The following is a 144,179-nucleotide window of genomic DNA, read 5'->3' on the forward strand; positions in this document are numbered from 1 at the left end:
GGACTTGAGGGGGGCCGGGTGGTGACTTCTTCAAGGCTTGGCCTGGCACATGGTGGGGGTCCACACAGGCTTGCTGAGTGAATGAAAGACCCCAGGGCAACTCAAAGTTGGCAGGCTCTGGCACAGGCCCTGGTCATAGCAGCATCCTGTGGATGGCTGTCTGAAACCGAGTGGTGGCTGGGTGGCTTCCCACTGGCTCTGCAGCCACCCAATGCCTGACACGTGTGGTCATTTCTAGGGCCGGGGCTGCTCTGTGGGGCCGCTGCTTTCACAGTGTGCTCCACTGACTGTGCCACAGGCATGCTTGCTTGGGGGCCATCCTTCTAAGATGCCAGGCATGGGGTCGGGTGGGGCCCATGCCAGCCAATCCTTCCTGGGCACCTTTTCCACACACAGTGGGCCTTTCCCTCACGTCCCCGAGGGCTGCAGGGCTCAATCCTTCCATCTCAGTGTGGGTTAACTTTGCCCTCTCCAGGGGTCATCAGTCATAGATAACAGGAGGCAGGGTGTCAAGGACTTTTATGTTTTAAGTTCCTGAGTAGAAAACTGCCTGTCGTTGCCCAGTGGTGGCCTGTAATAAGACCAAATCCCCAATGGATGATCTGTGATGGAAAAGGTCAGACTAGAGTGGGCAACGGGTGATGGGGGAAAAGCAGGCAGGTCCGGCTGGAAGGGATGGAGACCCCAGGCAGGCCAGCCATGTGGTGACAGCCCCGTCTGGCAGGCCGCCCCCTTGGAAGGGACTGACTATAGGGTTAGTGTCCTGGAAGGGGCAGGCAGAGGTGACCAGAAAAGATTTAAGTGCAGGCAATTGGCAAAGGGCAGGCTCAGGACAGACCTCCAGGCCTGGGGTTGGGGACCCAAGAGGAGAGACTGGAAAAGAGGCTGGGGAGACGGTAGGTGGAGGAAGAACCGCAAGCCAGTTACTTAGCTTCTCGGGCTCCATTTTTCTCATCTGTAAAATGGGGATAATAAGAGTAGCTTCCAGCTGGGCATGGTGGCTCATGCCTGTAATCCTAGCACTTTGGGAGGCCGAGGGAGGTGGATCACTTGAGGCCAGGAGTTCATGACCAGCCTGGCCAACATAGCAAAACGTCGCCTCTATAAAAAATAAAGAGTAGCTTCCTCATAGGGTTGTTCTGAGAATGGAATGAGTTAACATAAATACAGCTCTTCAAACAATGCCTGGCCGGGCACGGTGGCTCACACCTGTAATCCCAGCACTTTGGGAGGCTGAGGCAGGCAGATCACTTGAGGTCAGGAGTTCGAGACCAGCCTGGCCAACATGGTGAAACCCCGTCTCTACCAAAAAATACAAAAATTAGCCAGTCGTGGTGGTGCGCGCCTGTAGTCCCAAATACTTGGGATGCTGAGGCAGCAGAATCACTTGAAGCCAGGAGGCGGAGGTTGCAGTGAGCCGAGATCACACCACTGTACTCCAGCCTGGGCGACAGTGCAAAACTCTGTCGCAAATCTCTGTCACAAAACAAACAAACAAAACCAAACAAACAAAAACAATGCCTGACACGTATTTGCTGTGCCTGTTATTAATGACTGCATGTGTTGTTGCAACTGTTACTATTATACGAACAATGGTCATTTATTGAGCAGCAAGGATGTGCTGGGTGCTTTTCCTGCAATACCTTACTACACCCTAGGGATAAATACTCATATCCCGGTTTGCAGAGGAGGCCTAGAAGGATGAGGTCAGTTGCCCTGGGTCACACGGCTAGGCAGCAGCAGAGAGATGGGGACCTGGAAGCTGGTGTTTGACCCCAGAGCCCACAGTCAGACCTCTGCCCCAGGGCTCCTTTCTCTGTGCGGTGGTGGGATCTTGGTCTGGCAAGGGTGGGGGCCGACCCAGAGAGCCTGCTGTGAGGGAGCCCCCAGATAGTAACCATCAGTGCTGGGCATGTCTGGGAGGGTGGTTGGGAGGAGGGGCCCCCACTCCCAGGCCCCAGGATAGATGCCCTGCCTGAACCCTCCTTCTACCATCTCATTTCCAACAGGGACTCTTTTAAGAGCAATGACCAGCTTGCTAGTGGACTTCAAAGATAGTATTTGATGAGTTTTAGCAGCTTCAGCAAAACTCTAATTTGAATTTCAGGCGCTGGTGTGTGATTTCCTCGGTGACAGCTCCGAGGGATGCTTGGGCTCGGCTGTCATCCAGTGGGGCTTCTTGCTGGCTGCCGCAGCGCCTGCCTTCCCAAGGAGGAAAGGCGGGAGGCCGAGAGGAGCGGGGCGCCACTGAAGCTGGGGAGGAGAGGTGCAAATAAGTGACAGGGAGAGAGGGGTGTGGAAGGGAGAGGGACATGGGAGCAGATGCAGAGGGACAAGAAGGAGAGAGAGAGAGAGATGGAGAGAGAGGGAGAGAGAGCAGGGGAAGAGAGGGAGAGAGAGAGAGGGGTGGAGAGAGAGAGAGGGATAGAGAGAGATGGAGAGAGAGCAGGGGAGAGAGAGAAAAAGAGAGATGGAGAAAGAGAGATGGAGAGACAAGGAGAGAGGGGGAGAGAGAGGGAGAGGGAGAGAGAGATGGGGGAGAGAGAAGAGATGGAGTGGGGAGAGGGAGAGAGAGAAAGAGAGGGATGGAGAGAGGGAGAGACAGGGAGGAGAAGAGAGAGGGATGGAGAGAGAGAGAGGGAAAGACAGGGAGGGAGAAAGGGGGAGAGGGGGGAAGAGAGAGATGGAGAGAGAGAGAAGGAGAGAGAAATGGAGTGAGAGAGGGAGGGGGAGAGAGAGGGACAGAGAGATGGAGATAGATGGAGAGAGAAAGGGACATGGAAGAAGATGCAGAGGGACAGAGAGAGATGGAGAGAGAGACGGAGAGAGGGAGAGGGGGAAGAGACAGATGGAGGCAGGGGTGCGAGATGGAGAGGGAGGGGGGAGAGAGAGATGGAGATAGAGGGAGACGGAGAGAGATGGAGAGAGAGGGGGAGAGATGGAGGCGGGGGAGAGAGATGGAGAGGGGGGAGAGAGAGATGGAGATAGAAGGAGACAGAGGGAGAGACATGGAGAGAGGGGGAGAGAGATGGAGAGAGAGGAGGAGAGAGATGGAGAGGAAGAGAGAGACAGATGGGGAGAGAGAGAGAGAAATGGAGAGAGGGAGAGATGGAAAGAGAGAAAGAGATGGAGAGAGAGATGGAGAAAGAGAGAGCAAGAGAGAGAGATGAAGAGAGAGGAGAAGGCCAGGAGAGAATCAGAGTATGAGGGTGAGGTTGGGGGCCTTGGGGAGAGACAGCAACAGAGAAAGGTGATGGGAAGAGAAGAGCCAGAGGAGAAGAGGCAAGAGACGTGTGGAGAGAAAGATAGAGAGAGACAGGCAGCCAGAGAGAGGCCAGAAGAGACTGACCAGTCAAGCTAGACTGAGGGAGAGGGCAAGAGAGACCCAGATAGACAGAGGGACCCGCAAGGAGCTGGAGGGCAGAGGCAGAGACAGGGATTCGAGGAAGGCTGTGGGGAGCAGTAGAAGGACCAGGAGGGGAGGGAGGCAGAGAGGCAGGCTGAGGACAGCAGGAGCACCTGCTCAGTGCCAGCCCCATGGGTGTGGGGCCTGGGGTCCCAGCAGGAACCAGACAGGCAAGATCCAGAGGGCCGTGAGGGGGCCTGGGCTCAGGGCATCCAGTGAGAGAAGAAAGTTCCACCTCCCAGCCCCCGTTCCCTCCCACAGCCCCACTCCCACTTCAGCTGTTGCAGATTCCTGCTCAGCACAGGTCTCCCCGCCACCCTGACCCCCCAGCATCAGGCAGTTTGCAGGCAGGAGCTCTAATGCCCGAAACCAAGGCTGTATGTGGGAAGGGAGTTTATTTCCCAGGTAGCCCTCCCGCTCCGCCCTACACACACACACACACACACACACACACACACACACACACACCTGGGAAGAAGGGAGGAAAGGGAGCGACTGAATGAAAGAGGGATCTAGGAACAAGGAAAAGAGCCACTTCTTTTTCTGAGCCTCAGTTTCCTCCTCTGTAAAAATCAGGATCTGAATAGTGCACATTTATTTATTTATTATTTTCTCTCCTCCTCCCAAATTGGATTTTTTTTTTTTTTTTTGAGACAGGGTGTTGCTCTGTTGCCCAGGCCTGAGCACAGCGGTGAATTCACAGCTCACTGCAGCCTTGAACTCCTGGGCCCAAGTGATCCTCCCGACTCAGCCTCCTGAGTAGCTGGGACTACAAGTGTGAAGCACCATACTCAGCCTCGAATACTACAAATTTCACAGGACTCTTGGGAGGGTAAAATGAGATGATTCATGCCAAGGGCTTAGCCCAGCACCTGGTTCAGTGGATTCTGAGCTGAAGGGACACCTCCTCCCCCAAAATGGAACCCAGGTTCTAAGATCGATTTTCCCCACGATGTTGCCTTTCCTGGGGGAAGAGGGAGGCAGTGCCCTTCTCCCTTTCCATCTCCTCCTCCCACGCGGGGCACGGTGAGAAGCCTTCTGGAGGCTGTGCGTACCTTCACGGCCACGACTCCTCACCCTCAGAGGCCAGCTCTTGGTGTTACAGGCTTTGTAACTGCCATCCAGGCTGGCACTCAGTCAGGTGGGTAGGGACTGGGAGAAGGAGGGCAGCCCACAGCCCCAGGAAGGGTGAGAGGAAAGGCTGGGGGCAGAACAAGACAAGAATTCTAGAACAGCATTCTCCACTACGGTAGCCACCAGCCACACGTGGCCCCTGAGTGCTTGAAATATAGGTAGTCTAGATAACATACATTATTGAAATTAATTTATCTTGCTTCCTTTTACTCTTTTAATACGGCTATTAGGCAATATAAAATGACACACGTGGCTCACCTTCTATTTCTAGCGGATGGCACTGTCCCTGTTCTGGAATGTCTGAGCTGGAAGAGCCCTTCCATGCCAGAGACTCCGAGCCTCCACTACACAGGCGGGGAGACTGAGGCCCAGAAGAGAAAGGGAAAGGAGTGTTCGGAAGGCTTGAGCTTCTGTCTCGGACACAGCCGGAAAGAACAAGCACTGTCTCCTCTGGCGTTAACCAGGCTTACAAGTTCATTAGGACGAGATGAGAAGGCATAATTTCTGAGAGTTCAAACAACTGCCAAGTGGATTAGGAGCTTGAAAAGCCTCCTGCCAGGGCCATCAGAGGAGCCCGACCTCGGGCCCGAGGCCTCACCAAGGATGGGGCCAGAGAATTAATGACGCCACAGCTGCTGAAGGAGTGTGTTCATTTTAAAAGCTGCAAAGGGGGGAAAAAAAGGCGAAGCTGAACTGTGGACAATTATGAAGTCTGCAGAGCCCTTACATGGCTTAATAAAAGGCAGAATGAAAGTATTGAACATATGACCTGCTCCACGCCTAAGCCCTTGGGGGACCCAGCGGAAAGCGGTGTGAAGAATGAAGCCACCGACCTGAGCAGAAGCTGGCTGGGTGACTTTGGGCCAGTCTGTGAGCCTTGCTGGGTGCAGCACCCTCATTTGTGGCCCAGAGTCTAACGGTGCGGGCTTTGGAATCAGACAAACTTGACCACCAGGCTCTGCCACTTCTCAGTGACCCTGAGCCAGGCCCTTAACTTCTCTGGGGCTCTACTTCCTCATCCAAAAAATGTGCAGAACGCCCAGCTCATGAGTGGCTGGGGTGACCAAGAGGATGACAGACCGTGCTTCGCCACCGCCAGGCACCTGCTCAATGCTCTTTCGTGCAGCAAACATGTATTGGGCACCGCACTGGTCTAGGCACTGGGAACCCAACCATGAACAGTGAACAAGACCGGCCAGGTCCCTGCCCCTGTGGGGCTCTCAGAGACAGGCCAATGAGTAAAGAAATTTATAAAACTTTTTTTTTTTTTTTCTGAGATAGAGTCTGTCTCTGTCACCCAGGCTGGAGTCCAGTGGCGTGATCTCAGCTCACTGCAACTTCCGCCTCTTGGGTTCAAGTGATTCTCATGCCTCAGCCTCCCAAGTAGCTGGGATTACAGACACATGCCATCATATCCGGCTGATTTTTGTATTTTTAGTAGAGATGGGGGTCTGGCCATGTTGGCCATGTTGGTCTCGAACTCGTGACTTGAAGTGATCCACCTGCCTCGGCCTCCCAAAGTGCTGGGATTACAGGCGTGAGCCACCGCACCTGGCCTATAAAACTTTCAATACTGCTAGGTGCTCTGTAAAAAACTAAGGTGGTGAGAGGATGGGGAGTGGCATGGGACTGTTCGGGGGAGTGTGGACAGTGAGGGCTCTGTCCACACTGTCGGAGAAGGTGATGTCTGAGAACCCCAGTGTCAGTGAAGGTCTCTAAAGACTGCAGACCTCAGACTCACCTCACCCCATGAGTGCTCTGATGCCAGACTCAGGGCTTCGATCCCTGCTCCACCTCCTAATACCTGCATGACCTTGGGCCAGTTACTCTCCAAGACTCCATCTCTTCACTTGTTGAATGGGGAAGACAGCACTTGCCTTGGCTGCTCTGGCCTTCCTGTGAGGACAGCCACGTGGGCAGTCCACACCCAGATGCCGACTCTGACCTGGCCTGTGCTGCTGAGGTAGACACAGATGACCGCAGTAGAGCCTAAGTTCAAGGATCAGGAGAAGGACAGGGTGCAGGAGCAGCACACAGGAGGACTTCCTGGAGGAGGTGACATCTGAGTCACGGCTCAAAGTGTCAGCAGGTGTTGGCCAGGAAGAGGCCAGGGAAGGGCCCTCTGGCACGGGGGCAGCACATGCAGAGGCTCAGTGAGGGAAGGGCCACGCTTCCTTCTTGCCTCAGAAATGGGGCTGGGCAGAGCTGGTGGGAGGATGCAGGCTGCTGGTAGTCTGCTGACCTGAGAGCGAAGTCCGAGGCAGGGGAGATTGAGTGACAAGCCTGGAGAGGTCGGGGTCTCAGAGGGCACTGTCTGGCTAAGCTACCAGGGTTTCATCTTAGGTGCTGTGGGGGGTGAGGGTGGGCCACGGCGTGGCCAGATCTGTGTCCTAAATACATCCCTCTGACAGTTGAAGGCCTGTGAAGACAGCTCCAGGGCCCCGTGGGCCTTCCCTTTCCCGGCTCAGGGTCTCTAGGGCCCCCAGCTGCCACTGAGCCATCTCCTTAGCGTGTGCTCTGCTTGTAAACAGCTCCCTGGAAGAGTGATGGATCGTGGCTCTCGGGCGGACAGCCCAGGGCCACCTGTGAGACAGCTAAGCAGAGGGCCTGTAGGGCCAGCGCATCCACCTCCCCTGAACCACCCCTGCCTCTCCCCGCTCACCCCATCAGTGCCATTGGGATCCGATCCTGGCTCCCTCTTACAACAGGTGTGATCTTGGGCAAGTGACTCACTTCTCCATGCCTCAGTCTCCTCGCCTGTAAAATGGGGCAGAAACCTCTCATCATAGGTGTGAGTGAGCTCACAGATCTACAGGCTGTGGCTGATGACATCTGTGGGCCTCTCCTGCCCTCTCCTGCCTGATCCCCATGTGACGTGGTGGAGGGGGCGGGGAAGGGATTTTAGAGGTAGGGAGTCGAGACTGAGAGGGAGCTGGTCTCTCCCAGGATACTCCGCACATTAAGGGCATAGTTGGGACCGAGACTCCGTTCTTTTAGCACCTGGCCTAGAATTCTTTCCATTCTATCAGGTTGCCATTAAGATACATCTCTCAGGTTGAGGGACAAGGCTTTAATGGGGGGATTCCAGCATCTTCCAGGCACTGGCGAGAAGGTATACTGAGCTGAACTTGAAGGCCTCCCTTCAACCCCCTCTGCGCCCCACCGTGCCCAAGGGGATCAGTCTATGGAGGCATCTGTGGACTGCGTCTAGAGAGGGAGCTGGGGTCAATGGGCTGGCTTTCCCCGAGCTATCTAAATTCACTTGCTGCAGCCTTGCTTGGCCCAGTATCGGGAGCCTCCCTGATGTGAAGCCCCTCCCCTGCCCCACTGCCCTCCCTACCACGGCCCTGGCATGGCTCTGTCATTGGGTATAATGATTGCCTGTTTTATTGACTGTCACTCACTAGATGGTGAACTTCTTAAGGGCAATGTCTCTGAGCTTGGTCACCCCTCTGTCCCTAGTACCAGGACTGTGGCCAAATGAGTGTGGCCCCCAGCCCTGACCCTCCTCTCCTTCCCTTAACGTGGTGTTGCTCACAATTTTTTCCCAGTATTATTCCCCAGGGATCCTTTTAGGACATCTTCTCCCCTAAACATTTTTATTTTTATTTATTGTTATTATTTTTTGAGACAGAGTCTCACTCTGTTGCCCAGGCTGGAGTACAGTGGTGCAATCTCAGCTCACTGCAGTCTCCACCTCCCGGGTTCAAGTGATTCTCCTGCCTCAGCCTCCTGAGCAGCTGGGATTACAGGCATGCACCACCATGCCTGGCTAATTTTTGTATTTTTAGTACAGATGGGGTTTCACCATGTTGCCCAGGCTGGTCTCAAACTCCTGACCTCAAGTGATCCACCTGCCTCGGCCTCCCAAAGTGCTGGGATTACAGGCTTGAGCCATCACGCCCGGCCTCCCCTAAACATTTTAATACTACAGACATACAATATATCTATGTATGTACTACGTATCTACTTTATAAATAAAAAGAGCAAGATTTTTCTTCCCCCAATAGCCAGCCCCCTTGAGAGTCCATGCCTTGACCCCATTCACTTACTCATGAGTCCTGCGCACTGCAAACCTCACTTGCTAGGTTGACTTAACTGCTTCACCCAGTTCATCACCTCTCGGTGGAACATGACGACAGCAAAACCATTGTCAGGGCACATTTGTTGGTCAGATGGGTGTTCTGGGAGCAGGAAGCCAACACAGATCCATCCCCCAGCTCTGCCCAGGCTGTGGGGGCCTGGCCCAGAGGAGGGCGAGGATGGGCAAGTTGAGGTTATGGGAGGGCCAAGTTGGTGGGGCACTTAAAGACTGTCTGATCCAAAGACGCTTTACCGATGGAGAAGGACTGAGGCCAAGGGAGGAATGAGGGGCAGAAGCTGGAGGAGGAGGGTAGAGAATTTGTAACCAGACTGTGGGCCTGTGGCGGGGAGAGGCCACGTCTTACTCCTTCCTGTATTTGGTGCTGTGCCTGACATAGGTGGGATGAGCAGGGCGTATTGGATGAATGGATGAAGAAGAGGCACATTGTGACACCTGGTCTCTGCCCCATGCCGAGGAAAGAGTGAGTCTGAGCTGCAGCTCTGGTGATGCCAGGTGCCAGCCTGGACCCAGAAAACCAAAGAGGAACAGTGGACGGGGTGACCTTACCACATGAGTCCAGACTCGCATCTCTCTACCTGGACGTGCAGTAGGCTCTCGAGCTCAGCCCGCATCCCCCGTGTGCTCTGCCTGTCTTCCCTGCCTTCTTGAGGTTGTCCCCAGCATAGCACCTGGCAACTTCACGCTTCCACTTTCAGACCAAAAATCTTGGGAATCATCCTTGAACCTCTTTTTCCTTAAATCCCACATCTAGTCCATCCAGGGACCCGGTGGGCGCCACTTGATCACTCCTCACCGTCGCCCGTGTCCACATCATCATTTTCCTTGCTTGGCTAACAAACGAGCCACTCAGAAATATTTTCTGGCTGTGGCTTCATTTTCATTTTTATGAAATTCTGCTGCAATGAGATATTGCAATAGCCCCTTAAGTAACCTCCCAGCACCACCCCCCAACTCCCCACCTTATATTTATTCTCTGCACAGCAGCTGCAGCACCTCTGCTCAAAACCCTTCACTGGCCACAGCCTTAAAATGACCTAGAAGGCCCTGCATACTCTGGGCCCTGACCACTTTCTCGCTTTATCTCTTACTACCCTCTCCCATGCCCACTCTGCTCCAGCCACCCTGGCCTCCCAGGCATCCTCAAGCAGGCCGCGCATGTTCCTGCCTCCAGGCCTTTGCACTGGCTGTCCCTCTGCCAGGAACATCCTTCCCTAGACATTCACACGGCCACTCCCTCAAAGCCAGCAGGTCTTTGCTCAAGTCATTGAATCAGCGAGGCCTTTCCTGACCACCCTGGAATTGCAACATCGCCTGGTACTTCCTGTCTGCCCCCTGCCCCCCAGTTAAATTTTTCTCCCTGGGGCTCACCATTATCTAGCAGACTATATATGCATTCACTGTCTCGACTCAACTGTGAGCTCCATAAAGGCAGGGACTGCAGTCTGTTCTGTTCACTGTGGGGTCTCCACATCTACGATGCTGTCTGCCGTGGTGGGGTGGGGGTCGGGGTGGTTCAGGGAGAGGAGAACAGGAAGTGACTGACAACAGATACGAGGCTTCTTTCTGGGGCAAAGAGAATGTTTGATGGATACAGAGCTTCAGTATGAAATGATGAAAAAGTTTTGGAGACAGGTGGTAATGGCGGTTGCACCAGTAAGAATGTACTTAATGCTACTAAACATGACACTTAAAAATGGTTAAAAAGGTAGACTTTGTTACATATATTTTATCAAAAAAAAAGTAATAAAAAGACATGAACACACATGACCACATGCTCAATACTATGGGTTGTACAAAGTATGGGAGGAATCCAGGGAAGGAGTTCCCTGGCTGAGGTCATAGAGGCCACTTTCTGCAATGGGAGACATTTGGGCTGCGCTTGCAGGACTTGGGGGAAGCTGGGTGGGAAAGGCTGGCAGAGGGTGTGGGTTGGTGGATGGGGAGGAGGATGGCCCTGAGTGTGTGTGCTTGGCTGGGGGTACTCACAGTTCCATGTTGGGAACCTCAAGGCTCTGTGCCCCCTGCCCTCCTGGCAGTCTAGGTCCAGGCCCCCAGGAAGGCCTGTGAGAAAGGTTCTGACCAGAAGATGGGGGTGACCCATGGTGTCCAGGGGATCCTATCCTCAGGGCTCCTGAGTGGTCAGATGAGGAAGCCCTCCCCAAACCTGGGGTTCTGGTCTTGTTCACTCGGCCAGCCAGGCCTAACCCGAGAGACTTGGACCCCAGCATCCCCAGACCTCAGGCCCTGGTTCTCCCAGTTGGCGCCGAGGTCACAGCCTTCCCGAGGTCAGCAGTGGGGCTCCCAGCAGACTCACTCCTCTCTGTTGCCTCATGGACACCAGAGGCCAGAGCACCCAGCACAGCCTTCTCCTGCAACAGCTGGGTCAGGCCCCAGGAAACTAATAACCACTACTGAGCCCACTCTGGCTGGTATCACACAGGGGCCTTCATGGGTATTACATTCTACCCCCTACCCTCCCCATTTCACAGAAGACGCAAATAAGGCTCAGAGAGCTTAAATGGCGTGCTCAAAGTCACAGTGCCGGGCAGCAACAGTGTTGACATTTGACCATCTGACTCCATATCCCTGACTGTCAGCCTGGGGGCTATCCTGGACTCTAGGCTTGCTTCAGACCAGGGCTGGCAGGGATGGCTGAGCCACTGTCCTCGTGCCCTGCTCCTCTCTTGAGCCATGCCCTCCCCTCAGCTCTGGGAAACCCCCCTCTTCCAGGACTAAATGCTTCTGTTACCTGTCCCTACCAGATCCTCCCAGCTGTGCCACTGGTGGGCACAGCCCCCAAGGCCCACACCCACTAAGGTGAGGGGGCAAGGCTGCCCTGCAGTGAAAGCTGCCACAGGAGGCTCTTTGGTGCTGTTCTCAGCACTGGTGCCACCATCTTGGCCCGAAGACGGCATGTTTCTCCTCCCAGTTGAGGACAGAGACTTCTTCCAACATCTCTTCCTTGTTCCTTGAGATGGGGCCATGGGGTATCGCTGGGTCTTGTGCATGCAGCACAAAAGCGTTATCAGGACCTTCACTGAGCACGCGCCCCATGGCAGCCCCATGCCAGGCTCTTCTTGTGCCAGATCTTGCTGGACGTTCCCACTCCACAGGAATGGCATCCTTACAGATGAGAAGCCCGAGGCTCAGAGGTAAGTCACACACTGTGAAAGTGGCAGTCCGAGCCAGAACCCTGGTTTCTCTACTTCCCATGCTACCCAAGGAATCAGAAACGTTGGAGGAGGGCTCGTGGAGGTTATCTAATCCACTTGCGGGGGTGGGGCTGAAAAGACTCGACCAAGTTTACACAGCTCATGAGTGACAATGAATTGAGTCTTCTCATGACTTGCATTGTAAGTGTGCTGGAACTAACACATCTTGTTCCATGATGAAACAAAAATCGTATTTAAGATTACATATGCTTTTAAAAAAAACATTTACTTGAGGCAAGTGCTTTCTAGAATAGTTGTGAGAAAGCTGCAAATACACAGGCGAGGCTGCCCCCCAGGAGTGGCGTGCCTGGCCCTCTGCCCACTCTCTGGGAGCAGTGGCTGTGCCCAGACAGCACGCTCAGTACAATGCTGTCTTCTCAAAGATAGGGGCCAGCAAGTGTGTGATGGGAAGTGGGAGGGCTTCCTGGCTGCCTCTGTGGCACTTTCTAATTTCGCTTTAGCTCTGGTCTGGAGCTGGTGAGAAACAGGAACAAAAATAGGGTATTTTGTATTTATGCCAATGTGAACCTTCCAGTAAAAGCTGGTGACCTTGGGCAAGTTTCTCAATCTTTTTGAGCCTCTATTGACTCCGGGAAATGGGGTCACAGTAGTGTTATTGTAGATTCAGTATCAGGCTCAGTCCTGATGGAGGTAGAGCCCCGGCGCCCAGCCTGGGGGTGACGGGTGGTCAATATAACAGCATCAACGCTGACGAGGATGAAGATGCAGGAGGGTACAGCGGTGATGTGGCTGTCCGAGCGCACAGCCAGGGAGTGAGGGGCAGCCTTCACAAATGAAATGAAGCCTTCTGAACCTCGCAGCCAATGTCCACCACTCGCGTGCATCTCCCTCCCGACACTGGGCGCCAGCGGAAATGCCACAGGCTTTGCAATCTCACAGATCTGGACTTGAATCTGGACTCAGCCACTTCCTGTGTGACCCTCAACCCCCTGAGCCTTCATCCAGTTCTACGCTGTCCAATAACAGCAGCCACGAAGCTACATGGGACTATTTAATTTAAAACTACGGTTCCTCAGGTGCACTAGACACATTTCAAGTGCCCAACAGTCACACATGACTAGTGGCTCCCACACTGGACAGTGCAGAATGGACCACTGTCGCCATCTCAGAGAGTCCTACCGGCCAGTGACTGTGGGTGTGGCACCTGCGTTGGGGATGAGGTACACACGCTCTGGCCCAGGGCAGAAGTCAACAAATGGCGGCTCTCACCCATCCCTGCTGCTAGGACTTGGACTTGAGTCTCCTCACTTGCCTGGCCTAAGAGGCACTTCTCCTTGCCAAGTGGATGTACTGCTGGGTCCAGCTGTTCTCACTGCAGTTCTGCTACTGACTCACCATGTGACGGAACAACCAACTGTCCTGAAATCTCGATTTCTTCATCTGCAAAATAATCGTCCACGCCCCTCCAGCCTCAGAGCACTGCTGCCAGAACCAAGCATGTAAATGACTGAAAGTGCTGTGAAACACAGGGAGGTGTAACAGGCAACACAGCGAGGTGGAGAAAATCCTGCATTCGGTGTCAAAAACCTGGACTCCAATTCCACCTCTCACTAGCGGAGGAGCCTTGCGTCTAAGGCTGAGGTCTTGTACTGTCTGAATCCCTTTACTGTAAAAAGAGGTAACAATAAAGATACCTAAACTTTCATGTGACTGTAAGGATCAAAAGAAATAATGTATATGAAAGTATCTAAAAATAGCAGAGTGTGATTCCAGAATAAGGCATTATGGGACTACCATTATCCATGCAAAAGGGAGGGCAGGCCAGGGGGGTCACGCATCTGCCGCCTCCTCTCTTTCCATGCTCCACCTGCCCCACAGCCCTACTCCTACCAGGTGAGGCCTCTGCTGCTCCAAGTCAACTGACCGCTGGTTGGGACAGAAATGGGGACACCATATGGGTAAGACGACCCACTCCTCAGCCATAAAAAAGAATGAGATCATGTCGTTTGCAGGGACATGGACGGAGCTGGAGACCATCATCCTTAGCAAACTAACACAGGAACAGAAAACCAAATAAATACCACATGTTCTCACTTGTTAGTGGGAGCTAAATGATGAGAGCACATGGACACATAGGGGGTACAACACACACTGGGGCCTTTTGGAGGGTGCAGGGTGGGAGGAGGGAGAGGATCAGGAAAAATAACTCATAGGTACTAGGGCTTAATGCCTGGGTGATGAAATAATCTGTACAACCAATTTCTGTGACATGAGTTTACCTATGTAACAAACCTACACTTGGATCCCTGAACTTAAAGTTAAAAATCAAAAGACAACCCATTCTGCTGATGCCAGAACAAGAAACCAACTCCACTGGGTCCACATGGCCCAAGCTGTTGGGAAGCATGAGGTCCAGGAAGCCCCCTGCATTGACTATGCGCCCCCTGCATTGACTGTGCGCCCCCTGGGCTGGAGGGGCTTGTTCCAGGCAGGCTCCACAGTGCCACTGCAGCAGTGGGAGGAGCGCAGGTCTCAGGTCTCCGAAGAGCCCAGACCTACTCCCGATTCTGCTGCTTACCTGCTTATACGAGACGTGTCTCCTCAGTGCCAGGATCTCTGGCTGTCCTACATCTCAAGGAAGAGCCCCAAGTGAGCTGTCAAGTGTCAACTGAGGACCGGTGAGACTGAAGAGCATAGGGGTCCAAAAAAGTGACAGGACCCAGGCCACTGATCCCACGCAAGGCAAAGGACATGACCCTTTGCTCCTGGACACATTTCTGGCTGATAAAAGCAGTTTTAGGCCTGCCTGGCTGTCTCAGGCAACATGGACAGAGGGGACGGGAAAGGAGAGAGAGCAGGTGGAGAGTCCTTGGCTCTGTGACAACAGTCCAGGTGTGACAGCAAGGCTGCTTAAGGCATAGGAAGTGGGGATAAGCCACATTTTCTGGCTGATTAGGTATTAAACAAGAAATGCTTAAAAATAGCAAGGGATTTAAGAGCAGACTCTGGAGTCAGACAGCTGGGTTTGGACCCCAGCTATGCTGCTCTCTAGCTACGTAGCGACTTCACCTCTCTGGTGTTGGTTTCCTCATCTGTAATGCAGGGATAATAACAGCACCTACATTGTGGAGTTGGTGCTAGAATTCTAAGAAATAAGAATTACTGGGCCGGGCACTGTGGCTCATGCCTGTAATCCCAGCACTTCGGGAGGCCGAGGCAAGTGGATCACCTGAAGTCAGGAATTCAAGACCAGCCTGGCCACCAAGGTGAAACACTGTTTCTACTAAAAATACAAAAACTAGCCAGGTGTGGTGGTGCACACCTGTAATCCCAGCGACCTGGGAGGCTTAGGCAGGAGAATGGTTTGAATCCGGGAGGTGGAGGTTGCAGTGAGCCGAGATCGTGCCACTGCACTCCAGCCTGGGCAACAGAGTGAGACTCTGTCTCAAAAAAACAAAAAATTACAAAAAGCTCTTCATCCAGTGTCTAATGTGTGGTAAGCACATAATAACACCAATTATTAATTAGGATATTTCTTTTTTTTTTTTTTTTTTTTGAGATGGAGTCTCGCTCTGTCTTCTCCAGGCTGGAGTGCAGTGGTGTGATCTCAGCCCACTGCAGACTCCACCTCCTGGGTTCAAGTGATTCTCCTGACTCAGCCTCCCAAGTAGCTAAGACTACAGGCATGCACACCACGTCTGGTTAATTTTATATTTTTAGTAGAGATGGGGTTTCACCATGTTGTCCAGGCTGGTCTCGAACTCCTGACCTCAGATGATCCACCTGCCTCGGCTTCCCAGAGTGCTGGGATTACAGGCATGAGCCATCGCGCCTGGCCTATTTCTAAAAAATATTAATCCTCCCCTTCCTTCCTCTACCCATGAAAAAGACCAACCAATCAACCAACTAACCAAAACCCCCACAGAATTTGTAGGCGCTGGGATCTTTAGATCTTGAGTCTGGACAGGCATGGGTGTTTTGGTACCTGTTTCTCATATATAATCCTTACCTGGCTGATGAGTCCTGTAGGAGCGGGAGCCAGGCACCATTTTAGCCTGGTAACAGGACCTCACCGAGTCCCAGAACTTCAGGTCTAACACACCTGTGCAATCAGGCACCTGATGTGCCAGGCTAATTGCTGGGTACACACGTGTGCATGTAAGAGAGAGAACGAGGATAATGCACAGTCCTTGCCCTTGAAGGGGTCGCAGTTTAGCGAGGGAGGATCTTAAGTCATCCTGTGACAATCTAATAATCCCATGCTCCCAAACCCACATGTGCTCTTGACATCTCTCTCACCCCCACATACTCATACGTGCACACACAGCTCCCGTCTCCTCAGCTCCAGCTCTGCCTTTCTGGAAATGCTGGCTTGGTGTGGACCCTGTGTGGAGCACAGGGGTTTCAACCTTAAACAAAACGAAAAGCTGTTTGGTCCTCTGCCAGCCCCACAGGCCCCCTTCCCCGCCCCCTGCCCATTTTTATCAGACCCTCCTGATGGCAGGGCTGTGAAATCGCCCCTGGAGGGGACCGTGGGTCCCTGGACTGACCTTGTCCTGATGTGTTTGATCAGCTGTTTCTGGCCTGTGCTGGGGGAGCCACAGCTAGAAGAAGCGGCAGGAATGGTGTTTGATCAGAGCAGCTGGGAGTGGTGGGGCCTGGCTGGCTGCTCTTAGCCTTCTGCTAATCTCTTCTCAGAGGACAAAGAGAGGAGGATGTTCTGACAGACCAGCCCACGGGTAACTTGGGGTACAGCCTCAATGACCAGAGTAAAATGTGGAAGTTGGGTTCTCCCTGAGCCGAGAAATGAAGGTAAGCAAGAGGGGTACCACTTGGTTCTGGCAGAGCCTCTGCGTGCCCAACACAGCACTCCTAACTCTCAGAGAAACGAGGGCAGTAAATAGGATGTGGTCCCTGTCCTCATACTGGTTAGAATCTCAAATGAGATGAAGCTGTGTGCGGATTAAGGCACCAAATACACAACTGCATACCTAGGGTTTCAATCGTGTAGTGGATGGATTTGGGACATCACAGAATACAGATTTAGGGAGTGACGGAAAGCTGGGGGAAGTTCTTTCTCCACGATGGAGCTCAGGATTCTAGCAGCACACGCAACCCCGCCAAGTGCTGGCTCTGCCTCACAAGGTTGCAGACATGAGGTGGATGGAGAGTAGATGGAATAATAGCGTATTCCACGACTGGCTAGAAACAGCTCATACTGAATATGTGGTGCAGAGCTGCAGAATAGGAAGCAGCTCCTCTACCCCTCGGAAGAGCGAGCCCAAGGTCAGAGTCCCTGTCTCCAGCAGTCGGCAGCATCTGCTAAGCATCCACTGAGTACTGCTCAGTCTGAGTATGCGGAGGAGATACAGAGGTCTTGGTGGGCATGGGACCTACACCTGCCCTGGTGAAAGGCCAAAAGGCAGGACAGATGCACGAAGAAAAGCCTGCAGAACATTCTCGAGAACATGAACTTGGTTTCTATGTCCACGTCCTTATAACCTCTTCATCTCTTAGTGAAGAGTAAAGACCCTGGTCTAGGACACTCTGCATGGCACCAGAGCCCCTTTAACCTTTCACTCCAAACATATCCTGAGCATAAGCCCATGGAGAAAAGGACAGACAGTGAACACTAAAGAGGCAGAGAAGCCAAAAATCACTGCAGACTTAGTTTTTCCATTTCCTTTGCTCTCACTGGATGTGTCCCCACCCAACATTCCCAGGTTTCTGCCTTTACTCAGATGCGACCCCTCTGCTGCAGTGCCAAAGAGCTGAGAGCCCCTGTTCCAACCCGGGAGATCCTGTTCCCCTCGTACCACTGTTCACTCTGGCCTGGGCCGGGGTCTCTGGGTTTATGCCTCCTCTTACCCTGGTTTTGGAGACCCCTGCACTGGGTTTCAGACCCTGTATCTAGGATACATTAGGTACCTCCTTTCCAGCTGTCCTCTCTGCCCCAGCTCTTCCTTTCCAGCTGTCCTCTGCCCCAGCTCTTCCTCCAGGCCCTTCTAAAATATTATAAACACGAACAGCCATCATCTACGAAGAGTCTATACTCTGTCAGATATTTTACAAATGTTAACTTTCTTCTCATAGTCACTGTCAGGAAAAACTCGCCCAAGGTCATCTGTCTAGTAAGATGTGGAGCTAGGAAGCTCCCAAGCCCATGTCTTTTCCACCGTGCTGCTCAGCTCCTTCTTGGCCCAGAAGATCGCTGAGGGAACCCCTCGGTCCACTTCCTACCTCTGCTCAATCCCACCCGACCTGCAGCAGCACTTCACCTCTGCATACCTTCAACTGTGGCTGGGGCCCAACTGTATGTTACAATTACCCACTGCAGCTGGCTGGGACACTCTCAGGACTACTGCCCAAAATATGACATAGGCAGCTCCAACCCTGCTCTCCAAAGACAGCACTTAGGCAGGGGAGCATTCCTTCCTAAACACACTTGCCGACTCTGAACAAGGGTCCATCTGTGCTCCTCCAGAACTGTCCCAGGAGGAGTGAGCACAGAACCTCCCCAACTCCCCTGCTCTCTACAGCGTCAGGGCTGCGGGATCTGATGCCCCTCCCCTCGTCTTAAACACTGGGTGCTTCCTGCAGAAATCATGTACATCCCATCCGGGTCTCCTGCTCTTGTTTCCTTGTTGGCTGCCAGCAATGTGACATTTTCAGCTGTTCACCAAGAAAGGTTTAGTTTATTTTACAGCTATCTGCTCAGCACTTTGTACTTTGGGGGCAGTTGAGATTCAAGAGATAAATGAAAAGTGGGTGTTATAAGGATTCCCTAAGGCTTCAGAGAGGAAAAAAGACTACATAAAGATACAGGAATGAACATTCTCTTTAGTGCCAGAGAATGCAGGGAATAGTTGACTTGTATGCCAAAAACTTTTATTAATAAAAGCTAAAATTTTCTACATTAAATACATTAAATCCAGACTTTTAATTCATACTACAATTCTGTAGGGCAAGCACAATCATTTTCCCCATTTTATAATAAAGTTGGGAGCCGGGAGGAGGGAGCTCAGAGAGAGTAAGCATCTCACACAATGTCAGTTAGACAGCGGGACAGCTGGATGTACCCAGGCTGGACACCAAAGCCTGTGCTCTGAAACCCTGCCCCACACTTGCTCCCTGGGAAGGAGGGTTTAGGAATGAGACTCCAAGTGACAGGAGAGCTTTCTTTTCCCCAGGCCATGTTAACACGGCCTCAAGGTACACAAATGGCCCCTAGGACACCAGGCCTATCACCCCTGTCCCCGTCTGACACTGGCCCAGAACCAGAGAAAGCAGGTCTATAACATCACAGTCCATTTGAAACTCATGTAGCCTAATTTTTTTCAAAGTACATATTTTATTTATATAGATTAGTGCAAGCTGAACATGAACATGGTTTGTAATCCAATTTATACAGCATCACGTAGTGGCTGGCTGTCCTGACCATGGGTGGAAGCAGGGCTGACTGGCCTTGGTAAAAGAAATGACACACATTCCCCCAATTTGGAAGCAATCTTAATTAGCCAGAGAGTGATTTTTGTCCTTCAGCAATGTAGTCCCCAAAGTACAGACAGCTTCTCTCTTCCTTATAGGCTGAGTCGTAGGAGTAGCAAGCTTCTAAATTTTGGCTGTGCTTCTGAGCTTTTGGCCTAAGTCCCACCAGCCCCAAAGTTTCCGTGACAACAAAACAAGGATCAACTTGCCTCTGACACTCCCTTCGGCCCCAAATTGTTCTCTTACTCCCATTTTCTTCCTACCTCCCAAGTATCACTGGGATACAAGCAGAACAGGGCTGGGGTGCTGAACTCGCCCTTGGGGAGGACTCATAGCATCCCTGAATTTTCTCCATTATCGTCCAACTGCCTAGGCCCAATTTAATAACATGCTGCTTGTCTCCCTGGAACCGCCTGCCCACTCTACACATGGTTAGCAATTCCCTCCCTCCTTTGGTCAATGTGCAGCTTCCAGGCACGTGAGGTTTAAACGCACACCCGCCACCCCATTAGCCTGTCTTCAGCTTGTGGTGACCACGTCACCAGCCCCCAGGTGAGAGAGGAACTCTTAGGGCCCTTCTCACCATTCTCCTTCCTTTCTGGGAGTCCCTGATTGATCCCGCAAATAAAGGGCAGGGACCCGTCTCCCCACTGTCTGTCTGACTGGATTTCTTTTCACCCCTCAGCCCCGATTATCAGAACTCTAGCCCGAGGGATGAAGCTGACATGCCTTCCGTGGTCAGTGGGAAGTCAGAATGCTTCCTCAGAGACCTGGATTGCCAGGGAAACCTGGTACTCACACTGCAGACCCTGCTACTCACTGGGCTCAAAGTTTCCCAAACACAGAGCTTCTGAGACAGAAGAGAGAGGCTGTCTCTTCATGTCTCTTTACCCATAAAATAAATGAGTAAAGACCCCTGGTCCCTGCCCCTCTGGTTCCAGGTTCTGCTCATGCGCGTGGACAGTAGGAGTCTCACCTTCCCACAGTAATCCTTGCTCTTGAATCATCTATTTGCTGTCTCACTTACCTATGATGGGCAAGTCCTGTTCCATAACTGACCCCAGTATTCCCACAGAATCACACTCCAGCCTGGAATCTGACTGCCTTTCCCTCCTCACCAGCTGGGCCATGAGCTCTGGGAGCAGAGGTCTGGGGACCCACCGAACAGATCCATGTGTTCCAAGAAGCCCACAGACTCCTTCACACCACCCCAAAGGCCCCAGAGTTCAGTCCAGAGGCCATAAGGGCAGCAGCCTATGGGGAACGAGGCAAAACAACACCGGGACCCCATGGAAGCGAGCGATGTGGACTCAGGAGACCACACAAACACTGTCCTCTATGGCAGCAATTCAGGTCTCTTGGGCAGAAGTAGGAGAAAAGGATAAAATGGCCAAGCAGAGTCAGAAAGTTTTCCTATAAGATCCATGCCTGGGCTTCTCTAGAGAGCAAGACTATAAAATCAGTCAGCCAGTGCGGAGCCCGCTCAGAGCAGACAGTAAACTCGGGAAGGGCCTGCCCCTCTTTCTTGATGAGAACCAGCACTGGGTTTGTGCCTTCTGCTGAGTGTGCCATGGGCCAGAGGGCATCCGATGGGCCCCGGCAGCCAGTCCACTCTCGGCACAGTAAGCTGCAAATCTGGTGATTCCAAAGAAAACAAATGTCTTGTCACAATCTGGGTCTCCAACAGAAACCTGGCCAGGTGTAGTGGCTCATGTCTGTAATCCTAGCGCTTTGGGAGGCCCAGGTGGGAGAACTGCTTGAGCTCAGGAGTTTTAAACCAGCCTGGGCAACATGGCGAGACCCCGTCTCTACCAAAAAAAAAAAAAAAAAAATACAAAAACTGGCCAGCAGTGGTGGCTCACGCCTGTGGTCCCAGCTACTTGGGAAGCTGTGGCAGGAGGATTGCTTGAGCCCACAGAGGTTGCAGTGAGCCAAGATCGTGCCACTGTATTCCGTCTGGGTGACAGAGCAAGACCCTGTCTCCCCCCAAAAAAGAAACCTGAGAAAGAATTTCTCAGTGCTTGAAAGGATCTGACACTGGAATTCAAAATTTACAGCCCTCTTTATTCTGAAGAGTTTTTGTTGTTGTTGTTTGTTTTTTCTTTTTAAATCACTTCCCTATAAGCCCTCAGCAATTATTTCTAGTTTTGTTTTGGAAGAAATTTTAATGACATTCACTGCAGCTCCCAAGCCCCGTCCCACAGCTTGTGAGGGGCTGGATTCTCATCCACTGGACTTGGCACCAATGCCCTGTAAGCATGTGCCACTCTACCATCTTTCAGTGGGTTTTCTCTGGTGCCAAGGGGATATTCAGTGCCATTTTGCCACCTGCAGATCAAGAGTTCTCCCAGAGTGACAGTTCCCAGGACGGAAAAGCCTTAATACAGGCACAGCCTTGGTAGAAACAGTGAGCCCTTCACATGGAGATGAAGTCTTAAAGGTTTGAGCACCATCTTCTGGTCAGTTTTTGGCTTCTGAGGCCGACTCTATTTTAGAAACTTCATTTATTTCAGAATGGCAGAACCCTAATTGACAAGCTCAAGTGATCTGCGTATCAAAATGTGGACAGGACCAGAAGCAGGTGTAGTTGGCTGGGATGAGCTGTCCCAGGCTGGCCGGAGCTGGCGCTCGCTGTGGAAACCGTCGGGGCTGCCTGCACAAAGCCGGCAGATGCCAGTCAGTGGGCGTGCTGGTCAGTAAGGCTGTGCCTTCTGCGCTTCAAGCAGGGTGAGACCTGACCATGTGGGAGCAATAAAAGCTTCCATGGTGACCAAACGTGACTCCTGCCTCTGTACATGGCAATGTGAGATGTGCCTGGAAGGAAGGGGTGGCCCCATCTCTGCCAGTGTGGGATCCAACCAGGCACTCCCCTCCACAGGGGGTCAAGCCACACAAGGTGGCAGAGAGCCCTGCCTGGTGTGTAAACACCGCACCAGCAGACTCCAACCTTTGGCATGGAAGGAAAAGAAGATAAATGCTAGTCATTCTCTCCAAACGGCAGGAACCTACATCTATCTAATTGCACTTCATAATGGATTCCACAAACCATTAATTATCAGATTATATTTTAGGAACTGAAGATAAAAAAAGCTTTGTGAAATTCAGACTCCAAAGGATCACTGACCTGCAATAAGTGTGGCAGCCTGCGGGAGGTGAGGCAGCAGGCCACTCCCAAGGCAGGGAGTGGGCGGCAGCAGAGCCACGGGCAGTCACGGCTGCTCCTCCACACGCAGACAGGACTGCCTGCCTGGTGCTGGTCACGGTCTGCACCATATGACCCAGAGGGAGCGAGGCTGCCAGGTCAGGCAGAGATTTCAGCCTTTGATTAAAGGAAGGGGATGAAGATGACACGGAAGAGCTGTGGGAACCAGGCTTCAGGTAAGGAATACCAAGAAGAATGTCCTGGAAAGGCACACACTGTCTAGCAGCTGATGCCTCACATTAAACACTTCCAGCAGAAACTCCAGAGCTTTGTTTTGGGAAGAGCTGACAACTGACAAGGGGTTATCAGGCATGGAAATGAGGGCTACCTGTCCTATAGCCATCAGCAGGGTACTGGGCGTGGCCACTGGTTGGAGGGGGAACCCCAGCAGAGGGGAGGATGATAGGACCGAGGAAGGGGCCAAGTGTGCCTCAGGAAGGGGCCTGAGGTCCCCGAATTGTCTGTTAGTGCCCCTCTCACTTTAAATGGCCAGAGGCAGTGGCAGCATTTGCAGCCCCCACTGTGGGCCAAGTCCCATATCTAACTGCCATTCTGCCCACTGAGCGCTGTCGGCACATCACGCCTCCTGGGGTACCCTGGTCACCAGCTCCCATCCCACTGCTCTTTCAGACTCTACTTCTGAAGCCACATGTCACTTGGGGATGGACAGTGTCATAGAGGCCACAGCAGCGGGCCTGTGGGGAGGGAGGCCTGTCTGCTACAGAGGATGGTGCTGTTGGTGTTGAGGGCTCAGATGCTGTTGGTTCTATGAGAACAACGAAGCTTCCGTCTGTTTTCTAGGTGAGACTGTGTTGGTTGGTGCTAAGCTAAGATGCTCACCACTCAGGACAGCCAGGGATGGAGGGCAAAGGGCAAGCTGTGGGGCCTCCTCTCTGCTGCAAACGCAGGAAGGCTCTGCCAGATGAAAGGCTGCTCATTTGGCCTCACCACAGATCAGCGTCACTGTGCCATCCAGCAAGTCCTCCACAGTCACCGCCACGAGCTCAGAGCTGGCCTGAGATGCCTGAGAATCTGGCAACGTCACAAACACCTGCGACCCGGCAAGCTGGGTCTCCTCCAAAGTGATCACCTGCTCTGTCGGGGCCACGGGCTCTGGGGTTTGGATCACCTGAAAGAGAAAGACCGTGAGGCTGCTCTGGGCAGTGTTCACAGTTGGCTCCCTGATTTACATGGTTTTCATCTCATGCTGTAATGATGATATTTATGTTTTCACCTGAGGAGAGCACTTACATGTGCCTAATGGGAAGAGGCAAGTCTAACCCACTGGCAATGCAAAAGAGAAGGCCAGCAAACAATTTAAATAACTGTGCACTAAATTGCTATAATTTTGCTCAGTACGCCATCTCGGGGCGCCCGGACTCTATGATTACACACCAGCGAACACTGGCTCCGTTTTTCACACTGGGTTTTCCTGTCTTGGGATGACACTGCGGAGGTGAGTGCCATGTGAGAGGAATGCCACTGAAGCCAGCTGGTCTCATGCCTGGAACATGGGAATGGGATTGATCCACCACAGGCCCAGGTGGGCCCGGGGCAGCCTCTCTGGACCTCTCGCAGGCTCACAGCCTTCCCAGGAGGCCACACAGTGACCGAGCTTAGGAGGAAGACTGGATGAACCGTGACTCCACGCATTCATTCAGCTCACCAGCCTGGCGGGGCCAGTACCCCCTTCTCTCCTCCACAGCCCACCTATGTCCCTTCCAAATCTGCATAATCTGTTAGAGACCACCTTTCCAACTGAGAGAGAATGAGTCTGTGGTTAGGCATATCCAATTCCCGCCTAAGTCTCCAAGTTGATGTTTCTGACCCATAGATCCCAGAAGAGCTAGATGCCCTTGATATTTTTAAACTAGAGGCCACAGCCACCTTGCTCTTGAGAATCAGTGAAGAGCAGAGAGCAGGAACAAGTGAGGAAGCCAAGCCCGGCTACTTCTCCGTGCTACAGGAGAGAAGAGATCAACTGTGATGTTCAATCAACAATGATCCAGGAAAGTAGTTTTCAAACTGCTTTTCTTTCTTTTTCTTTTAGAAATAGACCCCCCAGCCCCACCTTTTCCCCAAAGGACATATTATCAAGAACCATAATATACAAAAAAGATAAAAGCAGAGCACCTTTGGCTGATATGACAGCAGAGTGTTGGTGGGAGTCCTGCCTACCTGACTTCCCCTCTGTTCCCCAGAGGCCTGTAAGAACCTGGTTTATAAATGACTGATCTGGAACTGGACAGCAGGACAGTCTAACAGACCAAAACCTCAATCAGTTTATGGTTCCTCTCCAACCCACCCACAAATTACTGACGATGGATGGACCTGAGTTTATTTTCCTTTTCTGCCCACCCTCTCTGGAGAAGATGGGAAGAAGAGTAAACGGAAGCAAAGAGAAGCTGGATCAAGCTTAGCCCTGAAGCATCAAGAAGAGGTGGTTTTTTTGCTCAGGTAAAGGTGAGAGGCCCAGGTGTGTGCAAGTGTGTACTGTGTCCCGCCCAGAGGCGCTCTCCAAGCACTTCAACTGCAGGCAGTCCCTGCCCAACAAAGTGTTCCTCTGTCTCCGAGGTTTCCCGCAGTTCTCACCACACCCCACGGTGTTTCTCAGGAGGCAGGGACGTATGCACTGGGAGGAGGAACCAAGCTGTTCCTCTTTTGGAAATTCTTGTTCCAGGCTCCCTCTACCTAAGGGCCACTTCCCATGTGGCCACCAGGAGACTAGAATTTTCTGTTCTGTTTTGTAAGAAGTCCAGAGAGACTCTCTACAAGATCCCCAAAGAGTATCGCTGGGTACTATGACAGAGCCACCTCTAGAGAAGCCTTAGGAACCATGCATTAGCATTCTATGTAGCTGATGGACCCAGAATCACCTGCGCCATCTGTGAGGCTGCGGCCTGGGTTTCCGTGCTCATCACCTTTGGGTGCTCAGATTCCAGGTGACTGTCAAGCTGGGCCTGGGAGGTGAAGAGTTCCCCACAGAGCTCACAGGGGAAGGTGGTCTCTGACTGCTTGAAGTGCTCTGTGGTGACATGGTGCTGCAATGCTCCAGGAAAACGGAAAGTAGCAGCACAGTACAAGCACCGGAACGGCTGGGACCCTGGAGGAGAGGGAGACAGAAGGGAAGGGCTGTGGGTAAAATTCTCTGGGTAAAATGAGAGAAATGAGGGCAGGAAGACATGAGAGGAGGGAGCAATGAGGATCGAGGCTTGGAGGCGGATCCACGTTTTGTGGGACATAAACGTTATTCAATCTGGGGGGCCTTAAGAAAAATAATACAAAATGACAAGGACAGAGCCTTGGAAAGGTCCATGCAAGTGAGGGGCCCTGAGATGACAGTTTCATTAGTATCAGATTCAGGCCAAATCTGCCTCTGCAGAAGCCCATTATTATTCAACTGCAGATAAAGATGGTGACGATACTATATTTCATCAATTCTAAGAAATACATTTTAACATCTCTGAAGTAGGATCGATGGCACCTTATGACTTCTGTGGGCTAAGGCAGTCAGGTGCCATCGTCAATGCACACACCAACATCAAAAGTGGCAGCATCAAGACTTGCAGAATGGGCGTCCACGGCTTGGAAGAAACTCCCTAAGACAGGAATGGTGCACGTTTTTAACTCATGGAAACCAAATGGTTTAGAAGGGAGGAGGTAAGTGATGAAAGGTTAGCTATATTCCCAAAGCAGGAATCAAAAGTAGACTAGTTTTACATAACGCTCAAGAGACCAAAACGAATGGCCTTCAATTCTTGATGGAATCTTATATTATGCGTTCCATCATCAATGTTCTTGATGGCAGAGTAAACACTGTGTGGAAAAACATGCTTGTTGACAATCTGAATTGAACGTTACTCTGAGAAGCTGGATTCTTCCCTTAATCAGTTTTTTTATGTTTTCCTTTTTATGTATGCACACTAGAGTGAGTGACATGATAAAAATCTATGTCAAATTAGTCCAAAACAGCACTTAGAATAACGTAGAAATTCTAAGTGATAAGAAAGCACAGTTCAACTGGCAGTAGTTTTTCTTTTTTAATAGTTCCTTAAAAATGGTACATCTTGGCTGGGCGCAGTGGCTCACGCCTGTAATCCCAGCACTTTGGGAGGCCGAGACGGGCGGATCATGAGGTCAGGAGATCGAGACCATCCTGGCTAACATGATGAAACCCCGTCTCTACTAAAAATACAAAAAAAAAATTAGTCGGGTGTGGTGGTGGGCGCCTGCAGTCCCAGCTACTCGGGAGGCTGAGGCAGGAGAATGGCGTGAACCTGGGAGACGGAGCTTGCAGTGAGCCGAGATCGCGCCACTGCACTCCAGCCTGGGCGACAGAGCGAGACTCCATCTCAAAAAAAAAAAATGGTACATCTTATTTAGTCGAGCATGGTGGCAGGCACCTGTAATTCCAGCTACTTGGGAGGCTAAGTCAGGGAGAATTGCTTGAACCCAGGAGATGGAGGTTGCAGTGATCTGAGATCGCACCACTGCACTCCAGGCTGGGTGACAGAGTGAGACTCTGTCTCAAAAAAAATAAAAATAAAAATGGTATATCTTATAACTGGAATTGTATTTATTTATTTTTAACTGGCACTTTAGATTCGATGAATATAGCAATAACAATGACAATCACAGTTACGGCTTAAGGGATGCTTATTGATGCCAAGGCCTTCAGTTTTTCACACTACTCTATGAGGCAGGTGCTACAACTGTTCCCATTTTATAGATGAAACCGAGGCACAAGTTTGTTAAGCAATTTAGCCTAGGTTGCAAAGCTGCAAGTGGTGGAGGGGAGATTCAGGCCCCGAGTCTAGCCTAGAAGTATGCTGACAGGGATACTGACCTGAATGCTGGCACTTGACATGAACCTGCAGCAAGGCTGGTGTGGGGAAGAGCTCCTTACACTGGTCACATTCATGGAACTTCATATCTGTGAAGTGCATAAAGAAAGACGTGCTGGGAAAGAACAAATGGTTGGCTCTCCAAGGCTGAAGAGTAACAGGGCTGGGGTTGGGGCGATGGCCAATACTTAGCAAGCATCTACCAAGTGCCAGGAATCTTATAACCTATGGTATATTTGTACAATCTAGTGGTAAAGAGCACGAGATCTGGATCCAGACTGCCTGGATGCTCAGAGGGATGTTGTGAGAATGAAATGTGAAAATATACACGAGGTGCTTAGCATAGTGTCTTGCACATAGGAAACACTCTGTAACTGACAGCTGTTGTGATTATCACCAAATTTACCTGCAAAGTAGGTTTTAATAACTGCCATCCTGGAGAGAAGGAAACAGGCTCAGAAAAGAGAAGTCACTTGCCAAGGTCATGTAGCTGATAAGTGCTGGAATCAGGATTTCCACTCAGGCCTGCCTACCACCGAGGCTGACACCCTTCCCAGGTGCCCCAACAAGCTCTCACTCAGGGCTGGTGGGAGCTTACACTGCGCTACGCTTCCAGGTTTGAGAACCACTGCCACTCAAGCTGCTGCTACTGACTACTGCTGCTACGGACAGGTGCACTGGGGCAGAACAAAGGCAATGATCACTGCACATCACACTAGACTATTAGAAGTGGGGATTTCTGGTGGGGCCCAGGAGGCTACACTATCAAGCCCCTCCCGCTCTCTGCCGGCGGTACCCAAACTCCACCTGCATGTTCTGCTTTGATGTGCTTCTTGTGCTCAATGGTGTTGGGGAAGGTTTTGTCACAGGAGCTGCACTGGAGTGATGAGAACTTGGAAGATCGGTGGTTCTGAGCAGCAAATACGTCAGGGTGATGGGTTCGATTGTGGTACCACAAACCAGACAATTGCTGCAAGGAATTTGGCAAGTGTTAGGTCTTAGAAAGTTCCAGCAAGCTGGAGAGCTCACGAGGCTCTCATGAGAGAAAGAAATACATTTTTGGATAAGCTGACATTTCTAGTATCACACACTCTTACCTATCACACCGGGTGCTGATGTGAGGAAAGCCTGGTGTTTGTGAGAATAAGGCAACTACATATTCATTGAGAAGCCACTACAGGGCAGGGCTCCCAGGAGTCCTTCACATGCCCATTCCTTACAACAAGCCTATGAGGGAGGTGTTAGAGTCTTCCTAGTGAGCTGGAAGTGGAGACACCGAGGGGTTAAATGACTAATCACAACATCAGGAGATAGCAGGACCAGGATTCAGGCCCAGGCCTTCCAACTGTAACACCTGCGTGCTTTACCAGTGAGCTGCATCTCACGGCTTCCCAGGGAGCTGGGGCGCAGCCGAGCAAGCTGCTGGAGGAGTGCACACTGCCCTTGCCCCATAAGCAAGAGTCCCTCTCCTTCCCGGGTTCCAGAGCAGCACTGGGAATACTTTCCCTACCATTCCACACCATCCTAGGGCTCAAGCCCAGGTCTCCGTTCTGGAACGCTAATGTCACAACACGAGCGTTGGCACAAAGTTAGCTCTCAGTTTTTGCTGAGCTAAAGTTAGCAGTTATGCTTCTTTGTCTATACCCAAATCTTATAGATGCCACAAGGACCGTTCTTTTCTCTGTAGTTTTAAAGCTTCTGATAGATGTAGTTTCTTTTTAGTTCTGTATGGGGCTTCACTTTAATTACCTATCAAATCCTAAGGTAAAAAGGCTGAGCCCTTCCCTGGGAGTTAAACAAACACACACTAATTGTGCCAAACAAGGTAATTCCAGGTAGTGTTCCACTCCCCATTGCCGCTGTCATGCCCATTGACACATGGGAGCAATGGGTTCTATGGAAGGTGAGCATCCAAGGGGAAAAGCAACATTCAGTTCATGACAAGTCTGCTGTCTAAGAGAAGAAGCGTATGAACTCTCTGCTCCAATAGTGAGCTCCCCCACTGCAGCACTCTGACCAGATCTCCTTAGAGAATCTGGATCACAAGCTGCATCCTTCATGAGAATCAGCCAATTGTCACATCCTGGATACAAGATATGATCTGCAAGCCACCAACCCAGGCATCAGGGAAGATCAAATGGAGAGTAGGTCAGGGGTGAGGGGAAGAGCTCCCAGTGGCACCTGAGGTCACCTGGTAGGCCTTGTTGCAGATCCCGCAGCTGAAGGGCTTCCCTCCAACGTGGGTCACCATGTGCCGCTCCAGCATGGACGGGGCACTGAAGATCTTCCCACACGTGGGGCAAGGGTGGTACTCTTTGGAGTGCACCTCATGGATGTGCTTCCGGTGATCCTGAAGAGTGGGGAAACTCATCCTGCACTTCTTGCAGTCATAAGGATCTTCTATGTCTAGTTTCACGGGACATCCATGAGAGGAAGAGGTGGAGAGGAAAAGAAAACACCATAGGCAGCCATCAGTGAAACACTGGTTGTTGTGTACAGCAACAAATGTGAAGACTCTGCTTACATAACAGGCAGTGTCATAGACTCCAAGGATCAGAAATCAGTGTAGCAGTCACCTGACTACCCCCACCTTCATCCTAGGAGGTGGGATTCCTCCAGGGTTTCGAGATTAACTATCTCTGCAGCATCATGTAGTTCATCTCTATTCCTCATTTTACATCTTACAAGTTAAATTACACTTTATCACTTTCCAGGGAGTTTCACCCTGGCTCGTCCTGTTTGCAGTGGGCATTCTGGAGTTTTCTAATTCTCTGTAGAGGATTTCCAGCACACTCCCCAGAGCATCACTAATTCCTTTGTCATCAACAGCACAAGTGGAAGGATGCTTCCTTTCTCCCCACTTTAGATTCAACAATAAAAACATCAGCATAATGAGTGCTCTATGACAGGCATATTCTAAGTGCTTTATGTAAATTAACTCACTTAATCCTTCCAATAACTCTATGAGTAGGTTCTATTATCATCCCTATTTTACAGATTAGGAAAATCAAGGTTTAGAGTGGTAAGGCAGTATCTTGCCCATGGGCACAATTAAGAAATGGCTGAACTGAGTAACAATCCCATCTCTCACTCCCAAATCCATGCTGTCTGAGAGCTACATGCTTAATTGGATATGCCAACCCTTCAGTGAGACCCCTACAATAAAACTCGTAGTGATGAAGAATACATTTGCCATCCTATGGCAGGCAACTTTGGTCTTTTTCTTAAAGCAACAGAAATCAAAACGTTTTAATAAAATCCTTTGCTCACAAGCCAATCTTTTATGTGCACTGATTCAGATTAATTCAGGAATTCTGACATGCAGCAGCATTCGGTATCACTAACTAGTTTCCCTGTGGACATGAGCTCTTGAAATCTCAGTTTTACACCATCTTCTAAGACACTTTGATGCAGCTTTCCATAAGCAATGATGTGGTTCTATGAAACAGGCAAGAAATGGGAGAGAGAGGGGGGCCTGGATGCTAGGCCTGCCACGGATGATATAGTTTAGGGTATGGCAAAGTATTCTGGGTCTTCTCCCTTCTGAAAGTTAATAACGTCTTCCCCTTTCCTGACGCCCAGGTAATGCTACTGGAAAAGGAAGACTAAAGCAGAATGTCATTAAAGAGGTCAAGAGGACATCAAAATTGTGGCACTGGATCCAAGCCAAATCTCTCATCTGGAAGCCTACTGTAACTGGATTTTTTTGGACAGCCTTGTAAACTGCTTGGAGGGAAAGGGCCACACTTTATTTTCCCCCTGCATCACCCAATGTCTAGCCACATGCTGGGCACACAGGAGCTTTGGCAAAGTCCTTGCTGGCTGGCTGACGACAGACTTGGATGTGTTTACATAAAGCGCACTTGTGAGACACTGTATCTGCCAACAGCTAGAAACTGGTGTGTGGGAAGAGGGGTGGGGAGGAAAGAAGAGCATGTGAGATGCATGGCATGCAAAAAAGACAAGCTTTGATGGTGACAAATGGCATCTGAGAGGGTTGCTCTTGTCACCAATAATAATAGTATCTGGCATTACTGAGCATTTTCTATGTGTCAGGCGTGGAGTGTCATGCTTTACATGTGATCTCATTTAATTCTAATTACAATCCAAGGTGGTGGCATTATTATTTGCTCTAGTTTACAGAAGGGGCATAAGAGGCTTAGAATGGTAAATAAATTTGTTTAAGGCCTCAAGAAAAGTAAGCGTCAGGGTCAAGATTCAAGTCCGAGCCTGTGTGATTCCAGACTCCAAGCTCTTAACTCCCCTGCTGTGCTGTGCTGATTACACTCCTGCTGCAACAAGAGAGGCTGAAGAAAATGTGATGTGGCCAGCCAAATGCCACGCTGGTGATTTCCCGATGGTGTAATGAGGAATCACGGAATTTCTTTGTCCTTCCTTCCTGTGTGTGTATATATATGTGTGTGTGCCCACGCATGCATGCATGCCGAATAAAAGTGTGTTTCTGTCTGTGTCAGTTCTCACAGAAGGGGAGAAAGACAGGGGCAGACCCCACTAACTGTGTGAAATACAATGGCATTCGGAAGAGAATGCTGGGCAGGAGGTTTTTAAGGGAACATAACCAAGGCTCACTTATGATGGTAGACATTAACTCAGAAAGTGTCTGGACTGCTCCTACGGGAAAAGGCAAATGGAAGATGGACTAATGGAAATATTCCAGTGCTCTGTGAGCCAATCAGTTATAGAGGCTTTTTCCTTCAAACAAAATTTGCCTCTGTTGGACAAATGGTGCCAGGTGGGCTAAAAAGGAAGACAGGGAAACAGCCTGGCCAGAGAGAAATAAGCGTTATATGAGATACCTTAAAATGAGATTCTTCCTGAACTAGGAATGAGGGACTCTGGGTTTTGCAGGGGAACAGGTAAGGGGAATGCACTGAATGGAGCTCGGGTCTGATGGATTGACACCTCTGCTGCAATTGACACGCTTTCCCAGTGCCAGGCTGGCACTGAGGGCTTGAGATCCACAGTCTCTACATACTGTGAAAGGTGTGCAGATGGATGGAGAGGCCATTGGCTTGCCGGAAGCCCTTGCCACAGTCCCTGCAGACATAGGGCTTGTCCCCGGTGTGGGTCCTCACGTGGCGGGACAGCTCAATAGACTGGGCAAACACAGCATCACAGTACTGGCATGCATACATTTTCCCTGCAAATACACAGGAGCTTATTAGAGTCAGCACTAAAAATTTATGGCATTGCTACAAACAAAATCTAATTCTACAGCACGTATCAGGGAAATATCATCTGGTAGATGACATTAAAACATCAGGCAGTCTGCAATACGCTGGGTGAGATCTGAGCCGTCTCATCACATGGCACCTCACAAACACAGCCGATCACACGGAAGGTGCGAGTGTGGTTGGACAAAGGAATAAGGACGGAGTTCTCACTGCACAAGACAACCCATCTGTTCATCAGCCACCACAAGTATGGAAGAGCGCACTCTACTCCCGCAACCAGATACATCCCTGTGCCCAGAAACACGTGGGTTTGGATCCCCTGGCGACATATACAGTGTGGATCTGCAACTGTGCACAAAGGTGAGAGTCGTGGATTCAGAGAGGAATGAAAGCCTTCTTCCAGTTGCTTGCTATTAAGTTATTATGTATCCCTTGGTTTCTCTATTTTCACATGCATATAATGAGGATATAATGACCAGACTGCCAAAGATTATTAGAAAATGTGGATAAAGAACAAGTCTGGAGAACTGGCATTTGTGAGAAATGCTAGACCAACTGAACCTCCAAGCTCCCTTATGGGCCGAGAGAGCAAGCAGGGCGATCGGTGAGGCAAGGCTCCAGAACCCCGGATCCCAGGGTCTACCACAACTAGGGCAAGCAGCCTCATTTTCAGTGTTTATGTATTGGGCTGAAAAATAAGACTCTGTTAGGAAAAAAAGGGTTCCTTGAATGGAGAGGTGAAATTATTGAGGAGCCTGGGGCTTAGTCCTTGATGTTCTCAATCCTCAGTTTCTAGATGATCTCTCAGTGCCTCATACACCATCTGTAATGGATGCCTCCTGTAGTATAGCTCCAGCTCCCACCTTTCCCCAGAACTCCAGACCCATATGTCCAACTCCCCACTGCTCTGCTCTCCACCTGGATGTCTAGTAGGTATCTCCAATGCATCAAATAGGCCACTATTTGTGGTAATTTGTTACAGCAGCAGGATAAACTAACATACTTCACATAAAAACCCAAAGTCCTCATCTGTTTCGGGAGCTCAAAACAGAGCTTCCAATGCTCTGTCCCCATCACCCCCACAGCCACCATCCACACACTCCCCCATCTCAGTAAATGGCAGCATCATTCACTCAGTTGCTCATGGCAAAGCCCCAAAGCCTTCAGTTCCTTTCTTTCCTTCACATCCCACATCTAATCCACCATGAGTCCTGTTACCTCCATTTTCAAAAACATATCCTAAAACTTGAACGTTCTTTACAACCCCCACTAACACAACTCTAGTTGAAAACTATATCACCTCTACACTGAACGGCTCTAGCAGCCTTCTGTTTCCCTCTTGCCCTACTATAGCTCATTGTCTGGAGTGGCCAGAATTAACTTCTGAAAATGTAAATTAGATCCTACCACTCATTCTCTGCTCAAAACCCTTCTATGGCTTCACGTGGTAGGCGGGATAATGGCCCCCAAAGATGTCCATGTCCTAATTCCTCAAACCTGTGTGTATGTTACCATACATGGCAAAAGGACTTTGTGAATGTGACTGGATTAAGGATCTTGTGATGGGGGGGTTGTCTTGGATTATCCAGGTGGGCTCAATGTAATCGCAAGGGTCCTCATAAGAGGGAGGAAGAAGAGTCAGAAAAGGAGGTATGGTGATGGAGGCAGAGGTTGGGGTGATGTGGCCAAGAGCCAGGGAATGCGGGCAACGTCTAGGGGCTGGAAAGGCAAGGAATGAGATCTCCCCTAGAGCCTCCAGAAGGAACTCTGCCGAAAGCTTGAATTTAGCCTCACAAGACCCATCTTGGATTGCTATCCTCCAGAATGGTAAAAGAGTATATTTGGGTTGTTTTAGGCCAGCATTTGTGGTAATTTGTTACAGCAGCAGGATAAACTAACACACTTCACATCAAAACCAAAAGTCCTCACCTTGGCTTATAAGACCCTCCAAGGTCCAGCCTTTGCTAGCATCTCTGGCCTTATCTCTTAATGCTCTTGCTCCTTGACTCTGCTTTAGCCCCTTCTAGTTTTCTGTGGTCTCTCATGCAGGTAAAGCTCGTTTCCACCGGGGAGGCAGCTCTGCACTTGGGATGCTCTCCTTCTAGGTCTTCCACCGGCTCCATCTCTCACTTTGTTTAGGTTTCTCCACAAATGCCATCTCGCAGAGGCCTTCTCTGATGATACAAATAGTGTCCCCCAAGCCCTGTCCTCTCACTGTGTACCCTGCTTTATGCTTCTTCATAGTAATAACCGCTATCTAAATTTATACTATATATTTATTTGTTTATTGTCAGTTTTACCCAGTGGGATGTAAGTCCCATGACAGGGGTGCGTATATTTACAATACCTCCTGCTGAAACAGTGCTTGTGAAATTCATTCACTCAGCAAATATCGATTGAGGGCCTACTATTGCTAAGTACTAGTCTAAGTCCCATGGATACAGCAGTGGGAAAAGAAAGACTAACAGCTTGCCACTCATGACACTTGCATTCTAACAAGGAAGACTAAGCAGAAATAAATTACTAAAGTAGATACTACATCATATGAGAAGCACTATGGGAGAAAAATACTGCATGGAAACCAGGGGTGGGGTGCTGAGACCTTACAGAGGGTGGCCCAGGAAGGGACTCACAGAGAAGGTAAGTGTAAGAAAAGTCTCAAAGGAGGTGAGGAAGTGAAACATGAGGTGTCTGACGGGAAGCGTCCCCAGCAAAGGGAAGGGTAAGAATAAAGGTCCTGGAGCAGGTGCCTGCGGGCCTGAGGCCTGGCCAGAAAGCTAAAATGTGCAGGCCTAAGAGATGAAGTCAGAGAGGAATCAGGAACCTTAATCACAGAGGGCCGGGGAGGCTATCTTAAGGACTCTGGATTTCACAACTGAGTGGGACAAAAAGCCATTGAAGAATTTGGAGCAGAGAAGTGACCTGATAGGGTTTATTTATTTTTTAAGTATCAAGAGAAATGGCGAAAGCAAGACCAGCTTTGAGGCTACTGTGACAGTCCACGTCAAACAATGGTTACCTTATAATTTATAAAGAAATGCTCTAAACAATAGGTAGACTGCTCCAAAAAGCCTTCCCTGACAATGTACCTCCTCCTCCCCTCCAACTGGACTAGAGACCCCTTCTCCATCCTTCCTCATCACGCTGGTGTTATTCCACATTATACCGCTGACAATCTGCATTGTAACGGGCACTACACTCCCCTCCCCCTGCCCCCTTCAGGCCACAAGCTATGGGCACACAGGAATCCCAGCTCAGCCACTCGGCATCTGCCACTGTCTGATCCACAGTAGGTGCTTAGTCAGGGTCCTTCTCATGCTTGAACTCAACCTCAAAGCTCAAATAATTTTATGTAAATTCTCTATAACTTTTAATGGCAAAAACCGCAATGACTTTTCCACAAGACCTAATATAAAGTCATAGGAGGTTAGCCAGTCTCTTTCAGAAGCTCTCCCAGTAAGCAGTTTACGTCTGTGCACAGAGCTATTCCCAGTCGTCTGTTTGCCTGGAGGTTGTGCATTGTTTTTTTAATTTTATTTATTATTATTATTATTTTTGAGACGGAGCCTCGCTCTGTTGCCCAGGCTGGAGTGCAGTGGCACAATCTCAGCTCACTGCAAGTTCCACCTCCCAGGTTCACACCATTCTCCTGCCTCAGCCTCCTGAGTAGCTGAGACTACAGGTGCCCGCCACCACGCCCGGCTAATTTTTTGTATTTTTTAGTAGAGATGGGGTTTCACCATGTTAGCCAGGATGGTCTCAATCTCCTGACCTTGTGATCCGCCTGCCTCGGCCTTATTTTTTTTTTGATACTTAACTTTTGTGGGTACACAGTAGGTGTATATATTCACAAGGTACATGTGATGTTGTGCTACAGGCATGCAATATGAAATAACTGCATCATGGAGAATGAGAGATCCATCCCCTCCAGCATTTATCCTCTGTGTAATAAATAATCCAAATTACACTCTATTTAAAATGTACAATTAAGTTACTATTGACTTCAGTCACCCTGTTGTGCTATCAAATTGTTTTGTTTTTGAGATATATATCACACCTAATCCAAATGGGGTTTAGGCAGTTCACAGTGAAAGTCTGCAGGAGAAATGAACTGTGCCGCGCCTTACCTTCCGAGTGCTTCTTCTTGGTGTGATAGGCCAGGGCGGAGGCCTGGGTGAAGGTCATGAGGCAGTGCTTGCACATGAACGGGCGGTCCCCGGTGTGAAGGCGAAGGTGGTTCTTCAGGGTGGAATTGGCTGCAAACTTCGCCCCACACTCTTCACAGGAGAAAGGCTTCTCATCGAAGTGCTCTGTCAGCTTATGGTACTGCATGCCTAGGGAAGCCAAGCACACCAGAGGCCAGAAGAGATGCTACTAATCAGTGTTAGGAATCTAGCACAGGATACCAAGAGCACTGTCTCAGCCCAGGCCTCCAGAGGAAGCACAGCATGAAGCCCAGGGTGCCAGGCCATGCTGGTACCCACTGCACACAGCCACGCTGCTCTCTACCCACCAACTGGCATCCCCAAAGTCACCTGGCCTTACTCCTGGATGGAGCTAGTGGAAAGTAATGTTGGGCTTATCTTCCCCATTCCCTTCTCTCTCTTAAATAGGACCCTGCCACCCAGAACTAGGGAAACTCAACTTGCTTTTATATTTCGTTAGGTTTATCCAAATTCTAGGACAAGGGAAAACCATTCTGACTGTACATCCCATGATTTCCATGACTCTTGTTTGTTACCAAGAAACAAGTGGCACATGGAAACATGAGCCAGGTGTTAAGTAGCTGGTTATCACTGTAAACAGTAAGAGCTGTAAGTTATTGTGTGCTCACTCTGTTACAGGCAGTGCACTGGTGTTTAGCTCTGTTACCTTAAGTCTTCATAACAATCCAACAGAGTAAGTGGTATCAGGGTGCTGCTTTAATAGATTTGGGGAAATCAAAGCTCGGGGGCTGATTCCGAAGCCCATGTTCTTAAAATATTACCCTGCCTCTGTAGGAACCTGCTCTATTTTCTAAGCCCACCCACAGCCCTCACTGCACACAACTAAGGGAAAGGCCTGAAATCCAAGCTATAAAACCCACAATTATCATCCTCTGTTCCTTTGCCTTCTTGAATGTACCTGAGGCATGGGCAAATTCTCTGCCACAGAGGTCACATGTCACTGGAAGCCTCTTCTTCTTCTTCTTGGGGGCATCAGGCTCTCCACCTGCACCATGGGCCTCCAGCTGATGTTTTTCCAGCTCTTTCTTTGAATCCTTGGTCTCACTGCACTCCTTACACTGCACCTGTTTGCTCTTAGCCACCCGGCAGCGCTTCATGTGCACCTTTAGGCGGCAGTAGAAATGGAAGCTTTTGTCGCAGGCCTTACAGATGAAGCTCTTCTTGGCAGGGTCTGGGGAGGCTGAAGCCTCTTTCTCTTGCTGTCCTGGCAAGGAACCAGTCTCTCCTTGATCATTCTGTTCCCCAGGCTGGCTGTCTTCTTTGGCTGCCTTTTCATCTTCTTTGTTGTTGGCTTCAAGGTGAAATTTGTTACTCACCTTCCACGTTTCCTTCTCTCCATCTTCCTTAGTAAGGACACCTGCATAAAAGAGACATCTCATGGCTCTGCGAACTCTCTGTTTCTATTTTGCTTTATAACGTTTCTAACACACTTCTTACAGGAGACTAGAGACTACTTGAGATCCTCAAAAACACTCTGAAGTAATATCATTGTCCTCTTTACTTTCCAATAAACACAAAGAACATTTTCCCCCTATGTCTCATGACTTTTTTAGGTATTGAGAGCATATAAAATGAATACGTAACTTAAGGTTGTGATAAACTATGATATGAAATGCTGTCTCTTTCTTCAAGAAACAACCTGGTGTACTGACAGGAACCCCCTTCCCACCTGGCCCGTTCCTTACCAATGTATGCTAACTCCTGCATGACAGGCTGCAGGCCTGGAAAAGATTTGTGGACACTGCACAGGAGGTGGCATATTTCAATGGCCGGGACTGATTTTTCCATGGCTCTGCTCAGCACTGCTCTCAGGGAAGCTTCAGGGCTGGCTGTCTCAAAGGAAATGCTCAGAATCTAAATGAATACCAGGAGACAAAGGTGTGGGGTTAATCTCAGCAGATTTTCCCCATGGTTTTCAACCTAAAAAAAAAAAAAAAAAAAAAAAAAAAAACCTAATCCCAGGAAGGCACTGCTCCATTTATAAGCAGTTTATACATCGCCTTGTGATAAATGTAGTGGACAGCTCTGTTTGCCAAAGAACAGGAAAACTAACAAAACAGAAAAAAAGAAGCATGTATCCAGATAAATGTGCAAATACAAAGAAGATACATGCAGGGAAGCATAAAGCATTTTCTATAAGAAATAGCTTCAGAAACTAGGAGTCTCCCAAAGACCTTTTCTGGATCTTAATACTAAAAGCTTGAAAAGCTATAGGATTTGGTCGTCGGTGTGTCTGTCTTGAAAATCAGAATAAGTTTTCATAATATATAATTGTCTCAATGTCTGGAAGTAATTCTGCATGATCAGTGGCTTCATATTTTTAGATACTTAGATGTACCCATTTAAACGTCATTTTCTTTCACAAAGAAACTCAGCGTTTTAAAGAAGGTTCAAATAGAAGCTTTAAAGAGTCCAAGAATATTATTTCAAAGCCATCGTCCTCTTTCAGAATGTTAGAGCTATCAGCAGAAAGAGTCGGTACACTGAGAAAATAAAGCTAAACCATCCACAGATGGCCAAACGGAATTTTCATTTTGGAAGATGTTTTATTTCTGCTCTTTTCAAGTCTATCTAAATAAACCTGATGTCCCTGGAGGCAGGCATGAGACTAATTAGTGAGGCTAAAACTGATCAACTGCAGAAGCCCCATCTCTGAAGTTTACGGCGTGCTGGAGAGAGTCTAACAGATGAGTCTTTCCTCTGAAGCCCCACAGAAATGTGTGCCATCTTCTTCCCATCTGAGTCAGACCAACATGTGGCTGTCACCTGCATAGAGAGACTTAGAAACCCGCCCTTCTGCACACCTTCCACACCTACCTGAATCAAAAGGGCACCACGTTTGAATCTGTAGTTTAATTTCATGTTCCTTTCTTGTTCTTCCCCACTCAGGATGCAAATGATCCTGGGCTGGACACCCATGAGTTCCCCCAGTCCCCACCTGGTATTCCTGGGATGCTGGCCACATTGCGTGAAGCCTTACAGAAAATGAGCTGGCACTATTTGCTACCCCATATGGGCAAAAGCTTTGTTTTATCTATGTTTATCTTGGCTCTTTCTAGAAGCCAGAATAGAACATGTAATAAGACCAGTTTTACTTTCCTTCATCTGAGAGAAGCTGCTTCTTAGAACAGGTAAGAGAACAGTATCATGGCTCCAGGGGATGCCAGGTTTAGACAAATGGAATAAATTGGTTTGAGTCACAGGAACCTGGGTTCAAATCCTGACATCATCTCCTCCCTGCCGGAGCATTTTAGACAGGTAACTTAACCCTTTGGGGCCTGAGAACCCTTGTCTATAAAATGTGATAACATCACCTGCCATGTAGAGCTGGAAGGATTAAAAGAGCAAACGTGTTAGGAAGCATTAGCCTAGCATGGGGTACAGATATTGGTTCCGGCCAGGCACAGTGGCTCACGCCTGTAATCCCAGCACTCTGGCGAAGCTGAGATGGGTGAATCACTTGAGGCCAGGAGTTCGAGACCAGCCTGGCCAACATGGCGAAACCCCGTCTCCACTAAAAATACAAAAAATTAGCAGGGGACGGTGGTGCGCACCTGTAATCCCAGTTACTTGGGAGGCTGAGGCAGGAGAATCGCTTGAACCTGGAAGGCAGAGGTTGCCATGAGCCAAGATCGTGCCACTGCACTGCAGCCTGGGCGACAGAGCAAGACTCTGTCTCAAAAGAGAAAAAGGAAAAAAAAGAAGGAAAAACAACCCAACCAAATATTGGTTCCTCTCTTAGGAATGAAGACAGTCCCAGGCAACAACCGTAAAACTCTCTGGCATTTCGCTTTTTATTCCCACCACACCTCTTTCACAGTCTCTGCCAGGTGCTCCTCCTCCGAGGTAAAGAGCTTGCACTCAATCTTCTGTTGGATGGCCTCCAAGATCAATTGGTTATGCCTCAGGATTGTTTCTAAAGTGGCACGTTCTGGGGTGGTCACTGAAAAGAAGGGGGATCAAAAACTCATTAGGCAAACAATGAGCACCATTTTCTCCTTCACCCTTCCTCCACTCAACTCTTCATGATGAAAATGCATTTCCCCTATCTCCTATCTGAGGCTGGCAGTGGGGAAAACGGCAAATAGCACTGTAATCAGAGTATAATAATGAATATAAGCTTAAGATAATTACTGGATCTATTTTTTAAAAGGTTTACAAACTCTTGTGTCCTTGAACAAAACTGCCAGTCCTTACTTCTAATAGTAGGGATGTAGGTGACTACCGTTAAGAGAGCTCTTCCTATTTTCTAGGAAGACTGACAGTCATCTCTAGTGGGGGCAAAACCCCCTCAGAGGTCAGGTAACTTACCTGCCCGGAAGAAAGTATCGGCACCAGGCTCCCTTCGTATTTCCTCCATGAGCAGGTCCAATGGGCAGGTCTTTGTCTCCTGAACCACCAGCAGCAGTTGCCAAACAGCTGTGGCAGAGAGAGTCTGCTTTTCTAGAACTGCTGATATCAGAGAATTGAAACCACCTGAACCAGAGTCACGTTTCACAAGCTTCTCCATGACCTTCAAGATGTAACACAAACACTCACGTAAGAGACTCTCCAGCCACTAGCCCAGCTACAGAGCTGCAAGTCTAGATATTGGGTTACAGTGAATATGTTTGGGGAAGGAGTTTTTCAACATCCTCACCTCTCAGTCTGAGAGATTTCTTATACATGACAAAGTTCTTCATTTCTCCTTTTGAATGCCTTTCCTTATTACCACAGAAATTAGAACTATTCTATTTGTTATTCCACCTTAGAAACTGAGATACCTTCTATTTCTCCTCTACTTAGCAATTCTCAACATGGCTACATATGTATATTTACAGAAAATATAAATGTGTGTGTGTATTCATATTTTTTCCTTCTTTCTCATTTTACCCTCCCCTCCCTCTGTTTCTCTCCCTCTCTTACCTCTCTTTCTCCAGGGGCTAAACTTGTCATGTGTGAGATCATCTTTAATAAAATCTGGTTGTCTGTGAAAATCTCAGAGAGGTTTTCATGATAGCGTCTCAATAGCTCAGTCCCATAATCATCAGGGCTTGGTTGGACTGTAAGGATATTAGCAAAACAATAATGTTTGATGCAACAAAACCTCCTACAGAAGACTCCAGGATATTACCAATGAGAGAGGAAGAGAGCAATCAGCACAAGGGCTCAGTGTCCTCTGCAGAGCCCTGGCTTGGGGCCTCATACACATATGTTCAGAGCTCCTCTGCCTACACTTAATCGCTTGGCGCTTCAGGGTCATAAAGCCGTTAACACTTTGAAAGTCAGTGCCTGGTGGTAGGAGCTAGCAATTGCTCACCAGGGGTGTAATTAGAAGGCTGTATTTGTAAGAGACTCAGATGTGCAGGTTCAAGGGGGGGTGTTTGTCAAGCCTGAGGTAGAGGATCCGTGTGGCGATCCTAAAGACGAGCACGAATCAAGGCTGTGCGTGTGAAGCTGACCTGTGGTTTTTCTATTTAGGTGCCCTTTGGGCCAATTTGTTAGGTTTTCTCTTTTAAGAGGTCATATTTACTTGGAAGTTAAGAAAAATTGAAACTATCAGGCATTTCTCTTAGCTTTGCAGATATTTAAAAATGTACTCTTTTCTTTAGCTCAGTAACTCCACTTCTGGAAATCCAACCTTAAGAAATTATCTGAAGGTTTTTGTCTATGTACAAAGACAACTGTCAAAGCATAATCTTTGCTGATGATGACAGTGAAGATAACAACTAATATTTACTGAGTGCCCATGTGCCGGGCACAGTGCTAAATGTTTTACATGTATTATACTAGCCACACAAAAACGATAATGTGATAGGTACCACTCTTACCCCATTTCACACAGCAAATGAGGTTTAGAAAGATTAAGTCACTTGCTCAGGGTATTACAGCTACAGAATGGTGCGGTGAGGGTGCGGCCCCAGGTAGTCTTGACACCAACGCCTACAGTCCTAACCATTATGCTACATCCGCTCTGAAATAAGGGCATGAATAATACACCATATACATCCTTATGATGGAAAACTACACAGCCTTCAAAAACTAGGATTGTGGGGAGTTTTTCTGAACTGTGGAGAAGAAGACTGCTGTAATGTTACACAGGGAAACCATAAAATTATACAATATGATAGTATCTCAATATTATAAAAGTGAGAGATAAAACATGTCAAGGTGTTAATATTGGCATGCTTGAGTGGTAGGATTTTAAATGGTTTTCTTCCTTATATTTGGAATTGTCCAAGCTTATATAAGTACATACTACTTTTATAGGCTAGGAGCAAATATCCTTTTTCTGAAAACCATCTGAGTCCTAAATGCTCTGGGCCAGGGAAGAGTTGGCTTGAGCTGGATTGTCTTTCTAAGGAATAGGATATGGACTCATTTCCCCAAGCTGAACAGACACCAGAATAATGAGTTCTGGGGACTGCTGGAAGCAAACAGCACTCTAGTGGAAATGGGGCGATGGAGATTTGAGGCTTTGCTGCTCCTATTTGCGAATATGGCTGACAGAGTGCTGACCCTTATGAGCACATTTGCTCCTCTGGCTTTCACAGGTGATCCTGGACAGCCCTGGGAAAGCCACACGTTAATAAATCCTGAGCCACAGGAACACCATGAGGGAGCTTAACCGAGAAGAGTCACTCTCAGATTTCAGACCTTAACTCCAGAGAGATTGAGAATTATCGATTTATGACGGCTAGTTTCTATTCTGCAATGACATTTCTTAACATTATCTTATCTCCCCAGCATGGAGCCAAAAGGGTGTTTCAAGCTACAATTTTCTGGAAGAGTGGTTCCAGTCCAGAGAGTCAACAATTAACTAATACCTGTGGCGCTTGGCAAAGTGGCTGATTTCTGCAACTTCTCTAGCAGAAGGCCCAGGTTTGGGAAAGTCATCTTCACAGCCTGGAGGAGTTTTACCAAACCCTCAGCAGTCAGTGTCTTCTCTTCAGTCATTCTGTGCAACAAATTTTCTATTGTCTCCTTGGGTGTTCTGCCCTCACAGCAATTCAGAATCACCTGCGGTGGCAAGCAATCAACCAGACACCAGTTACTGGCAATTCGACATTGATCTGACGCACTACTGGAAAACCTAGCAAGATAGCATCACAAGATGCCTGATCTCCAAGTCCTCTTCTGTTGGTCTCTAGCATTACTTTTTTTCATAGTTTCTTCCTTATTCTGTTTCAATAAAAATCTTAAATATTTTCCAAACAAATAACTGTGAAAATCTTTCTCAATTGCAGGTCTGTGTATCTGCTCTGCCTCCAACAGCTTGCATTTTGTGAAAACATTCCTAAACTAGGCCTATATGATACAGCAAGTAGCCTACCTCTAACCTGGTTCTTTAGATGTGGCTTGTCTGGACGCTAAGATTGAGAAACACAGATTGATAATTAATATAGTTTAATTTTTTTGGTCTCTTTTCAGTAAAGTTCATAACATTAGCATAGGTTATAATTTCATAGGTTATAATTCCATTGTTTTACTTTACTTGCATAGTAATCTGAATACTCAGATAATTTGTATAATTAGTCTGTGGACTCCAAAATATTAGATTTAAAGTGCCTTTCTGGATTATTTTTCTTGTGGATTCCTTATTATCCATTCCTCTCATTCTCAACAGCCACATACATCAGCTCCAGTCATAATTCAGCAATTCCACTCCTTTGTCCTTCCTTGGTGTGCTAGAGGATTTTGAGTCAAAAGGGCACAGAACTCTAGCAAAAGGATGAAAATAAAACATGTGACAGATATTTTACAGATATTTTTATATTACAATAGAACTATTTCTTAATGGACTACAGCATAATATGCATAGCTTAGCTCTTATGGAACTGATAAAGCAGGGGATTATTTCAATACATGTAATCTACAGATTCACAGGAACTGAATTTTGAGCTTTTCTTTGGGAAAATGCCAGCTCCTAGTCATGGTAGTATGCCAGAGGCTGCCATTATCAAATTAACTTCCATTTTAAAATAATGATTTTAGCTTTAAAACCAAATTGGTTTTATATATATGAAACGAATATATACATAATAAATCAAGCTGTCATATTCTTTGTCAGTACAGAACATAGTCATTCTCTTTAAGGTCTAATATATAGATTTCTACTAAATAAATCATAATTTAAAAATTAAGAGCTTGTATCTAAACATCATACTGATTTCAGAGCTAAATCTTGGTTCCTAAGCAATAATCTGATACACAAAGAGGCAGCCAGATACTGGTAAGAGTAAGCATAGGCTTTAAAGCCAGACAGACCTAGTTCAAATTGCAGTTCTAATATTTATTGCCTGTGTGACCTTGGGCAAGTTATTTAATTCTTCAAGCCTTATTTTCCTCACTTGCAAAAGAAGATAATACCAACTCTTGCACAGTTGTTACTGTAAAATGAAGGTGCTGTTCATAGGGCCTTGCCTAACTCCTAGGACATATGTGATCTTTAAGAAATGACTATGTTATTGATATGATTAGGGAGAAGTACTCATAGGGGTTAAGAGAATGTGCTTGGATTAGAAGTCTAATTCTTATTACCAGCCCCAAACAGCTGTGTCTTTGGGTGAGCTACTTCACCTCCCTATGCTCTGTTTCTTCATCTTTAAAATAAGGGTAATATCCATGATGTCATAAAGTTGCTATGAGGGCAAAACTTAATAATGTTTAAAAAGTCCTCAGCACACTGCCTGGCACACAGTAAGCAATAAATAAATGACAGCTATAGTAATTACCTTTTTTTTCTGTTTCCGGTCCTCATGTAAATATGTTCCTGGTTACTGCTTCTTACAAAACCCAACATATTTATAAAGGCCATGGCATCCATTATTAGCATAGTTTCTAACCAGAAAAAAAGTTCGAAAAGGCCTGGGTACACATTCCACACGATGTCAAAATACTGGGCTATTCAATCAACACTCACCTCTCCACTCCCACTTTCTTAGTCTGCTTCAACTTTCATGAGAAGGAATCACTTAAAGAAGCTCTGGTGGAACCCCAATCTTAAGAAGTGTTTTTGTGATTTATAACTAATTTAAGCTCTTCTGCTTCAGCTTTCTCTGTCAAGTAAACTGAAAGTGACAGAAGAAAATGACAGTGTGGTCTATCTTGCTGCAGAGAATGAAGCTGAGTTTGGACTCTATCTATAAATGCTGTTTTACCAAGATAATGAAACAGTTCAAAGGACACATTCAATCTAGTTAATAAGAAAAAGGTCTGAATGAGTAATCGAATGAAATCACTAAAGAGGGAATCAGGAACTTTTAGAGCTATAAGCAACTTATTTAAATTGAGTGCCTGAAATTACACTTAATTTGAAGACTAAGGAGAAAAAAACAGAAGTTTAATCTTTGTATATTTTCTTTCTCTAAGAAGTTCAAAGGACTTAAAAATTTAAAAACAATTAAATCACAAAATGTAATTCTGAGATTAAAGGTTGTTTCCATTGTGTGTGTGTGTGTGTGTGCGTGCACACATGTGCAACATAAGATCACTGAGAAAAATAAAATTGAGGATCTAGTCCTCACTGTAAATTCAGGGCTTAGCCATTATACCAGTGGCTTCTAAATGTTTTCTCTCCTAAACACTTAAGTCACTTCCCACAGTTTTAGGAATTGATGCCACAAAAGTACTCTATCCCTATTCCTTCCTTCCAGATATAAAAGTATTTTTAGCACAAAGTTGAAATCAATAACACCAACAAACATAGTTATCTAGTTGCCTTGAGAAGTCATGCCAGCAGTTTTATGAGGATTTTAGTAGCTAGCTGGTGGGAGAGTAAATTGGTACAACCTTCCTGAAGGGCAATTTGGCAATATATATCAAACACTTGAAAATTTTTATACTCTTGGTTCCAAAATTCCACTTCTTAGAAATTACAGTAAGGGAATAATTTCAGAGGTATGGAAAGATTTATATGCAAGAATGTTCTTCACAACATCACTTTTAATAGCAAAAAAAAAAAGGATACTAATGCTCAATGATAAAGAAACGAAATCCATATTATAGGTATAGACATGTATTAAGATATTAGGTAAAAAGTCAAGTTAGAAAACCATATGTTCTATATAACCTCATCCTGGGATGACTCAAATGAGAAAGAGGGGAACACATGCTTCAGCATGTTAGCAGTGTCATCTCTGAGTGGTGAAATCTGAATTTTTTCTTTTTGATTGCTTTCCCCATTTTCTACATATTCCAAATGTACAGTACATTTCTATAAAGAGGAAAGGTGGCATAATAATTACAAAATTTCCTTAACATTTTAATTCTTGATACAGTTGTTTACAGTAAAAATTGAGTCAGAGCAGGAATAGCATATATCCATCTGTCCGTTGGTCCATCCGTCCGTCCGTCCATCCATCCATCTGTCCAACTGTCCACCCATCCATCCATCCACGCACCCACACATCCATCCATCCATCCATCCATCCATCCATCCATTTTCCTTATGGCTCCATGTGCAAGGCCCTCAGCAAGCTACCGCAAGGAATGCAACAGGATATGAAACAAGCACCTTGACTTCGAGATGCTTACTATGCAGTATGTATTAAAATACTGCAAAGTATAAAGTGCTATGCGCCACAAAAGAATTTTTTTTAAGTGCTATATGAATTCAGGAGGAGGGAGGAGATACTTGACACAGTTACCCTTTTTTCAGTGCCAGTCAGGAATTCCTCCTTGGCTGTTTCCAGGAACTCCATAATAGGTCTCAGCTGTGTTACACACTGTATCAGGTCCTCTTTGTGTTCTAGTAACAGAACAGACAAGGTCTTTCCCTCCTCTGTGCTCCCTGGGGGAGAAAGAGTTAGAGACACACAAGAGAAGCTAGTCAATTTGAAGAAAATGACAGCATGGTTTGTCAAGAGAGATCTAACAGAATAGTAAAGTGATTTTCAGCTTATTCTGAGCACCTGAATGCAGAATCGCTTTTACAGAGGAAAATACTTTATTATTCTGTTTAAACTCTATGAAAGGAAAAATGTTTCATTTATCTGTCGAAACACAAAGCTGCAGAGCCAGCCAGAGGTTAACTTCTGGTTGGCAAGGCCACTGCTTTGTACCTAACCCAAATGAGAGAAACTTCAGCCTTAAAGTGCTGTCAGCGAACCAGTCCAACCTGGGTACTCAAGTCATTGATTTGGATGTGTGGCTTTTTGAAGGGCAGGAGAACATTGATGATATTCTCCAACTTCAAGGTGTCAGACTAGTTAACTGTGGGATAGAAATGGAGACTCAAATTTAGTTGGCGTATATTTAACATGCAGCTTCTGGAATTTACATGTGAAACTTATGTGAAAACCACTTAATAACTAAGCCACCAAAGAAACATATCATTGGAACAAACTTTATAGCATCATCCCAAAATAAAACCCTGCCATTCCAATGCATAGGATCTTCTCCTACCTTTTGGCTGCACTGTGTCTACATCTTCTGGCTTCCGGTCTAATAGTGCTGTTTTTACTGCAGGATTAGAATATTGGTACAGCCTCAACAGGGACACAACAGTTTGAACATCCAGGCTTTCCTCTCTTACTTTACCCAGGATTCTCTGGAATGCTGAATGTTCTCCTTCACCCTCGAAACATTTCACTATCATCTATGGAACAAAAGTACCCAGAAAGATAGATTAGCAAACCACAAGAACCATCCGCTCCTTGCATTTGGCAAACAAGGCCCTCAACAGTTTGATTCCCGCCAGCTTCTCCTGAAGCTCCTCACCCACTGCACTTTCTTTCCCAGCAGCAGTTCCAACAAGCCCTGCGGTCCCATGCTCCTGCCTCTGTCTTCTGGAGGACTCCAATTCCACGACTCCATGCTCTAACCTTGCTCAGGGGTTACCTCTGCTGGGAGGCCTTTCCTGGCCACAGGCCCTACCTCCTCTTCACTGCTTTCAATTTGACATTTGTCACACTATATTATAATTATTTTTTTTTCTCCTACTAGACTTCTTGAAGACAGGAATTATGCTTTCTAGGGCTCTGTATCCGCAGCAAATAGCATAGCCTGGCACACAGTAGGGGCTCAGTGAATTTTTAATAAACTTAATGCACTTCTTACCTAATTATACCTTTCTGAATCTGGCATTTTAAGTATTTCATGGGCAAGGATGTCTGAATTTAAATTTAATGAACTGTCATTTTATTATTTGAGAATGCAATTAAAATCTCACAATTTAGGAAAAAAGAATACCTTAAATCATTTACATTATAAACGACAGACTACTTAAAAAGACATGGGCCTTATTTAGATATAGTCTGTAACAATTAAGGCTAACAGTGTGTTGGCTTGTAGTTGCCAGCTGTAAGAACATATGACTCACATGGTAATTACCCCGTGTGAATGACTGCTTTCAGCCTGAAGGGGCTTCACAGCTTCTTCCCCTAACCAACGTTTATATAACAAGCCTTGCCTCTGGCTTTGTGCCACTTGACCTTTCGGTGGCACTTGGCAGTGCCTCTGTATCACAATTCTCTTCTGATTTCAGCAGCACTGAAGTATGTGGGATAAGAACTTGCCTTCCTGACCACTCCTTTTTAGCCTTTCCCACTGGTTCTTCTTCCAAATGCATAACCATTAACAGCATCTATGACTGGTCTCAATCTTTTATTTTTTTCTCCTTTTATATGCTCCCTTTTGAAAAGCTCTCACATGTATAGCTGTAACTATCACCTTTATGCAAACTTCTCTGAAAAGCAGCTCTAACCCTGCATTATTTCAATCCAGAGCTGCCACACAGATTCTGCTGGAAACACCTTGTCCTCCAGAGGTCTCAGGGGCGCATATAAAACCAAACTCATCATCTTGACTCTTCTAGACCCTTCTAAGACATCAACAACCTCAGTGGTAAAATAAACAAAATTAGCATTCCTTTCTTTGGTCTGACAGAACATTTCTCACGCAAATGCGAGGAAGGTCAGTTGGAAGGTAAGGTTCACATTTCCACTTTAGCAATAATGAATTTACTTGAAAAAATCTGGTAACCAAAACTGAATTTCACATGTACAGTCATATGTATAGGCTTTATGTTTCTACTTGACAAAACTACAGTCTACCTTTGATGTTTTTTAGTGTCAAGATTATAAAATAGAAAAATTTTCTCACCAGAGTCTTTAGAGAGCAAAAGGTTAGTTTTCTACACACACGTCTCCCCACCACACTAAAGGAGCTCATGAATACTGTATCAACACAGCAAAATTTAGCTAGACAGCTGTTATTACAAATTCTGGTAGTAAGTATATATTTAAGATTTTTATTTAGAGAGATTTTATCTTTCTCCTCTCCTCCCAAATAGAAATTATAAACGAGTTAGACCTTGTGTTTCTTGGCTTTGCTTTAGCTTGCTTCCTAAGCACAGGATGTCTGTATAAAGCTAAATTAAACTTTAAAAGTTTCCTGTGTTTTTCAGTCATCTCCAAAAGTACACATAGACAAAACACAGTTTAATAATCCACATCAACATATCACTAGCGTAAGAAACTTCTGAGAACCTAATGTAACTCATCTTGTATTTAAAAAATAATAAACAAGAAATGAAGACGTCAGTTGAAAGCTAAATTAAATCAACTTTTCATGCTTTTGTTAGTTGACTTGAAATCTCTTTAAAATGCCTTTTCACTGACAGCAGTAGGGAACCCAAGGCAGGCAGCATCTAAAATGGACCCTAATACCTGACTGGGTATTCATGCTGTTGGATTGAACCTCGTGACTTGCTTCTAAGAAGCAGAATATGGTAAAAGTTACAGGATGCTACTTTTGAGGTCAGGCTAGTTTGACTTCCATCTTGCCTGTGTTTTCTCTCTCTGCCCTTGCTCTGTGAGATGCAAGCTGCCATGTTGTGAGCTGCCCTACGGAGACACCCATGTGGCAAAGAACTGATGTCTCCAGCCAACAGTCAGGGAGTAACCTTGGAAGTGGATCTTCTGAAGCTGCCAACAGCCATGAGAGTGGGCTTAGAAAAAGATACTCTCCCAGTTGAGCCTTGAGATGCAGCCCTGGCTGACACCTTGACTGCAGCCTGTAAGCGGCTGAGCCAGAGGATTCAGCTGAGCTCTACCTGGATTCCTGACCCACAGGAACTGTGGGAATAAATGTTTGTTGCTTGAAGTTGCTAGATTTTAGAGCAATTTGTGATACAGCACTGGATAACTAATACAGAGCCACTTGCTGCTAATACCCTCAGAAACATGTTTCTTCCTTTTTATTTTCCCTTTCCTTCCTGCCTGCCTTTTGTGCATCTCAATTGATACAGCATATAGCTATCTCATTCTAGCCTAGGCCAGGCTTTTTTTTTTTCCACCTGAAACTCTCTGAATATCCCAAATCCACATCTCTCAGTATCCAATTTGTCTGGCATTATCATTTGAGCCAGTGGGGAAGGGAAGCTTTCATCAATGGTGGCATCTGATATGCTTCTCATTATCCTCTCTGCTGTCTCCTTCTCTGCAGAACTACTCAGCAGTGAAATTAAAACATTTGTTCACTTCATTGCTCAACAGTGATGCTAGGGTGGCCATCTGGGAAGAGAAGCAGGGGTGGGCTGATGAAAGGGCCAGGAGAGGGCAGTTAGCTGCATGGACAGCCCTGCTCTCTCTGCTCTTTCTTTCAGAACCTACTGGGGACCTACACCAGTGCCAACACTACAGCAGTTACTCCATCAGCCCCCTAAAGCTGCCTAGGGCTCCACAGTGGAATAAGCAAGCAGGCCCTTTTCTGCAACAGTTTCTCTGCCTAAACAGAAGAGTATTAGGATATTAGGATAGGCAGGGGTTCATCAATTACTATCATGTAACAGAACTCCAAAAGCTGAACCAAAACAGAGTTCTGTTGAAAGGGCTAAGTTCTTTAACCATACATTTGGAACTAACTCTTAATTCTCAGGGGTAAAGGTACTTCAATAAATTCATGTTAATAAGGTCACAGAAGTAATCTAAATACTTTACCTATGAGTGAAATATAGGTAAATATATTTCAAGATGAGACCATTTCTTTTCCCTCTATAAGTGAAAAACCATTTAATCTTTCCCTTAACTCAAGCCTTTTAACTGAGTTGACTTATTTACCCCAATTGTTCGCCTACTGCCTTCAGATCTGTTTGAGTTACACTATATTCTTGTTCACTCAGGCTCCCTTGACCGCTGAGGGCTAGGTGATGGCAATAATGATAGAGACTACAATCGCTCCACATTATCCTGGACACCGTGCCATCTACCTTCTTCCTCACACCAGGCCTGGGAGGCGTTACTACTACTACTTTAGATGAACTTCAAAGAGGTTAAGTAACTTGCTTAAGGTCACGGGTCTAGTAAGTGGAGTAGCTGGCACCCCTTTCACCTAGTTCTACCTCCCAGATTTAAGCATAATCAAATCTATTTACGCTGGGTTCTATTAGACTTACCAGAATCAATACCGGTTTGAATGCTGGGTAGTATGTAGACAATCTGTATCACTTTTCTTGGTCTCAATGAATATAAAGACTGGTACATAGTAGGTGCTCAATAAATGTTTAATTGAATAAAATTCCCTTGCCATAAAACCATTAGCCCTTCTATCTATGGCTGCATATCTTAGGCTTAATCATTAACAGAAAAGAGATTTGGAAAAACAACAACTTATTTTCACCTTTCATAGACCTGTAAAATGAATCTCATTAACTCACTCTCAAGAGGGCTACCCAACCCTGTCAGTGAACAGAGCCCTCCAAACACATATCTGCACTTGACAAACCTCCAAAGCAGCGACACGGCTGAAAACATCAGATTCACATAGGAGAAGAGATGTGTTTGCCTTTGAAATAAAGTTGAAGGAGAAAAAAATGCTACTAGGTCTTCAGCTTTGGGAGTCTTCTAGATTTTTAGGTGAAGAGTGGACCAAAAAGCACAGAAATCAATAGTAGAAAAATTATCTCCTTATTCTAGTTAAAGATCCACTTTGCTGTATACACAATTAATTAAAAGCAGAGACATGGCTAGGAATAAAGAAGGAAGACAATTTCAGCCTTCATCTTTCTCCCATGCTGGATGCTTCCTGCCCTCGAACATCAGGCTCCAAGTTCTTCAGCATTTGCATTCTTGGACTTACACCGGTGCTTTGCCAAGGGCTCTCCGGCCTTTGGCAAAAGACTGAAGGCTGCACTGCCGGTTTCCCTACTTTTGAGGTTTTGGGACTTGGACTGATCCACCACTGGCTTCCTTGCTCCTCAAAGTACAGACGGCCTATCGTGGGACTTTACCTTGTGACTGTGTGCCCCCTACCACGGCTTTGGCCACTTTCTGTTGGATTGCACCTGAAGTTAGAGCTGCTGCTGCCATTTCTGTCACCATGATGGCAAGCCTTTCTGAAAGTGGAGGCCACAGAAAGGAAGCATTGCTGAGAGACAGGGAGAAAGAACCCAGGTCCTGATGATGGTGTTGCCATACCTGTAGCCAGTCATGGCCAGAGCTATCTCTCCTTCTACACTATGAAGTCACAGGAGCCAACACGTTAACTTTTTGCATAAGCCAGTTTGGACCAGTAGATTGCACACAGAAGGCGCTCAAAGGAATTCCAGAAGCCCAGCGCTGGAAAGGGCCCCACAATTCAGCTGGTCTGGTGTTCCTTGTGGTATGTGAATGGGTTTACAGCGTCCCCCTACAACTGTCTCTGATATTCCCATGTCTACCCTAACTTAGTTGTTTTATATCAATGTGGTGCCTCCCAGGCAACGTAGTGCCCTGGACGAGAACGGGATCTCTGATGCCTCCATGCTTCTGAGCACTGCCTGGTCTGCAGGGACCATGGGTGATGTCTGAATCCCCAGTGAAATTCCCTGAGCCTCACAGTCCCAGTGGGGCTTGTCTGTCACTGAGTTGCAAGCCACGCTCAATCCCTGGGGATGCTGAGTGCTGTTAATGGACACGTGATGCCAGCTAAATAAAAACAATTTTCAACCTCCAGAAAGTATCCCAGCCACTCACAAAATCATCCACTGTGTCTCACTGTATGCAGGTCTTGTTAGCTCCATGCTGTTCTCGATCTATAGCATCTCTGCTGCCTGCACGTCAGGAGGCAGACACATGTCAGAAAATACAGATGAGAGAACTGGAAAATGCCAGTGCCAGCGTCCTGTCCAACCCCTACCTTGCCTTTATTTGTTTGTTTTTACCCACATGAAAACTGGCACAAAGAGGCAAAACAACTTGCCTAAAGCCACAAAGCAAGTAAGTGGCAGTGTTGAAACTTGTTAGTGCTAATGTCCAGAAGAGTTAAACGATTCCTAAAACATAAAAAAGGCTGGGTGCGGTGGCTCATGCCTGTAATCCCAGCACTTTGGGAGGCCAAGGCGGGTGGATGGATCACCTGAGGTCAGGAGTTCGAGACCAGCCTGAACAATATGGTGAAACCCCGTCTCTACCAAAAATACAAAAATTAGCCAGGCATGGGTGTGCATGCCTGTAGTCCCAGCTACTCAGGAGGCTGAGGCAGGAGAATTGCTTGAACCCAGGAGGTGGAGGTTGCAGTGAACTGAGATTGCACCACTGCACTCCAGCCTGGGCAACAGAGCAAGATTCCGTCTCAAAAAAACAAAACAAAACAAAACAAAAAAAACCTAGCACAAAAACTGAAAAAAAGTATGAGTCTGGCTCTAAATAACAGTTTTACTCAGCTTAGCCAGAGGTCAGAAGTGACCTCTTAGGTCACTACTTGCTTTTCTAATGCGTAAGGGATATTACACTGATATAAAGACAGGCAGAAGACATGTTCCCATCCCAGCACCCAAGAGATTTCTCTTTAATAAGTTTTGGCTTTGATTTCTCACAATTCAAGTAGCCCAGCTTCTTCTCATGTTGCTGCAATCGCTGTTCAGGGAATGGCTTTGCCACCTTTCATCACTGATCTCAGGAAATAAAATAATCAGGACACTAGTTCATGGTGTCCTCTCTAAACTCAATCCTGCCCAGGTGCACACCTCACAGCTGTGTTTCAGAAACGGAATGACATATCCAGGAGCAGACTATTTTTAATGTTAAGCTGTTCTCAAGTTAAGATTAACTAAACAACAACCAATCACAGGACACCACTCAAAGCTCTTGGGGAGCTAAAAATGTATAAACAGAAAAACAAAATACCCCAAACTGTAAAATTGTACAGAAATGTGAAACAATGTTGTTCTAAGTGAACAGCTCTTAAATGCGCTCATTGCTGAAGCCTTATGGTGAAATCTGTAATTTGGCGACTCCTCTGCATACTTCCCCCAAAATAATCACACATGTGGCAGGATTTCTCTGCTGTCAAGATACTCTTTAAGGACAGGGATCAAGTCTTATTGAAGTTTCTCTGCCTAGCAAGCGGCTCAGTCTGGCACATATCAGTTGCTCAGTAAACATCTGCTAAATCAAAGGGTAAGCAAATGAGGAAAATGGGTATTCGATGGCCTCTCATGCCACTGAAAGGTGCCAGCACAGACATTATGACATCTGCCATCACACACTAAGAGTTTTGTAAGCCATTCACTTCTCCAACTATGCTTCTCAAAATGTAGTCTACAGGTTCCAAAACAGCAACCCATGGGGGAGCCTGTTAAATATGTAGATTCTCAAGTTCTAACACAGCCTAAGAATCAGACACCATGGAAATGAGTTCTGGAGGTATACATTTTAACAAGCACCTCAGATGATTTTTCTATACATTGCTAGAGACTGATTGCTACGTACTAGACACTACCCCTTCAGTACAGGAAGCTACTTCCTCTAGACACTGTTCTAGAAAGTGATTGCTTCAGACTAGACACTGCCCTTGCAGTTTAGGAAGCTACTTCCAAGTGGATGGTGGTACCTATCTGAAAGCATGCCTTACAAATTAAGCTTAAAGTAACAGCAAACCATCTCATGTGTCAGAGTAAATGGCCATGGCACCAGGATATTATAAGACATTCAGTGAAAAGGGGGTTTCAAGGTCTATTAGGTCTAAAAATACTGAGTTAATGTAAAAACAAACAACAGCAGTTGTTACCTACTGATCTCCTACTGAGTGCCTGGCATTTTACTATGAGTTTTATATAAATAATCGTAATTCACAATGACCCCATGATGTAGGTGATAGTATCCCCTTTTTACAAACGAGGACACTGAGGCTTATAAAGATGAAGCTGCCTAAAGTCACAATGCTAGTAAATAGTAGAGGTGGATAAATGAATTGTATATCCACACAATGCACACAACTCAGCAATAAGAAGGAATGAACACACAACACTAGGGGCGTACCTCTGTAGAATTCACAGAAAAAGAAAAAAGGAAAAAAAAAAAAACCATGGATGAATCTCAAGATACTTACGCTGAATGAAAGCCAGACAAAAAATACATACCATATGACTCCATTTATACAATACTCTAGAAAATACAAACTTATGTACAGTGACCGAAAGCAGACCAGCGGTTACCCAGGGCATGGGTAAGTGGAAGGGGCAGGAGAGAGGGGTAGTACACAGGGACAAGAAGAAACTTTTGGGGGTGATGGAGATGTTTACCATCTTAACTGTGGTGATGGTTTCAGGGCATATACCAAAACTAATCACACTGTACACCATACCTAGCTACAGGTTACTGCATGTCAGTCATCGCTCAACAAGGCTGTCTGAAACAAAGTATGAGAGAGAGACAGAGAGAGAGAGAAGTAGAGGCCCAAGTACAAAGCAGCATCTCCCTAACTCTCTATTTAATTTTATGTTCTTAAAGTATCTGTTCCCTTTTCTTTCTGAAGTTCAAAGATTATGGACTGTAACAGAATTGGCTTTAAAAACAGCCACCAAGTGATTTGCAGAGCTCCTACTCTGACCTCTAAAACTGAGGAAGAAATAACATAAGCCTATAATGATCACCAACAGCAAATCAGTGTTCTTTTGAAGTACTATTAATGATATTGCCATCAAAAGATTAGAACAAGAAATGGAAAAAAAGAAATGTTGAACGAATGCATGTATAACAGACATTTCTTCATCACCTGTTACATGCCACATACTTTTAGGTACCAATGTTAAAAAAATGCATAAGACACAGTTCAAGTAAGTATAAAGGTGACACTAATAACTTGAGTATTGCTGATCTAGGGAATAACGTTACTCCTCTGTAGCCAAAGTTAAGTGGAGAGGAAGCCTTAAGAGAAAATGAAGAGGTGTGTTTAGAAGCTATCAAGGTAACAAACTAATGACAAAAATGATGGATTGAACAGTTAAGAGAACACACAAGTGCAAAAATATAAAACCATAATGTCCTTCAGCATAATCAGTACAAAGAGTACCAAGGATTTATGACTTGAAACCTCCCAAAGAGAGTCATCAGGGTTAGCCTAGCCTTGTAAATAGCTTGTCTCCCAAGAAAACAATGTATAGCCGACTGTCAGTTAACACAACTAAAATAAATACTAGACCTTGAATTTGTTTTTTTAAAAAGTTGCTATGAATCAGGAAAACATTTAATTATTAGAAGGCATGTATTACTTGGATTAATACAAAATTGCCTATAGCAACATGGGAGGACCGACCCACACTACCCCCTACCAATCAGAGGAGCAAGCCTGCGGGGGCAGTGCCCTCTCGCTCTGCCAGCAGCCTCTCAGAAAGGGGAAGCAGGGCTGGGAGAAAAGGGAAATAAATGGAATCCTAAATTGGTTGTGGAGTCGAATCCTGCAGGGTCAGGTGTGAAGAATCAAGTATTGAGAGATCACACAGGTGGAAATGCGTCTCAGCTGAGTTACTTAAAAAAAGAGGTCAGCTAAGAAAGCATGATAGCCATTTGGCAGTTTCCTGTCAGGCGATTCCTAAACACTTATACATATATGCATCACTTTTACCCTGTTGGGAGGCAGTATAAACTCAGTGTGTAAGGGAGCAGCTCTAAAGTTAGAATGCTGAGGTTTCAATTCTGGCTCAGGGTCATATGAGCTCTGTGACCTTCACCAAATTACACCACCTCTTTGAGACAGTTTTCTCATGCATAAAACAGGACTTAACAATAATACTCACACTGATGATTTTTGTGAAAATTAAATGTGGTAACACATATGCCAAGCTTAATACAGGAAGTGTTCACTGAATGTTTACTATTACTGTTTTTATGTCTGAAAATGGCCACTGTTATTCCTAAATATTAGATGCAATTTACCAATAATTTATAAGTTTATATAAAGTCCTTTTTGTTCATGTTTTGAGTATCTGTTGTTTTGTTTTAATTTTAATGGTTTAAGTCTCAGGTTTGAGGTTATACATGGCTACCTTCTTAATCTTATCTGTGATTAATCAGGAGGAAATGGTATGATCAGTTAAGTATTCTGGATCAAAACTGGTTAGAAGCTAGGATTCTCCTGGTGATCAAGATGTAATATCATTTTGAAAGTATCCTGCCTAAGTACTTTTGCAAGACTGCCCTTTAGGGAATAAATGTCAAAAAAAAAAAAAATTAAAGTTTCAAAACATTGAAACCCTGGGCTATTTCTGCCCCATATAAAAAGTTAGTAAGGTATCCTGAGAACACTAAACTAGCAAACAAGTACAAAAGTCAGAGGTGCCTACCTCCTTCTGTGGACCTTTAATTTCTGAACACATTTCTAGTTTTTTTAAAACATCCTGGGTAACCATGAGTGCATCTGAGAAGATACCTTCATTTTCTAGAAGAAAATTCAGCTGGTAGTGTTTCCTTTCACATGCTAAATGTAGAACAAAATAAAATAAATCAGAAATTCATTACTTGAAATAAATTTTTACAAGTTTAAGCTGTCTGAGCACCTTCAGGTCATATACTGCACTTAACTGATCTCTGTCTAGCACATTAGTTATGAATAACAGACAACAGTATCTCTCACAGCTTCCTCCTTTGTGCTGTCCTCAGCCTGGTTAAAATAGCAGATAATCAGCAGGGCGTGGTGGCTCACGCCTGTAATCCCAGCACTTCGGGAGGCTGAGGCGGGTGGATCATGAGGTCAGGAATTCGAGACCAGCCTGGCCAACATGGTGAAATCCCATCTCCACTAAAAATACAAAAAATTAGCTGGGCGTGGTGGCGCATGCCTGTAATCCCAGCTACTCAGGAGGCTGAGGCAGGAGAATTGCTTGAACCCAGGAGGCGGAGGTTGCAGTGAGCTGAGATCATGCCATTGCACTTCAGCCTGGGCAACAGAACAAGACTCCGTCTCGAGAGAAAACAAAACAAAACAAAACAGATAATTATCGAAATGGTACATCATTATTCCAATACTGCTTTTCTGCTCTGTAGTTCATGTTTGGACTTTCAATGTTCAAAAACACAGACACTTTTAGAAGAATGGCCCAGTACGGTACTGCACTGAATTTTGGTTTTCTACCTAACAGTGGTCTTTGATAAATTTATTAATCAAACATTAAAACTGATAAAGATCATTGAAAACAGAAGGATGGAATATAAAACAATGACTGTTACCTGGTTCTGTGCTTGTCTTCTTTGCCTCACTAAAGGTTTGCACAGCAGGGGAGAGGGAACAAGCTTCAGCTGTAGTAGGAGTCTCCGCTGGGGTTTCTGCATTCCTCTGGCTCTCCTGGGCTGTGGGAGAATTCACACTCATCTCTTGTGAAACTGAATGGGCTGCTTCCTCAGTCTCAGCTTTCACAGGGCCCCCTGGAGTGGCAGCAAGCTCTGGGGAAGAATGAGGCTCTCCAGCACCTTCAGATGAAAGGATTTCTACTTGAGGCTTCTCTGGTTCCTTTCTGAATGTCTCTGAGGATGGCGCAGAGACATCCCTTACCACCTGACCCTGAACCGAGCAGTTTACAAGGCTGGTCAGAAGATTTTTGCAGCTAACAGCTACATCAAACATCTGTAGACTGTCTGCTAAGGAGATGATTTTGGAGAAGTTGTGCTTGCCCACAGGTAGTTTGCCCGTGTACATCATTTCCAACAAGAGCGCAAACTCCTCGGGGCTCACCACAGATGCATCGATGGAGATGGTATCTGTGTTATCCAGCAGGGTTTTGAACAGGAGGCTGGCAGCAGCCAGGACAAGCTTGTGAGCCCTGAAGTAAATGGTACCAATGGAGATGGTGCAATCACAGAACTGCTGCTCCTTGCACAGAGTGTACAGCTGCTGCAGCAGCTGCTGGCTGTAGTTGGGGAGCTCCATTGCATCAACTCTGCCCCAAGAACTGCTCTTCCTCTCCTCTCCTAGAGTTGGCTTTGGGAGGACAGGCCCTAGAGAAACCCACAAAATACCAGGTTAAAACTTCAAAAAACCATAGGGAAAGGCCTTGAATGAAACGCTAAATGAACAGAAAGGCATTTCACTCATTCATCCAACAAATGTTGCTTAATAGGAAGGGACAGTATGCCAGGTATACTATATCAGTAATGATCATTATCATTATGTGTTTAAATATATGAAAGAGACTGTGCATAATGCTTTGTATGGACGGTCTCATTTGATTCTCACAACAATTCAGTGGAAAAGATATTATTTCCTCCCCATTTTACAGATGAGATTGGAGCTTTGAAGGACCAAGAGAATCACCCTAAGGAAAAACAGCCATCTCACTGACTTCAAAGCTCTAACTACACTACCATTCCTGCTCCCAAAGAGCTCTCAGCCACCTAGAGGAGATAAATATGTAGACGGAGACTTACAATACAATGTCCTTGGCTTATTCAGTCTAGCCCTAACAATGGACGGAGGTCATCATTCTCTTCCTCTGAAAACACATTTTTCACTTGGTTCTCCTTTTCACTCACTAGCCATGCCTTCCCAGTCTCCTTGGTTGAGTCCTCTGCATCAGCGCAGCCTTTAAAGCTTGGAGTGCTCGAGGACCCAGTCATCCCGCCTCTTACCTTCCCTCTCTTCTGATTCCATAGCTTTGAAATATCATCTAAATGCTGACAGCTTTCAGATTTATGTCTCTGGCTCAGCCTGTTCCTCTGAACTCCTGATGTAGACCTCCAACTACCTATTCAACATCTCCAACTGGAACCTGGTTTCTGAAACGTAACATATCCAAAACTCTCCTGCCACTTTCCCACCTCACAGCAATTCTGCCCTTCTAGTTCTTCAGACTAAAACCAAGTCATCCTTGACTTTTGCTTTTTCTCATACGCTATATCCAATCCTTTATAAATCCTGTTGGCTCTACCTTCAAAACATATCCAAAATCCAACCGCTAATTTCCTTCACTGGCTCCTCTCTAGTCAGTCCAAACTGCCATCATCTCTTACCTAGATTACTGCAGCAACCTCCTAATTAGCCTCCATGCCTCCATCCTCCCCTACTGCTACCCCTACCTCATCCTATCTTCGACCCAGTAGGCGGAGCAATCTACTTAACACACAGCCAGATCTTGCTGCTTCTTTGCACAAAAAGCCCTAAATGGCTTCCAGTCTTAGAGTAAAAGTCAAAGTTCTTACAATGGCCTAGCAAGCCTTTAATCATGATCTGGCTGTCATCGGCTCCTAACCTCATCTTTTACCACTCACTCTCCCCCTCACCCATTCTGCTCTGAGAACTCTGCCTTCCTTGCTGACCTGGGAATATACTAAGCATGCTCTGTGTTCTCTGACTCAGAGCTGAGCATGCTTAGTATATCTGTGCCTGGCTGGCTGGCTCATTTCTACCAGCCCTTTGCTCAGAGGCCATGTTAGCAGTAAGGCCTTTCCTGACCATGTTTTTTCAACAAGCAACCTCCCCTCCAACCTCAGAACATCCCGCTCCTTCGTCTGCTTTGTTTTTCAGCATAGCACTTATCGCCTACTGACATACTATATTTTTATTTGTTATTATCTATCTTCCTTCACTAGAATGTAAGCTCCATTAGGGTAAGAACTTAATTTTATCACCTGCTGTATCCCAGTGCTTAAAATTCTGCTTAACACAAATACTGTTGATTACTTGGTAGAATGAATAAATAACTAAAAGGCAACATAATGATGGATTTGTACACACAAACACAGTTTGGGGGATAGGAGAGTCCAGGAGTTAAGAGTAAAGCTTTGAGGGAATAATAGCTGACCTGTGTCTTAAAAGATACGGATGCACAGATGAGGTAAAAAGAATGGGAGGAAAAGGCAATCCTGGCAGGGACGCCTGCATGAGGCATGCAGATAAGAAAACATCCCGTGGTAGCAGGCAGGAGGATTAGGAACTGAGATTATTACTGGAACATAAAGCAGGGAATAGGAGTGTTAAGAGATGAATCTGGAGAGGTAGGCAGGGGTGTTGGCCACAGAGGGATATATAGGCCACGCTTACCAGCTTGGAGGTTATCCTAAAAGCAATGAGCAGCCATTGAGGCGTTTGAAAGGCTTTAAGCAGCAAAGTCATGTGGTCAGATATGCATTTTAAATATACCACCTAAGTAACATGTGTACAGAATTTGAGGGGGATAATGCTGGAGACGGGCTCTATTATTGCAGGAGAACAGGAGAAAATCAATGAGGGCTTCAAGCAGGAGAACTGGTAATAGGAGAGAGCCAAAAAACATTGCGAAAGTATAGCTGTCATGACTTAGGGACTGAATGGATATGAAGGATGGAGAGAAACAATTCCCAGGTTCCTGGCTTGGTGAGCGGGTGGATGATAAGATGATCCAGATAATAGAAGAACAGACAGTTTAGGGGAAGAGACATCTAGTTCAGTTTTGGGTTTGAGGATCTTATCTTTGAGGATGTTTGAGGAAATTATATAATCTCACTTGTAAAAGAAAAAAGTACGCTAAGAAAAGGGCGGAAAGACATATGTCAAAAAACCAGTAATTGCTTTTGTTAGAGGATTATGGATGATTCTCTTTCCACTCCACCATTTCCACATTTACTGACACTGAAATTGACAGATAAAAATATAAATAAAAATATTTCAGAGTTCCAGTTTCCATTCTGGTATGTCAGGAGCTTAGAAGTCACCACGTCCTAAAAGCAAACAGACTGAACAAACTGAAAAATCAACAACTCTTCTTTAATTCGTCAGAAAAGAAAGGTCACAGGGCAAATCACTGTTCCTAAAATTAGAGACAGACAGGCAGACACAGAGAATCACAACATAATGAACAAAAAACACAAGCCAGGCGCAGCAGCTCACGCTTGTAATCCCAGCACTTTGGGAGGCTGAGGCGGGCGGATCACTTGAGGTCAGGAGTTCGAGACCAGCCTGGTCAACATGGCAAAACCTCGTCTCTACTAAAAATACACAAATTAGTCAGGCATGGTGGCGGGCACCTGGAACCCCAGCTATTCAGAGGCTGAGGCAGGAGAATAACTTGAACCTAGGAGGCAGAGGCTGCAGTGAGCCCAGATCATGCCACTGTACTCCAGCCTGGGCAACAGAGGGAGACTCCGTCTCAAAAAACAAAACAAAACAAAAACAACGTATGAACAAACGCCTCTGTAGGAACAAGTGCCAGGTTAAGAAAACCTCAACTGCAATCGAATCACTGGAGGCTCAGTGTGCACAACTCTGAGAGTTAAAAACTCTGGGGGGGACTCAGTCATAGGGGCCCCCCAACACTTCTGTGAGCTTTACCTCCTAGAGCTCTAACAAGTCCTCACAATGAATAGTGAAGAAAAATCCCCTCTTGCTTCCAGCAGCGGGAGAGGGAAAAGGAACCATTTTGAAATCTGCCAGAGCACTCTGTTTTTAACAAGGCCTGCCTTCAAGAAAACTATTTTACTAGAGCCTAACTGGCTACAGTTTTCTCAGAGCCTAACCTACCTAGAGAAAAACAAATACCCCACTCCAGCTCCCTCTAGCCATCCTGTACCATCTAAGGAGCAAAAAAGCCTGAGAGCACTTGGGAAGTTCACAGCCCAGGGGCACAAGCTCACCAAAAGATTGAGACTGAATCCCAGGACTACAGAAAGCTTCTCCTCCCCTGCACCCTACTACCACATCACTAAAGGCCTAGCTATAGCAGTTCCTTTTATGCAGTACATCATGTCCACCTTTCAACAAAAAATTACAAGGCATACTAAAAGACAAACAAACAGACAAAACCCAAAAACAGTTTGGAGAGACAGAGCAAACTTCAAAACCAGACTCAGATAAAGCAAGAATGTCCGAATTAGCACACCAGGATTTTTTTTTAAGACTATGATTAAATAGCCAGGGGCTTTAATGGAAAAAGTACAAAACATGTAAGAATAGATGGATAATGTAAGCAGAGAAATGGAAATTCTAAGAAAGAATCAAAAAGAAATGCTAGAGATAAAAAACACCATAACAGAAATGAAGACTGCCTTTGATGAGCTCATTAGTAGACTGGACACGACTGAGGAAAGAATCTCTTAGCTTGAAGACGTAACAATCCAAAACGAAAAAGCAAAGTAAAAAAAGAAGAAGAAAACAGAACAGAATATCTAACAGTGGGAAGACTAGAAAAGAAATAACTAATGCAAAATGGGGACACCAGAAGGGGAAGAGAGAAAAGCAGCAATATTTGATGCAGTAATGACTGAGAATTTCCCCAAATTAATGACAGACACCACATCACAGATCCAGGAAACTCAAGACATTAAGCCTAGGCATATAGTTTTCAAATGTCAGAAAATCAAAGATGGCCATGGTAACAAAGAAAAAAAAAAATAGACAATACAATTTATTAATATCAGTATCACTGTATACCCCATATACATTAAAAATATAAGGTAATTTATGAATGTCCAGAAATATAACCTAAATAAAATGATCCAATTCCTTGAACGATGCAATCTGTCAAAACTCACACACGCAGCAATAGACTATCTGAACAGGCCTATATCTATTAAAGAAGGTGAATCAATAATAACCTCCTCAAAGTGGAAGCAACAGGCCCAGATGTATTCACCAATGAGTTCCACCCAATATTTAAGAAAGAAATTATACCAATTCTCTACAAACTCTTCCAGAAGATAGAAGCAGAGGGAATATTTCCCAACTCATTCTTTGAGGCCAACATTAACCCTCTACCAAAACCACACAGAGACATTACAAGAAAAGAAAACCACAGACCAGTATCTCTCGTTAAGATAGATGCAAAAATCCTCAACAAAATATTAGCAACTTGACTCTAACAATGCCTAAAGAGAATTATACATCATAGCCAAATGGGACTTCTCACAGGTATGCAAGGCTGGTTCAACATTCAAAATCAATTAATGTAATCCATCGCATCAACAGGCTAAAGAAGAAAAATCACGTGAACATGTCAACAGAAAGCTGCAGAAAAAGCATCTGGCAGAAATCCAATGCCCATTCATGATAAAAAACTCCAACAAACTAGAAATAGAGGCAAACTGCCTCAACTTCATAAAGAACATCTACAAAAAACCTACAGCTGACATCACTCATAACGGTGAGAAACTCGAAGTCTTCCTGCTGGGATTATAAACAAGGCTGGGATATCCCAGTTCACCACTGATCTTAAACACTGTACTGGAAGTCCCAGCTAATGCAACAAGACAAGAAAAGGAAATAGAAGGTATACTGATTGGGAAGGAAGTTAAAACTGTCTTTGTTTGCAGACTACATGATTATCTTTACAGAAAATTAAAGAGAAATGACAAAAAACCTCCTGGAACTAATAAGAGATTATAGCAAAGTTGTAAGACATAAGGTTAATATACAAAAGCCAATTGTTTTCCTATATACCAGCAATAAGGTAGAATTTGAAATTAAAAACTTTACCATTTACACTAGCACCCCAAAAAGAGAAATACTTAGGTATAAATCTAACAAAATATGTACAAGATCTATATGAAGAAAACAACAAAATTCTGATGAAAGGTATCAAAGAACTTTAAAAATGGAGAGATATCCCATGTTGTTAGATAGAAATATTCAATATTTTCAGAGACTCAGATCTTCCCCATGACCAAAATAGCTAACTCAATATTGAAGGAGAAGACTGAAGTTGGAGGACTGATACTGACTTCAACATTTACTATTTTAAAGCTACAATAATGAAGACAATGTGGTATTGGTGAAAGAATAGACAAGTAGACCAGTGTAACAGAACAGAAAGCCCAGAAACAGACCCACACAAATATAGTCAATTCATCTTTGACAAAGGAGCAAAGCCACTAAAATGAAGCAAAGAGTATCTTTTCAACAAGTGATGCTGGAACCAACTGGACATTCACATACAAAAAAATGAATCTAGACATAGACCTTACACCCTTCACAAAAATTAACTTAAAATACATCAGAGACCCATATGTAAAATACAAAATTATAATTCCTAGAAGTTAACATAGGAGAAAACTTAGTTGACTTTGGCTATGGCAGTCTTTTTAGGTACAACACCAAAGGCACAATCCATGACAGAAATAAATTTTGCTCCATGAAAGACAATGTCAAAAGAATGAAAAGACAAGCCACAGACTGGGAGAAAATATTTGCAAAAGACACACCTGATAAAAGACTATTATCCAAAATACACAAAGAACTCTCAAAACTCAACAATAAGAAAACAAACAACCCAATTAAAAAATAGCAGAAGACCTGAACAGACACCTCATCAAGGAAGATATGCAGATGACAAATAAGCACATGAAAAGATGTTGTACATGGTATGTCTTTAGAGAATTGCAAATTAAAACAACAAGATACCATCACACACCTATCAGAATGACCAAAATCCAAAACACTGGCAATACTAAATGCTGACGAGGATGTAGAGAAACAGGAACTTTCATTCAATGCTGGTGGGAATGCAAAACAGTACAGACATTCTACAGATTAACAGTTTCTTACAAAACCAAACATACTCCTGCCACATGATCTAGTAATCACATTCCTTGGTAATTAACAAAAGGGGGTGAAGACTTATGGCCACACAAAAGCCTACACATGATGCTTATAAAGCAGCTTTAGTCATAATTGCCAAAATTTGGAAGCAATCAAGAAGTAGATATAATGAATAAACTGTGGTACATCCAGACAATGGACTAAAAAGTGCTAAAAAGATATGAGACATAAAGCCATGAAAAGACAGGGAGGAAACTTAAATGCATATTTCCTTTTTTTTTTTTTTGAAACGGAGTCCCGCTCTGTCGCCCGGGCTGGAGTGCAGTGGCGTGATCTCGGCTCACTGTAAGCTCCGCCTCCTGGGTTCACACCATTCTCCTGCCTCAGCCTCCCGAGTAGCTAGGACTACAGGCGCCCGCCACCACGCCCGGCTAATTTTTTTGTATTTTTAGTAGAGACGGGGTTTCACCGTGTTAGCCAGGATGGTCTCAATCTCCTGACCTCGTGATCCACCTGCCTTGGCCTCCCAAAGTGCTGGGATTACAGATTACAGGCGTGAGCTACCGCGCCCGGCCTTAAATGCATATTTCTAAGTGAAAGAAGTCAATCTGAAAATGCTACATACTTTATAATTCCAAATATATGACGTTCTGGAAAAGGTAAATATATAGATAGTAAAAAAAGACCAGTGATCGCCAGGCGTTAGAGGAGAGGGAGGGATGAATAAGCAAAGCACAGAGGATTTTTAGGGCAGTGAAATTATTCTTCATGAATCTACAATGGCAAATATAGGTCATTATACATTTGTCAAAACCCACAGAATGCACAACACCAACAGTGAACCCTGATGTAAACTATGGACTCCGGGTAAGAATTATGTGTCAATGTAGGTTCATCAATTATAAGAAATGTACCAATATGGTGTGAGACATGGATGGTGGGACAGGTTGTGCATGTGTGGAGAATGGGAGTGGGGAGGGATCTGCAAACCCTCTGTAATTTCCGCTTAATTTTGCATGTACCTCAAACTGCTCTAAAAAATAGTTTATTAATTAAAATAAAGATTTGCTGAAATAAATATAAATGTTTCAGTTCTAACTACCCCAAGCCCCTTCTATACCATGTACCTAATATTGGGCATTCATGAATTCATATGATTGTTTTCAGCTTGCTCAAAGAAAATCTTTAAGAATGTCTACCCCTACTTTTTGAATAGTCTGTTTTAATCTATATTATAAAAATGCACATATATTTTTAAACAAATGAAGAACAGTCCTAGGAGGTAAGTGGCTTTTATCTAATAGAAGTAGCTCTAGTAGGCGACTGGAATTTTTATCTCTTGGTGTTTTATGGAAAGAGGAGGGAAAATTCCATAAGATTTAAAACTAGAAAAACATTTTTTTCTAGTTTTAATATTTAAATAAATATTTAAATTACTATTTGAGAAAAATCTGAACAAGAATTCAATTTGCAAATAACAAAAGACCATAAACAGGCACTGATGAGGTTTTTCTAAGAAACAAATTACACCAATGTAATGTGATTTTTTTTTTTTTTTTTGGTAAAACAAGACATAAGTCTTATGGATTACAGTAAACCAAAAGACTTACCTGGACATACATTAGATCTTTTTAAACATTCTTATTAGTAAGAAACAAGTGACTGGAATTATATTTTCGGGATAGACTCAAACTTAAAAGGTTGCTTTTAAGTTTCTGGGGAGGGTACCCACATCAGATTAAACAAGAGAAGATTCACCCAAGATGCAGAGGGAGATATTTCGAGCATTATGTGGTCAGAGCTATTTAATGTTTTTGTGAACAACTAAATAAGAAGAGAAAAAGAAAAACTTCAGCAGAATGAGCAACTGGGCAAGGTTAAAAAGAAAACTGAACCTAATTATCTGGCTTACCAATATATAGATACTAAAAAGATGATTATAAGCTTGAGCAATGAAAGGAAAATGGGAACCGTTAAGGCCTAAAACATTCAAGGGTGGTCAATGGCTACATAATGAATCTAAGTTGGCAATGTCTAAAATTGAAAATTTACTGAGATTAATGCAATAATAATTAAAAAACAGACTTTTGGCAAAATGGCACACTGAGCTGAAGTAAATGGCTCTTTTTCTCCCACTACAAATACACAGAAATGCTGGATAAAACATAAAAATGCTTTTAAAATACATAGGCTTGAAAAAAAATTAAAGAAAAGAAATCCCTAGGTACCTGAAATCAAAGAAACATCAAAATCAAAGCTAGAACAGTAAGTGGGAATTGAGACCATGGTGGCCTACAGGGGTTTCAAACTCCTGTACAGGCCCTAAACTGCAAGGAGGAAGCATTAATACTCACATGGAGACTGCAAATGTAGCTTCAGGCAGGTAGAAGGTGGGGAGTTAGCACTGAGACCCTTGCATAAAGCCCAGAGCCTCAAATGCTGATCCTTCCTTGATATCCAGTCTCAAAAATCTGCTCACTGGCTCAGGGAAACAGCAATAAAAGTTGCTTATTATCTAGGCCATCAGCAGGAAAAAAGGTAAAATGCATGTCTATGCCATACAGAGGTATAGCATCCAAATTTATACTCTGTATCATACAGGAATCTCAAGTCAAGAAATTAACATAAAAACTGGTCTCTAGCATGCAGCAGAAAAAACACAGGGACTCACATAGAGAAAAAGAAAAACACAGAAAAGGGCAGGGCGCGGTGGCTCACGCCTGTAATCCCAGCACTTTGGGAGGCCGAGGCGGGCAGATCACGAGGTCAGGAGATCGAGACCATCCTGGCTAACACGATGAAACCCCGTCTCTACTAAAAATACAAAAAACAACAACAACAACAACAACAATGACACAGAAAAGAAGCTCATAATTACAAACCACATGAGGAAGACCTGGATGTGAAAAGTAAATCTATAAAAGCTAATAGCAGAAAATGTCAGAGGGGACCTTTGAAACAGGTAAGGCAAAGACTTCTGAAACAATGCCCCGAAAGCTGAAAAAAGAAAATAAATTTGACTGTATAGGTATTAAAGGTTTCTGTCAAAGGATACTAGAGACAGATGGACAAATGACAGAAATGGCAGATATTTGCAAAGTTTCAAGGCAACAAGGAATTGATATCTAGAATATATAAGAAATTCCTGGCTGTGCGCGGTGGCTCACGCCTGTAATCCCAGCACTTTGGGAGGCCGAGGCAGGTGGATCACTCGAGGTCAGGAGTTCAAGACCAGCCAGCCAACATGGTGAAACCCTGTCTCTACTAAAAATATAAAAACTAGCTGGCGTTGGGGGGGGGGGGGGGTGCCTGTAATCCCAGCTACTCAGAAGGCTGAGGCAGGAGAATTGCTTGAACCCAGGAGACGGAGGTTGCAGTGAGCTGACACGGTGTTACTGCACTCCAGCCTCAGCGACAGAGTGAGACTCTGTCCCAAAAAAAAAAAAAAAAACAAAGAACTTACAGGACTACAAAATTAAGTCACTGAAATCCATCAATGGATGAATAGATTAGATGAAGCTAAAGAAAAAATGTGTGATTAGGAAGAAAAGTCTGAGAAAACTTCTTAGAAGGTAGTAGTTAAAAAGAAAATATGAAAAAGAGGTTAAGGGACATAGAAGATAAATGAGAGAGCCAAACATGCATCTAACAGGTGTTCCAGCTGGAGACACTGGAGAACATGTGGGAGAAGCAATTTGAAGACATATCTAGGAATTTTCTAGAATTAAAGAATGAGTTTTAAGAATAAAAGCTTCAAAACATCAACACAGAAAAAGATATTTAAGCAAACCAAGAGAAAACACATTACTTACAAAAGAATGACAACTAGGCTGATACAGACTTCTCATTAATAATAATAGATGTAAAAAGAAAATGGAGCAACAGTTTTCAAATATTAAGGAAAACACCAATCAACCAAGTATTTATATGATAAACTATCAGGTCAGGCTGACTTTATAAACAAACATAAAAGACTCAGAGACTGTCACTGAAAGAATTACTATAAGAAGGAAACTGAACCAGAAAGAAGGGATAAATATGCTAAGAAAAAAATAGCAAGCAGCAAACAAAAGAATTATCAAACATCATCTCCACTAAAATAATTAAAATCAGAAAGACTGATAACACCAAATGTTGGTGAGAACATTGAGTGACCAGAACTCTCATACACTGTTGGTGGAAGTGTAAAATGGTACACCTACTTGAAGAACAGATTGGCAATTTCTTATAATGAAGACTGAACTATTATACATGCAAGAACACAGATAAAATTTTAAAAACATGTTATGTCAAAGAAGCCAGAAACAAAAGAGTACATACTATATGATCCAACTTATAGAAAGTAGAAATACAGGCAAAACTAATCTACCATGATAAAAATCAGACAGTGGTTCTAGAGGTGGTGTGAGTAGTAAAAACATTAAATGTAAAGAGACACCAAGAAACTTTCCATGAGAATGGAAAAATGTTCTACATCTTATTTTGGGTCATGGTTACAAGAGTAGATATTTGTCAAAACTCTTCAAATAGAACAGTTAAGATTATTGTAATGTATGTTAATTATATCTCAATTTAAAAATTACTTAATATGTTAATATATCTAAAATGCACCAACATCTAAAAATGAGTATGGGAAGGGGAGATTAAAAACAAAGTAGAATAATGACAATCATAGTAGCTACCACATAATGAGTGCTTACTATGTGCCAGGCACTGTTCTAAATGCTTTGCGTATATTAACTCATTTAATCCTTTCAACAACCCTATGAAGTGGGTACTCATCATCTCCATTTTATAGGTAAGAAAATTATAGCACAGAGCCGGGCGCGGTGGCACACGCCTTAATCCCAGCACTTTGGGAGGCCGAGGTGGGCAGATCACGAGGTCAGGAGATCAAGACCATCCTGGCTAACACGGTGAAACCCCATCTCTACTAAAAATATAAAAAATTAGCCGGACGTGGTAGCAGGCACCTGTAGTCCCAGCTACTCAGGAGGCTGAGACAGGAGAAAGGCGTGAACCCAGGAGGCAGAGCTTGCAGTGAACCAAGACGGCACCACTGCACTCCAGCCTGAGCGACAGAGCGAGACTCTGTCTCGAAAAAAAAAAAAAGAAAATTATAGCACAGAGAGGTTACATAACTCACTCAGGGCCACACGGCTAGTATGTGGCAGTGTGGGGTTCAAAATTGGGCAGTCTGACACGGAGTTCTGTACTGTTAAACACTGTAATCCACTGTCTCTCTGAAATTAAAAATCAACAACAACACAAAAAGTGAGAGAAACTAAAGTTAGGATGTTCTAAGAGTCAAGGACGACAAAATAACACCTTTAGCCTCTGTTAAGTAAACTATGTACGTTTATGTACAAGGATACAAGGGAATAGAAACTGAATATTTACAAACAAGAGGTATAAAAGAGAATAAAGAAAATGTGATTAATCCAGTAGTAGGTGGGAAAGGGGAAGAAGAAAGGCAAGAAAAGTACGGTAAACAAAAAACAAATGAAGATGGCTGGGCACGGTGGCTCACGCCTGTTAATCCCAGCACTTTGAGAGGCCGAGGCGGGAGGATCACTTGAGATCAGGAGTTTGAGACCAGCCTTTTAATAAGAGACTTTAATATTTATTTATTGTGATGAGTAATATATTTGGACTTATTTCTACCATCTTAATTAGCTTTCTTTCTTTTCTTTTCTTTCTTTTTTTTTTTTTGAGACAGAGTCTCGCTCTGTTGACCAGGCTGGAGTGCAGTGGCACGATCTCAGCTCACTGCAACCTCCGCTTCCCGGGTTCAAGCTATCTTCCTGCCTCAGCTGCCCGAGTAGCTGGGACTACAGGCGCGTGCCACCATGCCCAGCTAATTTTTGTATCTTTAGTAGAGACGGGGTTTCACCACGTTGGCCAGGATGGTCTCGATCTCTTGACCTCGTTATCTGCCCACCTTGGCCTCCCAAAACTGTATTTCTTAAAAGCCAGCTCTATGTTGCTTATTAGTGTGTGGGTGTATTTACACTTAAAACAGTGCCTAGCATATTGTTAAGCACTGTATGTGTTAGCTCTTATTATTGGCTCCGAGAAAGGCTATGAAATCATCCTCATTAAACAGTTTTGAAACTAGCCATCTGACTTGATACCTTAAGTATTTATCTGTAAATAAACAATTAAACTAGAATCTGTACATACCACTTTCAGGAACACAATTCTGTTATTAAATAAATATATATAATCATGAGGGATACATTAGTGATTTGGGGGCTATGGAAATACACTATACAGGCTAAACTATATTTTGCTCATGTCCCAACTGAAATGTAAAAGTCTCTAATATATATTTTACTGTTTCTGCCTAACTTTCTTTGTAAGGAAGTAAATGGAGGAGACAGAATATAGCACTAGATGTCATGTCATGTGGTGAAAGGGCACTTTCCGGAGGTAAGAAAGCATAGTGGAACACTGCATGTTGGAATCTCGAAGTCATGTAGACTCAGGTATAGAGGGAACCTATTTATGTTATTAAGTACTTAACTGAATTGCTAGGCTTGAGAAAATTGTCAAAGGTCCCATGGGAAGAACGTTTAAGCAACAGAAGAGTACCAGAAAGATGAATGTTCCTCAAAGGAACAATATTAAAGCCTCAAGAAAAGACTATACTGATATAGAATAAAGATACTTAGAAAGAGGAAACTTAATTGGCTGAACCAAGTGCCGCATAATGACCCAAAACACAAATGGGAATTCAACACAAAGTAGAAACTAGGCCAGCTTTCCAAAAGGAGCACAAAGAATATTTATTCATTTAAATTTTTATTCTGTCTACTTCCAAAAAGGATTTGAAAGTTTGAGGGCTGGGCGTGGTGGCTCACGCCTGTAATCCCAGCACTTTGGGAGGCTGTGGTGGGCGGATCACTTGAGCCCAGGAGTTTAAGACCAGCTTGGGCAACACGGCAAAACCCCATCTCTAAAGAACACACAAAAAACTAGCCAGGTGTAGTGGCATGTGACTGTAGTCCCAGCTACTCGGGAGGCTGAGGTGGGGGATCACTTGAACCTGGGAGGCAGAGGTTGTAGTGAGCTGAGATCACGCCATTGCACTCCAGGTTGACAGAGTAAGACTGTCTCAAAAGAAAGTTTGAGGATCCTCTAAGTTATAAGGAAACAACAGTCATACACAGGAGAAAAACCAGAAAAAGTACAAGTGAGAACTAAGTTTGTACAAAACATGGAATCCCTTTAATGAGGGAGGAAAATAATACTAAATATTTACAGTCTCAATCTACGTTGCTTAAATCAATAAAGTGGATGTTCTGTAATCCGCAATTGCTGGCAAGTTCCCTAACAAGACAAAAGCCTTTGCCGCTACTACTAGAGGGTAAGGGGCTCTCTTCTGTGCCTCAGGGAACTGGACCTGATATTCTCCAATTTATTGTACTAATTCTCCCCTAAGTCTTCAGCCAGCAATACACACATGTCCTCATACCAGTCAGTGGTAACATACATACATAATTAACTATTTGTGGGTCAACTGCCCACCATTTACTCAGTACCTTGCTAGGTGCTGTGTGGGAGCAAAAGGAAAGGTAAGTAAAACAAGATCCTTGTCCACAGGGAGATGGTAATCCAATCCTGAATCCAACACTGGAATGATTGAAAAGAAAACTCTTAAAAGAACTCAATCCACAAGAGACAAGAAGAGGAAAAGGAAGAAAAGGACAGAAGAAAAAAACAGATTAATCCCAGTGAGTGGCAAGGGAAGGACTAGGGCTGGTAATTTCAAGGTTCAATTTCAACAGACAAGGTGAAAAGAAAAAGAATTGCAGACAAAGGAAGAAACATGAACCCAGACCTAAAGAGACATACTTGGCACATATGCTGGAAATAACATATGCTTGCAGGCAACTGGCACCGCACCTGGCTTTGGAAAGGCACCTGATAAGTAACTGCTATCGCTGTTATGGACACTGGGATGGCCAGAGGTAGATCTCCAAAAACACCCATGTAAGAGGAAGTATGGAGCACGAGTCCAGACAATAGCAGAGGAACTTAAATGCCTGCTTTCTGAGAAAGGCACACTGAACTAGGAACAGCATAATTTAAGCAGAGCTTTGCTAGTGACCAGCAGAATGGACTAATAAGGGAAACACATTAGCACTAGGAAGGAGTAACAGGCTTCATATATATATTGCCTCCCAATAAACAATTGGAGGTTCATGAAGCAAAAGCTAGACCCATCTCTGCCTGGATTTCCGTATTTCAATATCCAAGAGAGAAAAGTCATTCTAATTCTTGATCAAGGTCTTCGATTCTGTCTCCCCTAACAATTCTGCACCCTCCTATGGGCAGACCTATCCCGTGGTCTGAGACATCTTTTTGGGTGTTCCAGCTTGATGCAACCTTACCTGTTCGTTTTTTTTTATTGTTGGTACTGGTAATCCCTATCTTCTGAATAAAATCTTGACTTCTATTTTGAGGCCTGGGCTCTGCTGGAACCAGAAAGCTGAAAGGGACCTTGGAGAGCCCTATTCATTGCTTTCACCGAACAGAAGTTCATTACTTTATCTATCACATACTCTTGTCGCATGACCAAATGACCTTAGTCCAATCTCCTTCCTTTTTAAAGGAGGAAACTAAGGTCCTGAGAGGCTGAGATGCTCTCTGATCCTAGTCTGTTTTAACCTCATGGCTACTTAGTAGCTCACAAACAACCAGAGTCAGGTGAAATAACAGGCACTCTCAACATAATTAGAGCAAAGATCACACATTCAGAAACAAGAAATGGGGGGGTTGCTACACACAAAAAGATGACTTAAAATGTAAGGTATCTAAGGGATGAGCTAAGTTAAAAGAGAACCCCTAGCAATTATTTCTGAGGATGCAAGGAGGATTGGTAAGGTTAGGAAAGGGTGACTGTAGCTTTTAGTAGGCCCAGATTTCTCAAGTTCAAAAGCTGCTGTAATTTGGTCTGTTCTCTTGTACCGAGGGCCTGAAAGGCAACAATGTGGAGTGTAAGAGATGCAGATTTCTGTGTTTCACACTCCTGGGTTCATGATAGTATCTCTCACATGTATCATCATTGTTTCAAATGCTTTCACTGTCATCATGATTCCTTCCCAAATGCTAGTGTGCTTCGGTTCCACTCCCCAAGATTTGGAGCGATACTCGAATGGCCTGTATGCCTTCCTAAGGTACATTCTATTCTAGTCATTGGGAAATCCAGGCAGCCAGGACAGCTCTGAAGAATGCCAGCACTGAAGATTCTAAAGGGTGTGAATCAGGCATAAAATTCACCTTTGGGGATTTGGGAGGCTGTCTAGTGAGCTCTGCTATAGATATCAAGTAGGGATGATGCTAATAACACTTTGCTTATATACTGGGATTTACAGCTCATAATCCCACTTATCCTCGTTTTACAGATGAGGACTAAGGCTCCGAGATGTTAACGGCCTTGTTAAGGGCCACAGAGCTAATAAATGGCAAAATCCACACTCGAACTCAGGTTTCAATTCCTAAGACATGGCTCCTTCCTCTATAATGCCAAGGCCTCACTGAATGCTAAGATTTAGCTACCACTTTTGCAGATAATTTCTCCCTTCTAAGAGCTTACAAGCCATTAAGAGTATAGCTGTCAATGCTTGGTTACTTAAAATGAGCAGTTACAGTCTCATCCTGAGGGAACTGGTCAGTGAGCCAAACACATCCACTGCCCCATCCGCTCAGGAGACCATGTTTTTCTCAATCACCAATTCACATCGCATGGCTGGGTCAGCCCTAATGATATCCTGTACTCTCTTTTCATATTCTAAATAATACTAGAATATTATTTATCAAATAACCACTAATAGCTACTGATATTTAAGTACCTTACTATGTTTCTAAGCTCTTTCTCCATATCACCTCCTTTAATACTAACAAGCCAGCAAGACAGTTAAACCCAATTTACAAATAAGCCCCTGATAGTGAAGTTAAGTAACAGACCCAAGGACATATAGCAAATCAGTAGAGGAACAGAAATTTTCATACAGTCAGTCTGACCCGAAAGCTCATGCCCTTTATCCACTAGAACAGTTTCTCACACTTTAATGTGCATAAGAATCACCTGCGGATCTTGCTAATGAAAAGATTCTGATTCAGAAGTTCTGGGTGGGGCCTCGGACTCTTCATTTTTAATACGCTCCGGGTGACCCAGCCGCTGTTGGTCCAAGGAACCATCTCTGAGTAGCAAAGTGCTGTACAACAATGCCTAATCTCAAATCACATCTAATTATTATCAAATATGTTTTAAGCAACACTTCACCTCTAGAAAGTCACAAGTCACCCTCAAATCCCTCTTTTGCACCTGCCCTTGGCTCCAGACAGAAAAACAATGTCCAAAGTATCTCTGGGAATAAATCCATACGACATGGAGGATCCTAACAACCAGGCCTTAGGCAAATAGCTCTGTGGCCTCCTGGTACCAACCCAAACTCTTTTGGAATGCATTCCAGCAGCCTATCTTCTAGGGCCCCAGGCTTTAGCCAGTTGCTGCCAAAGTAACTAGACCTAACAGGATCCTGTGCCAGGACACACTGCTCCTGATCTAGGAAATGGTCAACCAGACCTAGTTAAGCCTCGAAGGACCTAGAATGGTACAGCCAGCCAATAAATATATGCTGAACTGAACACAGTGAAGAGATCTTGGCTCATGACACAATATACGACCTACTGTGACATTTCCTTTCTAGCCATTATGCCATCTGTTGTCTCTCACAGAATCAAACACCTCTACTTCTCTCCCATAGCCTCCTACTCAGATCCCCTGAAAGCTGTATTCAACAGCATTTCAAGGTTAGTATTCTCTTTTGTGGTGTAAAGTCTAAAATTAAAGCTCAATATGAGGCTGGACACAGTGGCTCACGCCTGTAATCCCAATACTTTGGGAGGCCGAGGCAGGAGGATCACTTGAGTCCAGGAGTTCAAGACCAGCCTGGGCAACATGGCAAGTCCCCTGTCTCTACAAGAAACTCAAAAAATTAGCCAGGTGTGGTGGCCTGTGCCTATAGTCCCAGCTACTTGGGAGGCTGAGGTGGAAGGATCACTTGAGCCCAGGAGGTTGAGGCTTCAGTGAGCCATGTTTGTACCACTGTACTCCAGACTCCAGACTCCAGCCTGGGCAACACAACAAGACTCTGAAAAAAAAAAAAAAAAGCAGCTCAGTTACATGCTTACTTGACATCTAGTATAATCTCGAGGGCCTCAAATGGCCTACCACAAGTACACCTCACCATTGTGCTCCACAGATAAGGTCCCCTGCCCAAACAATCCTCCTTACTAAAGGGACCAGGTACAGCTCTTGCTTATTCTTGAGAAGTGAGTGGGTTACAGTTCCCAGCCAGCCCCTGGAATTATTCAAACAAGCCAATCATATCCTCTGGCCAGAACCAGGGGGCACCATCCGCTCTTGACACTACAAAGGCTGCTTCCCACAGCCCCTCGCCGGTGGCTTACTCTGCTCTTGAGTGCAGCTCCCGTGTGGGCCTACGTGGTGTGCGGTATCCCAGCTTCCAGGCTGTGAGTATATGTGACTACAGCTGTCAAGCTCATCTGTCTACTGTCAGGTGTCATGTGTTCAGCACCCCTATAACCCTACGGTGGAAATCCCTCTCTCTTCGGACGGGGTGAATAGGAGGTGATTAAAACATCTTTTTTGCCCAGTCCACTGGTCTCTGCCCTTTTTCATATCCTTGAGGCTCTCAAATGCCTTTGGCAAGGTCATCAACTGCTCTATCATGGTAATAATGTCTGGCATTGTGCTAAGCACGTTCCACACACTTTCTCATTTAATTCCCCTAACATCCCAATGAGGTAGATACCATTATATCCCTATTTTATAGATGAGGAAACTAATGTCAAGCAAGGTTATATAACCCACAAGACCACACAGCTAATAAGTTTGAGCAGAGCCCAAATGCAGATGTGCCTGGCTCCGTGTTCTTAACTACTACTTTAATCTCTCTGGCTGACAGTATTTCTGGGCTCACTGCCATCATTCCCCAATCCCTCACAGGCAGAGATGGACTGCTGGGTGGCCTGGCAGGAGTGCCTGCATTTGAGGCTCCTTGTTTTTTCTGCTGGTCTCTGCTAAAGGATGGATGGTGATATGTTATCTGGGAAAGAGTGCTATTGGAATAGGCCAGCTGGCTGGCTGCCAGAAGACTTTCCAAGATGGCTTCAACTTAATTTACCAAAAGGTCTAGTTTGGTTGTCAACCTTGCCGATACAGAAATCTTAACCTGTCAAAGTCTTAAAGTTAACTGGACTTGAGAAGGTTGGATAACACTATCTAGACACAGAAGAAGCACAAATCAGAAAGGCAATTCATTAATTCACAAGGAGAAATATACCTATTCTTTGCAGTTATCTGTGAAAAAATTCAAATGGCAAGGTTCAAATATCATCAGAAAGTCTCTTCAGAATCATAGAAGACAGCAAAGGAAGTTAGGTGTATGCAACCAACATTTAGTGGAAGCCTGGTGCCTCTGTCTTTACCATTAAAGTAAATGCCTGGCCCCACAACCCGGCAGGTGGAGTCTGAGGGCCAACTACACGGCACGGGCACTGCCAACTGACATCCTGTGATGTCTCGTCTATTACGGGGTTCCTAGACTCTTCTGTGGCTCCAGTTTCTATTGATATAGTTGCATTGCTTTGTCTTTGAGATAACTTTTGGCAGGTATCTAATAATCATGACCATGTGCTAATTTTTCAGTCTCTTTCTCTCAGAGTACCCTCCTACTGGCCCTGACCATAGGCTTTTCTTTTGACGCTCGGGACATCTGTCTATACCAGATCAGAACTACTCCTCCTTCAAGAAGCCGAAGCCCAATGAAGCTCCCAGCTCACTTCAGATTTATCCCCCTTCTAGCTTCCTTCTGGGCCATCTGCCATACACTGGCTGTGGCAGACTCATTCCTCGTTCCCTTTCTCTGTTCCCCCACCCACTCCTTTCTCCCACACACTTCATTCACTTGTTACTACTCTCCCTTCCTTCATGCCACTTAAAACTTTATAAAAAACTTATCGATACCAAATGTACATGAAATGACTCCTTATCAGAAGGATAACAGTCAGGATTATGCAACTAGAATTATCCTCAGAGATTATGTAATTCAGCCCTATTATTTTACAGATGAAAAAATTGATAGAAATCAAGTGACCTGCTCAAGTCATAAATCTATAACAGGCAACAGCGGGGCCAGAACCAGGATCCAGGTTTCTGAGCTTTTAAGCCAGTATTTGAACCAAGATACCAAACTCCTAAGTACACACAACAGGGCTTCAGTGGGGAGGGCTTCCATGCATCTCACATGCTGCTGAAGCACTAGGCTGGTTATACAGCCTGTTTATCATTTTTTCCTTCGAATGTTGATTAAAATTCAACCACTAATGGCTCTCTCAGCAAAAAAATAACTATCTTTAAGTCATAAAACTGCCCAAAATATATGCAAACATATGATTGCAAATTTCCCAATCCACTGCCACTAGAACTATAAGGTGGGGCCGGGCACACTGGCTCACACCTGTAATAGCAGCACTTTGGGAGGCCAAGGCGGGCGGTCACTTAAGGTCAGGAGTTCAAAGCCAGCCTGACCAACATGGTGAAACCCCGTCTCTACTAAAAATACAAAAATTAGTTGGGCGTGGTAGCTACTCAGGAGGCTGAGGCAGGAAAATTGCCTGAAGCCAGGAGGCGGAGGTTTCAGTGACCCAAGATCGCACCACTGCACTCCAGCCTGGGTGACAGAGTAAGACTCCGTCTCATAAAAACAAACAAACAAACAAACAAAAAACAAAAAAACCCTATCAGGTGGATTTGTGACTTGACCTCAAAAACATTTAGGTGACTATTAACATAATATAGCCGGGTGCAATGGCATGTACCTGTAGTCCCAGCTCCTTAGGAGGCTGGCACAAGAGAATGGCTTGAGGCCAGGAGGCCAAGGCTGTAGTGCTCTTTGATCACACCTGCGAACAGACACCACACTCTATCCTGGGCAACATAGTGAGACTGTGTCTCTTAAAAAAAAAGAAGTAATACATTAATGAAAACATAACTGGAAGAGGCTTTTCTACACATAAAGGAAACAGAAGAAATTCACAAATGATCAATAGATTTGACTACATAAAAATGTAAGCTTTAAAACAAAACACCATCAACAAAATTAAAACATAAATGATAAACCAGTGAACACTTCATGGCATATAAGAAGTGACAACCAGGCACAGTGGCTCAATGCCTATAATCCCAGCACTTTGGGAGGCCAAGGCAGGAGGTTCCCTTGAGACAAGGAATTCAAGACTAGCCTGGGCAACATAGTGACACTCCATCTCTAAAAAAAATACAAAAAAATTAGCCAAGTGTGGTGGAGTACACCTGTGGTCCTCACTGTTCAGATAGCTGAGGTGGGGACATTACTCGAGCCTAGGCAGTCAAGGCTATAGTGAGCTATGATTGTGCCACTGTATTCCGGCCTGAGTGATAGAGCAAGACCCTGTCCCTACTAAACAAACCAAAAAAGAAAGATACAAATCAATAAGGAAACACCAAGCATGGCAGCCCATGCCTATAATCCCAACATTTTGGGAGGCCAAGGCAGGAGGATTACTTGAGCCCAGGAGTTTGAGACCAGCTTAAGCAACAGAGCGAGACCCCATTTCTACAAAAACTAAAAAAAAAAAAAAAAAAATAGCCAGGCATGGTGGCACATGCCTATACTCCCAGCTAGTTGGAAGGCTGAGGGAGGAGGATCACTTGAGCCCAGGAGTTTCAAGCTGTAGTGAGCCATGACTGTGTCACTGCACTCCAGCATACGCAACAGAGCGACACCCTGTCTCCAAAAAAAAAAAAAAAAAGGAAACATTAACATTTTAAATTTTAAAAGGAAAAATATAGATAATTCACAAAAAATTAAAAGTCAATAAACTGATTAAAAATTCAGCCTGGTGAATAATTAAAGAAACGCAAATCAAAACATGGAATCAAAAGTTTTTCAGTGACAGTATTTAATTGGGAAATAGTGTTTTAGACCGTGGACTCGGATTTGGCAGAACTAACTTGAACACTTACTCGGTGACCTTGGGCATATCACTTTAATCACTGTGAGCCTTAACATCTTTATAGTTTTAGTGTGAACATGAAATGAGAGAATGCACCTGAATTGCTTTAGCAAAGTGACTGTCAACAGTAAATGCTCAATAAGTATTAGCTTCTCTTTTTTTTTTTTTTTTTTTTTTTGAGATGGGGTCTTGCTCTGTCACTCAGGCTGAAGTACAGTGGTGCAATCTTGGCTCACTGCAGCCTTGACCACCTGGGCTGAAGCAATCCTCCTGCATCAGCCTCCCAGGTAGCTAGGACTACAGGCATGAGCCACTACACCTGACTAATTTTTTGATTTGTAGACAGGGTCTCCCTATGTTGCCCAGGCTGCTCTCGAACTCCTGGGTTCAAGGGATCCTCCTGCCTTGGCCTCCCAAGGTGCTGGGATTACAGGCATAAGCCACTGTGCCCAGCCTGCTATTATTATCAGGAAAAAAAAAAAAAAACAGGCCTGACACAGTGGCTCATGTCTGTAATCCCAGCACTTTGGGAGGCTGAGGTGGGAGGATCACTTGAGGTCAGGAGTTCAAGACCAGCCTGGCCAACATGGTGAAACCCTGTCTCTACTAAAAATACAAAAATTAGCCAGGCGTAGTGGTGCCCACCTGTGATCCCAGCTACTCAGGAGGCTGAGGTGGGAGAATTGCTTGAACCAGGGAGGCAGAGATTGCAGTGAGCAGAGATTGCGCCACTGCACTACAACCTGGGTGACACAGCGAGACTCTGTCTCAAAAAACAAAAACAAAACTACTTGCACTAATAACATAGGAGAGGGAGCAATGGGCTAGGTACCCACACAATGCTGATGGAAGTATAATCTGGTAAAACGTTTTAGGAAACAAGGCTGGTAAATAATCTGGGAGTAATCTGCTCATCTAAAGCTATAAAAATGTCCTTAGAGACTCGAGAATTTGCAGGGTGGGGAAAAGTACACTTTACTTGCACTGCTTGAATGTTTTACCAGAGTTACTTTATATACAAGCTGTATAATTCCAGATAAAAAAGAATGAGAAATCCATGATAGTAGCAGGAAAAAAAAATGTTAATGTTTATGCCTTTTAGAATCACTTCTAGGAATCTATCAGAAATAATTAATTATATATGCAATGAAATATTTATGTACACTATATTTGCAGCAATAGTATTAATGGTTAAAAAAAAACCTGCAGACAAACTGAAATATATGAGGTTTTAAAGTAAATATGGCATACAGCCATATTATGGAATATTATGCAGCCATAAAATTAGGCTCTATATGACACTAAAAGAACATGTAATCCCCCAATAAATAAATAAATCGAATTTCATCATATTTTTCAATGTCTGTTTATCAAAGGACATCATCATGAAAGTAAAGAGACACTGCACAGAATGGGAACAAATATTTTCAAATCACATATCTGATAAAGGTCTAGTATTCAGAATACATATAGTGTACCAGAATCTAGTATCCGGAACTCTTACAACTCAACAATAAAAGGACAAATAAGCCAATTTTAAAATGGGCAAAGGATTTGAATACACGTCTCTCCAAAGGCAGGCAAAGTGGCCAATAAGTACATGAACAGATGTTCATCATCAGTCATTAGTAAATGCGGATCAAAACTGTAGTGAGATACAACTTCACATAACACTAGGATGGGTATAATAAAATAAAACAGAAAACAGAAAATACAAGTGTTGCTGAGAATATGGAGAAACTGGAACCCTCACGGAATTGCTGGTAGGAACCTAAGATGGTGCCACCCCTGTGGAAAACAGTCTGGCAGTTTCTCAAAGAGTTAAGCACAGAGACACCATATGACCCAGCAGTTCCACTCCTAGTATATATCTGGGATAAATGAAAACATGGATCCACTCAAAAACTTGTACATTAATGTTCATTGGAGCATTAAGCCTAACGGCCAAAAAATGCAAACAACCTAAATGTCCATCAACTTATGAATGGACAAACAAAATATTGTATATGTAAATAATGGAATATTATTCATCCATAAAAAGGAGGTACTGATACATTCTACAACATGGATGAATCTTGAAAACATTATGCTAAGTAAAAGCCAGTTTAGCCAGACATAAAAGGCCACATATTGCTGTACACAATTCCATTCATATGAAATGTCCAGAATAAGCAAATCCATAGAGACAGAAAGTGGATTAGTGGTTACCAGACCCTTTGGGGAAGAGTAAATGGGGAGTGACTACTAACAGGTACAGGGGGGTTTCAGAGTGATAAAACACGTTCTGGAATTGGAAAGTGGTGATGGTTATAATGGTGGCAGCTGATCCAGTTGGCCTGCCATCATCCTGGCTGAAGCAAGGAGGCCTGGGCAGGGCTACATGTTCCACGGAGCAGGCAGGGGCACCACCCAAGTTGTGGCTGCAGATATGAGCCTCCTTGTGTTCTTGGGGAGCCAGAAGCAGGCAGAAGCCCTGCCCCCCATGGGGCAGCTGAAATCCCCCAAACCATGGCTGCAACTCAGGCATCCCTGCACTCTTGGGGGTCTGGGAAGGCCCCACCCTCACAGGCTCAGAAGCACCTGCCCCCACTGTTTGGCTTCTCCCTGCTATCAGCACCCACTCCGATCTCAATCTGGGAGCAAAGTTGGGCAGAGCCCAAGCACCATGAACAACAGCAGGCAGACAGAGTCCCAGGTAGAAGGGGGCAGGTCCCAGTAAGGTCCCTCCTTCAGGCCAGGGAGAGGCCTGAAGGCTGGGGGCCTGGCTGCCAGTCCCACTGACCAGAGTGGGAACTGGTGCCTTTTCCAGGCCTGCCCATGGCCACCCATGGGCCAATTGGCACATACCACACTTCCTCCCCTCTGAGGCCCATAAAAGCCCCGGACTCAGCCACAGCTGAGCAGACATGGGATGACTAGCTGCAGAGAGGAGCTACCCTCTCTGCTGAGAACTTCAGAGACCTGCAGAGACCGCCAAATGACCTGCCTGCAGAGAGGAGTTACCCTCTCCAGGGCCTCCTCTTTGCTGAGAGCAGCAGACGTCTAGTCAACCAGCAAGCAGAGAGGAGCTACCCTCTCCAGGGCTTCCTCTCTACTGAGAGCTGAACACTCCACAGACAACCTGCCTGCCTACAGAGGGGAACTAACCATCGCGGGTCTCCTCTGAGCTGTTCTAACACTAAATAAAGCTGCTCTTTGTTTTCTTCACCCTTCACTTGTCTGCATACCTGGATGCAGGACAAGAGGTTGGGCAAAGGCGCCAACAGCCAACAGAGGTTTCCAGGAAGAAAATCGACACCCTAAAGATCCCATAACAGTTACACAGATGTTTGAATTGTACACTTTAAAATGGTAAATTCTATGATATGTAAATTACATATAAATACTTTTTTGGGGGAAAAAAAGGCACTTGAAGGTTTTTAATGACATAGGAAAATGCTCTGGATATACTAAAAAGAAAACAACCAGCATGCAACTGAATACATGTATAGTTCCAATTTGGTTTAAAAATATGTGTGCATGCATATACATATTTGCATTTAAAAATATAGAAAATACAGAAAAATGCTAAGAGTGGTTATCCTAGGTACTGTCATTATGGCAGACTTATTTTCTTCTTCATATGTTATAAAATTTTCTATAGTAAACATGCATAAACCTTATAACAGGAAATTTAAGAATAAAAACCCAGACAGCTGGGGCTGGCTTTAAAGCTAGTGTCATTTCCAACGTACCATTCATTCATTAAACATTTATTTAGCTCCTACTATGTACCAAACGCAGATATAAGACATAATCTCTGCCTGAAAGGAACTGACATAAGTCTAGGGTAGGGTTTGAACCCAAATCAATGGACTGGATAGGGGAAGAAGAGTCCAGAAGTTCTTTAAATTACTGCCCATGTAATGTTGCCCAACTACACACTTCCAGGGGGAGAGGGCCCACGGCTTTCCTGAGCAATGTAGCTTAGTGGTTAAAGGCCAGAGCTGGAGCCAGACTACCCGGGTGCGAATCTTGAATGTTCAATTACAAAGTGCGTGATCCTGGGCAAATTACCTAACCTATTAGGAGCTCTGTTTCCTCATCTACAAAATGCAGATAGTAATAGTACCTTTCTCATTGGGCTGCTGGAAGATTAAATGAGTTACACCTAAAGCACTGGCACCATAGGCCAGGGACGTAGCAAGTGCTCAATAATTAGCTGCTAGCTGCCATGATCATGATCATTGCCCCACCACTATCATCTCACAGATTGTCAAGGAGATAGAGACATGGAGAAGATTAAGGACCACTAGAAAGGTTTGTTTTCAAAACTGGTAGGTAGCATCTGATTCCTGATGTGCCTATAATAACCATTCTTTTCAATTAATTTCTTTTTCCAGATTCTCTCCATTTCTAATCAAACTTCTTTTGAGGTGTTCTACAAAATACAATGAGGCAAAATATCAAAATGTTCAGCGTAACAAACTGCTTATGTCCTCTTATCTTCTGACTAATCCATAGAAACAAGCAATTTTCAAGACTGTTATAACAGAAGGAGGCTTTGAGAGATTTAGGTGCCTTTCCAGGCCATGCTGCTCTGATCCAGTAGTTCATCCAAGATAACTCTTTACAGACCAAACTGCAAAATCTCCTGAGTGACACATGTATCTAATGAGTGATTAGGGATTGTGACCACATTATACTTAAGGCCAACTTTTCCATCCTGCAGTTAGGAGTCTCAACAAGCAATTACCACTCCAATGCTTTCAAATCCAACCTCTTAGGTATCAAAAAGACCCTTTGCTTTGTCACTGGTAATGAAAGGCATTTTGCTCTGCCCTGAAAACACGGATGATACCTAAGTTTTCATCAGCTTGATTATAATACACTTTTCTTCATCAGGGAATAAATCTGGGTCACATATAAATACAGTACCAAATTCCAGAATTCACAGATACCCATCTAATGTAAAAATTAAGGGGCCCTGGCAACTAAAGAATAACACATCAGGCACTGTGATGCCAGCGGCTATGTGCTCTACAGTAAAGGTGTGGCACGCAGGCTCTAGAGAGAACCAGGAACGTGAATCCCAGCTCTGCCCCTCTTACCAGCTAAATTTTAGTCAAGTTGCTTAACTCTCTTGGCCTCAGTCTTCTCATATGTAAAATGGGGATAATATTAGTGCTTATTTCATGAGGTAGTTGTATGAATGAGCTACTACATGTAAATGAGTCAATACACATAAACAGCAGTTCCTGTAACACTGTTAACAGTCACTAAATGTTAGGTGTTACTACCTTTGGAGAAGGAAGCATAAAATACACCTATCAAAGTATTTGCTTTTTATCATTCTGCTTCATCACTTTCAAGTTACATATGTATCTTCTATATATGTCAAATGTCACATAATTTTTTTAAAAGAAAAGAATTCACAGACAACTGCATTGCTCATTTCATACAGCTGGACTGGAATGAGACTAAGCCAGGAAAGAGAGAAAGTGGGGAGAGTCCGACTTCTCATAACAAGAGGGCTGGGCTATAATCAGAGATTTCATACAAAACCTTAAACTCATTAAAAATTAGAAGATGCAAAGGACTTTGAAATCACCTGGCCCAATTCCCACATTTCATAGATGAGGAAACCACAGCCTTGAAATGTAAAGTGTTTTAAGATCTTCCAGTTCATTAATGACAGAAATGAGACTCTTCCTGTTACCTATGGCTTAGATATATATTCTAAGTGGAACGTAAAGAAGACAACATTTTGGAAAAGGGAAGAAGAATGCGTTTGAGAGGTTAACAATAATAGCTAACATTTATTAAGCATTTATTATATCTCAGGTATTGTGCCAAGCACTTTACATTGGCAGCCTTAAATAATTTTTGCAAAACCGGTGAGATAGTTACTATTATTAACCCCACTTTCAACTGAGGAAGTGGAGGCCTAGAGAAATTAAATGACCTGCCCCAAATCACAAAGCCAGTGAGTGGTAGAGTCAGTCAGTGAACTCATCTGTCTGACTCCAGAGCCGAAACTGACCACTGAGTGATACTGCCCAAACTTTAAAATTTAAAAAGCGGTGAAGTTCTTAACCTTAGATTCTTTCTCCTACTTTTTGATAACTTCTCTGTTCAGAGGCATTACAAGGATACCCTGTTAATGAAGTGGTTTTTAAATAAGAACAGATAATGGAGATGTAGAGCCTACTTATTCTGTGCAGGTGAGACACCACACACACATTCCTCAACCCTCCCTGCCACTTCCTACTTGTTCAAGGCTGTGCACCTTGGTAACAGGGCAGCTGAAGGATGTGGGAGCCCATGTGGCCCCAGCGTGGCCCCAAGGCTGTGTCCCAGCCCTATCAGCGAAAAAGATGTGCTTGTCAATCCAGCAGATTGTCACTGAGCTCAGCCGAATGACCTTAACTGAGGCTTGGCACTACACAGAGAAGAAATTCAGCATAATCCCTGCTCTCAAGGAGCTTATGGCACAGCTGGGAAGAAGAGACCACTTTCAGCTTAAATCCTTCTTTCTTCACACTTTTGTAGTTAAGTACCAGAGCACTGAAGAGACTACAGACCCCCAACTTCCAGCAACACTGTCCTATCACACTACTCAGATCACTCAGCCTTCAGTACCCCTCTGTGTACATTTCACAGATCAACTCCTTTCTCGTCTCCTCCTAGTGTTATAAGCTTTTTCTTTTGTCTTTGAAGAAGCGGGAATTATTTTCATCTCTCTATTTCCCTCCATCACCAGGGAGTATGTCAAGAGGGTTAACTTAAGGAGCTAACAAAAAAACGTAAAAGAGGATAACTTCTCTATTGCTGTTAATGTTGGGAAAGAGCCTATGGGATTCTATAGTATTTGCTCAAAAATGTTCAAAGGAATATACGGAAATTTCATCCTCAACATTTTATTGTCCAGAAAAAAAAAAAAAAAACAACGGAACTCCAGGGGCCAATTATTCTGCTGTCTTGGACTCTGACCTTAGCAAGTCTCCCTCTGGTTTTAACCTGACTACAACTGAGGAGAACTGACAGCAGAGCACCAACTGAATGAGCAGCTTGTGTCTAGAGTGGTCAAACTGAATGACTTCAGGCCTTCAGAGCAACATTCAAAAGTAACAAGTACCACGCCAAACTTATAGGCTAAATCATTAAGAGCAAGTTTCACTGTTATTTAATTTAAATGTATTGGTTCCCACTATGTTCACGACATCATACTAGGAGGTAAGTATTCAAAACAGTGGCAAGCCTTTGAAAACCAACCAATATCAGATTGTAGTAATACAACTAGAGAAATAGAAGACAGAGTGAGAAGAGCACATGAGAAGCAGTAAAGGGGGAAAGATGGGAGGGTTTACTGTCTGCAGTGAGTAGAGAAGGAAATATCTGGGTGTGAATTTGTAGATGGGAAGACTACTATTAGAGTCTTCTATAATACTATACTAGTTTGAAGAGTGGCTCTTGACTCTCTCCTTTCCTTCTGCTCTTCCCTGGCCAGCTAGAGCCTAAAATTTGAAAAACAATTTTTAGTAAGGAGCTATAAAGAGTTGGGTTCTAAATCTGACGTTAGCTTTGTAACCTTGAGTTACTTAACCTTTCAAAACCTGTTTTCTCAAGCGTAAAATGAAGTTAACAAGTATATGGGAGCTCATAATGCTACTCTCACTTTTATATTTGAAAATTTTCTTAATTTTTAGAAACGGCAGTAATAATACCTATTGCTTAGTTGTTGTGAGGGTTACATGAAACAATACTGTAGAATACCTAGTACACTGCCTGGTATTTTGTATGTGTTCAATAAATGGTAACTATTATTATCAACATGATGTGAAAGGTCATATAATGTTAAGACATGAATTATTATATTTTAATATTATGAAAATTTTAAAGTTCACCAGAACTTTTAAAAAAGTTTTGGAATGGAGGAAAGAGGAGAACCAAGTACCACGACCCAGTGAATCAATGGCTGCAGACTTAGAAATACAACAAGGATGACCTTTCCAAATAGAGTCTGACGGGCTCTCACTCTTTCACCCACCTTCATTCTCCCCTCACTACTTTATTCATCCATTCAGCAAATATGTTCTGACTGAACTGTATGCAGGACACAGTGCTAAGAGGTGAGAGTGAGAAAGAGATGAAGGCGAACAAAAGAAGGTGATTTAGGGAACAATATAATAGGATGAGCTTTAAGCGGGGAGGTATCTAGGAATAATTTGAAGTCACATACAAAATGTTTGGAATATGTGGGTGTGTAGAACTTCTCTAGGATCCTCTGGAGGGATTCTAAACAGAATTATTATTTTTTAAATGTTAAGAATAAAGGTCTAATAAACTGAAAAAGAAGCATACAGATTTTATATAAGGAAAAACATGTAACACTCCTGAAAAATCACCAAAGTAGCTTTGAGCAAATGAAAAGACAGACCATAATCTTGGATAGAAGAGTCAATATGGTAAAGATGCTAGTTCTCCCTAAGCTAATTTATAAAATGTAACACAATCCTAATAAAAATACCATCAAGTCATCTCCTCTTGAAACCAGACAAATTGATTATTAAGTTCATATGCCAGAATAAACAAGCAAAAACAGCCAGGAAAACCCTGAAAAAGAGCAATATTTTAAAAATTGGCCCTTCCAGATGTTAAATGATAAAGCCTCTAAAATTAAGATGATTTTGTAACAGCATATGAATTGGCAATCAAACCAATGGAACAAAACAGAAAATCCAGTAAGAAATCTAAATGCATACAAAGGCTTAGTATTCAATAAAGACAGCATCTCAAATCAGTGAAGAAAAAAGTTTTTAATAAGTACTGTTGAGACAACTGACTGGCCATTGGGATAAAGATAAAATCAGATCCTTCCTCAAACCAAATACTAAGATAAATTTCAAATGGATCAGAGTCTTAAATGTTTTTTAAAAAGTGAAACCATAAGCCTTACATGTACTAGAAGAAAATATAAATGGATGCTCCATAAATTGAGAGTGGGGCAAATATCCTAACTATGACTGCAAATCCAAAGCAATACATGGTAAGACTGAGAAACACAACTATATAAAGATATAAAACTTGGATAGAAATAAAACAATATATACAAAGTCAAGCATATGAGAACTGGAAAAATATATTTGCAATCTGTATCACAGACATGATATATCCTTTATCTCGTAAAAAGAAACAACAAATTTAAGCTATACTGAAATATTATTTCTTACCTGACAGATTGGCAAAACCCCAAAACTTTAACAGCATACTTTGTTAACAAGACAGGAGAAACAGAGAAGAAGGGTTTAGGTATGAAATAAAAACTTCTTGGTAAAAAGGAATTTAATTTTTAATAGCAATCCTTAAAGTTTAAAACCAATGACGGCCTGGCACAGTGGCTCACACTTGTAATCCCAGCACTTTGGGAGGCCGAGGCAGGTGGATTGCTTGAGGCCAGGAGTTCAAGACCAGCCTGGGCAACGTGGTGAAACCCCATCTCTACCAAAAACCATAAAAATTGGCCAGTTTCCTAATCCATTCTCAAAATAAATTAATTTTTTAAAAAAGTATTCAAGAAAAAGAGCCTGTTTATGAAGTTGGTGATACAACTACACAGAAGATAATTACATCAAGTGACTTTAAGACAATATCTGACTACACATCTCAAGTAGCATACATTCTAAGGAAAAAAGGAATAACAGAAAACCCAAACAGCATTCAGTAATATAAAGGTCAGTGTAGATAATGGCATTGCTACTGGCCTGGTTGATACCAGCAGCAGGGAAGTCCAGGGAGAGGGAGCAGCCTTGAAGCCTTGGAACGTGGCCCACTGGCCCCAGAAAGGATGAAATCCTGTGGCCACTGAGAGATTTCAACTGGTGCTCAATATAAGGTGAATTGTGGGAGGAGGGGCTGCTCAGAGACTTGAGAGACAGGCACAGCCACAGTTGGAGGGTAGCACTTGCTGGACCATCCTAAGGGCAGGCAAACCATCTAAGAGTTTTAAAGCAAGGGAATCACATATTCCGATCTGTGCTTTATAAAGACCACTGGTAACAGTGTACCAAATAGATTGGAGAGGAATGAAGCTGAAAGCCGCTGACCAACTAGAAGGCTGTTTCATAATCCAGGACAAGAGATTATAGCAACTCTAACCAAAGGAAGAGAAAGGGTAGAAGAAATCAACAGTCTTGTAGCCTAACTAAATATGTGCTGAAAGAGAATATCATGGCACCATTCCCAGGTTTCTGCCTTTGGCAACTCTGTGGTGCCATCCACTGAGCCTAAGAACCAGGGAGAAGTACCAGGTGGAAGAAAGATGGCAAATTCACTGCTGCCAATGCCCTGGAGACCATCTTCTGGAGCTAATGGGGACAAGGAGCAAAAGGAGTCAAGAAGGAAAACTCGGGAAGACTCAATGGTCAGGCCCCAGTCCTAGAAAGCTGAGAAATAGGATGAAATTAGCAGGTTAGATTACCTCTTACAGTATTTTCTCAAAATAAGAAATAGAATCACCTACCGTTCACCTTTGTTTTTACGCTAAAAATAACCCCACTATAGCTAACACTAGCTAACAAATATTAACCAACAAATAACCAATATTTGGAGCCTGAAAAGCTATTATTTACAGTTATAATCCTTTGTTTCTAATTTCCTCATCCTTCTTGGCCCATTTCTTGCATAAAGCATCCTCTACTGTTTGGTCCTGTTCCAGAACCACGCTAGTGCCTGCAGCAGAGGTCGCTCATGCAAACGCCTCCAGGGGTCAGACAGATGGAAAATCTCTAATGCTTCAATGGAAGTAACTACTTTTTAAACACTCTATGAGCCAAACTTTGGCCTATAGGAGTTTTCTATTGAGGTCCCAGTTTTACAGAATATCCTAAGATAAAGATATTTCCTTGTTTTTGTTTCCCTTTGGGTACTAATAAAACCAGAAATTACATTTATGAATTGAGTTTTTCAGAAGTCCAAGTACTAGTTAAATTCTGAGATAGGTTTTGCCTCAATATAGCAGCTTTTTCTTTTCACAGACATAAAGAGAGGGGACTCTCTGGACAAATGCAGGGAAACAGCCTATCTTTCTTTAATCCTCTGCTTCCTCAAGTCTATCCCCTCCCCTCTTCTTCTTTCCTTTAAAAAAAAAAAAAAAGTAGAGACAGGGTCTCAACTGGAATGCAGTGGTCTGATCACAGCTCACTGCAGCCTCAACTCCTGGGCTTGCATAAGTGATCCTCCTGCCTCAGCCTCCCAAAGTGCTGGGATCACAGGCATGAGCCACTGTGCCCAGCCTTCTTTCCCTTTTAACCCAGCCTTCGTAAGTCTGAGGAACTGACTCCATCTGCAAGAAGCTGATGCCTAGAAACAAAGCAGTGAGCTTCCACTACCTCCTCCTTTCCTCTATCAGTAGAAACAGTTACGATATCTGCTAACGAGGTTGCCTAGACAATAGGTCCACATCTCACCAGTCTCATGTAAATTAACAACAACCATCTCTAAGGCATTTATGAAGCAGTTCAATGGGCAGATATCTATGTTACACAAACATTCAACTATGCTTGACCACTTTAGACACAAAACAAAGCCTGAAAAGACTTAAAATCTGAGGTTAAGGTTACAGAGCAGTGAAACAGTACCTGGTTTCGGGGGAGATTCTCATCGCGCCTTCAGTTAGGTGATGTTACATGTGATGTTTCATTGTTGGCTCTGCACCTTTTAAAGGGTCAAGGGCCTTTCTGAGATCAGATTAAAGTAACTGGCTCTCTCCCCAGAAAAAATGACATTCACACAAATTTGCAGGCAACTTCAAAGGATTCATGGGTCTCCTGAAATTCAACCATTTACCCTGAGATTAACAATCTCTGACTTACATGGATCAGCATAATACATTTATGTGAGGAAATGAAATACGTGGCATCATAATTTTGAGGATTTGGAGTTAAATAACAACATTAGGGAAATGTAAGGAAAGCTGGCTTTCTTTCCTTATCCTTCTCTCTCTTGAGGGCTGCCAGAGTCTCAAAACTGCATGCTCTCTGCAAATGAAATACTGCACTCTCTGCTAGACTTACAGAAAGCGACAATCTCATCTCTCAATTTAAATGCCCTTAATATTTAATTCTTTCCTCTATGTGGTTAGTAGCTTGCTTTCTCCACATTATCCAGATGATGGCTTTGGAAGGCAGACTATTGGAGATCCAGAAAACCATATATCCCAATTCAATTTCCTTGTGAAAATCAAAGAGCTCACTCTGCTGAAGAGTTGAAAGAGGCTGAGGGGTCACTGCCTTCCCTCAGGGTGCTGGTTCAGGCAGTACTCGAGAAGGGTAATGTAAATACTCAGTACGAGCCAACAGGGCATACTAATTTGTTTTTCAATCTATTTTATTTCAGTTCAAAGCATCATTGCAGACAGATAGTCCAAGAAAACAAGCCACACTTGGGTTATACTCAGTCTTCCTCAATCTCCAAAAGCAGGTGAGTGTTGCCAAAGTGTGGCTTGTTTTCCGGGGCTGCCTGTCTGCAATGATGCTTTGAACTGAAATAAAATAGACTGAAAAACAAACTGGTAGGCCCTGGCTCTTCTTGCAGTTTCATATTATCCTTCAAAGCTAGTGTTAGCACCTGCTTTTTACTGGAACCCAACAGACCCAAATCACAGAGTAAAACTGCAATACTTTAGATGCAAAGGTCCCACCCAAACCTAAAATAGCAATTTAATTCAGGGCTTGTTGTTTAACATTGCATTAAATGACACTCTCTGTCCAGTTCTTTGCTCCGTTTGCAGGGTTGGAATGTGTCTTCTGATGACATGTGCAATATGGTTACTAGGGAGAGTTTAAAGCGAAACCTGCCATGCTGTTCTTCTTACATAGTTCCCTTGATTTATTATTGCTTCTAATTTCTTACGTTTATGAACCCGAACATTATCCTATTTTTACTTAGTCAAAAAGCCTGCCATTTGCCTCAAAGCATTCAATACTGTTTTAGAGTATGTGACATTATTTTGAAAACTTTTGGAGGAAACTTGAAATCATGCACAAACAAATTTTTAAATCGCCACCAACTAAAAGTCTAACATTTGTTTAGAATGCCTTAAGAGAATACATACACCTTTGATGGAGGAACATAAGTAGTTTCCAACTTAAAACACTAAAATGCTGAAAAGTGTTCTGCATAGACAGCTGTACAATTTGGCTTTAAAAAAATTAGATGCCATTTGGAAAAGTTCCTCTCCAAGCAGAAACACTAAGAAAAAACAAGATCTGCTCCCCTCTTTCTGGAGATAGAAAAGTAGAGGGCTTCTATTTTTAATTGGATTCCCCCATTCTTAATTTTGTCTGTAATGTATTTCTGGATTTTTGTTATTAGTTAGCACTTTATAAAGTTTCCATTTGGAGCTAAATTTGGTTATTCAGCAATATATGTAACAACAACAAAAAGAAAATACCATAGCTATGAATACAGTTTCTTATTTAATCTGCACAACCCTTTGAGGAGGCACCATTATCCACATTTTCCAGGTCAGATAACTAATCTGTAACTTGCCCTTGGGCGTGCAGTTCTCTCAGTAGTAGCTGGGTTCAGGGCCAGGGACTGAGCACAGGAGTGAACCACAGCACAGTGACTCCCTTTGAGTTCTCCAACATCTCAAGTTGTTACCCACCTCAGTCTCTGAACCTGCTGAAAAGTTCTTCCTCCCAGCTTCGTCTCTCCCTTTCCCCTTCTTGCTAGACTGGTTCCTTGTCATTCAACAAGTTTCAGCTTAAATTGCCTTTCTTAAGAGAGGTTTTCCCTGACCACCCAGATAAAAAGTGAGTCTCCCAGGTTAGTGTCTCTCTCCATGCTGTTTTATTCCTTTAGAGCAGTTGCCACAGTTTGGAATAACTTTGTTATTTCTTTACTGTCTTGACACTAGGCTTTAGCTTCCAGAACAGAGCCCCAGGTCCATCTTGCTCACCCTGGTAATCACAGGACCTAGACAGTGGTGCTTGGTACATGGAGACACTAAAATATTTGTTCGAGGCCGGGCGCAATGGCTCACGCCTACAATCCCAGCATTTCGGGAGGCTGAGGCGGGCAGATCACTTGAGGTCAAGACTTCAAGACCAGCCTGAACAACATGGTGAAACTCTGTCTCTACTAAAAACACACAAAAAATTAGCCGGGTGTCGTGGCACATGCCTGTAGTCCCAGCTATTCAGGAGGTTGAGGCAGAAGAATCACTTGAACCCAGGAGGCGGAGGTTGCAGTGAGCCGAGATTGTGCCACTGCACTCCAGCCTGGGCAACAGAGCGAGACTCTGTCTCAAAAAAATAAATAAAATAAAATAAAATAAAATAAAAATTTGTTCAATGAATGACCTAGATTTGTTTACTTGGTATTTACCTGCAAACACCAGGTTGTGGGTACTGGCTAGCAGCTGAGGATACAACAGTAAAGTGTGGTCCCTGCCCTTAAGGACCTCCTAAGCTAGTAGGAAAGACAATAAACAGATGGAACAATACAGGGTGGCCAGTGTGATCAGATTAGCTTCAGCTCTCAGCTGAATGCATTAGCTATGTAACCTTGAACATCTCTCCACCGTGAGTTTGTTTCCTCTATGCGTAAAATGGTAATATTAATACTACTTATGTCATAGTATTGGTGTGAGGATTAAGTGATAGCCCATATAAATAAAGCACTTAGCACAGTACCTGGCACAAAATAATCACTCAGTAAATAGCAACTAATAATTTTATTATGATGATGCTATTACAGCTGTATTTGAAATTATCTCTGTCTACCTGTATACCACTTGTCCAAGCCCCATATAGAATTTAAATTCCATGGAAGGGCAGAAATCATATTTGTCTTGTTCACCACTGTATTTCCAGGAATTTGAAACGTCTCTGGTACACAGTAAGTGCTCAACAAACACTAAATGATTAATGAATGCATGCGTACATGCATGGGGTGTTCTGAAACCATTTGTTAAACCACTAATGAATAGCTAAGTTTGGGGACTACTGACATAGAAGAAAAGTGTTTATATTAGAAAGGAGGGGCAGAAATTTGATGATTTAGCTAAGTAGAAAAAAATTTCACTTTGAGATTGTAATTAAATCTCCACTAACCATACAAAGATCTGGGTACAATTCCAGGGAAGAACAAACAATTCCAGGTAGAAAAGACTTGAAAGAATAAAATCCAAAGCAGTTTGACCGGTGCCATCAGGCAGGGGGCTCCCAGGGACGGGCTCAATTTGGCAGCCCTATAACCTAGTACACCTATAAATATCTTAACCACTCAGAACAAATTTCTTCCTCTTTTGTAAAATGGAAATACCATACTTACTTATAAAGCGTCGTCATAAAGTAGAACAACACTTGTATGAATATAAATAAAGCACCTGGTTCATTGTAGCACTGGCTGCATGGTACCAACGCTATTCAAAGCAGGAGAAACTCTGAATAGTCAGTAAGACCAGAAGGGAAGCCAGAGTGTTCTGTCAACTAAAGTGCTCTCGGTGCATCGGGCAGTTTTAACTCTTTTCCCACTCCAGAAGAACGGACGAGAGGAATAGCTGAATGACAACACTGATCCAATCTCCTTGTGTTTAGGGCAGGGGTCAGTAGACGTTTGCTGCAAGGGACCAGACAGAAATATTTCTGGCTTTGTGAGCCAGCCGATCAAAGCCAAGCAACGGCTGCGCAACTACTCAGCTCTGCCCTCTTGGCAGGAAAGCAGCCATAGACAATACATCAACAATGAACAGGGCCGTGTTCCAATAAAACTTCATTTATGGACTTGATTTCATAGAACTTTCGCAAATTACATGAAATATTCTTCCCCCTAACCATTTGCAAATGTAAACAAAGACCGAGAGGGGAAGAGAGAAGGCGGGGCATGGATTAGGCCCAAGGCCATAGTCCGCTGACGCCCGGCGAAGGGACCTGAAGGGAGGGGGAGTGAGACAGCGACAAGAGGCCTCCGGACGGGCCGAGAGGGAGGTGCGGGGCGACAGCGAGCCCCAGGCGGTGTCAGGTCGGGCCCGGCGCCCTGAGTGGGTCCCCGCGGTCTCTCCCCTCCGCAGTCTATAGCAGAGCCGGCGCCAGGGGTGCGGAACGCCCCTGGAGGGGGCACGTCCGGGGTGTAGGTGAGGCGGCCGTGATTCGGCCGAGTCCCGCGGAGTTCGCCACGCGGAAGGGTCTGTATACACCCCCCATTTAGGGCGCACCCGGGCCTCCGCTGCAAGAAGGGTCTCCACGCGGAGTCCCAGCCCTGTTTCTATGGTTACCTGTTCAGCACCGATTCAAACTGCCGTTCTTTATTGACAGCGCCATAGAGGACACGAACACTCCTGCCCGAAGGGAACAATAAAGCTTTCGCCATTCAACAGCGCCGGAGACGCCAGAAGGCGGCCATCTTGAGGCCGGCGCGCAATGGGTATCAAGAGGGGAGGGGGCGGCCCGACCTGCCCCACGCGCCGCGGTCACGTGCTGGGGGCGGGGCCTGTGTCACGCGCTCGCTTTCCACCTATGCTAGGACGGCGGGGCCGGCCGGTTGCTAGGCTCTTCTCTGACCTCTGACCTTGGCCACTCCCTCCTTCCCTCCCCACACTTCCTAAGTGAAGTTTTTTTCTTTTTTTTTTTTTTTTTTTGAGATGGGAGATTCGCTCTTGTTTCCCAGGCTGGAGTGTAGCGGCGCGATCTCGCCCCACTGCAGCCTCCGCCTCCCAGGTTCAAGCGATTCTCCTGCCTCAGCCTCCCGAGTAGCTGGGATTACAGGCGCGCGCCACCACGCCCTGCTATTTTTTTTTCTCTTCTATTTTTAGTAGAGACAGGATGTCACCATGTTGGCCAGGCTGGTCCCGAACTCCTGAGCTCAGATGATCCACCTGCCTCGGCCTCCCACCATGCCCGGCCCTAAGGAAAGTTCTAATGGAGCTCCGCAGTCTCTCGCTCCGGCAGCTCTAGGATTAGGATTTTGTTTCAAAGGAGGGCAAGGAAGTGAACACAAAAGGCTTCGTTTTTCCAAAACAACACATTCACGTGCGAGGCGGAGAGGCGACCTGAGCCGCGTCCCCAGCCCGCACTCTTCGTGGGACAAGCTTGGCGCTGGTGGGGCGCAGTGGGCTGAAGGCATCCTGGAGGCATCCTGATCCTGCCTCTCGCACCTCCCAATTTTGGGATTTAGGGGCTTTGGGATTTAGTCCTAGCTTTTCTTTTGCTCATTTTCCTTCTCACACACTATGCGTTCCCTGTTGAAGCGTCCCCTTGCCACCCTTCCTTACACAAACATTTAAATCAGATCCAGCAGTATCAAACTGAGTCACCTCCGCGCTGGCCCACTGAACACAGTCACCCTGTCACTGACATGCAGCCACTTTTTCTGTCCCTGACAGTTACGTGCCCAAATCCAGCCATCTTAGTGCAATGTCCAGCTTCCTCTGTGGTTATACCTTTTCCATCTGCAATGTCAATATTCAGTCGTTCTGAGAGCTGTCTCTGGCCGACTGACTCACCCCATCACCATTTTACATCACAAATTCAATATACTGGGCAGAACTGTCACTTGCATTGTCGCTGTCTCCCGGTCGATCATATTTACTGTCACTGTCTGACATGCAGCTACCGTCAATGACCATAAACTTCAAACGGTTCTGTTCAAAATAGCACTTTGTTTGCCCAGCTGTTGCCCTTTCTGTTGTTTTCACTGTCATTGTCATGCAGCCACTTTTGCTGCCACACAGTCAAGCCAGTATTTAACAGGCCCCTTCAGGGTACACTGTTGTCCTCATACCCTTGTGCCCAATTAGTCACCTCACTATTATACTCATGTCACTGTTACATTCAGGGTCGGATTTACTGTAGCTGTTATTTAGTCACTTTTGTAGTCACTGGAACCACGCCTACAGCTGTTGTGTCTCCTAAGCCCTCATTTCCACCAGCCTCACATTCTCTTTTAGTGGGAACGTAGGGTTGCTAGATTTAGCAAACAAACACCTAGAAGGGTGCTTGGCACATAGTAGGTGCTCTAGAAATATTTATCGAGTTAATGGGATTACAGGTGTGAGCCACTGGACATTTTGGGAGCATTTTGGGAGGCCGAGGCAGGCGGATCACCTGAGGTCAGGAGTTCGAGACCAGCCTGGCCAACATGGTGAAACCCCCGTCTCTACTAAAAATAGAAGAATTACCTGGGCATGGTGGCAGGTGCCTGTAATCCCAGTTACTCAGGATGCTGAGGCAGGAGAATCGCTTGAACCTGGGAGGCGGAGGTTGGAGTGAGCTGAGATCACGCCACTGCACTCCAACCTGGGCAACAAGAGCGAGACTCCGTCTCAAAAAAAAAAAAGAGAAATATTTATCGAATTAATGGATTTTAAAAAACAATATCATTGCCAATGTGCTGTATGTGAATGCAGATGGCTTGAAGCTCAGGAGTCTCAATAGGAATAAGTTTTCAGGCACCATCTGTCCCTCCTGTTCCACTTAACAAGACTTCAAATCCTATAGGGACTAAACGAAGAGAGCAAAAGAAAAGTGGCCACCAAGTGTACTCAGTTATTGGGACAGCAGTGACAAAGAAGAGGCTTTCTATAACTTTTTTTTAAATGAATACATGCTTATTATAAAATATTTAGGAAATATGGAAAGGAATCTTTCCCTGGGGGGATTGTTTTAGACATCTCCCAACACACCCCACACACGTATCCACAGTCAGTGGATCAATGGCTGCAGTTTCCCCATCACCATTTACTTAAGGTTTTGCATTAACAGAAATTCTCATGGGGCTGACTTGCCTACAGTTCATGAACAACGACATACTGTCATGGAGAGCAATGGCTCTGGCTTCTGGCTGGTCATGATATGGAAGAATAAGAAGACAATGGCTAGACCTTCTAGACCTTGTAAGGGCCTCATCTCCCCACAGAGCTTCGACAGCTGCGGAGAAATAACCTGTGCTTCCCGATCACCGGAAGGACCCAAACCTTGACTTTGAGGGGGAGGGTTGAGAACTTTTCAACTTTTTTTCTACTTTGGAAAAGAGTGTTCCCATGCCACCACCCAGTGTAAGATGCCCGAGGTGCCTCTGCTAAACTGCCAGCTGTTTCCAGAGTGACTACTATATGCCAAGAACACTGAGGTCAACAAAACATGTTCCTGGCCGTAGTAAGAAATAACCAGCTGGCTGCGGTGGCTCACACCTGTAATCCCAGCACTTTGGGAGGCCGAGGCAGGCGGATCATGAGGTCAGGAGTTCAAGACCAGCCTGGCCAACATGGCGAAACCCCATCTCTACTAAAAATACAAAAAAAATTAGTTGGGCATGGTGGTGCTGGCTTGTAATCCCAGCTACTCAGGAGGCTGAGGCAAGAGAATTGCTTGAACCTGGGAGGCAGAGGTTGCAGTGAGCCGAAATCACGCCACTGCACTCCAGTCTGGATGATGGGGCAAGACTGTCTCAAAAAAAAAAAAAATTAAAAAGAAAAAAAGAAATAACACAACCACCACGACTTCTCCTGCTAATAACAGCAATCATTTATCTCACTCTTTCTGCCAGGTACCATGCCAAGCCCTTTAATTAAATTATCTCATTTAATTCTTGTAATCACCTAATGAAGTAGGTAACATTTTTACCCCCATTTTATACAGGAGGAAACAGACTTAGAGGGGGTAAATAATTTGCTCAAAGAAACACAGCTACTAAATAGTAGAGTTAGGGTTTAAACCTAGGAGGTCTGACTGCAGTCTGCACTTTTTTTCAACCTGTAGTAATAACTTTTGGGTTTTACAAAATAAATGTGTTTATTATCAAGAATTCAAGGATTACAGAAAAACACAAAAGAAAGAGTAAAACAGAATCGCTGTAAATCCTAGCACTTAGCAGCAACGTATCATTATAGATGAGAATTTCTCCCAACTCTGGGCATATTTACATGGGTTGATGGGGAGATAATAATGATAATAATGACAGCTTCCATGCAATAAGCACTATGTGCTGGACATTGTTCTAAGCGCTTTCCATGAATTAACACATTTAATTTATTCCAAGAGAGATAGATCGATTGACATAAGTTTATTAAAATGAACTCATTTGACATATTCAGGGTTCACATCAACAGCCAACCACCTGGTGATGTTTTTCCCCAAAGCTGGTTCTTTCCTCAGTTTTGCTGTCTTCTCTCCACTTTCCAATCAAATTCTATGCCCAGAGTCCTTGGGCTGCAAAAGCTGAGTCTTTAAATAGCACCCTCTGCACAGCTGCTGTCCGGTCAAATGTCTCTGCTGTTCCCCAAGGCAGTGGTGTTATTTGTGGAAGTGAAGTTTGCTGGAGGCTCGACATATGCTTTTTATTTGTTCGAGTAGGTGTCTGGGCCTTGGCATTCACTTTCCTGGCTTTCTAAGTGTTAGAATTTCACTACCTTTTTTCCAGTCCAAATGAAGCTCAGTCTTCAGCTCTTGCCCAGTGGATACCAGACAGTCTCAGATGAGGCTGCTGTTGGAATTTGCCAAATGACTCAGAAAGGTCAACTGCCTGCCTGCTTATTCATCCCAGATGACAAACACCGAGGAGGAGGGAGACTGCCTTGCTCCAGCGGGGCTGCCCAGACAACAGTAGCACTTCTGCGGGCCTGACCCTATGAATCCCTCGCCTTGGTTGCCCCTAAGGCAAAAGGCACTCACATTTAGAAGGATGGAATAGTTTCCACTGAGATGGCTCACAGGCCCGTCATATTTACCTGATCCAAAACTGGAGTGATGATTTCCCAGCCAAGCCTGTTTCTCCCCTCAGGGTTTCTAGCTCCGAGATGAGGCGAGATGATAGCCCACCTGCCATTCTCTGCCCGCTTGCTCAGGTCAGACACCTGGGAATTGTCACAGACATCTCTCTCTCTAACCGTCAACCACTCACCAAGTCTTGATTTCACCTCTGATACACTCTGTCCAGGTCCACAGCCAAAGTCCAAATCACCTTTACCTCTTAAGTACTCTACTACCCTCCCCCTGCAACCACTTTTCATATCCTTTACAATGTTCTGCAGACAGCAAGCCAGCATGATCTTTCATTTCCTTTAGAATCAACTTTACCAAGGTATAATTTACATATAAAAATGTACTCATTAAAAATGGAATTTTGGCAAATATATGCACCTGTGTAACCATTACCAACCATATCAAGATTTAGAACTCTTTTTTTTTTTTTTTTTGAGATAAGGTCTTGCTCTGTCGCCCAGGCTGGAGTGCAGTGACACTATCATGGCTCACTGCAGCCTCAACCTCCTGGGCACAAGTCATCCTGCTGCCTCATCTCCCTGAGTAGCTGGGACTACAGGTGCATGCCACCATACCCAGCTAATTTTTGTATTTTTTGTAGAGATGGAATTTTGCCATGTTGCCCAGGCTGGTCTCAAACTCCTGAACTCAAGGGGTCTGCTTGCCTCAGCCTCCCAAAGTACTGGGGTTACAGGCGTGAGCCACCGTGACCAGCCTCTAACCTATATAATTTTTCTCCTCTCTAAAGAACTTCTTTTCACCTTTCTTGCAAGTTAGGTCTCCTGGCAACAAATTCCCTCAATTTTTGTTCATCTGAGAAAGTCTTTATTTTTATTTTACTTTTGAAGGATAATTCCACAGCGTACAGAATTCTAGTTCGGTGGAGTTTTCCCTCAACACTTTCAATGTTTCTCTTCATTTTCTTCTGCTTGCAAGGTTTCTGGAGAACTTTCACGGAGAAGTTAGATGTAATTCTTGTCTTTGCTCCTCTGTAGGTAAGGTTTTATTTTTCTGTGGCTTCTTACAAGATTTCTTCATCTTTGGTTTTTCTAAACTTTGAAAATGATATGGTTAGGTAGAGTTTTTGTTCTTTTGCATTTATCATACTTGGTATTCTCTGAGCTTCTGTGATCTGTGGTTCAATGTCTGACATTAATTTGGGAAATTATCAGTTATTCTTGTTTCAAATATGTATTCTGTTTCTTTCTTTCTTCTTCTGACATTCCCATTACATATGTTGCACCTTTTGCAGTTGTCTCACAGTTCTAGGACATTCTGTTTTGTTTTCCTCAGTCTTTTTTCTCATTTTTTTTTTTTTTTTCAGTTTTGGAGGCTTCTACTGACATATCCTTAAGCTCAGAGATTCTTTCCTCAGCCATGTTCAGTGCATTATAATAAGTGTATCAAAGGCATTCTCCATTTCTGTCACAGTGTTTTTATCTCTAGCATTTCTTGTTGGTTCTTTCTTAGAATTTCCATCTCTTTATTTACATTGTTCATCTGTTCTTGCACGCTGTCTCCTTTATCTATTAGAGCTCTTAGCATGTTAATTCATAGTTGCTTAAAATCCCTGGTCTGATAATTCCAACATCCCTACCCAGTGGGGCTGGTTCTGATGCTTGCTTTGTCTCTTTAAATCATATGTTGTTGTGTTGTAGTTGTTTTAGTTTTTTGTTTTTCTTTTTTTTTTTTTGAGACAGAGTCTTGCGCTATTGCCCAGGCTGGAGTGCAGTGGTGTGATCTCAGCTCACTGCAACCTCCACCTCCCAGGTTCGAGCAATTCTGCTGCCTCAGCCTCCCGAGTAGCTGAGACTACAGGTGTGCACCACCATGCCCAGCTAATTTTGTATTTTTAGTAGAGATGGGGTTTCACCATGTTGGCCAGGCTGGTCTTGAACTCCTGACCTCATGATCCACCCACCTTGGCCTCTCAAAGTGCTGGGATTACAGGCATGAACCATCGTGCCTGGCCGGTTTTTTGTTTATTGCCTTTTGGTATGCCTTGTATTTTTTTCTTGACAGCCAAACATGATGTACTGGGTAAATAAGATCTGTAAATAGGCCTTTAGTGATGTGTTGGTAAGGTGGGAGGATATGGGAAGCGTTCTCCAGTCCTGATTAGGGCTCAGTCTTTTGGTGAGCCTCTGCCCCTGGACTGTGAACTTTACAAGTGCTTCTCAGTTTTTCCCCTGATTTAGATGGGGCAGGATGGCCTCAGTGGGCTGGAATTGGATATTTCCCCTCTTCCACATGGAAAGCCAGAAGGGGTTAGAGTTGGGTTTGTCCCTGTTCCCAGATAGTCTAGTCTTTGGTAAAACCTGTAAATCAAAAATAAAATTCTAACCCCCCAAAATTGGCTGAACGTGTTACAGTAGGTAGTTTGTCAGACATGAGCAGGGCAGGAGATGATCTCCCCAACCAGGAATGTTGGGCAAGTATGTTAGCCATAGGAAATGTATCCAAGTCACACAGCACCAAAGTATGTTAGCACTAAGGAACGTACCTAAATCACATGGCACCAAAGTATGTTAGCAGCTGTGAATCTGTATGGGTCTGCAGCAACCTCAGTTCTTGCCTCCTCAGAAGAAAGAATTTGACCAAAGGGCATAAGGCAGAGTGAGAGACCAAGGCAAGTTTTAGAGCAGGAGTGGAAGTTTACTAAAAAGTTTTAGAGCAGGAAGGAAAGGAAGTAAAGTATACTTGGAAGAGGACCAAGCGGGTGACTTGAGAGATTCAAATACGTGGTTTGACCTTTGACTTGGGATTTTATAGACCAGCATGCTCCTGGGGGGTTGTGTTTCTTCTCTTTTCATTCTTCCATTGGGGTGGGCTGTCTGCATGAGCAATGGCCTGCCAGCACTTGGGAGGGGAGCATGCACAGTGAGTTTACTGAAGTCGTACGCATGCTCGCTTGAGGCATTCTTCCCTTACCAGTCAAGTGTTCCTAGAAGGTCATCTATTAACACCAGTTAAACTCCACCATTTTGCCTCTTAGTGCACATGCTTGAACCCACATGCCCAACTCCTGAGATCTTATTGGGAAGCTGCTGATCACCAGTTTCAGGCTTTTTCTATCTATTGGGAGACTGCCTTTCCCTGGTAACACTTTGACCAATTATTATTTTATTTTATTTTGAGACGGAGTCTCTCTCTGTCGCCCAGGCTGGAGTGGCATGATCTCAGTTCACTACAACCTCTGACTCCTGGGATCAAGTGATTCTCCTGACTCAGCCTCCCAAATAGCTAGGACTACAGGTGCCCACCACCACGCCCAGCTAATTTTTATATATATATATTTTTTAGTAGAGATGAGTTTTCGGATGTTTGCCAGGCTGGTCTCTAACTCCTGACCTCAAGTGATCCACTTGTCACGGCCTCCCAAAGTGCTGGGATTACAGGCATGAGCCACCGCACCCAGCGACCAATTATTATTTTAGAGAGACAGTGTAACAACCACCTGACCATTACCTGATGGTCACCTAACATTCCTGGCGGAGGAGTCCCTCTCCTGCCCTGCTTATGTCTGACTACCTGCTGGAACAAAGGGACCCCCATTCTTTGCCAAGGGAATCCCAAAGAAACCTGAAAAACTAGTTCAAGCCATGATGGGAAGGGAGGTTTGACATGCCTAGTTATACACCCTACCTTTGGAGTTTATACACTACTGATCAGCATTAACATTAAAATAGAGATCATAAGACTGACAAAACAGACTGTAGCAATAAGATACCAACTTCCAACCTGACATCACCTGACAGATAGCAGGCCCTGAAGGAAATCAAAGTATTTTACCCCAAAATATATTTCTTTGACATATTTTGAAATGGCCTTGCAAAGCCGTCTCTTGCGGGGGAAATTTGCATTCTATAGAGAATCTCCTTCTCTTTCTAGGTCTTTTCCGGATCCAGGAGAGATTTAAGTAAGAGTCTGACACCTTTTAAGATCCGAAAAGAGACATTTACCATCTATTCTCTCTGAAGCCTGCCACTTAGGGGGTTCATGTGCATAACAAGAACAACTACTCTTATCTTAACTCAAGCATTTCTTTCTGCTGACTTCAACTCTTTAGATAAAGCTTAACTCTTTCAACCAATTGCTAACCAGAAACTCTTTGAATCCACCTATCATCTGTAAGGCCATTGCCCCTGCTTCGAGATGTTCTGCCTTTCTGGGCTGAAATAATGTATATCTTACATATATTGATTTATGTCTTTGCCTGTGGCTTCTGTCTCCCTAAAATGAATAAACCAAACTGTAATCTGATCACCTTGGGCACGTGTTCTGAGGACCTTTTGAGACTACCCTGGGCCATGGTCACTCATATTTGGCTCAGAAAAACCTCTTTATATATTTTATAGTATTTGGCTTTTTTAATCAACAAACCCCAGCAGGTTAGATTCTGTTTAAATAATTTTCGTTGAGACTTTGTTCGAGAGAGAACGTAACGTTATGGAGTATTTTGAAATGATTATTTTTTCTTCTTCCCCTGTTGGAAGCATCAGGAGATTTTTCTCAGATATTCACTCTGAGAACCTGGCCAGAGCTCCAGGAGGTAAAACTCACAAAAGTGTGGGAGCCTTCAGATTAAATACAACTGGAAGATGTAGTAATTATAAATATTTATGCACCCAATTACACACCATCAAAATATGTAAAGCAAAAATGGACAGAATTGAAGGGAGAACGATATAGTTCTTCAATACAGTTGGAGACTTTGCTACCCCACTCTCAACAATGGATAGAACAACCATATAGGAGATAAGAACACAATAAACCAACTAGATCTTGTTAGGGACAAGCTGCCCCAGGACTCCCCACCTCCACCCAATGCAGCTGACCCTAACCCTGAATACTCTGCAGCTGCATTCCTGGACCTTTATCTAGGTGCTACAGCAAGGTCACCAGACTTGCTTACAGCCCTCCGGGTGGCATGGGGGAGGTCACAAGAAACATGGATAAACCTAAGTTACACCCTCTTGTAAATTCCTATATTGTAAGCAGTTCTCAAGATGATATGTGGTAAAGTTAACCAACAAACAACCCCAGGGTCTCTCTCCCCCATATAAACCCATCATTTTGTAAGCTCAGGGCTGCCTCCTCTGACTGTGGCGGAGCAGCCCAGCAGGTTAATAAACTTTCTCGCCTGACCTTGGGTCTCTCTCTCTCTTGTCCTTTCTCTCGGCTAACCTTACAGATCTAACAGAAATATACAGAACAGTCTACACACCACTGCACACACATTCTTCTCATGTGCACATGAGACATTTTCCAGGATAGATTATATGTTAGGCCAAAAAGTAAGTCTCAATAGACTTAAAAAGATAAAGATCATATAAAGTATCTTCTCCTACCATAATGGAATGAAGTTAGAAGTCACTAATAGAAGTAAAAGTGGAAAATGCACAAATTTGTGGAGATTAAACAACGCATTCTTAAATAACCAATGAATCAAAGAAAACATTAGAAGAGAAATTAAAAAATACTTAGAGAAGAATGAAAATGAAAACACAATATACCCAAACTTGTGTAATGTAGAAAAAGCAGTTGTTAAGAGGTAAATTTATGTGTATAAATGCTTACATTAAAAAACATGAAAGATCTAAAATCAACAACTTACCTTCACAACTTTAGGAACTAGAAAAAGAAGAACAAACTAAACTCAAAGCTAGCAAAGAAAGCAAATAATAATGGCCAGGCACAGTGGCTCATGTCTGTAATGCCAGCATTTTGGGAGGCTGAGGTGGGCAGATCATCTGAGGTCAGGAGTTTGAGACCAGCCTGGCCAACATGGTGAAACCCTGTCTCTACCAAAAATACAAAAATTAGCCGGGTGCAGTGGTTTAGGCCTGTAATCTCAGCTACTTGGGAGGCTGAGGTAGGAGAATCACTTGAACACAGGAGGTGGAGGTTGCAGTGAGCTGAGATCATGCCACTGCACTGCACTCCAGCCTGGGTGACAGAGTGAGACTCTGTCTCAAAAAAAAAAAAAAAAAAGAAAGCAAATAATAAAAGCTGAAGCAGAGATGAACAAGAGAGAACAGAAAAACAATAGGAAAAAATAAACCGAAACTTGGTTCTTTGAAAAGAACAAAATTGACCAATCTTTAGCTAGACAGACTAAGAATAAAAGAGGAGACTCAAATTACCAAAATCAGAAATGAAGATAGGGACATTACTACTAATTCTAGAGAAATAAAATGGAGTATAAGAGAGTACAACAAACAATTGTATACCAACAAATTGGATAACCTAGATGAAATGTATAAATTCCCAGAAACACGAAACCTACCAAGATGAAATCACAAAGAAATAGAAAATCTGAACACACCTATAATCAGTAAGGTGATTGAATCAGTAATCAAAAATATCCTGACAAAGAAAAGCCCTGGACCAAATGGCTTTACAGGTGAATTTACCAAACATTAAAAGAACAACTAATACCAATTATTTTCAAAATTTTCCAAAAAATTGAGGAGGAGGAAACACTTCCCAACTCATTCTATGAAGCCAGCATTACCCTGATACCAAAGCCACACAAGGGCACTACAAGAAAAAGAAAACTATAGACTAATATCCATTATGAACATTAATATAAAAATATTTCTCAAAATACTAGCAAACCAATTCAGCAGCATAGTAAAAGGATTATACACAATGACCAAGTGAGATTTACTCCTGGAATGCATGGATGGTTCAACATACAAAGCTCAACGTAATATACCACATTAACAGAATGAAGGAAAGAAAACCACATGATTATCTCAGTTGATCATCTAAAAAAGCATTTGACAAAACATAACACCCTTTCATGATTAAAAAAAAAAACACTCAACAAGGTAGGGATGAAAGGAACTACCTCAACACAATAAAAGCCATATATAAAAAATGCACAGCAAACCTCATACTCAGTGGTGAAAGACTGAAAGCTTTTCCTTAGGATCAGGAACAAGACAAGGATCTCCACTTTTACCATTTTTGTTCAAAATAGTATTAGAAGTTTTACTTGTTTTGTTTGTGTTTTGGAGACCGGGCTCTTGCTATTTTTCCCGGGCTGGACTCAAACTTCTGGGCTCAAGCAATCCACTTGCCTCAGCCTCCCACGTAGCTGGGACTACAGGCATGCCACCTCATCCAGCTTAGTATTAGAAGTTTTAGCCAGAGCAATTAGGCAAGAAGAAAAAAATAAAAGGCATTCAAATTGGAAAGGAAGAAGTAAAATTACCTCTATTTGCAGATGATATAATCTTACATATAGAAAACCGTAAAGATTCTACCAAAAAAACCTGTTAGAGCTAATAAATGAATTTAACAAAGTGGCAGGATACAAAGTCAACACACAAAAATCAGTTGTATTTCTATATATTAACAATGAACATCTGAAAAGGAAATTACAAAAACAGTTCCATTTACAATAGTGTCAAAAAGAATAAAATAATTTGGAATTAACCAAGGAGGTGAAAGACTTTACAATGGATACTATAAAACATTACTGAAAGAAATTAAAGAAGACGTAAATAAATGGAAACACATCCCATGTTCATGGATTGGAAGCCTTAGTATTGCTAAGATGTTAATATTACCAAAAGCTATCTATGGATTTGATTCAATACAAAACACCAATGACATTTTTTGCAAGAATAGAAAAAGAACACATTCTAACATTTATATGGAATATTAATGGTCTCCAAATAGCCAAAACAATCTTAAAAAAGAACAATGCTGGAGGACTCATGCTTCCTCATTTCAAAACTTACTACAGAGCTACAGTAATCAAAACAGTGTGGTACTGGCATAAAGAAAGACACAAATACTAATGGAGTAGAATAAAGAGCTTAGAAATAAATGTTCCCCATATATGGTCAAATAATTTTTGACAAAGACACCAAGGCCATTCAATGAGGAAAGAATAGTTTCTTTTCAGCAAATGGTGCTGGGAAAACTACATATGAAAGAATAAAGTTGGACCCTTATTTAACACCGTATACAAAAATTAATTCAAAATGAATTGAAGACATAAATGTAAGACCTAAACTATAAAACTCTTAGAAGAAAACATGAAGCAAAAGCTTTGCAACATTGATTTGGTAATGGTTTCTTGAATATGATGGCAAAGGCACAGACAATAAAAGAAAAAATGGACAAATTGGACTTCACAAAATATTAAAAATTTTGTGCATGAAAAAAATAAACATAGTAATAGGGAAACCCATGGAATGAAAGAAAACATTTATAAATCATATATCAGATAAAGGCTTAATATCTATAACATACAGAGAACTCTTAAAACTCAACAACAAAAATAAGTCCCAATTTAAAAATAGGCCAAAGATGCAGGCCAGGCACGGTGGCTCACGCCTGTAATCCCAACACTTTGGGAGGCCAAGGTGGGTGGATCACAAGGTCAGGAGTTCAAGACCAGCCTGGCCAATATGGTGAAACCCTGTCTCTACTAAAAATACAAAAATTAGCTGGACGTGGTGGTGGGCACCTGTGGTCCCAGCTAATCGGGAGGCTGAGGCAGGAGAAGCACTTGAACCTGGGAGGCGGAGGTTGCAGTGAGCCGAGATCATGCCACTGCACTCCAGCTTGGGCAACAGAGCAAGACTCCGTCTCAAAAAATAAATAAATAAATAAATAAAATAAAATAAAAAATGGGCAAAAGACTTGAATATTTCTCTAAAGAATATATACAAATGGCCAATAAGCACATGAAAAGATGCTCAACATTAATAATCATTAGGAAAATGCAAATCAAAACTTCAATGAGATACCCTGTCAACACTCATTAGGACAGCTGCTATAAAACAAAAAACCAGAAACTAGTAAGTGTTGGCAAGGATGTGGAAAAACTGGAATCCTTGTGCACTGTTGTTGGTAGTGTAAAACAGTACACTTGCTGTGGAAAACAGGATGGTGGGTCCTCAAAAAGTTAAAAATAGGATTACCATATGATCCAGCAATTCCACTTCTGGGTGTATACTCCAAAATTGAAAGCAGGGTCTCAAAGAGATATTTGTACACCCATGTTCATAACAGCATTATTCACAATACATAAAGCATCAAAGCAACTCTAAGTGTCCATTGACTGATGAATAGATAGCAAAATGTCATATATAGATGCAATGGACTGTATTCAATATTAAAAAGGAAATAAATTCTGCAATATGCTACAATGGGGATGAAACTTGAAGATATTATGTTAAGTGAAATAAGCCAATCACAAAGAAACAAATATGATCCTACTAATATAAAATACCTAGAATAGTCAAACTTACAGAGACAGAAGGTGGAATGGTGGTTACCAGTGGCTGGAGGGAGAGGGACATGGGGAGTTATTGTTTAATGGGTATAGAGTTTTTTGGGTTTTTTTTTTTTTCGAGATGGAGTTTCACTCTTGTTGCCCAGGCTGGAGTACAGTGGTGCGATCTCAGCTCACTGCAACCTCCGCCTCCTGGGTTCAAGCGATTCTCCTGCCTCAGTCTCCCAAGTAGCTGGGATTACCGGCATGTACCACCACACCCGACTAATTTTGTATTTTTAGTAAAGACAGGGTTTCTCCATGTTTGTCAGGCTGGTCTCGAACTCCTGACCTCGAGACCAGGTGATCAGCCTGCCTCGGCCTCCCAAAGTGCTGGGATTACAGGCGTGAGCCACCACACCTAACCAGAGTTTTGGTTTTACAAGACGAAAAGAGTTATGGAGATGGATGGTGGTGATGGTTGCACAACATTATGATTGTATTTCATAACACTAACTGTACACTTAAAAGTAGTTAAGATGGTAAATTTTGGCCGGGAACAGTGGCTCACGCCTGTAATCCCAGCACTTTGGGAGGCTGAGAGGGGCAAATCACCTGAGGTCAGGAGTTCCAGCCTGACCAATCAGGTAAAACCCCGTTTCTACTAAAAATACAAAAATTAGCCGGGCGTAGTGGTGCGTGCCTGTAGTTCAGCTACTTGGGAGGCTGAGACTGGAGAATTGCTGGAACCTGGGAGGCAGAGGTTGCAGTGAGCTGAGATTGTGCCACTGCACTCCAGCCTGGGCAACAGAGTGAGACTCCATCTCAAAAAAAAAAAAAAAAAGATGATAAGTTTTATGGTATTATCTTGCCACAATAAAAAAATCGAAAAAAAAAAAAGTATGTGCACTCCTCCAACATGACTGGGTTCCCTGGAGTTTTTATGTCTCAAACTTGTCCACAATGAGCCTCTAGCAATTCATCAATCACAGTTCAGGTTTCCTTACCCAGCGCTAGTTTCCACGGAGGTTTATTACGCTCTGGTAAATTATGATTTCTGTATCCACCTGTCTGTTTCTCCTCTGGGGCAGTAATTTGCCCTATGACGTCACTTCTCTACAAATCTAAGGGTTGTTGATGTTTAGTTTGTTTGGCTTTTACTTATTGTTAGGATGGAGTGGCAACTTCCAAGTTTCTTACATGCCAGCTTGGAAACTAGACATCCTGGAACATTTTCGTCACTTGCAGAAGTTCCCTTGTACTCTTTCCCAGTTCAACACTCTCCCTCCCCCTCTAGACTTGCCCATCTTCCCATCTCTCTAATCCTCATCTCCCAACAACCACTGATTTGTTTTCTGTCCCTATAGATGACTTGCTAGAATTTAATATTCAGAATTTCTAGATATGAAATTTTAGAATATGTTAACATATGTTACATGTTATATAACACTACATATTATATATGTAATATATATAGAATTCTAACATATCCTAGAATTTCGTATCAGCAAAATTATATAATATGTAGTGTTTTGTGCCTGGCTTCTCTCACTCAGCATAATGTAGTTGAGATGTATTCATATTGTTACATTTATCAGTTTTGTTTCTTTTAATTACTGGGCCCACTGATATGGATATACCACAATTTGTGCATTCATTCACCTGTGTGAATGTATGAATTTGTGTGTTTCCAGCTTCAGGTATTATGAATAAAGTTTATGAGTATTTATTTTTATTTTTTATTTTTTTGAGATGGAGTTTCACTCTCGTTGCCCATGCTGGAGTGCAATGGCACCATCTCGGCTCACCGCAACCTCTGCCTTCCGGGTTCAAGTGATTCTCCTGCCTCAGCCTCCTGAGTAGCTGGGATTACAGGCATGTGCCACCACACCCGGCTAATTTTTTTGTATTTTTAGTAGAGACGGGGTTTCACCATGTTAGCCAGGATGGTCTCGATCTCCTGACCTCGTGATCCACCTGCCTCGCCCTCCCAGAGTGCTGGGATTACAGGCATGAGCCACCGTGTCCGGCATGAGTATTTATTTATGTGCAAGTCTTTGTGTGAACATATGTTTTCATTTCTATTGTTTAAACACTTAGGAATGTGAAGACTAGGTCATATGAACCCGGGAGGCAGAGGTGTTTATGCACCTTTATAAGAAATTACCAAACAGTTTTCCAAAGTGGTTGTATCATTTATACTTCCATCATCAATATGCGAGAGTTCTAGTTACTCTACATCCTCATCAACAGTTGGTGTTGTCAGTTATGATTCTCCTGCCTCAGCCTCCCAAGTAGCTGGGATTATAGGCACCCACCACCATGCCCGGCTAATTTTGTATTTTTTTTTTTTTTTTTAGTAAAGATGGGGTTTCACTATGTTGGCCAGGGTGGTCTCTAACTCCTGACCTCAGGTGATATCCAAAATATATTTTGGATTCAAGTCCTTTGTCATATGTATGTATTATGAATATTTCAGTCTGTATTATGAATATTTTCATCTTCATAAGGTATCATTCAAAAGCAGAAGTTTTTAACTGTGATGAAATCTAATTTATCACTTTTTTTCTTTTAGGAAGAAAATTATTGTCACAGTATATCTGCTTCATTGGGAAACCCTGGTGCATTTCTCCTAAAATTAGGAGCAACACATGGATGCCCACTCTCACCACTGTTCTTTAACATTAAATTGAAGGTATTATTCTGTACAACCCAAGAAAAATGAGAGATAACAGGATTATATAACTAGAAAGCCCTAAAGAATCAGCTGAAGAACCTAATATATTGAGAGAGAGAGAGAGAGATGTGGGGGAAGGAAAAAGGAGTAAAATGTGCTAAGATAAGGTGGAGATGGAATATTAAACAAATATACAGAAACCAGTTAGAAGAGAAAAATGGAATAAAAGACTGCATTTACAATAGCAAGGAAAGATAAAATACCAATGTATATGCTTCAAAATATTAGTGAAGGATAAGCTGGGCACAATGGCGCATGCCTGTAATCCCAGCACTTTGGGAGGCCAAGGCGGGAGGATCACTTGAGCTCAGGAGTTCAAAACGAGCCTGGGCAACATAGTGAGACCCAATCTCTATAAAAAATACAAAAATTAGCTGGGCATGGTGGTGGGTGCCTGTAGCCCCAGCTATTCAGGAAGCCGAGGTGGGAGGATCAGTTGAGCCTGGGAGGTAGAGGTTGCAGTGAGCCGAGATCACACCACTGTACAGAGTGAGATGCTGTCTAAAAAAAAAAAAAAATTAATGAAGGATAAAACGAAAAACTCAAGCAAATGGAAACACATATCATTTCTTGAAGCAAGAAAGGGAACCAACATAAAAATGTTAACTCCCAGCAAACATACCAACACGTTTTTTTCTGAAACTGGAGAAGCTGACTATCAAGTTCAAATGGAAAAACAAGCAACAAAGAATATGGAGAGCCAGCCCTGCCAGATATTAAACTATATTTTAAAGCTTCAACAGTTAAAATAGTGAATAATTAGCACATCAACAGACAAACCAATAGAACAAAAAGAAAGCCCAGAAATACACCAAGATACATACAGAAATTTAGTTTATGCTAAAGATGTGAAGTAAAGATAAACTTTATAATTAAAAGTTGGGGATAACTGGGTAATAATTTGAAAAAGAAGTTTTATCTATACCTCACATCTTATGCTAGGATAAACCATAAAAAGATCAAAGACTTAAAGCTAAAAAATTGTAGACATTAAAGTACCAGGAAAAAATGGGCAATTTCTTTATAACACTGAGGTGGCAAAGACCTAATTGAGTCAAATTCCCAAAACCATAAAAGAAAAGATTGATAAATTCAATCACACTTTATAAAATCCATAAATAAAGTCTAAATGCAAATAACAACCTGGGAAAATACATTTGAAACTCATATTACAGACAAAGGATTCATTTTCCTAATATATGAAGAGCTTCTAGAAATTCACAAGAACAAGACCAAAAATCTTCATATTCTTAGAAAAATGAGCAGAGACACAAAGAAGCAGTTAATACATATGAAAGGCACGAAAATGACTTATAAATACTCAAAAAGATGCTCGATTAATTCATAGTATTATTATGCAAATGAAAACTACCCTGAAATATCTTTTCTTCACCTACGCATTGGGAAAAATTCTGGAAGTTTGACAATGTGATGGTAAACGGGCATTCCCATCCGTTGCTGGTTGAAATGGAACTCCACTCTACGATCCCTATGCAGATTAATAATACTAACATTTTAAAATGCATTTTCCCAGTGACCCAATAATTGCACTTCTGGGATTTTATACAAACCTGCATGTGTACTAAAGAATGTATATACAAAGTTATTCACTGAAAGGATTCCTGAAATAGGAGAAAAGTAAAATTCAAACAAAAAAAAAACTAGCTTAAATACATTGTGATGCATCCACATAATGGCATATTATGCAGTTTAATTAAATAATTAATGAATTAATTTTTGAGACAGAGTCTCACTCTGTCACCCAGGCTGTATTATGTAGTTTTAAAGAAGTGAAGAAGCTCTAAGCATCTTTATAGGGAAATAACTTCAATACATAAAATCAGTCCATATCTGTGGAGGGTTAGTTCTAGGACTACCCCTGGTAGTCCTAGAACTAAGCCTCCACCCCCGTATATCAAAATCCATGGATGCTCAGTCCCTGATATCTATAATGGCTTAATATTTGCATATAACCTACACACATCCTCCTGTATACTTTAAGTCATCTCTAGATTACTTATACTACTTAATAAAATGTAAATGCTAGGTAAATGGTTGTTATACCATATTTTTAGCTGTCTTTTTTTTTTTTTTTTTTTTTTGAGAGGGAGTCTTGCTCTGTTGCCCAGGCTGGAGTGCAGTGGCGCGATATTGGCTCACTGCAAGCTCTGCCTCCTGGGTTCACGCCATTCTCCTGCCTCAGCCTCCCGAGTAGCTGGGACTACAGGCGCCCGCCACCACACCTAGCTAATTTTTTGTATTTTTAGTAGAGACGGGGTTTCACTGTGTTAGCCAGAATAGTCTCGATCTCCTGACCTCGTGATCCACCTGCCTCGGCCTCCCAAAGTGCTGGGATTACAGGTGTGAGCCACCACACCCGGCCTAGCTGTCTTATTTTCTATGATTGTGTTGTTCTTTTGTATTTTTCCCCCAAACATTTTCGATCTGGTGTTGGTTGAATCCATAGATGTGGAACCCAAGGATACAGAAGGCTGACTGCATGGTTAACTTTACAAAGATATAGAACAGGGATCAACAAACCTTTTCTGTAAACGGCTAGATAGTACATATTTTCAACTTTGTCTGCTATATAATCTCTGTTGCAACTACGTGACTTGCTTTTCCATTGTAGCATGAAAGCACTTAGACAATACATTCAACAAATGAATGTGACCAGAATTGGCTCTGGATTTGTCCTACTGGAAGTAATTTGTCAAACTGCTGCTCTTACATTACAGTTGCTATTTGTGTGCTAATGGTGGTGATGGGGGGCAGATATAAGAATATACATTTGCATTTGTTTAAAAACATTGGAACAATATATAAGAAAAATGGAGTATGTATCAGTCAGGAGACAAAAACCGGGGAAATCTGAACAGGGAATCTGAATAGAGACCTCGAAAGCAACACTTTCCAACAGGACTTTCTGCAATGAAGGACATGTTCTATAACTTTACTATCCAATGTACCTGTATGGCTATGAAACACCTGAAATGTAGCTAGTGCAACTAAGAAACTGAATTTTTAATTTTAGTTCATGTTAACTTATTTTTAAATAGAAGTGACACATTTGGCAAGTGGTCGCCACATTAGATAGAGCAGCTCCAAAGAATACAGACGGAGCAGATGTTGGGAGTAGCTGCTGCCTCTAAGGCTGAGTGTACCCAAGGAAGGGACAAGGTTAGGAGAGTCCTTTCCCCAACCCACCCCAAGGTTGAGATGCAGACCTCATTGGGGAGTGTGTGGCTATAGCCCACAGGATGCTGGAGTGTGTATATCACTATATTTCCTACACACCTTTTGCAGAGAAGCCATCCATTGGTAGCTGCATTATACAAGCCAGAAGAAAAGCACCCAGAACCAGGAAGAGAAGCCCTTCCTCTTTCAGTTTCCCTCAGTACCCTCTACATAAAGTCTAGCATTTTGCCATCTGCAAAATGGGAGAAATGTTCAGAGTCTACCCCCAGAGTCACAAAGCAGCATAAAGAAGAGTGAATTTACTCCAGAACTATGCAAGAATAAATGTCTGTTGTTTCAATATATATTTTTTTTTTAGCTGAAAAGTAAGAAATTGAAAACTGGCATAGGGCAAATGGAAACCAGGTGGGAGCAAAACTTTTCATTGTATACCATTTCATATTATTTTGAGTTTGAATCATGTAAACATATTACTTACCCAAAAATTAAAAACAGGAAGATAAAAAATACCATCAAATACAAATTTTAAAAAACCTAAGACAGCAAAGCATCCATACAAAGACAAAGGGCCACATTTAGCAGCAAAATTTTTTTTTTTTTTTGAGATGGCATTTCGCTCTTGTTGCCCAGGCTGGAGTGTAGTGGCACGATCTCAGCTCACTGCAACCTCTGTCTCCAGGGTTCAGGAGATTCTCCTGCCTCAGCCTCCGGAGTAGCTGGGATTGCAGGTGCCTGCCACCATGCCCAGCTAGTTTTTGTATTTTTAGTAGAGGGGTTTCACCATATTGGTGAGGCTGGTTTCGAACTCCTGACCTTAGGTGACCCACCCCCCTTCGTCTCCCAAAGTGCTGGGATTACAGGCGTGGGCCACTGCACCCGGCCAGTAAAAGATCTTTACACTGAGGACGTATAACAGTTACTATATATACATATATATATATACACACACACAAACACACTATATATATATGTATATACACTATATATAATATATATACAATATAAATATATACTATATTGTATATATTCAATGTATACAATATTGTATATATTCGATGTATACAATATTGTATATATTCGATGTATACAATATTGTATATATTCGATGTATACAATATTGTATATATTCGATGTATACAATATTGTATATGCATACTATATATAAATGCTCCTAACTTAGAAATACATACATTAATCTGCTGATAGACTTTACAATCTACTGAAAGACTTTACTATCTTTACAAGGCAAACCAGGTGAATTTACAATGGCAGTTGGAGATATAAACATAACCCTCTCAGAAACTGATAAAGAAGAGAGAACAAAAGCAAGGATACAGAACATTTGAACAATTAATGAGCTTAAGTGAATATATATATAACTTCATCCACAAACCCAGAATACAAATTATTCTCAAAATCGTATATAACATGTACAAATGAATTATGTACTAAGCTACAAAAGAATTATTAATAAATTACTAAGAATTGGCAACATATTGGCTAGTTATCTAAATCAAATGCAGTAGAAGTGGGAACTAATAACAAAAAAGCTCATATGTCTGAAAACTAAAAACTATATCTCTAATTAACCCATGGGGTAAGGACAATATATAATAAGAAAAACTGGCTGGGCATGGTGGCTCACAGCCCAGGTAAGCCAACCACCGAGGCTGGGATGGGAGAATTGCTTCAGCCTAAGAGTTCAAGACCAGCCTCGGCAACATAGTGAGACCCTATCTCTACAAAAAATAAAAAAAATAAAAAAAAATTAGTCAGGTGTGGTGGCATGCACCTGTAGTTCCAGCCACATGGGAGGCCAAAGTGGGAGGATCGACTAAGCCAGGGAGGTTGAGGCTGCAGTGAGCCGTGATTGCTGCAGCCTTGGCCTCCCAGGCTCAAGCAATCCTCCCACCTCAGCCTCTAGTGTAGCTGAAACTACAGGTGTGTGCCACCAAAGCCAGCTAATTTTAAAAAAATTTTTGTAAAGACAGGGTCTTGCTATGTTGCCTAGGCTGGTCTCCAACTCCTGAACTCAAGTGATCTGCCCTCTCAGCCTCCGAAAGTGCTGGTATTACAGGTGTGAGCGACTGCACCTGGCCTAAATGTTGATATTATAACCAGATAAGGACAGTATGAGACAAGATTATTATAGGCCAGTTTTACTTATAACTACAGATGCAAAATTCCCAACTCAAAAAACCAAAGTAGCATTTATTTTAGGAATGTACAGATGATTTAGAGTCAGATAAATCTATTGAGGTATTTCAGATTAAAGAAAAAATTACAGTGTTTTAATAGATACAAGAAAACACTTATTAGTGATTATAGTAGCTTTCTTAAATAAAAGATACTTAGATAAAAGAACTTTATCAAAAACTTACAGCAGACATCATACTTTTTTATATTTTTTTGAGACGGAGTTTCACTCTTGTTGCCCAGGCTGGAGTGCAATGGTGCAATCTCAGCTCACCGCAACCCTCCGCCTCCCGGGGTTCAAGCGATTCTCCTGCCTCAGCCTCCAGGGTAGCTGGAATTACAGGTGTACGCCACCATGCCCAGCTAATTTTTTGTATTTTTAGTAGGGATGGGGCTTCACCACGTTGGTCAGACTGGTCTCGAACTCCCAACCTTAGGTGATCCGCCCGCCTCGGCCTCCCAAAGTGCTGGGATTACAGGCACGAGCCATCGCGTCTGGCCAGCAGACATCACACTTAATGGAAAAAAAATGTAGATTTCCCATGAATATGGGAACCAGCCCAGTATACTTTCCAATACCACTACTGTTTAATGTGGTACTGGGAACCCGGTATATAACAGTGGCATCACAGTTCAGGGAAGAAAAATGAATTACTTAATAATGCTGATGGGAGAATTGGATGGTAAGGTGAGGAAGAAAGTCAACATACTTCCAGCTGGATTAAGGACCTAATGTGAAAAAGCAAAGTTATAAAACTATTAGAAAAAAAATGTAGGCAAATGCCTTTGTGACTTTGCGATCAGTAAGAATTTTTTTTTTTTGAGGCGGAGTCTCGCTCTATCGCCCAGGCTGGAGTGCAACGGCGCTATGTCGGCTCACTGCAAGCTCCGCCTCCCGGGTTCAGCCATTCTCCTGCCTCAGCCTCCCGAGTAGCTGGGACTACAGGCGCCCGCCACCACGCCCGGCTAATTTTTTGTATTTTTAGTAGAGACGGGGTTTCACCATGTTAGCCAGGATGACCTCGATCTCCTGACCTTGTGATCCGCCAGCCTCGGCCCCCCAAAGTGCTGGGATTACAGGCATGAGCCACCGCGCCCGGCCCAAGAATTTCTTAAAGAAGAAAATATCTTGATTTGACTACTTCAAAATGAAAGATTTTTGCTTGTATCAGATTTAGACTTACTAGCAGTCCGGGGCTGGCATCCGGGATGTTTCCCCAACCTCAGCACATGGCTCTGACCTTTCAATCCAATATTCCAACCGGCAAGAAGGAGGAAACTGGAAAGAAGAAAGAAAGGAACTCTTTCTTTTCAAGAATATTGCCGACAAATTTCCCACATATTTTCTCTTATATCCTATTGGCCAGAACTCAGTCACATGTCAACACCTGCAAGGTATGCTGGGAAATGTAGTCTTTATACCCGGAAGCCTTGGATCCAGTTACAAATCAGAGTTTGTATTTGTTTTAACTAGGAAGTAAAGGGAGGGCAGTTGTTGGAACTGGCTAGTAGCTATACAACAAAGAAATACCATAGACGGAGTTCATGCCAATTCTACTGAGAGAATATATTTTCAATATACATGACTGGCATTAATATCTGAAATGAACAGCAAAATCAGAAACAACAAAAAAAGTAGGGAGATAACTCTATGTAAAAACATGGAAAGGATATGAGCAAGCAACTCATAGACGAGGAGACCAGAATGGCTAATAAACAGAAAAAGAGATGTTTCATCTTATTAATAATCAAAGAAATGCAAAATAAAGTGAGAAATGGCTACTACTTTACATCCAATGATAAAATATAGGATAATATCAAACAGCCAGGGATGTGGGGAAAATGCAACCCTTATGCACTGCGGGGGTGAGCAAAAAATTTTTTTTCCACTTTTTAAAAACTATAGATTCAGTGGGTACCTGTGCAGGTTTGCTATATGCTTATATTGGATAATGCTGTGGTTTGGGCTTCTAGTGAACCCATTATCCAGATTGTTCACATAGTATCCAACAGGTCGTTTTTCAACCTTTGTGACCCTCCCTCCCTCCTTCGGAGTGAAAATTGTTGCAGCCACTTTGGAGAGCAATTTGGAGGTATTTAGTGATATGGACAAAGTGCATATCACTTTATAATGTAAATCCTGTCCTGTGTATAAACCCCAGAGAAATTCTTGCTTAAGTACACAAAGAGATATATTCAAGGATGTTTACTGCAGCATGGTTTATAATAACAAAATTGGAAGTAACTTAGATGTTCTTCAATAAATAATTATTAAATATAATATGTATAAATGATGGAATATAATAAATACAACAGTAAAAAAGTACTAAATCTATATTAATCAAGACCAATAGATGTCAAAGAAGCAGAATGAGCTATTAGCCATGTATCACTATATACACTAAACATACACACATATGTCATATGTTGTTTATATAAATGCACATGTATGCATTTAAAATGCAAATACAGTTATAAATGTAAATAAAATGGACAGAGAACCTTGGGACAGTGTCTATGGGGCAAGGAGAATGAGACTGGATATAGAAGATAAAAAGAAAAAAATAAATTAAAAAATAAAGTAGGCCAGGCACAGTGGCTCACACCTGTAATCCCAGCACTTTGGGAGGCCGAGGCTGGGCGATCACGAGGTCAGGAGTTCGAGAGCCACCTGGCCAGTATGGTGAAACCCTGTCTCTACTAAAAATACAGAAATTAGCTGGGCGTGGTGGCGCACGCCTGTAGTCCCAGCTACTCGGGAGGCTGAGGCAGAAGAATCGCTTGAACCCTGGGAGGCAGAGGTTGCAGTGAGCCGAGATTGCGCCACTGCACTCCAGCTTGAGTGACAGAGCGAGACTCCATCTCAAAAAATGAAATGAAATAAAATAAAATAAAATAAGTAATAAACCTGTGGCCAGACTGAAGCTCCTTAAGGGTAGATCTGAGTTTAATTCACCTCAGATTGAATTAATCTCAGTCAAGTCACAAAGCACCCAGATTTACAAATAATTGGGCGCTTGACAATATTTCATGAGTGAATGAATGACTACTCCCCAAACTGAGTATCGCTGAGTCTGATGTGCTACAGCACGGGATCTGTGTAATGACTTATAAGAATATTTTCCTCTTTGGGGCTTCCATTATTTGCCTCCAATGGCTTAATCTCATCAAGCATCGCACATACAATTTCAAGTTATTTCTTGTGAGGCCATTATCATCACTGGGTGGTGGTGGTTGTCGTCTTTTTTTTTCATTTGGAATTATGTTTCTAAAGCATCTCCTTCCCTGCAGGTTTTGAGCCATCTGTGATAAAGGAGGTACTTAAGATTTCAATAACAACGAAAACAGATTAACTAAAGGCTTGCCTTTCATGTTGAGTATATTTCTGTTCAACTTTCAGGTGCTGTGCTACAAAGAGTATTTTGTTTCAGTAGATTGAAAATGAGGCCTCGTACGGGATGAAATGCATTGGTTCTCTTTTCAACTGTTTCCAAGTGTGGAAATCTCTTCCCTCAGATATCCACATGGCTTCCTTCATGTCTCGGCTCAAATGTCATCTTTTAGAGAGGCTTTTCACTATTTATAATAGCATTTCCATGCCTCCTTTGCCCCTTTACCTTGCTTTATCTTTCTTCATGGAACTTCTTATATGATATTATATGTTTATTCGTTTATTATCTGTCTCCCTACACTGCTGTGTGAGCTGCATGAGACCAGACCTTGTCTACTTTGTTCACCATTCTATCCCCATGCCAGGAACAGTGCCTGGAACAGAGAAAGTGCTCCATAAATATCTTTTTTTTTTTTTTTTTTGAGACAAAATCTTGCTCTGTTGCCCAGACTGGAGTGAAGTGGCACAATCTCTACTCACTGCAACCTCTGCCTCCCGAGGTCAGGTGATTCTTCTGCCTCAGCCTCCCGAGTAGCTGGGATTACAGGCATGCACCACCACGCCCGGCTAATTTTTGTATTTTTAGTAGAGACGGGGTTTCACCATATTGGCCAGGCTGGTCCAGAACTCCTGACCTCAGATGATCCTCCTGCCTTGGCCTCCCAAACTGCTGGGATTACAGGCATGAGCCATTGCATCCAGCCCACTAAATATCTATTGACAGAATAAATCATGCATTGTTTGAAGAGTTTTGTGAAAACCTCTTCATTATACACCTATTTAGGTTAACATCATTCTAATAATTAACCCAATAGACATTTCCCCCTTTCACTGTTAATTTCCCACCCTGTCTATATATTTAGTCATCTAATATTTATTGAGTTTCTGGTATGTGCCAACATTGTACTAGGTGCTGGGGGATTCTGGGACAAATGAGACCAGCCGTGCTTCATAATTTTAGTTTTTGCTGTCAACAACGACAGTGACCTCACGTTTCTAAAATCAGCACATACTTATTAATAAGTTTTCTCTGTGCCAAGCAAGCATAGAGGCAATCTCATTCCATTCATTATCTTTTTCAAACCTCACAGCAATCCTATAAAGTTGCTATTAGAGTGTCTCAAAATGCTTTCCTATAAGCATGCAGTTTATTGGCAATAAATAAAACAACAGGATTATCTCTTAGAATTCAGCCCGTGACTTTCCTAAACTGGATAGAGGCTTCTAGAGAGGAATATAGGGCACTGCCATGTGAACAGGTGCAGGCCCCCTGCAAAGATCCTTCACCCCACTCCACCTGCTCCCCAGGCGCATTTGATGCTCTGCACCCCAAACCCACCTTTGCCTTCAACTTCGCAGATTTGTTTAGTGACCATTTTCTCACTCAAGGCTTTTATCCAGAAGAAATGCAGGCGCACACAGTGATGAGGGCCTTTTTTTTCTTTTTTTTTTTTTGAGACAGAGTCTCACTCCATTGCCCAAGGTGGTGTGTAGTGGTGCAATGTCGGCTCACTGCAACCTCCACCTCCCGGGTTCAAGTGATTCTCATGCTTCAGCCTCCCAAGTAGCCAGGATTACAGAAGCCCGCTGCCATGCCTAGCTAATTTTTGTATTCTTAGTAGAGACAGTGTTTCACAAGGTTGGCCAGGCTGGTTTCAAACTCCTGATCTCAGGTGATCCACCCACCTTGGCCTCCCAAAGTGCTGGGATTACAGGCATGAGCCACCATGCCCGGCCCATGAGGGATTTAAAACATATTTGTGTGTGATACCAAACATGTTTATATATTGTCACCTTTTCCATGACATAGTCAGAACTATTCCTTCATGAGAAAGGACTTTGGAGACACTTTAGTATTTTTTGCATCATTTTAGAGACAAGGAAATGGAAGGTTGCAGAGGTTAAGAAACTTACTCATGGTCAATAAGTGGCTGAGAGAGGCTTGGGAGGGTAATAACTCCAGGACTTGGTGACCGGGGGCAGGGCAGGAGTCCAAGATGGTCTCCATAGTTTTGACTTGGACAACTGGGCACTTGGGGTCCCATTGACAGCTTGTGACTGTGACCTGCTTGTAGCCAGAGATGAAACCTGAAGCCCATGAGAATGATGTTGGGACTACCTGGTGATATGGTTTGGTTCTGTGTCCCCACCCAAATCTCACTCTGAATTGTGATAATCCCCTCGTGTCAAGGGTGGGTCAAGGTGGAGATAATTGAATCACGGGGCGGTTTCCCCCATACTGTTCTTGTGATGGTGAATAAGTCTCATGAGATCTGATGGTTTTATAAAGGGCAGTTCCCCTGCACGTGCGCTCTTGCCTGCTGCCATGTAAGATGTGACTTGGCTTCTCCTTTGCCTTCCTCCATGATTGTGAGGCCTCCCCAGCCATGTGGAACTGTGAGTGCATTAAATCTCTTTCCTTTATAAATTACCCAGTCTTGGGTATGTCTTTATTGGCAGCACGAGAACAGACTAATATACCTGGTGACTCCAGAAGACCTGGACTAAGGGCCCATGCCCCCTTTAAATTCACCTCCATCTTTTCCTAGGAAGCAAAGCGTGGGGGAAATGGCTCCCCATTGAAGAAGTGGGGAGCACCTGCTGTGGCAGGGGTGGGAGGGGCTGCTGGGCATAGATGATATCAATGGTTTCAGCAATGCAGGCATTTCAGACTTCCTGGCATTTGCACAATTGAGGCTCCTTTAGGACCCTGGAAGAAATATCATCCAATAACCAGCAAATACCCCTGGCCTCCCAGAGATGCAGTACCACCAGTGACCTTGGTGGTAATAACCTTCAGAAGAAAATCCAAGCAAGCACACAGCTGTTTGGAGAAAACTCTCCAACCCAGGAGCCATAGCCCCAGAGATTTCAAAGAGCACAACTGCCTGCCTCTCTGGCCTGATAGCAATTAGAATTCTTCTGCATCAAGCATACCAAGATGAAACAGGTGGAGATTTGCCAAAGATCTACCTTCAGCCAGCACACCAGCTTTTATTCGGGTGACTTTCAGAGTGCAATGTGATGCTTACAAGTTCCATTCCAGGTTCGGTTCTCCAATGGTGGGTGAATTCATATCCACAACAGCATAGAGCCCAAACCCAAGCCAGTCTCTAAGATAGAATCTTTCTTTATGTGCCATTGATTTGGGTCCTGCTTGGCAGTTTTGGTGAGCAGTGGTTTCTTTATGACAAAAGAGCTTCTTTCCTCAACTGCTTCTTAACCACAGCGGCAGCCATCACACTGGAGGGGGCTTGCTCCCCTACACAGGTCAAGGGCATCTTGGGGAGCATTTGGTTCACTAGGATAGAACCCTGGTCTCCTTGTGGTGGGCCCAGCAGAGGATGCTCTGTCCTTTCTTGTCTGGCCTCTAGGCTTCAGCACATGCTGTTCCTTCAGCCTGGAAGGCCTTTCCTGCCCCTTCTTTCCCTGGACAACCCTCTTTGTCCTGATGGGCTCAGATCCATGAGATCACTTCCCCTAGCAGTGCCTCTCCGTCATTCCCGCTTCCGCCAGCTGTCCGTCTTCTGGCTCCCACAGGCCTTGCGCTCCCTACTCCTGGTGCAAAGCATGCTATCTTTTGGTATCTTTTTTTCACTTTTTTGAGATGGAGTTTCACTCTTGTTGCTCAGGCTGGAGTGCAATGGTGCAATCTCGGCTCACTGCAACCTCTGCCTCCTGGGTTCAAGCGATTCTCCTGTCTCAGCTTCCTGAGTAGCTGGGATTACAGGCATGAACCAGTATGCTCCACTAATTTTTTTATTTTTTTATTTTTTTTATTTTTAGTAGAGATGGGGTTTCACCACGTTGGTCAGGCTGGTTTTGAATTCCTGACCTCAAGTGATCCACCCGCCTCTGTCTCCCAAAGTGGTGGGATTACAGGTATGAGTCACCAGGCCCAGCCATTTTTTTTTTTTTTTTTTTTAGATGGGAGTCTCACTCTGTCACCTAGGCTGGAGTGCAGTGGTGCAATCTCGATTCACTGCAACCTCCACCTCCCAAGTTCAAGCGATTCTCCAGCCTCAGCATCCCAAGTAGCTGGGATTACAGTCATGTGCCATAACTCCCAGCTATTTTTTTTGTGTGTATTTTTAGTCGAGATGGGGTTTTATCATGTTGGCCAGGCTGGTCTTGAACTCCTGACCTCAAGTGATTCTCCCCCCTGGGCCTCCCAAAGTGCTGGGATTACAGGTGTGAGCCACCATGCCCAGCCTATCTTTTGGCATCTACTTGCTTTTCTCCCTCTCTCAACAGGGCAGAGACAGGGGCCATGTGCCGAGGTTCTTTATATCCTGTGTGCCTAACACAGTGCTTGGCATGTGGCTAGCCCCCATAATGGTTTGTGGAGGGAGTGAAATAAATGTACATTGTACTGGTGCAAAAGAACTGGAGGATTTAAATTCTGCTAATGACCTTAGAAGTGGTAGGATTCCTTTGTACTGAAAGGCGTGAGACAAATCAGGATAGGAACACCAGGAACCGGGCGCCTGCTGCCATCTGATGCCGATTTCTCTCTCTTGTTCTTTTAAGACAGCATCACAGACATCAGCCTGGAGACCTGGCATTGAGACTCTGCTTAGCCACCCGATTGCTGTGTGGTCCTGAGCGAGGCTTCTGGGCTTCAGTGTTCTCCTTCATGGAGCGAAGCAGTTGGTCTACAGCCATGAGCTAGAATACATAATTTGGGGTGCTTACAAGTGCCAGGCACCGTTCTAAATATTTTACATGTATACTTCATTTAATGCTTACAACAACTTTATGACACGGGTATTGTTATTATCCCCATCTTCTTAATGGGGAAACTGAGGCACAGAAAGGTTGATTAACTTGCCCAAGGTCACACAGCTAGTAATGGATGGAGTTGGGGCTTTTACTCACGATCTGTTTTCAGAGCCCGCCTGTTAACCCCAAAGTCTCTTGGGTGGATGATGTATAAGACTCATTCCTGTTTTACAACAGAACCTTTATTATTCTCACATTGAAGATATTTACATCTGATGCCCTCAGAGCCCATTTTTAGCTGACCATCTCCCTGAAAGGCCAGAGGCATTCAGCATTTTTTTTCCCTCTGCCCCTTGTGTTGGTTAGAGAGGAAATCAGTGAGGGTGCAGACTTGGGAACTGGGCAGGCCTGGATTGGCGTCTCAGCCCCACCACTCACCCGCATGTAAAACACAGACCAATTCCTTTATCTCTTGGAGCTTCAGCTACAATGCCCGTAAAGTGGAGATGGGATCTTCTCCCTCTATGGCTGCGAAGATGAAATAATACAGATAGAGTTGCCAGATTTAGCAAATAGAAATACAGGGTGCTCAGTTAACCTTGAATTCCAGATCAAGGAATAACTTTTTAGCATAAGTATGTCCTATGCAATATTTGAGACATACTCATGCTAGTAAATTATTCCGTGTTGATCTGTAGTTCCAGTGTAACTGGGCATCCTGTATTTTACCTGACAGCCTTACATGCAGAGGAAGCACTTAGTGTGATGCCTGTCCCATTGGAAGGGATCAATACACTTTAGAAAGATCTCTGTTGAAACCCAACAGTTTGATTTCGTGGGACTCAGTTGGGAGGCCTGGACTCTGGGCAAAATCTGCATTCACAGCTGGGCGTGGTGGCTCATGCCTGTAATCCCAGCACTTTGGAAGGCCGAGGTGGGTGGATCACAAGGTCACGAGATCGAGACCATCCTGGCCAACATGGTGAAACTCTGTATCTAAAAATACAAAAATTAGCTGGGCGTGGTGGCGTGCGCTTGGAGTCCCAACTACTTGGGAGGCTGAGGCAGGCGCTTGAACCTGGGAGGTGGAGGCTGCAATGTGCTGAGATCGCGCCACTGCACTCCAGCCTGGCAACAGAGCGAGACGCCGTCTCAAAAAAAAAAAAAAAAAAAAATCTGTATCCACCTGTTTGGACTCAGCTGGCTGGGGATAACTGTGAACACCCCCTGATTCACCCTGTGACTGTGCATTTGAGTGGACAGGCCTAGGATTTCAGTAAAGGAGTCTTGAAAGGGCCTTTCTGAAGCACAAGCCGATGTGCCCACTGTCCAGGGGCAGTGTAGAAACTGCAGACAGCCCAGTCAGCAGTGCTCACAGCCAATCACCAGTCTGTCCAGGCTGACTCCAGTCTGTTCCCCATCCAAGGGCGCCATCTCGTGCCAGCATCAGGGTTGCCAGCTGTATATGCGGCTCCAGCAAAGGCTGGGACGTGAGGAGGGGCCCAGAGAAGCCTGGACTGCTGGTCCCCTTACTGGACCCCCCCCCCCCGCCCCCAGAGCTTCCTTCCCCATTTCCCAGCCATTGTTCAGCTTTCCTTTTCCCACCCATCTGTGTTTTTCTCTCGCTCTCTATCGATGCTCGTATCGGCTTACTAAACAGCACCCGTAACACACCAGGGGCTCGGAGAGGCTGCAGGTATGTGAGAAACAGCACCGAACCAGGAATCGGAAACGTTTGTGTTGAGACTAGGGAAACTATTTGCTAACTATATGCCCTTGGGGGAATCCATGTGACTCCTCTGCAGCCATTTGCTTTGTAAGATCGTGATAGTCCCTGGCTTGCACATCTTGAAGGAATTGTGGGGAAAAATTGGTGGCACATGCAAAAGTGCTCTGGACACCCTAAAGTTCCCTAACAACATAAGTAATGTTATAGTATACGGTTACATAGCATCTCTAATAATGCAGTTTATCATTCATAACAGTCATAACAGTGACACTTCCTGGGCACCTAAGACCCCAGCTCTGACCAATGACCCGGAGACGCCAATACCTTCCTCCCTCCACTGTTTGCCTTTAACTTTTAGACCCAGAACCCTCCTTCCAGGCCAGCACTTCTGTGCTGTAGATACTTCCAGCATCTGGAAACCAGAATGGCTCAGGCAGCAGTAAAGGGCTCTGGATCTGCCTGCCCTTCCCCAAACTCCCTGGGCCTCAGTTTCCTCATCTCTTTATGGAGATGGTAGATAGCAGCCTCCCTTCTCATGGGATTAAATAAAATAAGTGTGAAGCACCTGGTAACTTTAGCAATCGTTTTCTTTTTCTTTTTCTTTTCTTTTCTTTTCTTTTTTTTTTTAGACAGAGTCTCGCTCTGTCCCTCAGGCTGGAGTTCAATGGCAAGATCTCAGCTCACTGCAACCTCTGCTTCCCTGGTTCAAGTGATTTTCCTGCCTCAGCCTCCTGAGTACCTGAGATTACAGGCAGCACCATCACTTCCCGCTAATTTTTGTATTTTTAGTAGAGAAAGGGTTTCATTGTGTTGGCCAGGCTGGAACTTTAGCAATCTCGACATAAATTCTAGTTCATATTTCCTTCAGATGCAGCTGCTATTCCAACTGCTTCCTTTTAGGAAGCAGCGTGGAGAAATGGAAATTGCATGGGGTTTGTAACCAGGCAGAAGTGACTTTGAATATCGGCTGTCACCAATGTCATCACTATGGAACTCTGGCAGGTGTCTTCACCTCTCTGAGCCAGTTCCTCCCCACCATGAAACAGGGATAAAAATAGAATCAATCTCCGTGGTTGGGCTTGGCTGACATTGCTTTGTAAAGTGCTATGCACGTTTCTGTCACTGCCTAGTTACCAGCTAAATGGCAGCTCTTATGTATTTCTTCCTCCTCTTTCAGCCACACCATCCATCTATTTATCCATCCATCCATCCAAGTATCCATCCATCCATTCATCCACGTGAAAACATCTGTTAAACTTCTACTGTGGGCCAGATCACAGGGCTAGTTGCTGGGGATGCAAAGATAATTAAGACATGAGTCTTGCTCTCGGAATTTGCAGCCTCATGGGGAGATAGCAATAAAAAGAATCACTTTCGTTTGCTGAGCATCTATATGCAGCAGACATGGTGCTAGGACTCCACACGTCCTCTCAGTAAATCCCAGGAGACAGGACCCCAGAGGCATTGCTCTCAATCAGTGCTCTCACCTCCCTCCTGGATTGCCTAGTCAGGTAAACCTGCCGCATACAGGTGGGAAGGGCCATCATGGGGGTCTGAGAGAGGCCGGTGGGGCCTGAAGGAGAGAGTGCTTGGCTCCACGTGGGAAGAATTGGGCAGGTGGGGGCAGTCGCACAGGGCTTGCAGAGGAGGTTGTCGGAGAGGGCGTTCTGGGTGGTTGGGGCAGGGGGCAGAGGCTTAGAGGCACAGAGCAGCAGGGAGCCTCATCCTCAGGGAACACCGAGAGTTTGGGGAGGGAGAGTAGTTTTGTGTGGGAGGCAGGGTGGGAGTAGATGATGCTGGGGAGGTGGGAGTGAGGGGCCCAAATCATGAGGGACCTCGGCGTCCTGGCTCGGTTGAGCAGTTTGGACTTTGTGCTCTGAACATGTGTTTCAGAGTGAGACGTGGAGAGGGGCTGATGTAACCACCCCAGCAGGAGTAAGGAGGCTGGAAGGAGGAAACCAGTGATGAAGGATTTGCCATAACCTTGTCCTGGATGGAGAGCCATGGCCAAAGTGAGTGGAGAGGAATGGCCATGCAAGGCAGCTGTGATGGATTCACCTCCGTGCAAGACAGCTATGACGGAGTTGATAGAAAGTGTGAGAACATGGGCCACCCCTCCTTGGATGTGTAAGTATTATAGACATCCTAGGTGTAAGTATTACAGACCCCTACCAGGACAGGGAATTCCAGAGGAAGAACAGGATTTGAGGGGAAAAGGCGGTAAATTAATTTTGATGTTCAATAAGCAAGTCAAAGTGCTGCATTCCAGGCAGTGGGCTGGACACCTTAATCCAAACCCAACAGTTCCATACACTCCTATAACCACTCCCACTTTACAGATGAGGAAACTGAGGTCCAGAGACATTCAGTCTCTTCCCAAGATCACATAACTCATGAGTGGCAGAGCAAGGATTTGAACCCACGTCTGCCTGGCCCCAAGCCTGACGTGAAAAGGAAAATCACAGAGGGCTTTTCAAGGTTCCCATCCTGAAACTCGAGCCTGGTGATGTTCAGCTGTTAGAGCTGGGCGCTTAGAATCATCCCAGGAAGGTACTGACCGCGCCCTTCAACCCGGTCTGCTCTTGGCACCAGAAAAACCCTTTGGGGTTTCAGCCCTTCTCTGAGACTCAGCCTTAGCTAAGCTTACCCTGGGCCAGAGTGGCAGGCTGACCCACAGAGGGGCTGTGTGTGTGGCACCAACTCCCCAGTCCCTGGCCAGGCCACACCGTCTTGCAGAGCCTCGAATGTGACAGACAAGAGATACAGGTACTGGGGATTAATTTGCCGCTTTGGGGTTTGGTGAGAAGAAATGAAGTGAGAGAAGGGGAGGAGAGAAAGGTGCGTGGGAGAGCTTGTGGCCCCTCAGAAGTGAACCAATGAATTAGAGGCACCAAACAAATAGTAATAAAAGCAGAAGCAGGGGCTGCCATGTTTGGGGGCTGCTTACCATCTACCAGGCCTTTTTTACTTTATGCATTATTTAGTCCTTACAGTAATCCTATGGCATTGAGGATTCAATTTCATTTCACAGAGGGGGAAACTTGGGCACAGAGAGGTTAAGTAACCTGCACAAGGTCACACAGCCATCAAGAGTTGGAGAGCCCATCACCATCATTCTTCTGCCTCAGCCCCTCCCACTCTACCTGGTGTGCCTGGCAGCCCTGAAGGCAGAGGAGAAAAATGGGGAGCCGGGAGGTGCGGGGCTGGTGAATCCAACCTCCATGAACTTCCTGCTGGGGCTGAAGGGGCAGGCAGGGGACCTGAGCTCTGAATCCATTCCACCCTGACTCCTCACATGACCTTGGATGATCTGTCTCCACCCTGGATTCAATAATCTTTGTGCAAAGAGAATGTTCATTTAGATGGCGTTTCAGTTTCTTTCCAGATTGGAATGGTGTGATTCTAAGAGTCCTGGGACAGAAGGAGTATTGGAGGTGTCAAGGGGCTGGACCGGTGAGGACAGGAGTCGAATGTGCCCCTGATCTCTGTCCGTCTCCTCGGGGCTGCAGCCCTTGTGACATCGAAGTGCCCCACCTCCTCCTTCGGCTTCCCTCGCTGCTGCGCAGAGGCCACTGGAGGGCGCTGTCTCCTCACACTTCTGGCTGAGCTCACCTCCGCTGTCTGAACCTCCTGTTGAGGCTGGAGAGAAATTGAGAGGCCTGGAGCCGGTGTCTGGGAGGCCTCTGGACACAGCTGGACCCACAGAGGCCACATGGGGCCAGTAGGATCTGAGCCTGTGGAAGGAGGTGTCAGAGCAATGACTAGGAGTCAAAGTCCTGGGCTTCAGGGCAAGGGCTTGTGGTGAACTCTGGACAAATGGCTTTGTCTGTTCGATCCTCAGTTTTTGTATCTATAGACTGTGGAGAGTGACCCACCTTACGGCACTGTTGTGAGAAGTGCTACAAATGAGAATGTACATGTGAGTGCTTCAGAGAACTCAGATGTTCTCCATGCCAGAGAGGGTTTTATTTATTTATTTATTTTTTGATGGAGTCTTGCTCTGTTGCCCAGGCTGGAGTGTGCAGTGGTGCAATCTTAGCTCACTGCAACCTCTGCCTCCTGGGTTCAAGGAATTCTCCTGCCTCAGCCTTGCCGAGTAGCTGGGATTACAGGTGCACACCACCACACCCAGCTAATTTTTGTATTTTTAGTAGAGATGGGGTTTCACCATGTTGGCCAGGCTGGTCTCAAACTCCTAAACTCAAATGATCCACCTGCTTAGGCCTCAAAAAGTGCTGGAATTACAGGCATGAGCTATCTCACCTGGCTAGTTTTTATATTGTTAGTAGAGACAGGGTTTCACCATGTTGACCAGGCTGGTCTCAAACTCCTGACCCCAAATGATCTGCCCGCCTCCGCTTCCCAAAGTGCTGGGATTACAGGCATGAGCCACCGTGCCTGATCCACCAGAGTAGGTCTTGATGGTTATCACCCTTGACGAATCATCCAGTAACCCAAGGAGAAGATCATTTGGCTAGGGCCCCGTATGACCTTCAAACTGGCATAGGCACTGAACTGTTCCTTACGTTCTCACAACAGCCCCAAGAGGTATGAATTATTATCATCTCCATTTCATAGCTGGGAAAACCCAGGCTCAGAGAGGCGCCATAGCTCCCCCTGGGTCACCCAGCCACTGGGTGGCCTTACCGGAATTCAGACCCAGGTCTGTTTGGCTCCATAGACTTGCTTAAACTACTGGACTGTCCCGCACTGGCCCATGCCAAGTCAGGAAAGGGTTTGATGTGACCTACTAAAGTCCCTCGGGCTGAGGTTTCAGATGAGTGTCCTTTATTTAGTCCTTTGGAGGTGTGGACCTGTATGTCTTTGGTATGGATCCACATTTCAGTGGGGTCAGTAACTCCCTGGATTGGTTTTGCCATTTTTTTTTCTCCCCTTGGACTTATACGCATGATTCTTCCCCCTCCCTGGGAAGCAGAGCTGGCCCTGTGACATAGGTGGCTTTACCTGCAACTTGACCTCTTTACCTCTTTTTTTTTTTTTTTTTTTTGAGATGGAGTCTCACTCTGTTGCCCAGGCTGGAGTGCAGTGGTGCAATCTTGGCTCACTGCAACCTCTGCCTCCTAGGTTCAAGTGATTCTCCTGCCTCAGCCTTCCCAGTAGCTGGGACTACAGGTGCGCACCACCACACCTGGCTAATTTTTGTGTTTTTAGTAGAGATGGGGTTTCACCATGTTGGCCAGGCTGGTCTCGAACTCCTGACCTCTCTCAGGCGATCTGGCCGCCTTGGCCTCCTAAATTGCTAGGATTACAGGCATGAGCCACGGCACCCGGCAACCTTCTCATATGAGTGGCAGATGGGTGGAAGAGGCTGGACTTATGTCCATTCACAGGCTCCCCACCCTGGTGAGGGTGCAGGGTATTTGCTGTGCTGGAGGACACACCTCCATGTTAAAATGCCCAGCTGAAGCCTTGTAGCTTTTTTCACTTCTTATTTTCTATCTTGATGAAAGATTGTGCCGTCGGCAGGGTTGTAGTTAAGTCGAAGTGTGGCTTTGTTTTCACAATTTCTGTTCACTTTCCTCCCACTCTTAGGCAGCTTGAGAAAGGTGGAGGGGTGGGGAAGAAGAGTGACAGTGGGTGCTGGAATCTCCCAGTCTGGGGGGTTCTTGAAGTTCCACAGTCATGGAACTGTGGCGCTGGAAGCGACCCTCCCAGGGCACAGAGGAGGCAACTGAGGCCCAGGGAGAGGACCCAGACCCTCCCAAGTTCGCCCAGCTAGTTAGCGACAGGCTGGGACCAGAATCTGCCTTTCTGCTGGTCCCACGCCAACACATTTGCTAAGTCACCCAAAGCCTGGAGTGTGGTTAGTTTAGAAAACTCAGACAAGGAGCCAGGGGATGGGACAGTGGAGCGGGGACAGGGAGGTGCTGACCTTGTGCTTTGAAAGCGCTAGTGGGGAGTTGGTTGTCTTCATCTGACGTCAGCCCCTGGACAAATAATGGCCACAGAAAGCAAATATTATGAGAGTCCTTGTGTAAACACAGAGCTGGTGTTTCAGTGTCAGAAATGGGCCGAGGACTCCAGGCTCTATCAGACCAGCTCCCCAGCGCTGCCTCTCAGCAAATGTACCTCTCCCTGCTGGGGAAGAAGGACCTTCAACAAAGATGGGGGGCAGAGTGCCCCTAAGAGGCCGCAGTGGGGCAGAAAGGGAGAAGCTAGGAGGGTTCTGGGAGAACTGAGAAGATGCAGCATACCCAAGGACTAAATTAGTTTAGGGATGCAGGAAGAAAAACCTGTCAATTACCAGGCACCCAGCCTGCGTCAGGCCTGACTGAGCCCTTTATAGACATTGTCTCATTTAATCTTCCCAGGAGCTCTAAGGGACAGGCATTGTTGTCCACATTTTGTAGATAAGTACATTGAGGCTCAGAGAGGTTAAGCAACTTGTCTGCAGTCACACAGGTGGGAAGTGATAGAACAGGGATTTGATCTCAAGTCTGTCTGATTCCACTACCCTGGTGTGTTTTGCAGTCTGGACCAAGGGCCTTTCTTCATCAGAGTCACCAGGAAACCTTGTCAAAGAGGAGATACCCAGGCCTTGCACCAGCCTTTGGGGAGGGCCTGAGAGTGAGCATCTCCCAGGGAAGAGGAAGGAGGAAGGCTGCTAACACCTGGGAATAATCGCTCAATAGCAGGAGCAGCTAAATCTTTCCTTAAAGGGCTAGATAGTAAATATTTTAGACTCTGCAGACCTTTAGTCTCTGTTGCAACTATTTGGCTCTGTTACCGTTGTGTGAAAGCAGCCACAGACAATACGTATGTGGATGAGGGTGGATGCATTCCAACAAAACTTTATTTACAAAGTGGCACGCTGGATTTGTCCCTGGTAGTTTGCTGCCCCTTGTCTACAGCATGCAAATTGCCCCCATAGCCTGTCTCTCTGGTTGTCTTCCCAGCAGCCATGTGAGGAGGGTATGATTTTCTCCGTTCTACAGATGAGGAGATGGAGGCCTGGAGAGGTTAGACATCCAGGGTCCCACAGAAAGTGGATGTCAGAGCTGGGAGTAGAAATAGACCCCAGTAGAATTAGATCCCAGTTCAGTGTGCTGGAAAGTATGAGCCTGGTAAGAAGGTCTGGGCCAGGGAGATTGCTATTAAGTAATGAAAGCAGCTACCACTCACTGGGTACTTGCCATGTGCTGGGCACTGAGTCATGACCTCACATAAGCTGCTACCCAGATGTTGAATGTCATTGTCTCTGTCACATGGGGTGGTCACAGCCTCCCTGGGAGGTAGGAAGGCATCTGCAGCATGTCAAAACCAGCTTATCTCGGGTGCCCCAATACACCTGACATGTTACAGCTGCACCACGGGAAGGTGGAAGCTGCTGACAAGATGTATTTGCCTTTCCATTCGTGAGAATGTATGCATTCTCTCTCTCTCTGTCTCTTTTTTTCTCTCTCTCTTTTTGTCTCTCATTCAAAGACACACACACACACACACACACACACACACCCCAGTCTCAAACAAACATCAAATAGACATGTGGTCACTTCAGTGACCTTCTTGTCCTAGGTAGGAGAATACAAAATACAAGGCCTGGAAATGACTCGTCTGGTTTACATGACATGTCCCTGCTGAGATCAGGAACCGGGAAACTGCCTGGTATGGGGAAAAGAATGCTGGACTTCCAGTTGGCCTGGATTCCATACCACAGCCTGACCCTGATCTGCCGGGTGACTTTAGGTGTCACTCTCCTCATTTCTAAAATGGGTGTCACTTTCCTAATTCACAAATTGGGTGGGAAGTAGGTTTGTTCATTTGTTCAAGGCATTCATTCATTCATCCATTCGCTTCCAACTATGTAGTAAGCACCTTCAGTGTGCTAAACACAGCTAGATCATTTGATTTGAAACTCTAAAGATTTAAGATGTGATCCTTCCTACGCCTGATTAAGAGTTAGTACTTAAATGATAGGTCTTTTGACTCAAGGATGCCTTGTGCTAGGATTTCCCTCTAGGTAAAAAATTTATCTTTCTCCCATGCATAAAGTGGGCCTTGGCAGGCCAGGCGCGATGGCTAATGCCTGTAATCCCAGCTTTTTGGGATGCTGAGGTGGGAGGATCACTTGAGTCCAGGAGTTTGAGTCCAGCCTGGTCAACATGGTGAGACCCTATCTCTACAAACAAACAAACAAACAAAAAAATTAGCCAGGCATGGTGGTGAATGTTTGTGGTCTCAGCTACATGGTAGGCTGAGGCAGGAGGATTGTTTGAACCCAGGACGTAGAGGCTGCAGTGAGCCGTGTTTGCACCACTGCACTCCAGCCTAGGTGACAGAGCAAGACACTGTCTCAGAACAAACAAACAAAGTGGGCCTTGGCAAGAATGTATTGCCAGCTCCGTGTGCCAATTTATTCATCCAATCTTCCATCTATCCATTCTGTCCATCCATCCACCCACCCACCCATTCAGCCACCCATCCATCCATCCATCCACCCACCCACCCATTCAGCCACCCATCCATCCATCCATCCATCCATCCATCCATTCATCCACCCATCCATCCATTCATCCATCTATCCATCCATCCATCCATCCATCCATCCATCCATCCATCCATCTATCCATCCATTCATCCATCTATCCATCCATTCATCCATCTATCCATCCATCCATCCATCCATCCATCCATCCATCCATCCATCTATCCATCCATCCATCCATCCATCCATCTATCCATCCATCCATCCATCCATCCATCCATTCAGCCACCCATCCATCCATTCATCCATCTATCCATCCATTCATCCATCTATCCATCCATCCATCCATCCATCCATCCATCCATCCATCCATCCATTTTTCCACATGAACCCTTGCATCCCTCCATGCAATCATCCATCTATTCAATCCATCCATTTATCCATCCACGTATTTATTAATCGCTTCTATGTGCCTGGCTCAACTCTGTCCACTGACTCCAACCTCCAAGAAGGCCCTATGCCCATAGTCAGCTTGAGTTTGAGGCAGAGGTGATGGAAAGCTCAGAGTCTAGGTAGCAATAATTTCCGATTCTCAGAATCCAGGAACTCTCTGAAATGCCTTCAGGCACTTTGAGAGTAAGTGGAGCCAGAGACAGATCCGTTCAGGCTGCACACACCTCCCCTGTTTAGATGCAGCCCTTCCTCTTGGTTCTGCTCTAGCCTCTCCCTCTGTGAGAACACCTGAAGCCCCGGCCCTGGCCCTGTGTCAACTAAAAAGAATCCTACATGAATGGGTAAACAAACTGTGGCATATCCATGCAACAAAATAGTATACAGCTGTGAAAAGTAATGAGGCACTGACACGTGCCTCAACATGGCTGAACCTTGCAAACACTATGCTAAGTGAAAAAAACCAGACACAAAAGATCACGCATTGCATGATTCCATTTGTCAAAACAGGCAAATCCATAGAGACAGAAAGGAGATTAGTGGTTGCCAGGGGCTGAGGGGAGGAAAGAATGAGGGATGATTGCTAAAGGATACAGGATTCTTTTGGAGATGATGAAATGTTCTGGAATTAGTAGTGATGGTTGCACAACGTTGTGAATAGAAATCACTGGATTGTATACTTTAAAAGGGTGAACTCTATGGAATATACATTATTTTGGAAAGATTTTAAAGTTATTAAAAACATTAAAAATTGAAAAAATAATATTTCCATGTGTTGTTATTATTATTATTATTTGAGATAGGGTATCACTCTGTCACCAAGGCTAGAGTGCTGTGGTGCAATCATGGCTCATTGCAGCCTCAACATCCTATGCTCAGGTGACCCTCCTGCCTCAGCCTCCTGAGTAGCTGGGACTACAGGACTACACCACCGCACCCAGCTAGTTTTCTGTATTTTTTGAAGATGAGGCTTCACCATGTTGCCCAGGCTGGTCTCAAACTCCTGGCTCAAGTGATCCTCCTGCCTCGGCCTCCCAAAGTGCTGGGATTATAGTTGTGGGCCATTGCACCTGGCCTATGTGTTATTAAATATGCACCTCCCAGCCTTCTGGTGACAGAGTCAGGGAAGGTAGCACTGATGCTGTTTCCCAGCGGAGAAACTGGAATCTCAGAGGGGAGGGAGGGGCTGTCAGGCTGGCATTGCTAATTAGTGGCGGAGATGGGACAAGAAGCAGGGCCAGACTCTTGGTCCAGTGCTCTTTCCCTCATGTCAGGCTGCCTGATGAGCAGATGGCACTTCCTGAGCCAATCTCCAGCTCTGTCCATATCTGCCACCTTTAGTCCAGGGGCCACTGCAGGCACAGCTCGCACCGGAGGAGGCTGTCACAACAGCTAATGGCTGCCATTTGAGGAGTGACGCTCAGTGCCAGGCACAGGGGCATCAGTGAGTGTGGTCTTATTTCATTTTCAAAGACCTCTGTCATGGACCTTGTTGAGAGTGCCAAACCCCTACTGCATGAGCACCCTGGTCTTTCCTGGGGCATCCTTAGTGAACATAGACTGGTGGGAGGTCATGGTACCCTAACCCTGGAGACCAAAGAAATGGGCAGGAGATAAGCATAGAACTTCGATTGGGCCTTGAACATTGAGCAAGTGATGCAGAGGCTCAGGGGCCTCTGCAGTCCTGGCCATCACTGTGGCTGTGGCAGCCTGCACCCTGGGCTGCTCCCGCTTGCTCTAGAGTCTGCTGCCTTGATTGATGAATCATTCTTTGGCCTATTCTTCCATCACTCCTTGCATTCTATCTACTTTCTAGGCCTGGTCTTCCAGTGTCTTATAGGTTCTGTGAGCTCCTGATATCCTTTCATTAAATTCCCTTTTGCACTTGTCAGAGACAGTCAGTTTCTGTTGCTTGCAACCATTCATTCTGACCAATGCATCCCTATGAGATAGGAGATACTCTTACTTGGCCCATTTTACAGATGAGGAAATTGAGGCTCAGAAAGGTGAAGTGACTTGCTCAGGGCCCCCCAGATTATGAGTGACAAAGCCAAGATGTAAACCCAGGTCAGTCTGACATCCAGAGCCTGATCTCTCAACCTCTACTGAGAAACAAGAGCCAGCAAACCTTTCCTGTGTGTTTCCTATAAGCCAGACCTTGAGCCGGACAAATCCTCTCAACAGCTCTATTAGGGAGGAATTGTCCCACTTTTAGAGGTGTGGAAAATGAGGCTCAAGGAGACGATGTAACTGATTTATAGGTACCAGAGCTGAGATTAAAACTGAGGTTCATCTGGCTCCAAATCCCCACACTTTTATACAGAGGTAGGAACCAAGACCTGATGGTGGGTCTCCCTTCTTCCCAGTTGGTAGAAGTTCCCATCTCTGCTTTTGGCTCCATCAGCACCTCCTGCCAAGTCCTGAGGGGTAGAAACCTGAGTCTACCCGTTAACACTTGGGCTCAGGGATTCAGCAGCCACTGGGAGGAATCCTGCCCCATAGCCCAGGTCCTCTATAAATCAGGGGCCCAGGAAGCCACAACACTGATAAATATTTATGTTGCCTCTAAGAAAAATATGTCTCACTTGATATATTTTCTTTGTGAAAAGGCAGTAAATGGCAAGGCCCCATTACTTTTCATGAGTCTGCCAGAGCTGTAAAGATGCCCCATCCCAGCTGGGGCTGGGGGCCAGCCTGGTACCCCTTGAGAACCACCAAGTCTGTGTGTCTCAGGCTGCAGCACCAGGTCAGAGGATGGCATTTTTCTTGCCCTCCTGTGAGCCACTGTCAAGACTCTGAGAAGGACCCACTGGGCAAGCTTGGGGGAGGATTTCTGTCCAGAAGGGCATGGGGCCGGGGGAATGGAAGGAATGGAACCCCAGCCCCGATTCCTCCAACAGCCTCCAAACCAACCCTAGAGCAAATCCCAAGGCCATTCCCAAACCAGCTTCAAGCCAGGCTGGATACACATCAGCACCCACCTCAAACCCTCCTTTTAGCCCTCATCCCAGCTGGACCTGGGCACCAGCCCCAGCTCTAAACACCATCCCACAGCTGCGCCAGCCCCATCCACAGTCCAAACCAGACATCAGCTCTATCCCAAGCTAAACTCAACCTCTGCCAACCCCAGGCCTAACCTCAAACCCACTGCAGCTGCAGCCCAGTCCTAAAACTCAAACCTAACCCAGGCCCTGAATCCTGCTCCCAGCTATGCCGTAACCTCAGCCTGAGCTTTCCCCGGAGCCCCAAGGGCAGCCAGTGACATGCTCTGGTAGGGGCAGAGGGGTCACCAGATGGCTTTCCTGTGCTCAGTCTGGAAAACCTCCTTTAACTAATTCAGCGAATATTTGCTAATGACCCCATGCATGCCAGGCTTCTTCTAGGTACCGAGGATGCATCTGTGAAGATGAACATTGCCTTGTACAGAGAGGAGAGCCCTGCCCCTCTCCCAGCCTCCCAGCTCTGAGACGTCCCCTCACCCTCCACCCCCTCTATTCTCAGCCCTCTGCTCCGGCAGCAGGAGGCTTGGGCTGTGCTCTAGACAGCCACGATCTCACTTGGTAACTCAGGTAGTCTCCCTCCCTCTGAGCCTTGAACCCTCATCTTCATAATGGACAGTGAGAGAGGGAGGGTTGGACCAACTGGACTTTGAGGTTCCACCTGCTTGCGACCTTCTAGAAATCACTGACCTGTGGACAAAGGTCAATATCTGACTGCTAAACAGATGCTGGGTTTTCTGTCCTGGACCTTGGTGGTAAAGAGGAGGTGCTGGCATCAGAAATGGAACAGATGGTCTTCTCTCTTCTCTGGATCAGGGGTAGGGGCTAGAAAGCACAAGCTCTCTCCTCAACCCCAACCCAGAGCCATACGGCCCAAGGGGTCATGCAGCCCAGGCGCCATGGCCACTCTCCTCTCTGACTCTTCCCCCGTCACTGAGGATGACGTCTCAGAGCCACATTGTCTAGGCCTCAGCTTAAGTGCCTGGGCCGTGTCCTGGTCAGGTTCTGACCCCTGCCCCTCTGCTGCTGGCAACCCTCCCACCTCCATCCCTGGCTTTCTAAGTCTTCTGCCTCTTCTCCTTCACCCTCAGCCCCTCTTGTCTCTCCCACTCCTCCTTTTCTCTCCTGGGATCTTTAGCTCTTTTATGCATTATTTTTTTCAATGCCTCTGATTTTCTGTTGGCCATTCTCTGTTCCCTCATCTTCCTCCCCCAATCTGGTCATTTTATCTGCAGCATTTTTTCTTTTCTCTGTGTCTGTCTCTGTCTGTCTTTCTTTCAATTCTCTGTGTCTATCATTTGCAACCAAAAGAATGCTGTGGAAATGGGGCATCAGATCCATGGCAGTTTAGGAAATGTGAGGAATGTTGCTTTCGGTGCTGAAGAAATTCTTGTGATTTCATCCCCACGAAGTTATGTTAAGCATCACTCTAGCGTCAGCTCGGTGACTTTCAACGCATTATTCCTTCAGGTTTATAATAAGACACATAATCTCATCGAATTCTCCCAGCTTTCCTGTGAGACAGGCATGTCCCCATTTCCTGGATGGGAAAAATGCTCTCAAAGTGGGGCAGTGACCTCTCGAGCAGGCAAGGAGTTGATTCCGAGTCTAGGGCTTTTCTTTGCTCCCTTCATGACATGGCGGACTGTGGCATCCACCTCAAAGCCTGGGAGGAATGTTTCTGGTTGATTCTGGTGACGCACAGGGGTTTCCGAAGCTGGGGAGTAGGTGATGTTTCCCACCCACTCCAACATCTGCAATCACTGCAGAAACACAAGGAGAATCAATACCCAATCCACCCCCGCAAGGGCAGCTCTGTGGAGGATGTGGAGGAGAGGCGGTTGCTCTTCCAAGCCCAGGAACTTCCTAATGAAGAGAAGATCCGTGGGGTGGGGGAGGCTGGTAAGGGAGGATAAGACCCTGCCAACTCCTACCCAAGGCTTTGGCACTCGGCTCAGAAACATGGCCCAATGAGGGAACACAGTCTGCTCAGGGGATAGGCTTTGGGGTTGAGTGCTGGCTGCCATTTCATCGCACCTTAAGGAGACTCTCCATCTTCTTCTCTTTTTTTTTTTTTTTTTTGAGACGGAATTTTGCTCTTGTCACCCTGGGCTGAGTGCAATGGCTTGATTTCAGCTCACTGTAACCTCTGCCTCCCAGGTTCAAGTGATTCTCCTGCCTCAGCTTCCCAAGTAGCTGGGATTACAGGTGCCTGCCACCAGGCCCAGCTGATTTTTATATATTTTTTAGTAGAGACGGGGTTTCACCATGTTGGCCAGGCTGGTCTCGAACTCCTGACCTCAGATCCACCCACCTCGGCCTTCCAAAGTGCTGGGATTACAGGCATGAGCCACTGCACCTGGCCAGAGAGTCTCCATCTTCTTACTGCAAAGTGGGTGTGCTGCCCCCACCTCCAAGTGTGGTGGATACGAAAGCCCTGCGTTAAATGTACGGTGTGGGACAGGTGCTCCCTGCTAATAACACCGGCCATTTACGTTGAATGCCAAGGACACAGCATTTAACAGAGGTCTCTGTTTACCTACTAACTCTGCAATAACTTTAAGGCTGTGTGATTCTCACCCAATTTTTAAAAGCAGTTTAACTTGAATTGTATTTATTCCACCATCTTGAAAACAAACAAACATGTGACAACTGATAAATTACTCATTCAAATAGGATTGTGTATAATTGAGATGAAATTGAATGCAGACAAAAGATAACAAATATTGGCCAGGATGTGGAGAAAAAGGAACCCTTATACACTGCTGATGGGGATGTAAATTAGTA

The 144,179-nt window shown here is 44.6% G+C and overlaps 1 protein-coding gene across 5 annotated transcripts; it reads right to left on the reverse strand.

Moving 5' to 3' along the window:
- Positions 1-18,672: 18,672 nt before the first annotated feature.
- On the reverse strand, positions 18,673-98,007 carry ZBTB40 (zinc finger and BTB domain containing 40). Of its 5 annotated transcripts, XM_063701909.1 has the most exons (20): positions 97,804-97,957; positions 96,861-97,148; positions 93,161-93,349; positions 59,180-59,944; positions 58,297-58,430; positions 48,159-48,351; positions 47,402-47,544; positions 43,580-43,772; positions 41,679-41,815; positions 41,085-41,286; positions 40,583-40,716; positions 38,459-38,627; positions 37,672-38,130; positions 36,675-36,881; positions 32,349-32,513; positions 29,544-29,758; positions 28,160-28,322; positions 27,355-27,441; positions 25,385-25,611; positions 18,673-23,637 (listed from the first exon to the last, which is right to left on the reverse strand). In XM_063701909.1, exons 4-20 carry the CDS (start codon positions 59,874-59,876, stop codon positions 23,443-23,445), a joined length of 3,720 nt encoding a protein of 1,239 aa, XP_063557979.1. In that variant the 5' UTR covers positions 59,877-59,944; positions 93,161-93,349; positions 96,861-97,148; positions 97,804-97,957; the 3' UTR covers positions 18,673-23,442. The 5 variants fall into 5 exon arrangements, with proteins under 5 accessions (XP_063557979.1, XP_004024905.3, XP_004024904.3 ...); XM_004024856.4 differs by lacking the exon at positions 93,161-93,349 and having other exon boundaries at positions 97,804-97,982; XM_004024855.4 differs by lacking the exons at positions 93,161-93,349; positions 96,861-97,148 and having other exon boundaries at positions 97,804-98,007.
- Positions 98,008-144,179: the final 46,172 nt, after the last annotated feature.

Source organism: Gorilla gorilla, chromosome 1 (assembly GCF_029281585.2).
Source record: "Gorilla gorilla gorilla isolate KB3781 chromosome 1, NHGRI_mGorGor1-v2.1_pri, whole genome shotgun sequence".
In the NCBI taxonomy this organism is placed as follows: domain Eukaryota; kingdom Metazoa; phylum Chordata; class Mammalia; order Primates; family Hominidae; genus Gorilla; species Gorilla gorilla.

Excerpts from the sequence above, each read along its gene's own strand:
- ZBTB40 (XM_004024855.4), bottom strand. The coding sequence starts at position 59,876 with ATGGAGCTCCCCAACTACAGCCAGCAGCTGCTGCAGCAGCTGTACACT. Across the intron at positions 47,545-48,158 it reads AGACACAGTGCAGCCAAAAG|GGAGCACAGAGGAGGGAAAG; the intron begins GTAGGAGAAGAT and ends TTTCTCCCCCAG. Across the intron at positions 23,638-25,384 it reads CAGCCTCACAGATGGCGCAG|GTGATCCAAACCCCAGAGCC; the intron begins GTGATTCTGGGT and ends TTTCTCTTTCAG.